The sequence below is a fragment of the Phyllostomus hastatus genome, unplaced genomic scaffold, assembly GCF_019186645.2.
Source record: "Phyllostomus hastatus isolate PE091 unplaced genomic scaffold, TTU_PhHast_1.1 phas_contig_1, whole genome shotgun sequence".
Taxonomy (NCBI): domain Eukaryota; kingdom Metazoa; phylum Chordata; class Mammalia; order Chiroptera; family Phyllostomidae; genus Phyllostomus; species Phyllostomus hastatus.
The window spans coordinates 31,350,818-31,459,178 of NW_025333498.1; the positions used below are offsets into that span (position 1 = coordinate 31,350,818).

Here is a 108,361-nt window from a genome sequence, read left to right on the forward strand (position 1 = left end):
AAGCACTATAGATCTATATACAGCTAACATATTCTTTTTATTGGTTACATACTATTCCATCCTTTGAATTGTGTGTGTGTGTGTGTTAATTTATTTCCAGAAAAATGTTACAATAATTCAGGGTAAGGGGGATATACACACATATATTCCTATGTAATGGAGCTCCATTTCTGTAGAATAGAATTTCTGGATTAAGATCACTGGGTCAAATCACATTCATGAGAAAGGAAATGGAGATCCAAGTACTAACTTGACAATAGTTGCACAGTTATCAAATGACCAAAATGGCAATAGTTCAAAGGTCTCAACAAAATAAGTTCACTTTTTTGAAACAACAGGAACAGACTTATCTTTTTGTATATTATAGGACTGTGTAATATTACTTCCATATTGTAGGCATTTAATAAATATTTCTAAACAGTTATGTTGATTTACTTAATTTTTTTTAACAAAAGGAGATGCTGAGATCTAGGAGTATTTGACTCAAGTGTCAAGAAATCTTTTCTTTTTTTTAGAGGGAAGGGAAATGAGGAAGAAAGAGAGGTAGAGAAACACTGATGTGAGAGAAAAATATTGAACAGTTATCTTTTTATACACCCTGACTGGGCACTGAACTGACAACCTAGACATGTGCCCTGACTGGGAATCAAACCCTCCACCTTCCAGTTTGCAGGATGACACCCAACAGCTGAGCCAAACCAGGCAGGGCTCAAGAAATTATTTAATCACATAATGGTGACTTTACTGAAAAAATGAATGAAGAAAAGACAGCTGTCTGCACTAGTATTTTGACAAATACCATAAAGATGTATTAAGGCCTAGAAAACCTAAAATTTAAGTAAAACTTTGGGATGTTGTGGAGTCTTAATGAAAACATACTAGAAAACATGTTTTCTAAAGTTTTTTGCCTGTTTCTATGCCATGTTCCATCAGTTACTTTGACTTTTGAAGTTTATAAATGAATATTAAAAATATTCATTTTTCTACATTTCGTAGAAATGTTCTGCATTTCGTTTGTTGTAAAAACAAAAGAATTTTCTAGATGGGTCTCTACTATAGCATGACATGTTCCAGGACCTTGAAGAAGCTGATGACAACTGGTCGTTCACTTCTCTGCCTGTATCTTATTTTCTGGGCTTCTTCATTTAAGACAGAGCAGCACCAGGGTAATGGGACAGGCCAATCTCTTCAGGAAAGCTCATCTTTGGTGTTTTTTCTTTTCTCTATGATATTACTTTATTTTACATAACAAAATAAATAACAATGGATGGATTCCTTAGTTCTTTTTTTTTCTGTGTATTACATTTAGTTATTATTTTTAAAAATATACTTTATTGATTATGCTATTACAGTTGTCCCATTTTTCCCCCTTCATTCCCTTCCACCCTGCACACCCTCTCCCACCCACATTCTCCCCTTTAGTTCACATCCATGTGTCATAAGTTCTTTAGTTTCTACATTTCCCACACTATTCTTGCTCTCCCCCTGTCTATTTTCTACCTACCATCTATGCTACTTATTCTCTGTACCTTTTCCCCCTCTCTCCTCCTCCCACTCCCCTGTTGCTAACCCTCCATGTAATCTCTATTTCTGTGGTTCTGTTCCTGTTCTAGTTGTTTGCTTAGGTTGTTCTTGTTTTTGTTTTAGCTGTGGTTGTTAATAATTGTGAGTTTGCTGTCATTTTACTATATATGTTTTTTATCTTCTTTTTCTTAGATAAGTCCCTTTAACATTTCATAAAATAAGGGCTTGGTGATGATGAACTCCTTTAACTTGACCTTATTTGAGAAGCACTTTATCTGCCCTTCCATTCTAAATGAAAGCTTTGCTGGATAGAGCAATCTGGGATGTAGGTCCTTGTCTTTCATGAGTTGGAATACTTCTTTCCAGCCCCTTCTTGCCTGCAAGGTCTCTTTGAGAAATCAGCTGACTCTTGGCTAATGTAATTATGTGCCTTGGTGTGTTCCTCTTTGGGTCCAACTTCTTTGGGACTCTCTGAGCTTCTTGGACTTCCTGCAAGTCTATTTCCTTTGCCAGATTGGGGAAGTTTTCCTTTATTATTTGTTCAAATAACTTTTCCACTTGCTCTTCCTCTTCCCCTTCTGGTACCCCTATAATTCAGATGTTAGAATGTTTGAAGATGTCCCGGAGGTGCCAAAGCCTCTCCTCATTTTTTTGAATTCTTGTTTCTTCATTCTTTTCTGTTTGGTTGTTTCTTTCTTCCATCTGGTCCACTCCGTTGATTTGAGTCTCTCAGTTTTCTTCCCATCACTATTGGTTCCCTGTACATTTTCCTTCATTTCACTTAGTGTAGCCTTCATTTTTTAAATCTAATTTGCGACCAGATTCCACCAATTCTGTGAGCATCCTGATCACCAGTGCTTTGAACTGTGCATCTGATAGGTTGGCAATCGCTTCGTTGCTTAGCTGTATTTGCTCTGAAACTTTGATCTGTTCTTTTGTTTGGGCCACTTTCTTTTTTGGTCTTGTCATGCCTGTTACATATGGGGGCGGAGCCTTAGGTGTTCACCAGGGTGGGGCACCCCAGTCGCTGGGTTGTGACACTATATGTGGAGCCTGGGTCTGAGTGGGAACAATGGCGCTTGCTCTGCTCTTTGCCAGATTTCAGTCTCTTCCCCCAAGCAAACTGGACCCTTCTGGTGCTGATTCCTGTGTGGGTGGGCTTGTTTATGTTCTACGACCCTGTGGGTTTCTTCAACAAACTTTCCTGTGAGGCTGGGAGTCTCTCCTGACACCTCAACCCCCACAGGTGTTTTCAATCAGTGTTTTGAGGCTTTATTTCCCTGAGCTGGGACCCTGGGTTGCATGGTCTGTCTCACTCCCCAGTTTCACTCGGTTTATCTGTGTGTGAATGTGGGACTGCTCAGTCAGCCAGCTGCATTGCACACCATGCCCCGCTTCACAGTCGCCACCTCGCTGGGTCTGCCCGTTGCCACCCCGTGCCCGGGGTTTGCCAGCTGCCTATTGTGCACCCAGAGTCCACCCGCTGCCGCCTTGCATGCCCAGGGTTTGTCAGCTACTGCTTGCACGCCTGGTGCCACTGCTTTTTTTTGCCATGACCCCTCTCTGCCCAGAGGCCCAACTCCACCCCTCCTACCAGTCTGGATGAATGTGTCTATTTTTACTCCTTGGTTGTCGGGCTTTCATACAGTTCAATTTTCTGTCAGTCCTGGTTGTTTTTTGTTTCTAAATTGTTATGTCCTTATTTTGGTTGTGGGAGGAGGCACAGTATGTCTACCTACGCCTCCATTTTGGCCGGAAGTTTCATCTTTGGTGCTTTTGACGAAGGCTTGACTGTCAGTCATCCACAAAGGTAAATCTGGTACTGCAGTGATTGGGTCCCTCACTACTGTGTATGTGCATGTGCATGTGTACACATGTATGTTCATGCATGCCTGTCTTTTTTTTTTTTGCTTTGGATTCTGATATGGTTCTCCTGTGAAATGATCAATTCACCCCTATATGAGTGGGAGGAGAGTGAGGGTCTCACTTTCAAAAGTTGGATATTCCTGGAGTCAATAATGTGGTAAAGAAGAGGATTCTCAGGAAAAGAAAAAAAACAACAGAACAATTAGAAGGTAGACTTTAGAAAGGTGGAAGAAGAAAGCAATGTTTATTGCTCTCCAGAGTCAGTTTCTCCTTGTTAAAGATGGCTTCTTCTCAATGAACCACAGGAAAATAAGGTGGAGCTGGAGGGTGGGAAGTACCCCCTTAGGAGACCACAAGATAGAATGTGAGCAAATGGTATTTTACAAACTATGTTGCCTGGTTTTATGTTCCTATTTGGTTTTGTTTCTCTTTTTATTATATCAGAGTTTTAAATGCAATTTGTTTAAATGCTCCAGCCCTGTGTCAACTCTACTATTAGGCATTTAGAGAACAATTATGTTTTACATTTGAGTTGGAGCATTAGAGGGTGAACATTTTCCTCTACTTGCACCTCTCATGTACCCACTCTCTGGGCCCACATGGTGATAGCAGAATTGATTATTAAGAAGTCTATCCACTCACCTATTCCCCACATGACAGTATTCTCTCCATTGAAACCTCAGATGATAATAGACTTGATTGATGAAGCCAGACCCTGATATTCTTAAAGGTATATCTGTAGAATTTTCTTTTGATATTTTGAATTTCTCCATAGCACTCAGATTTCTTTCTAATCATATTTCTGTTACCCGAAAGTCATTAAAAATTTTTTTTTCTTTAAAAACTACAAAAGATTAAAGACATAATATATAAGTAGCCAGCTATAGTAGTAGCCTGATGGAATTTCATTCAGTCTGAATATAATTTATCAACCAACAAATCTGTGATTTCATAAACTTTCTTCTTTGAATGGGAGGAATGAGTGGATGACTAGGAACACTTTGTGTAAGAGAGAGGGAACAAAAGGGTGAGAAATGAGAGAGACTGAGAATACCAAAGACAAGCTTGGGTCACTTTGCCTTTTTTCCTGGAGCAAGGCATTTTTACTTTTATCTGACGATGGGCCAACAGGTCCTGTTCTGTGTCTTTTTGCTGTGTGTGGGACATGAAAAGCTATAAGCCAAGTTGTGTTTGAGTGATGGACCAAGAATTGGGTGACTTTTTCCTTCAACCACAGCAGAGTTTCTTAAGAAAAATCTGAAGCCCTAGAAGTCATAAGTAGAGGTACCTATGAATTTTACATCTCTCTACACAGTAGATAAGAAGAAAGGGAGCATCAAGGAAATAACTTACCACATCTTCCAAAATGTTGTGGTTTGCTGGATAGTTAATAATTCTAACACAGGGGTCATCTCGAAAGAGATGGGTGTGTTAATGACTGATTGTAAACTTCTAAGAGCAGAGATCTGTTTGGGGACCTTATCACAAGAACCTCACTTGGCAGCAGGATAGTAAAAGCTATTGGGTCACACAGACAGCCAGCAGGAAATAATTGAGTTTAGATTTTATTGAGATCTCTCAGCATACTTCTCCACTCTCAAATTTGTACCTCAGGAGCTTTGGGCCGAAGTACTTTCTGTCATTGTTGCCTTCAGTTTCTTGTCCTGTTACATCCTAAAAGAACTCCTGACTTCAGAGCTTAGAGACAGGTGGCGTATTTAGAGGGAATAGAGTGTAGTAATTTCTGATAAATATTTTTCAGGGCTTACATCATATGTGATCTTTTTTTATTTTGTACATTTTATGTTTTACATTTTGTTCTGAAAAACTTGGGGAACCAAGGCCTTGCCAGACAAATAAACAGGCAAATACATAGAAAGAAACAAACACAATCATGTGGTCTCTTTCATTTGGAAACAGGTCACTCATGGCAACCAATATCTGTACATAAGCTTCGTTTATCATCATAACAGAAAAGCAAAACAAAGATCCCATATGTTCCAAAGAATTCCACCAACAATATTAAGTCCTTCTAAATTGTAATTATATTTAAGTATTCAACTTCTTTCTTTCTCACACAAATGATTCAAAACTGGTTCCTTGTATTTGTCTTACTTTTTAAAAAATTCAAAAGGACTTTTGAATCTTCATCATATTATCAAAGGTTTTCTGCATGAGAAAGTATTGTTATCTTCATTCATACTAATAATAGTATTACCATTATATTTGCACAAAAGTCTAAAAGCATTCCATTCACAAAATAAGCCTTGAAGATAATTTCACCCATTTTATAGGTGAAGAATATAAAATAGTAAAGTGGTAAAAGTTGTGGCTATATAGGGCTTACAGGAGGTCTTACACCTCAATTTCTGATGGTAACTTTGGAAAAAATCAATTAACTTGGCTAAATTCTGGGAAAGTGAGATTAGAATCCTGGGCCTCTATATCTGAGCTTGTTATTCTTACCTTATGAATACCTACCTCTCAATTTATAAGCCTGGTGCTCAGCTCCCAAGCCTCCATTGCAGCTGCAGCTAAGGTGAAGAAAGCCAGTGTTCCAACACAACAGTTGAGAGGTTCTAGCAGAATCATCTGCTGTCCAGCTTCAGGGTATTGATGATGCAAGATGTACTGTCTGAGCCCAGTGTAGGGACAGGGGCAGAGCATGCCTGACACCAGCTCTGTGGTGGGATGTGGAATATTGTCCCTGGCTGTGTAACTTCCATGCTTAGTTCATTGGTTTTTATGGAGAGACTATGAGCTGTATAACTACATAAATATTCTTTAATATAGTTAACTTCTACTTAAATGTATTAAGGTGACTTTCTTTTATTTGCAGCTAAGAACCTTGACTGATATAGAGCTCAAATTTCTTTTACTGGGATGACTTAGCTCCTAAGCCAGAGAGTTCCTTAGCAAACATTGTCTGGTCACTTTTACAGTTTACTTTCCCTTGATTTTATCATTCACTCTCTATCCAAACCACTGTCTCTAGTTTAGCAATGTGATAAAAGAGTTAAAACTTTAGTTATAAAAATACTGCTGTGTTGAGCTAACTCGTTTATTCAACGACTGTAATGCTGGAGTGTGGGGAGCAGAGGGAAAGGTGGACACACACTTGGAAAAGCAAGGTTGGGGCCTTATAATGGAAGGTTTTAAATGTCATTTACTCATCCATTCAATAAGTATTTACTGAGTACTTACTATGTGCCAAGCTGATTTCAGATGTTGATGTTAGAACTGCCAGTATTTAGAACTGGCAATAGGTCTTAGCTTTCAGTGGTATGATCACATTTGTGCTATAAAAAGATCTTTCTGTAGGTAGGTGGAGGTAGAAGAGAGTAAAGGGGAGATAAATGGTGATGAAAGGAGACTTGACTTGTGGTAATAGACTAAGAATGCAATATACAGGTAATATATTATGAAACTGTATACCTGAAACCTATACAGTTTTATTAATCAATGTCACCCTAATAAATTCAGTAAATAAAAAAAATATCCTTCTGGCTGAAGGATCAGGGGGAATAGATCATAGAGGAGTGAACCTCAAGTAAAGTGACTAGTTATGCATCTTTGTGACCTTTCAAATAAAAGAAGATTGTGATCTCAACAGTATGGTAGCAGTAAGGTAGAAAGAAGTGAAAAAATTTGAGACATTTTTGTGAAAGTTGGAATCCATAAAAAATACTGATTAATTGGATGTGAAGGATAAAGGAAAGAGAAGAGGAAAAAAGCCAAGTTATCTGGCTTGAGTGGTGACAATTACTGAGGTAAGTGAGACTGGAGAAGAAGCAGGATTGGGGATAAGGCTATACAGGTAGAGATGATGGTAGGGTATACGAATCCAGAGCTCAGGAGCAAGGCCAGGGCGATAGACAGAGATTTGGGTGTCTTGAGCACATAGCACAGAAATGAACACTGAAATCATGGGAATGGGCGAGAACGCCTGGGGACAGTGTAGAGAAGTGAGTTAGTGCAGCAGTTCTCAAGGTGTGGTTCAGGGACCCTGTGGTCACTGAAAACCTTTTCAGGGGTCTACAAGGTGAACACTACTTCCATAAGTAACTCTAAAATGTGATTTGTCTTTTCCACTCTCATCCTGGTACAAATGTCTAATGGAGTTTTTCAGAGGCTACATGAAGTGTAATTATGCCATCCCTTTGAAGGCTAATGGAATGTGTGCTTGTGTATTCCTGTGTTTCAAGAATTTCCTAGTTTCTATTTCCAGTATGATACATGCAGATAGGTATAACCCACTTCAACATAATCTCTTTGGGGTCCTCAGAAATTTTGAAGTGTAAAGAGACCATGATATCAGAAAGTTTGAGAAGCAGTGTGTTGGAGAATTTAGCATTGATTCTCTGGGGTGATCATTAAAGATATGTGGGCAGGGAGAACATCAGAGTCATATTAGTAGAAAACTGTTCTTTTGGCAGCCTTGAGAATACATTATGATGGGAATGACATAAAGTTGTGGAGGTAATTTAGTTGGAATTACAACTCAGGTATGAAGTTATGAGGGTCTTAGACTGTGGAAATAAGAGTGTGAATGACAATGGCCAACACAAAAGGAAAGTGAATGTGACTTTATTATTAACTGAATATGGGTCACTATTGGAAAGATGAAAGGAATAAAGATAACTGAAGTTGGACCTATGCGGTGGATTCTGGCCAGCAGTATCCATCTCGGCTGCGGATGTTCGTAGAAACATGCTAAAAACATACACAGAGACAACCAGGTCCTGTGGGGGAATAGGAACAGAAGGGCCACTCCTCATGTGGGGAGTGCCTTGGCCAACCTCCCTCCTGGAGGGAGCCATGGCCACTCTCTCTCTGGTGGGGAGAGCGCCCGTTCCCCCACCGAAAAGGCTTTTTATTGGTTTCCTTTGCATAGGGATTCAGGTAAAGCTCATTAAACATTGCCGGGAAGTAAGGATCAAACAATAGATAGTAAGGAAGTCTGAGGGCCTATTTTGAGTCAGGATCAAAGAGCTGTAAAACTTTGAAGAACAAACTTACTTCTTCCTTGGACCTTTATCATTCAACTGAGAGCATTCTAAACAAAGCAGGTTTCACAGGATCTTACATATTCTTTCTTAGGCCTGATCACCTGGGGAACCCGGCCTTTTCAGCACAGAGCTGCACCACCCTGTCATTGTTTCAGGCTTAGGTGGAGTAAGGGAAGTAAGGCAGCCAAGGGATAAGGAGATTTTCTCCCAGATGAAGAGGACTCAGGCTATGTCAAAGCCGAGGAGCGAGGGTCCATCACCCCCTTTTGCTGTAGCCCCCAAAGTCCTTTCTTGGGGGCCTCCCACATGATCGTGCCTGTCTTAGATCATTCCCCCTTGGGGAATCTTACCTGTCATTGGCTAACTGACCAAGCTTTGGGGTTCAGTTATGAATGAAGCAGCAGAAGCAGTGCTCCTGCCAGGGAGATAAGCTTTTGTCTCCTTGCTGGCTTATGGTCCAAGGCCACTCCCTCAGCCTTAGCTTAGGCGGGAGTTACAGCTTCTGATACCAGGCAGGGCATTTCCCAACAGAGCCACGTGATGAAAGAAAGGTCTTGCTCCTCCTACAGTTTCAATCAGAGGAAAAATGATCCTTGACATCTGATTACTATTCATGAGATGAGCGCTGTCCAATAAAACTATGATAAGAGCTACATATGTAATTCTAATTTTTCTGCTAGTTGCATTAAAAAAGTAAACAGATAAAATTAGATTTAATAATATATTTTATTAAACTCAATATATCAAACTATTATTATTTCAAAATGTAATTAATAAACTCAAGGGTTTTGAGGGAATTACTGAGTCTTTGAAGTCCAGTGCATATCTTACACTTACAGAACACATCACATCAAAGTAGTCACATTTCAAGTACTCAATAGCCACAAGAAGCCAGCTTTAGACATGGCAGTGTTAGACTCCTCTGTCTCTTGAGTCAAGGTGATCAGAACCCTAATGCTGATTTGTCTGGGGTGAGTATAACTCTGTAGTTTTGAGTTATTTATCTAGAAAGGGATGGCTTATTACTTAGTCATCTCACTCTGGTAGAGTATAATTATAAGACCATTCTAAGGAAATGACTGATATGGTGGTGACTTGCTTACTTGGAACTGATTCTCTGACCTGCTTTTACAGATAGAGCCTGTATTGAATGCAGCCCAGCACACTGACATTGGTCAGTGGAAGGGAAAAGAGACAAAGTTTGAGTTATGTGAAAAGACCACATTAATAGTTTTAAAAGTATATGAAAATCAATGAAGGGGAGCAGCCATTTTGGAAGGTAGGGTAAACAGATAAGATAAATACTGTAAAAAGACTTTAAGCTTTTAGCAGTGGCAGATGAGCTAAGAAACTGTTTTGATATTCCCTATTATTCATGCACACAGAATGGTTATTATTTTTCTTCTTTGTGAGACCCAAGCTGTCCCATAATACAGGCACATGGAAGGTACTTATGGTAGGATCTCAATAAAGGTTCCCAAACTTGTGAGTATTTTTTATGGAAAGGTTAATCAAAAGAAGGAGAAGGAGAAGGAAAAGGAAAGATCAAGATTTCCTAATGCAAAGATTTATGGGATTAAGAGATGAGATGAGTGAGGATGAATGTGTCATGTATTTCTTTAGAGAGAATGTGAGTTAAGGGAAGGAAAAGTGCAGTAAAATGAGAACAGATCAGAGCTTGATAGTATATAGCAAATTATTGTAGTCTGCCTCCTCACCATATGCTCATTCCTTGGTAAGTTGATGTTCCAAGGTGAAATGGGAAATTAAGATGAGTGACATTGGAGTTTCTGGAAAGAGTAATAATAAATGAACAAATGAAATAAAAATAGACTGATAGATACAGAGAACAGACTGATGTTGCCAGAGGTGAGGGGGATTAGAGGGTGAAAAAGGTAAAGGGATTAAGAAGTACAAATGGATAGCTAAAAAATAGTCAAGAGAATGTAATATACAGCATAGGGAATATAGTCAATAATATTGTAATAACTATGTATGGTGCCAGGTAGGTACTGGAAATATTGGAGGGATTGCTTTGTAACATGTCTAATTGCCTAATCACTATGCTGTACTCCTGAAATTAATATAAAAAATATTGACTGTGTTATAATTGAAAAATAAAATCTAAAAAAGAATGAAGGAAATCTGTATGATAAAAAAAATCCCAAACAACCACATCCAACAGTCATTTTCAAAGTTCAGTTATTACACACACTTACAACATTTGCCTTACTAATTTGAAATGTTATTCTGCAAATGTATCAGATCTTCAGAGTCTCAAATCCCAAGTCCTGCTTTCCTTGCTTATGTAAGAGTTACTCACCCAAACTCCGTTTTGCTGGTGGGTTATGAACTCCTTGATTATTTGCTGTTGATACTTTTTTTTGGTTATGAGAATCAGGAGTTATGATGTAGCGTGGTGATGGTAATGAATATGCACAAACAGGTGGTTAAGGTAGGGGGAAATTTAAATTTTGAGGGACAGTAGGATGTAAATTTCTTTTCAGTGAAATAAAAAAAGTCTCCTACATAAATTTTTTCTGTTATGTACATAAAATATGAAAGATGTTATACCACATCTTGAATCATGCATTTGTATTGCTTATATGAAGCAACAGATGTCAGTTAATACACTCCAAAGAGTATTTTCTTAATAGTATTTTATTTTAAAATATATTGGATTAAAGTTGAATTAATTTCCATGTAGTAAGTGTGTGTATGTATAAACAAATACATACATACATAAACAAATACATATATACTTTGTAAGTATAAACAAATTATACTTTTTAAGTAAAAATTGGAATATGTTATAAGGATGAAGGTGTTTTATTGGTTGCCATAAAGGTGGCTTTAAGTACTCAAGAATATAGAAATATTTGTAATTGCCCAAGAATGTACTTAGTCTTCAGAGCTTCTGTAGTGTTAATGTTGGAAGAAGAACATGCACAAGAGGACAGAGGGAAATCATATTTGAAGACCTAGGTTAAAATGTTCCTGCAAATTAAGACCTTAGATTTTTGACATAATTTTTTTTTTGGTTGTGTCACAGAATATGGCACCAGGAATTCAGATCATGATTGATCTGGCTTCATCGGCTGGCCATGTGTTGACTGGCAAGGCACTTAACAATTCTTTTGGTTTTTATACTGTGCTTGAGACAAAGATGTTTCTATGTGATGAGGATTCATTAGACCAGTACAGTCCAACAGAGATATTATGTGAACCACATATATAATTTAAAATTTTCTAATATCCATAATCAAAAGTAAGCAGAAATGGATGAAATTAATTTTAGTAATACACTTTAACTCAGTATGTCCAAAATATTATAATTCAACATGTAAGCAATATAAAAATTATTAGTAATATATTTTATATTCTTATTTTGTATTAAGTTTATGAATTCCAGCATGTATTTTATATGTACAGCACATGTCAGTTTGAACTGCCACATTTCTAGTGCTCACTATCCAGGTGTGGCTAACTGAATACCGGACCACGAGGCTACCAATACCATAGCAGACAATGCACCATTACACTAAGAGGAAAGCATTGAATTTGTTAGAATATTAAAGTTATTCAACATCAACATTCTCAGGATAATAATCTTGCTTTCTTGGGTGGTGAGAGCTTTCCAACTTGCAGGGGTGTTACTGTTTTCAAGAGACAAAATAAATATATGGGGAATAAATACCTGACATTAGTGTTTATTAACGCCTTGTGGTTTGGCATTGTGGTCACATTCACTTCCCTTTAAAACGCTGGTCATGGGTCCAAGAAATAGGGGAAGGGTATCAAAGTTTCATTTACTTTCGAGGAAGCAGGCCAATAGAGGACACTGTATCCTGCTTGTTCAGCTCCAAATCTCACGATGCAAGAGTAGATTACAATCTAGGGTGCAGTTATTAAATAATGAGCAAGCCAAATCAGCCAAAATATGTGTCCTAGCAATTTGTTGCTTTTTTAAAAAAATAAAAAAGCATCTGTTTTGTGGGTGTCTGGAAGGGCTCAAGCTTGTCCCACATCTCCGTTGTTCTTTGTTATTGTTTACTTGGATCCAGAATAAAATGAGAACAAAGTCTTTTTATGCTTAGAAACATTTTGATGTATTCAAGGTGGTGGCATTTGGTTGAGGTGAGATGCTCAGGACTGCCACCATCATGCATCAAAGTGCAACAAACTTCCCCCCTCCCCCAGATACTGCAGTTCTTGGATGGTAAGTCAATTGTATATATCATTCATAGTTGCATTATTTATAGCTGAGCCAGGTGAAGATTCAAGTAATCTCCTTAGATTACTTAGATTGTTCCTAGAGCAATTAATTTATATGACAATCACTTTTCAAGGTGCCCCATAACAGTAGAAATGACACTAGTATTGAATACTTGTTTTTTTGTGTTGTTTAGGCTAAACTAATACAATTCATGTCAATGTACATATAGGCTACACACATGAATTTAATTAAGGCTAATTTTTGTTAATTGGTAACGTTGCATTTGCATTTTCAATCACAATCCACATGGGAAACACAACCATTAAATAATAAGCTCCAGGGATTTATACAATACTCAAACAAGTTTCTAATATACGTTAAATCCTTTTTTTACCTCCCCTTAATCCTTGTGTATGATCTCTCTGAACCCCCAATTTTTCAGTTGCTAAAATTGTAGTTGCCAGAGAAATTTTCCATAGGATAGGCCCTCAATCTCATCACCTGGCCCAGGTGGACTTGCATGAGTTGCTATTTTATGCAGGGGAGCGTCGCAGGAAGACATCAGAGATTAAGTTGGTGAAACCAAAGCCAATTGGTAACCCCTGCAGTCGAACAATTGGTTATTTCCGGGACTGAACAGAGAGGGCGCCCTTCCACAGACCCGGGCACAGCCAGGACTTGGTGGTGGGAAGAGCTAAGCAGGAATGCCCAGGTATGTGTCCTGGCTGTCTACTTAGAAACCTTTAGGGCGCTGGACTACAAACGAATGTCAAGAGACCTGGTTGGCTGGATTTTCTGTAGGGGACTACAGAGCTCACCACCAGGAAGCAGTTGCTGTGGGGCTTAAGTTTTCCAAAAGTCTACATAGGGCTTTCCCTCCCGTCCTGACCCCCACCTCCAGTCTCGGGAGCTCCGCGCCACCCCCCTTTACCCATCCCCCGCCCCAAGTTCTGAGCGATCTCACTTCCTTGCCTTCGTGCCGCCTTTGCCCGCCTGCCCGAGAGCGCCAGGCCACAGGCGGTTACCAGCGGGCACAGGGGGCGGAGGCGTGGCAGGGGCGGGCTCTGTCACCCTCTCCCGCCCCCCACCTCCTCCCCACCACCGCTCCCCTCCAGCTGGCTGCTGGGGTCAGTGGCTGGAGCACTGCGCACCGCCAGCCACGAGGGGTGTGGGATGGGGGAGGCAGAGGAGGAGGGCACCCTCAAGGATCCGAGCTAACCGCGCACTTCAAACGACTGCGGGGCTGCGTTTTCCTCCTGTGCCCCGGGAACTTCAAAGCAGCGGGCCGCCTAGCTCCGCTCTAGGGCCTCGCTGCCCCGCTGTGGTGCCCGGTGGCCATGACCCCAGTGCTCAGCGCTGCCCTCCACCAGACTCTCCTGCTACTCGCTGTGGCCGCTGCGCTGTCCGCAGGTATGACGGGCGCTACCTTCTACGCCTTCACGCGCGGGTGGGAATCTGGGCTGGTCTGCAGGTAGGCACCAGCGTGGAACAAGGTGCTCCGAGCAAACTGACCTTCAGCGGGGCGAAGCGGGAAGTGACTGCTGGCGTGAAGGGGCGCTGGACAGGGCGCACCTGACGTCTGGTAGTTGTAATGGCAGACAGATGTTTGGGGATGAACCCACCAGGAGGAGGGGAAAAGCAATAGGGACGTGGAGATTTGGGGAGTAGGTGTGAGGTAGGTGACAAATTTGGGGGCAGTTTGCAGCGGAGGCAGGGAGTATGTTTCTGGGTGTGCGCAGGGTTGGGAGTTGGGTGGCACCATCAGTTCGCTCTGCAAGTGCTTCGGGGGCGCTTTGTGCTGAGCTCCCGAGAGCTGAGCAAGGTGGTAGGAAGGTGGGGAAGGTGGGGAGACTAGTGGAGATTCAGTCAGAGTTTGAGGATGCCAGGGATACCTCAAAAGCCGCTGGTGCCAAGCTATGTAGGCGGGAGTGGGAGCTTCAATTTGCGTGGTTTGCAACACACATTGCTTTCGAGGTATGATCTTTACTAAGAGTTGCAGGGAAGAAAATTCTGGCAAGCATCCCAGCGTTTATAACAGGTCTGTTCCTTGATAGGCTAAACAGAACCCTGGGCCCAAGCTAGAAACCAAACGTTTCTTTATAATGTTTACTAGAAACTGGGGCAAATGCGTCTTTGGTAAAATCACAGTGTGCTGAGATGAAAATCCATTTAACTGTGAAACTATTTTGATTATAACATTTTCCTGGGTTATGGAGACCAGAAGTAGGATTTCTTGATAACTCATTCTTGAAACATTTCAACCAGACATTTAAGACATTTGCACATAAAAACCTGGTGTTTTTCCGTAGAACTGTACTTTGCCCAAAGCCAATTTTGATGCATTTTTGTTTTCCCAGATGACAATCTGTTTGACATTAATAGCGGATCTGTTTGACTAGATCCTCCAGGGTGGGTAGGTTTCCTCTTAGCGACATGTGCAGGAGGATGTTTTGAATAGTATGATTGCTGTCATGTACAGATTTCAGTGTTTCAGATAGTCTAAGAGAATCATGAAATACATTTAAGTGAAATTTTGATTACTGGAAGGGATTAATTAGGAAAGCAGTTGCCCAGAGGTTGTCAGGAAAATGACGAGATAAAGTGAAATATTTGCATTCAGAGTTAGTAAATTCATCAATGGGAAGAAAACTGATGATGGGAGTCTTCATAAGAAATGGGTGGAAATTCTACTAACTTGGAAGAAACACTCAAAGTACTCTTGACTGATAGAGTTTACAAAGAAAAAAAAGTCTTCCAGATATTTGAGTAGACACCGGTGAAATTGCTTCCACAGGCTGTCCATACAGTCCCATATTTAGCTACAGAGATTTCATAAAAGATTCAATTATCTTTTTATATAGTTTGAAAGGTATGTTTTGTTTATGACGCATCTTTTTTTTTTAAAGATTTTATTTATTTATTTTTAGAGAGGGAAGGGAAGGAGAAAGAGAGAGAGAGAAACATCAATGTAACGTTGCTGGGGGCCGTGGCCTGCACCCCAGGCATGTGCTCTGACTGGGAATCAAACCTGCAATGCTTTGGTTCACAGCCTGCTTCAATCTTCTGAGCTATGCCAGTGAGGGCATTATATGACAAATCTTTTATAAAATTTTAGAGACCCTGGATAAAGCAAGGTAGCAAAACAAGCCCTGCTATGTTATTTGAAAGGAATGCAAACTTTTGACATTGAAATGTGCAAAAACAAATAGAATATCCATTCAAATTTGATTGTTTCCTCAAAACCTGAAGGAAAGAAAAATGCCTGATATGGAGGTAATTGTCAATATCCTAGAGAAGTACTTACCAAAATTGAACTTTTACAATGAACTTTTGAATGTCACATAAATCACTTTCAAATCTCTTTTAAACACTTTACCCTTCTTTGTACTCCACAAGAAAAATAAGTCTATTGCTATTTATATTTTTAATTCCTAATTTTTGTACAAATGTTTGATGATTTGTTGGCAGCATTTGAGGTTGTTCATTTATGCAGATAAGTTGTTTCTCATGTGGTTATCTACATTATTTTTGCCCTGGTCACTTTCACAAATTATATTATTAATCATATTGGCCATTTTTAAAAATGTACCTGCCATTGTTGACACGTTATCTGAGAAGTTGCTATTGACACAAGGACAGCAAAGCTGCATGGTGGAAAAAAACACTTTCCACTTTGGCTCCACTGAGCACCAGGCCTAGGACCTTAAATATCTAAAGACATTGACAAACCAACAGTGCTTTTTGCCTTGCTTGTTCTTTCCAGCAGCTCTGTCACCTTAGACGCCGTGCATTAACAGCATAATAGAAACTATTGCTTCTTGTTATGCATCTCAGAGGCTAATACTGATGGGAACTTAGAGAAAATATTTATTGGTCTGGACTGGCTAAAAAAACTAGGTTCCTTTGAGTTACTCTAATTATCTAGTTACTAGGTTTTTTGATGTTTGACAAGGAAGACCTGATGTGACCTCCCAACAGTTAGCATGTGCACTAAACATAAAATTGGAAGAAGATGCCTCACATTATAAGTTTGAGATATTATAATAATTTCGATATTATTTAGATTTGTACATTCCCCACTGCTTTTATGAAACTCCCTGGTCTTCTGGTTGGGAAAGGATTACTAAGAGTCTGGAAAGCTAGATACTCTGAAGTGAAAACTGTTTCATTTAATAACCAGGGTAGGGGTTGGGGTTTCAGAGAGTGACTTGCACCCCTCCAACAACACTTCCCACTATACATTTTAAGCTTTGTTGGAAGTGAAAGCAAAAGCCTCGGATTGACTGAGTTTATAAATGCAAAAGGTGTTGTCACCTTTGCCCTTCTTTAAGCACAATCATTGGTTGGTTGATGGACACAAATGTGGCAAGAGGCTCCCTGTTTCCAAGGAACAAACTTTTCTAGTTCAGGACAAACTCTGTGCAGAAGTCCTTGGGGGAACGTTTCTTCATTGGCTATAATGCTTCCGCCCATTTTGTAGCCTCAAATGTGCAAAGTATAAAAGAGAAAGAGTCCTCTGATTCACTGCAATCAGAAAAATAAAGGATTGGAGGAGTGAGACAAAGAGAGGAGCAAAGGATGACACCAAATTTTTGACCCAAGCAATGGAAGAATAGACCCCTTAAGTGGGGTGAGGACAGCTGCAGGAGGTACAGGTCTGGAGAGAAGGGGCAGCGGCAGATGGCTGAAGCTCTGTTTTGGTTATGTTGAATTTAAGATGCCTGTTAGACACTGATGCAGAGATATCAAGTAAGCAATGGGGTTTATGTGCCTGGAGTTTAGGGTATAGGACTGGCCTAAAGGTAAAAAACACCTAGAGTCAAGGGCACTTGTAGATAATTTTAAAAGATATATTAACTAAGGCCACAGACTTAGCAAACAGAGAACACCCACTTAAATTGAGCTTCAAAAAAACAAATAATTTTTTAGTGTAAATATGTTTCAAATATGACATGGGACATACATATATTAAAAATTAATTGATATTTAATTCTACTTTAACTGGATGTCCTGTACTTTTATCTGGCAATCCACAATTAAAGAAATATTGTGGTGAGATGATGAGCTTCTTATACATGTATTCCCAACTCTTGCATTAGAAAGAGAAGTATAGGCCTATTTTCTAGTCCCTGTCTCTTAAAACTTCTGTTCCAGATCTACTGCTGTCCCATATGCATCTCTGAATGGGCCACCACTAGCTCTGTGCACTGTCTCCCCTGCTTCTGTGGAAACAGGGAGGGATACCGAACCTGTGCTATACTTACATGAGTATCTTAGCAGAAAAGGATGTGTGAACAAGACAACAATACCTCTCTAGACTCTCTGCAAATAATTGTTATGTGAAAGCAGTTGGTTTTCCCCCAAATTTATTGTCTTTTGGATGTGATCATTATTTTCAAGTGTATTTTTACAGTATTTTCCTTTTGTATAAACATTTGTATGTTTCTCTTTTAGAGGAAATGCTTCAGGCAGTAGCTGAGATCCAGTTTGTTGACTTTTTCTAAGCAGTGCTTGCATTGCTTATTATAAATAAGAGAAGGCTAAGAGGAGAGGTGAATGGATAGAGTAAAGCCTGGGAAGTTCTTAAGCCCCACAGGACCTGATAATCTGACACAGTTTGAAGTTTTAGAGCATGTTCTTAGAGATCTACCACAAGTCCTTTGGGAGAGAAGTGGGAACACATAAATATCAGCTTCTTTAAATTCCCTTTTTATTGATTGATTGAGAAAGATACACACACATTGATGTGTTGTTCCATTTATTTTTGCGTTGGTGTATCTGGACATCACTTTAACCAACCAGGTTAAAGGTAGCTACCAGGTAGCTAGCTGAGCTGCCCAGCCAGGGCTTAGCTAGAGGCTGTTTAGTGCCTGTTCTAGCTAAGCCTTGAGCTGGTACCAAATGACTAGTATTGGCTTTATTTTAATTAATTAATTTATTTAATTTTATTTTATTTTAATTGTTGTTCAGGTACAGTTTTCTGTCTTTTACTCCCATTAGTATTGGCTTTATTTTTAGATTTGTAGGGGAAAGTGTCCTATAAATGAATAACCGTAAGCATGGGTCATCAAAAATTACAAGGAGATATATTCAATTATATACAAAGAGTTTATTTTAGTAAATAATAAAATGAGAGCTAATTTTCAAATGTAAATAGGAAAAAAAACTAAATAGACAAAAGGAAAAATTCTAAGCACAAAGAGTGGACTATGTGTAATTCCTTATCATTTATAACTGTGAGGCTTCTTCTGGATTTTCCATTGCTTTGGACTTCTGTATATTGAATTTTCCCTAGCTGAGAATCAAAATCTCACAGTTATTCTTACATTGCTGAAGAAACTGAGATAATATTAGCATGTGTTCATAAGTGATATAGAAATGCTACCTTTGCTAAGACACCTTGGAATACCTAAATTCTACCTTGGCTCAGCTGTGCCTCACTCTAGTCTAGGAGGGTTACTAAGGGATACCTAAAAAAGGGAGGCAAAATCAGTAATTTTTTTTTGTTACCTGGTGCTTTGGCCCAAAATTGCATGGCAGAGCTAAAAAATACTTTACTTTTCTAAACTTTTAGTAATTAAATAGCCTTTAAAAATGGCCTTTAAGAATAAAGAAAGAAGATGTGTGATAAATCAGAATCCTGGATCCTGATGCTATGATACCATCAAAAGGCTATGTAATGCCTGGCAAAATGAAGCCAGGGTGCAAGAGCAGAGGACCTCTATCTCCAACATCTCACCCAGGTAGCTCTGACAAGGGTTCCAGGTGATAATCTCAAAGGTCACTGCTACGTGAGGAAAAGGACGTGGTCTGTGGAGAAAGGTGGTTGGATCTTTTTTGTGAAGAAGCAGGTCCTGTTATTCCCATGTTTTCTATGAATAAGATGCAGAAGCCCCCATGATCATGAGCCCTGTGCCTTTTGCATTCTTTGAAAGCTGGATCCCTAAAGCATGTGGGCCTCTTGGTTCCCTGGAATCTGAACAGTACAAATCACTTCTCCTCTTGGGGATCCATTAAAAAGTAAAAGGGAGGGAGGAGGTGAGTAGGAGTATGAAACCGACAAAGAATACTTTATTTCCATAGAAGCCAACACTCAGTTCTTTCTCAGGGAACACTCCTTTGCCTTATCACGTGGCTCTTGACTTCGTCTACTTTGATTGGCCAACCAGGCTAAGAAGGTTCTTCTCTGTCCTTCACTTTTCTGATTCTTCACTTTTTCTCCTCTATACTAACTCCCCTTTTCTGTTGTTCTCCTCCGTGGGTTTTTTTGGTTGTTGTTAGAATAGGTATGTAAAGATACTGTTTCTTTGGAACTGTTTTAAATTAATCCCTTCAAGAATTCATGGGTGAATCATTCAGTATGACTCAAGAACTTGGCTTATTATTTTTTTAAACAATTTAAATTTGCCACTGACTTAAGTGTCCCAAAATAGATCAATCTACTTTTCATTAAACTTTTCACATCAAGAAAATGATTAGTATACTCTAATTTTGAAAATGAAACACATTTTCTCCTGATCTATTTTGTCATCTTTATCTCATGACAAGATAAAATGACAGAGATAGATGCCATATCTTACATGTTAAGTTTCATAGAATTTTTTGTTTAAAGCTGTAATTGCCTGAAATAAATACTCTGTGTCAAAAAACAGATTAGAAAACAGTCTAATCCACCCAGATCTGGACAAAGATCATTATAATACCAAATATTCAGTTATAAATGCATGCTTACCTATTGACTCAGAGGGTAGTAGTCCACATTAACACAACTTTAAGGAACCAGATTGTTTTAAAACAGAGCCAATATATATTAAAGAGTATTAATTCATCAATTTCACAATTTTATCTGAAGACAGTTTTTATGGCCTGCTTCCCTAAGTGTGTGTGGTTTTTTCATTTCTCCATCCCCATTATTGCTTTTTAAGAATAAGGATCTACTCTGTGAACATTTGCCTACTTTAATAATCACAATGAGACAGTGGTTGCACTCAACTTCCACTTACAATCTGCAGTGTGTATTTCCAGGAAATAGATAATATACTGTAAATCTGAAGCATTGAATAAAGAATAGTTCTATGAATAGCAGAAGATTCCTTACAGAATAATAAAATGCACATTTGAGCGAACTGCTCTCCTTTTTTTTAGCTCTCTTACCTACAGCTTTTCCCTAGCTATATTACCTATATTATATTAAACAGCATTGTTTTTTTTGCACACAGAAGAAAGTTGATTTTGTTAAAACAACTGGACCTCTTTAAAAGGACTGAAAATTATTGTGCCAAATAAAGATTTATATTGTCCTTTAGAATTGCTTTTACTAAACTTTGCTTTTGGTATTGCCATTATCATAGGTTTTGCATGATATTTCTTTATTATCTCTTTAATACCGATAGTATTTGTAGTCCCATCACCTCTTATATTCCTGACACTGGAAATTCAAATTTTCTCTCTACTTTGATTAGTTACTGAGAGGGTTATCATTTTTATTTATTGTTTTCAAATAAATAACTTCATATTTTATTGATTTTTCTTTGTTATTTGTTATTTTAAAAATAGTTTTCTGCTCTTATAATCATCATTTTTCTCTCTACTTACTTTGAATTTAATTTACTCTTTTATTATCCTAGCTTCTTAAGTTGCCAGCTTCGATTAGGAGGGACAAAGTTTTGCTCCGGCCAGTGTGGCTTAGTTGGTTGGGGGTTGTCCTGCAAACCTATGGTTAATGGTTTGATTCACTATCAGGGCATATGCCAGGGTTGCAGTTCGGTCCCCACCTGGGGTGCACTAGGAAGGCAGCAGATTGATTTTTCTCTCACTTCAATGTTTCTCTTCCTCTTTTTCTCCCTCCATTCTGCTCTCTTTAAAATAAAAAAAATAAAACAATTAAAAAGTAAAGAAAATAGAGTGGCTAACTTTTTAAAAAAGGGTTGCAAAGTACATATTTTAGGCTTCTGGGTCATAGAATCTATGTTGTAACTACTTAATTCTGGCATTTTAGTAGTATAAAAGCAGCCATAGAAAATACAGAAATAGATGTTGCTGTGTTTCAATAAAACTTGATTTACACATGAGTCAGCCAATGGGCTATGGTTTGCTGACCCTTTTTTTAAATTATATTTTACTGATTATGTTATTATAGTTATCCTAATTTTACCCCTTTGTGCCCCGCTACCCAGGACCCCACACTTCCTCAGGCAATCCCCACACCTTTGTTAATGTCAGTTGGTCATGTATATAAATTCTTTGGCTACTCCATTTCCTGTATTGTACTTTTTACATCTCCATAGCTACTCTGTAACTACCAATTTGTACTTCTCAATCTCCTAACCTCTTTACCCATTTTCCTAACCCACCCTCCCATCTGGCAACTATCAAAACACTCTCCATATCCATGATTTTGTCTCTGTTCTTCTTGTTTTCTCAGTTTGTTTTTTAGACTCAATTCTGGATAGATATGTATTTATTGCCATTTTATTGTTCATAGTTTTGATCTTTTTTAAAAGTAAATCCTGTTAACATTTCATGTAATAATGGTTTGATGGTAATGAACTCCTTTAGTTTTTTTCTTGTCTGGGAAGCTCTTTATCCACCCTTCAATTCTAACTGATATCTTTTCTGGGTAGAGCAATCTTGGCTATAGGTCCCTGCTTTCCATGACTTTAAATATTTTTTTTTGCCAATCTGTTCTAGCCTGCAAAGTTTCTTCTGAGAAATCAGCTGACAGCCTTATGGGAACTCTCCTGTAGGTAACTAGCTGCTTTTCTCTTGCTGCTTTTAAGATTCTCTGTCTTTAATCTTTGGCATTTCAATTATGATGTGTCTTGGTGTGTACCTGTTTACATCCATCTTGATTGTGACTCTCTCTGCTTCCTGGACTTTCATTTCTATTTACTATTTGGTAACAAATCAGGGAAATTTTCTTTCAATATTTTTTCAAATAGAATTCCAATTTCTTGCTCCTTCTCTTCTCCTTCTGGTACCCCATGATGGAAATGTTGGAATACTTGAAGTTGTCCCAGAGACAGCTTACACTATCCTTGTTTTTTTTAATTCTTTTTTCTTCCTGTTGTTCTGATTGCTTGTTTTTTGCTTCCTTATTTCCAAATCATTGATTTGATTCTTGCCTTCATCCACCAGTTGTTTCCCTATAAATTGTTCTTTATTTCAATTATTGTATACTTCATTTCTGACTAGATCTTTTTTATGCTGCTGAAGTCCCCACTAAGTCCCTTGATCATCCTTATAACCAGTGTTTTGAAGTCTGCATCTGATAGATTGCTAATCTCCATTTTGTTTAGCTCTTTTTCTGGAGTTTTGATCTCATCTTTCATTTGGGCCATATTTCTTTGTCTCCTCATTTTGGTAACCTCCCTGTATTTGTTTCTATGTATTAGGGAGAGCTGCTTTGACTCCCTGTCTGGGTAGTGTAGCCTAAAATAGTAGGTGTCCTGTAGGGTCCAGTGGCTCACCCAAGCTGGGTACTCAAGGTGTGCCCTTTGTGTCAGCTGAGCACACCCTCCTCTTCTAGTCCAGCCTTGGTTGCTGTTGGCAGGTGAGTGGGAGGGATTTACCCAGGCAAGTCAGCTGCAAGTACTGGCTGTGACCACTGGCCACCCACCTCTGATCTCCGTGAAGGATCAGCTGTGCAGGGTCAGTGTGGTGGTGCTCCAACATGGTCTGTAGCTGTCTGCTGGGTATATAGGCTCAGAAGTTTCCTGGGTGGTCCAGGCCAAGGTCACCCTCCATGAGCTGTAAAGCAATCTGCAGATGGCTGCTACTTGTGCTGGGCTTGGAGGTTCTCAGTAGAAGCCATGCTGTCAACCTAGGCTGGCTGTTGGTAGTGCCAGTTCAGGGGCGACTTAGCAAGATGTATGGTGACTAGGGGCTTACTGAGGCTTACTGTTGCTTGTTTGAAGGGATTTAGGAAGTTGTGAAGCATGAGCCAAGACCAGCCATTCATATGGAAAAGACACTGTTAACAGCTTGGGTGGGATGGAGCCTCAGGGGATCTCCACAGTACAGCAAACACTGTTAGCTAGGTTGATGGAGTTTCAGATATGGTACCCACTTTGCTGGCTCTATTGTTCTGTGGAGGGAGGGTTGAAAAAAGGGACAATGGTCTCTACCTGACTTTCTGTCTGGGAGAAAATTGTCCCCTAGCTATGTTGTGCTTTCAATTTGAAAATGGATCAGTAGAAATTACCTTATAATTGTGTAATTATACTACTATAAAGTCATTATACTAAAGTGGGAGGTGTCAGGTGGTAAAGAGGGAACAGTGAAAAGAAACAGAACAGAGAATCTAAGAGGTATGAGGCATTATCAAGAGTTATAACATATATGTAAGTGTAATGCTGGAATAAAATATTGTTTGAAGAGATATTGGTTAATAATTTTACAAATATAATGAAAGACGTAAAATCACCAATCACAGAGGCTCAGATAAGCCAAAATAAGATAAATATATCTCCTCACAAACCCCATAGCATTGGACAAAACTTATACAAATCGATGAGATTCAAAGGTAAAGAGTAAATATTGAAGACAGCCCAAATAGTCACATTACATACATAAGAACAAGCTTAAGAATTATAGTGGACTTCTCATCAAAAGCTATGACCATCAGAAAATAATGAAGTGACAACTTTATGGGACAGCAAATATGAAACTATCAACCCAGTATTCCATACAACATAAAGTTATCCTTTAAGACAAAAGACAAATAATGACATTTTCAGATAAACAAAAACAGAGAATTTATTACCACTATATGTGCACTGTAACAAATGTTAAAGGAACTTTTTCAACAGAATGAGTACAATATCAGAGACCTGAATCCACACAGATAAATAAAGATCTCTGGAATGGCTAAAATGAAGATAAATATAAAATCTATTTTTCTTTAACTTTAATCACTCTAAAAGTAACTGACTCTAAGGCAAAAATAATAGCAATGCCTTATGAGTTTATAGGATATGTACAGATAAAGTGTATGACAGCTTAGCACAAAGAATTAAAAGGAGGAATTGGGAGTATACAATTGTTAAGTTTTTATATTGCAAATTAAGGATTATAGTATTATTTGAAGTTATACTGTGATTTAGTAAAGATGTATTGGGTTGGCTAAAAAGTATGTATGTTTTTTTCCATAAAATAGAGGACACATTTTTCATTTTCACTGTTAACTTTATTAGTTTGGACATTTTGAGTGTGTTGGCTATCTTCTGCAAGGTCTAATGTTGATTGTTCTCAATTAATGTCTCAGTTTGATTGGTATTAACTTCAACTGATCTACCCAACCATGGAGCATCATTCAGCTAGAAATCTCCAGCATGAACCTTCACAAACCACTTTTCACACATTTGATCAGTCGTAGCACCTTCTCTATACACTGCACAAATCTCTTTTTGGTGTGTTTTAGTAGCATTTTTACCTTTCTTGAAATAATAAAGCATAATATGCTGAAAATGTGGCATATTTTCTCCAGTTTCAATATTAAAATGGCTACCTAAAAATTCACCAATATTGATGTTTTTGAAAGATGCTGAAATGAAAGTTGTCACAATATGATGTAACAAATTGTCTTAACTGAAATTAAAGACAATTAAGCACTATTGGAGCCATCTTATGGAAAAAACCAAACAAACTTTTTGGCCAGTCCAAAATATTGTACAACCAAGTGCAACCGCTAAATATTAAAATATAAATTAATATATTAAGTATAAATAAGCCAATAATGTACATGAAATGAAATGTAAGATATTCAGATATCTTAAAATATAATGATAAAAAATATAATAAAATTGCAAACGCACCAAAAATAGATGGAGCAAACAGATAGCAGTTAGCAAGATGGTAGATTTAATTCTGACCATATCATCAATAATTACCAATAACTACATCAAGTGTAAGTAGTTTAAATACAGCAATTAAAAAAAAACTGAGGATATCACACTGAGTAAGAAAGCAAGAACTAACTAACTCTGTGCTGTCTATAGGAAACTCATGTTCAATATAAGAAATGCCCTTTAACTAAAAATACACAAATAAGTTAAAAGTAAAAGTATAGAAAATTTCTATCATGCAAACGCTCATCTTTAAAAAGCTGGAGTTATTAAGTTTTGCTAACTTAATAACAGACAAAGTAGATTTCAGAACATGGAATGTTGCAAGGGATATTTCATAATGATAAAGGGATCACTTCACCAAGCAGATACCATAACTTAAATGTGTTTGCACCTAACCACAGAGCTTCAAAATGCATGAAAATACAATTGATAAAGCTTAAAGGAGAAACAGACAAATTCATAATTATATTTTGAGTTTTCAACACTCCTCTTCCATAACTGATAAGTAGACCAAAAAATGAGTAAGGATATATAAGATCTGAAAAATACTTTTAACCCACTTGGCTTAACTGATGCTTATGTAAGGTTAAAACCATCAACAACAGAATATACATTTTTTAAAGTGCACATAGAATTTTAATCAAGATAGGTCATATTGTGGGTCATAGAACAAATCTAATAAATTTAGAAGAATTTAAACTACATGGTGTATTTTCTCTGAACATAATGAAAATAAACTATTCATTCATCAACAATTAGATTGTGTCTGGAAAACCTCCAAAAATATTTGGAAATTAAGCAACAAACTTCTAAGTACTCATGGATCAGATTAGAAGTCAAAAGAAAAATCATATATTTTAACTGAATGAAATTAAAGCATAACATATCAAAAACTGTCACATACACTTAAAGTAGTTATCACAATGAAATTTATAGACACAGCGAATAACTCAAAGCAAACAAAAGAAAGGAAATAATAAAGATGAGAAAAGGACTCAATGAAGGTGAAAACATAAAATATTAAAGAAAATAAAGAAAACCAAAAACTATATATTTTTAACGATAAATAAAATTGATTTACTTCTATCTAGATTCACCAAGGAAAAGAGGGAATACATAAATTAGCACTGTCAGAAGTGAGAGAGAGACATCACTACATATCCTACATACATAAAAATAAAAATAAAGGAATGTTTTGAACATTTTTACCCTACATTAGGAAATTTAGGTAAAATGTACAAATTAATTGATAAGTACAAACTACCAAAGACCACTCAAGAAATAATAGATAACCTGAACACATAAGCGCACACACACACACACACACACATTGATATATAAAATTCATTTCATAATTTAAAGCTTGAAACTTCTATTGAAGAAGATTCCAATCCAAGATGGCATCACAAGTGAATTCTATCAAAATTTTCAGAAGAAATAGTGTATATTCTACCCAAACTCTTGAGGGAATGCTTTTCAGCTCTTTTTTTTTTTTTTTTTTGGAAGACTAGCGTTACACTGAAACCAAAACTAGGTAAAGACATCTCAATGAAAAAACTGCAGGAAATTCTAAGATAGCTGCAGAATAGGTCGAAGCTACACTCACTTGTTCCTGGCACCAAGTTGGATTTACAGCTAAATTATAGAGCAATCAACCTGAATAAGCAACTGAGGGCTAACAGAACTAAAATATCATAACCAAGGATTTACAGAAGAAGACACAGAGAGACTAGCAAGAAGGGCAGAGACATCGAAAAGGCTGTCCTCACACCCATGTGTGGCAGCTGAGAAGCTCGAAGGATATCTTGACTGCAAAACTCCCTCTACCCATAAGCCTGGCCTATCCACCCAACATAGGGATTTCCCAACCCAGAGCAACAGAAATGGGGAAAAGAGCCAGCATAGCATCAGGTGGTGAAAATTAGTGGAGATTCAGCCCACCTGGGAAAGAAGAAAGTCTGCTGGAGACCCAGATACCACTTTTCCAGGGTTAAGCGCTTCTGTTTTTACAGCACCAGCCTGGGGAGTGCACTGCCTATTCCTCCAACTCCTGGTGACACCACTCTGTTGTTCTCAGATCCTGCAGAGGGTTCTACTGGCTGCACCCAGCAGGGACATTTGGAGTGCTGTTTTTCTGAAGAAGTCCTTGGTAGAGACTTAGACACTAATTGAATTGGGTAGTGTGGAAAGGGGACCATTCTTCCCCACCTCAAGTACACAGCCAGTGCCCGACCCTGTTGAATCACTTAGCCTACCCTACCACTCTGTGTCCCCACCCTGCTGAGTTTAGTCATGCATTGGGGATCACATTGCCATGAAGAGCTGGGAGTATCAGAGCTATCTCCTGGGGAGGCTTTTGTCTGGGAATGACAGGAGGGTGCTGGGTTGTGTGGCTGTATCACAAGAGGACCATTCTTGTCTCTCTTGCAAGCTCAGCCTACACTATTCCAGGAAGGGGAATAAGTACCTGACCCCTAACTACATGCATTGCTCCCCAATGGAAGACTGTTTGGATCTTCCTCTTCCCCAGTTCTAGTGGCCCTGACCTGCTGAGTTCAGTTCTGTGGTGGGGATGGGGAAAAAGGGTTGCTCACAGCTGGGACATTTGGAGTGTGTCTCCCTCAGAGACTATTGTCTGGAATGAAGTGCTTGGATCCCTCCTGGGAGCTTGGCTGGTACCACCAATGATTTTTTCTCCTGACTCCCAGTGGCTCTTAACCCCTTAGCTTGCTTCTGCAGAGGAGGGTGCTCACTTCACCCAATCTGAACCTGTAGCACACTCCTCCAGGGGGAGCTAGAGTTGGAGTCTGGGTGGTTTGGTTCTTGAGGAGGGGTTAGTTCCTGCTTACTGAGGGCCTGACCATGTGGCCTCCATGCAGGGGACCAGTTAATCCCATCCTCTTAAATCTGATTGTTGGTCACCCTACTGAGATCATGACCTGTGTATGGGTCCACTGTACAGTATTTTTATAAGACTTCTGAAGGCTTTGGAGGAAGGCTAAGCAAACCTCAGGGGGAGGTGGAGTAGCTGACAGGTGGAGGTGGACCTCAGGAAGCCTTGGACCTTTTATAGATCTGTTCTCAGCTCTAAGCTGGAGGAAGCTGATCTTTGTACACAGATTGGCCCCTTCCAAGCACACTCAGGCCCAGTAGATGCAGCTACAAACAGTAACTAGCATGGAAGCTCCAGACAGGTAACCCAAGGCCAGTTACATGATACAGCTGACACTGAACTGTACCTGAACACTTCCCAAGTTGAACCAGAGCCAACACAACCAGTGGTGGGCTTCAGACCACACCAGAGCTTGAGTCAACTAGCCATATACACGGTACACCCAAAGGGGGTTTCTAGCAGACACCAGACCCTGCTGGGAACAAAGTCTCTGGGGGTATTCCCTGTAAAGTGACTCATACATTGTGATCGAGGTTTATTTTTATAGTCAGCCAGCCTGAAGGGTTAACTCCACCTATGAAATGGCTAATAGCATTTAAGACTGGACTACTACAGGAGGGTGCACATAACCCATGAAAAACATTTCTGGAGCACTGAACTCAGGTGATTTGGAAGATTGTGCTATTGAGCCTAACAAAACACCTACGTCATAAAGCCATCATAACAAGTTTGGGAGTTATAGCACATTTACCTGATGCACAGAGACAAAATGGAGAGACAAAAATATGCCCCAAATGTAAGAAAAAGAGGAATCCTCAGAAAAAGAATTAAATGAAATGGAAGCAACAAAAATACCACATGCAGACTTTAAAACAATAGTTATAAGGATGCCCAAGGACCTTAGGGGAAGAAACATGATCCCAGTGAGGACTTAAACAGAGAGATAGTAAACATTAAAAAGGACCTAGAAACCATAAAAAAGAACCAGTCAGAAATGAAGATTACAATATCTAAAATGAAGAACACACTAGAAGGAATCAACAGCAATTTAGATGAGGCAGAAGATCAAATCAGTGCTTTAGAGGACAAACCAAGAGTAAGTACCCAAGCAGACCATCATAAAGAAAAGAGGAAAATGAGGAAAGTTTAAGGACCTTTGAACCAACATCAGGCATAACAACATCTGCATCATAGGGGTACCAGAAGCAGAAGAGAGTGGGCAAGGAATAGAGGACTTGTTTGAAGAAATAACGGCTGCAAAGTTCTTTAACCTGATGAAGGAAAAAGTCACATAAGTTCAGGAAGCACAGAGAGACCCAATCAAGTTGAACATAAAGAGGCCCACACCAAGACCAATAAAATAGCAAAGATTAAAAACAAAGAGAGAATCTTAAAAACAGCAAGAGAGAGGCAGTTACCTACAAGACAGTTTCCATAATACTGTCAGCTGATTTCTCAACAGAAACACTTCAGGCAAGAAAGGATTGACATGAAATACTCAAAGTGATGAAAAACAAGGATACGCAACCAAGACTACTCTACCCAGCAAAGCTATTATTTAAAATTGAAGGTGAAATAAAGAGCTTCACAGACAAAAAAAAAAAAGAAAGAATGAAAGAAAGAAAGAAAGGCTATAGTTCATTACCATCAAACCAGCATTGCAAGAAATCTTAAAGGGACTCCTTTAAGAAGAAGAAGAAATAGAGAAATAGAGAAATGTAGGTATAAAGGAAAAAATTGCAATAAATCAGTACCTATTGATAAACTTAAATATTCTAATCAAAAGACATAGGGTAGATAAATGGATAAGAAAACATGACCCATATACAGGGTCTGGCACTCATAATGACCTTTTTTATTACAAAATCTTTTATTACAAAATCATAAGCATGTAATTCTGTAACATAACAATATCACACTCAAGCACACCATATGACAATTTAGGGAAATATTCAAATTAAAACTATAAATGATTACACCCATATTATTATCCTACCAACCACACTCAAGCAGGCATTATTTCTGCTAGACTCTGTATATGCTATCTACAAGAGATCCACCTAAGAACGAAAGATTCACACAGGCTGAAAGTGAAGGAATGGAAGAAAATATTTTATGTAAATGGAGATGGAAAAAAGCTGGGGTAGCAATACTTACCATATTTTGCCATGTATAATGTACACCTATGTTTTTGGTCTAAACTTTCAGGAAAATTATAGTTTGCTTTAATTTTTAATTCAATTATTTATTTATTTATACTTAGGAACAAAACTAATTATCATATTCAGGGTTTTGTTTTGCATCCAGATATCATTATTGCTTTCTAGAGTTACACTTTTAACACATAAACATAAATAAAAGCATTAAAAACACATTTATATAGATACAGAATTAGTAATACCCATGTGTAATGCACATATTTTTCCTTAAAAAATTTGGGCAAAGACATGTGCATTATACATGGCAAAGTACTGGTATATCTGACAAAATAAACTTTAAAACAAAAGCCATAACAAGAGACAAAAAAGATCACTGTGTAATACTATAGGGATTGATACAGCAAGAGGTTATAAACCTTGTAAACATATATGTGCCCAACATAGGAGCACCTAACTATTTAAAGAACCTCTTGGTTGACCTTAAGAAAGATTGACAGCAATAAAATCATGGTCGGGGATTTTAATACCCCAGTCATCAATGGATAGATCTTCCAGACCAAAACAAAACAAAAACAAAACCAAGAAAACAGCAACCTTTAATGACACATTAGATCAGATGGATTTAATTGATATTTACAGAACATTTCATCCCAAAGCAGCAGAACTTTCTTAAGTGCAGACAAAATATTCTGAAAGATAGACCACATATTATGACACAAAATAAGTCTTCACAAATTGAAGAAGAGTGAAATCATATTAAGCATCTTCTCAGATAACAATGGTAAGAAACTAGAAATCAATTACAATAAAAAAATTTTCAAAAAATTCAAACCCATGAAAGCTAATTAGCATGTTATTAAACAGTGAATGGGTTGTCAATAAGATCAAAGAAGAAATATAAAGTTACCTGGAAACAAATGAGGGTGAATACACAACAACCCCAAATCAAAGGGACACAGTGAAAGCAGTTCTGAGAGGTAGTTCATAACATTACAGGCCTATCTCAAGAAGCAAGAAAAATCTCAAATAAACAATCTACACCTAAAAGAACTAGAAAAACAACAAAGAGGAAGTAATAAAGATCAGAGCAGAAATAAATGACATAGAGATTTTAAAAAAATACAACAGATCAATGAAATCAAGAGCTTGTTCTTTGAAAAGGAAGATAATTGATGAACATTTAACCAAACTCAACAAGAAAAAGATAGAGGACCCAAATAAATAAAATCAGAAATGAAAGAGAAGTAAAACCTGACATCACAGAAATACAAAAGGTTGTAAGAATCATGAACAATTATATGCCAACAAATAGGATAACCTGGGCAAAATGGATAAATTCCTAGAAACATATAGTCTTGCAAAACTGAATCAGGAAGAATCAGAAAACCTGATCAGACAAAATACAGCTAATGAAATCGAAGCAGTCACCAAAAAAACTCCCAGTAAACAAAAGTCCTGGACTGGATGGCTTCACAGGCAAATTTTACCAAACATTCGAAGAATTAGCACCTATCCTTCTCAAACTATTCCAAAAAATTCAAGAAAATGGAAGACTTTGAAGCTTTTTTTATGAGGTCAGCATTATTCTAATTCCAAAATTAGATTAAGACACTAAAAGAAAGAAAACTATAGGCCATATCCTGGATGAGCATAGATGCTAAAATCCTCAATAAAATATTAGCAAACCAGAGCCAGCAATGCATTAAACAGATCACACACCATGATCAAGTAGGATTTATTCTGGGCATGCAAGGTTGCTATAATATTCACAAATCAATAAATTTGATATATCACATAAGCAAATGAAAGGTAAAAATCACATGATCATATCAATAGATACAGAAAAAGCACTTGATAAAATCCAGCACCCATTTATGATAAAAATTCTAAGCAAAGTAGGAATAGAAGGATTATATCTCAACATAATAAAGGCCATATATGAAAAGCCCACAGCCAGCATCACAGTCAATGGGCAAAAACTAAAAGTGTTTTCCTTAAGATCAGGAACAAGACAGGAATGTCTCCTTTTACCACTCTTATTCAACGTAGTACTGGAAGTCCTAGCAACAACAATCAGACAAGAAGAAGAAATAAAAGTCATCCAAACTGGAAAGGAGGAAGTAAAACTGTCATTCACAGATGTGATGTTGTACATAGAAAACCTAAGGATTCCACAAAAAAAAACCCTATTCCACCTAATAAATGAATTTGGCAAAGTAGCAGAATATAAAATAAATACTTAGTAATTGCTGGCATTTTATACACTTATGATGAACTACCAGTAAGAGAAACTAAAAAAACAATCCCATTTACTATCAGAACAACAACAAGAAAAAGTAAGGTACCTGGGAATAAATTTAACCAAGGAGACAAAAGACCTTTACTCAGAAAATGATGGGACACTGAAGAAAGAAACTGAGGAAGATACGAGTAAGTTGAAACACAGACAGTGTTCATGGACTGGCAGAATTAACATTATTAAAATGCAAATACTACCCATAGTGATCTGTAGATTCAAAGCAATTCCTATTAAAATATCAATGGCATATTTCACAAATCTAGAACAACTATTCCAAAAGTTTATATGGAACCAAAAAAGACCCTAAGTAGAACAAAGTTGGAGGTATCATGTTATCTGATATCACACTGTACTACAATGCCACTGTAGTCAAAGTAGCCTCATACCGGCATGAGAATAGGCACATAGATCAATGGAACAGAACAGAGAGCCTAGAAATAAACCCACACCTATATGGTCGATTAATATTTAACAAAGGAGGCAAAACAATACCATGGACTAAAGACAGTCTCTTCAAAAACTGGTGTTGGGACAACTGGACTGGTACATGCAAAAAAGTGAAACTAGACCACTGACTTAAACCATACAGAAGTCAAAATGGATAAAATGCTTAAATGTAAGTGTGAAACCATAAAAATTCTAGAAGAAAACTTATGCAGTAACATTTTAGATTATCTTTCATAGCTATATTTGTGCTGATATATCTCCCAGGGCAAGGGAAACAAACAAACAAACAAAAAGAAACAAATGGGACTACATCAAATTAAAAATCATCTGCACAGCTAAAGAAAAGAAAATCCACTGTATGGGAGAACATATTTACCAATGATATATCTGGTAAGGGTTTAATTTCCAAAATATATAAAGAATTTATACAACTCAACACCAGGAAGACAAACAATCCAATAAAAAAAGTGGGCAAAGGACCTGAAGAGATACCTCTCCAAGAGGACATACAGAGGGCCATAGACATATGAAAAATGCTCAACATTACTAATTGTCAGAGAGATGCAAATTAAAACCACAATGAGCCCTGGCTGGCATAGCTCAGTGGATTGAGCGTGGGCTGTGAACCAAAGTGTCACAGGTTTGATTCCCAGTCAGGGCACATGCCTGGGTTGCAGGCCATGGCCCCCAGCAACTGCACATTGACGTTTCTCTCTCTCTCTCTCTCTCTTTCTCCCTCGCTTCCCTCTCTAAAAATAAATAAATAAAATATTAAAAAATTAAAAAAATTAAAAAAAACCCACAATGAGATATCACCTCACACCTGGCAGAGTGCCTACCATATATAAATCAGCACACAATAAGTGCTGTTCAGGATGTGGAGAAAAGAGAACCTTAGTGCACTGTTGGTGGGAACGCAGAATGGTGCAGCCACTATGGAAAACAGTATGGAGTTTCCTCATAAAATTAAAAATGGAACTGCCTTTTAACCCAGTGATCCTACTTGTGAGAATATATCTGAAGAAACTTGAAACACTAATTCAAAAGTATATATGCACTCCTATGTTCATTGCAGCATTATTTACAATTACCAAGATCGGCAAGTGGCCCAAGTGCCCATCATTGATGAGTGGATAAAAAAGCTGTGGTACATTTATGCAATGGAATACTACTTGGCTGTATAAAAAAAGGGTACCTTACATTTTGCAACAGCATGGATGGACTTGGAGAGTATTATGATAAGTGAAATAAGCCAGTCATAGAAAAATAAATACCATATGATATCACTTACACAGTACACTAATGAATGAAATAAAATGATGAACAAAATAGAAATAGAGGCATGGATACATGGAATAGACTTACAGTTGTCAGAGGAGAAGGGGGTTGGGGAGCTGGATGAATGAAGATGAAGGGATTAAGCAAAGAATTATATATATATATTTATATATATATATGTGTGTGACAGACACAGACAATAGGACAACAGTGTAGTGATAGCTGGAGAGAAAGGGAGTAGGTGGAGGTGTGCAAAGAGGGGGGCAATGGAGATAGAAAGAAACTTTAGGGTGATGGGCACATGATGCAGGGTGCAGATGATTTTTTATTGAGTTGTATACTTGAAACTTGTATGGGTTTTTGAACCAACTCCACCCAATAAATTCAATAATAAATAAATATAAAACATATTTATAAATATATATTTATATGTATTTATAAATATATAACACTACATATTAATTCCTACCATACAGATACAGAAATCTGCAACAAAATTTATCAAATTGAATCCAACAATCTACAGTAATTAAGGCAGTGTGTTATTGGCACAAGGAGAAGCGTATTGATTAATTGACTGGAAATACACTCATACATATATGATCAATTGTTCTTTTTATTTAAAAAGTGGTATAAAGGCAATTTAATGGGTAGTCTATTCAACAAATGAGGTTGGACTAGGTAAACAAAAAAAGAACCTATAAACATGTCTTACATGTCTTACATGTTTATAAATGTTAACTCAGAATGACTCATAGACATAAAAATAAAATCTAAAACTATAAAAACTTCTACTAAAGAAAATCTTTTGATGTTGGGTTGTACAATTTCTTAGATGACAGCACTGAAAGCATATTCGATAAAAGAAAATATTGATCAATGGAACTTCATCAAAATTAAAGACTTTGAAAGATAGTCTCAAGGGAATGAAAAGACAAGCTGCAGGCTAGAAGATAGTATATGCAAAACACATATTAAAGCACTTGAATCAGAATATATAAGTAATTCATAGAACACAGTAAGGAAAACAAAAAAGTCAGTAAGAAGTGTGCAAAACAAGAGATATATGAAGATGCTCAACATCACGAATCATCAAAGAAATGCAAAAAGAAACCACAATGAAGTATCAGTTCATACCTGTCAAAATGGCTACCACCAATAAATCAACAAACAGCAAGTGTTGGTGAGAATATGAAGAAAAGGGAACCCTAGGGCACTGTTGGGAATGCAAAATGTGAAGCCACCATGTAAAACAATATGAAGGTTCCTCAAAAAGTTAAAAATAGAACTACTTTATGACCTAGAAATTCCACTTCTGGTAATATATCCAAAGAAACTCAAAACACTAATTTGAAAAGACATGCACTTCTATGTTCATTGCAGCATTATTTACAATATCCAAGATGTGGAAGCAACCCATGGGCCCATCAATAGATGAGTAAATAGATGAGTAGATAAAGAAGATGTACCCTTATACAATGAAATACAAACTCAACCATAAAAAAAGAGTAAAATCTTACCATTTGGGACAGCATGGATAGACCTGGAGGTTATTATACTAATGAAATCAGTCAAGAGAAAGACACATACCATATGATTTCACTTATATGTGGAATCTAAAGAACAAAATAAATGAACAAACAAAACAGGGTGACAGATAAGTACAGAGAATAAATTGAAGGTTGACTGATGAGAGGACTTTTGGGAGCTTGAGTGAAAGGTGAAGGGATTTTGAAGTACAAATTGGTAGTTACAGAATAGTCATGGGGATGTGAAATATAACATAGGGCACACACTCATTAATATTGTAAAACTATGTATGGTGCTAGGTAGGTAGATTTATTGGAGGGATCGCTTTGTAAATTGTATAAATGTTTAACCACTGTGCTGTTCACCTGAAAGTAATAGAAAATAATAGTGAATGTCCACTGTAATTTGAAAACAATTGTACTGAGTAAAAAAGGAAAAAAGTGGGCAAAAGATTTAGACAGATAAAGAAGATATATGAATAGAACCTCCCAAAAGTACTCAGTACCATTAGGCATTAAGCAAATGCTTTTTAAAACCACAATGACATGCCACTGCATACCTATTTGAATGGCTAACACAAATTCAAACAACCCTCAAACAACAAACAAACCAAAACTCAAAGTGACAATACCAAGTGCTGACAGAAATGATAAGTAACTGGCACTCTCACACATTACTGGTGACATGTAAAATAGTATAGCCACTTTGAAAAATACTGATAATTTTACATAAAATTAAATACACACTTTCTATAAAACATACTAATCTCAAGCCTAGATTTTTAGTGAATAGAAATGGAACTTATTTCATATAAAATCTATATATTAATTTTTCTTACAGGCTAATTCCTAATCCACAAAATGTGTGAAAAAGTCAAACATCCTTAAACTAGTGAATGGATCAACTAACAGTTGTATATTTATTCAATGAACTATTGATTTATGCAACAACATGAATGAATCTCAAATGCCTTAAGGCAAGTAACAGAAGCCAGAATCAACAAGCTGCATTCATTTCTCATTCTGGTGAAGCAAAACCTATCAAAACAGAAAACATCATTGCTTGCCACAGGCTGGGGGGGTAGGAGGGGCTGTGCAAAAGGCTGTGTGAGGAAACTGGGGAGAGGGATGACTGAACTGCAGTTGTCTATTTTGTAAGGCTATATACAGAAAGGATGAATATTACCATATGTAAATTATATCCCAATAAGCTTGAACCTCCTCCCTTAATTGGAGTGCATGTGTGTGAACAAGCCTTACATAAATCAGGAAGTCGGCAGATTATGTTTCAAACTGATTTATCAGGAGCAGTAGTGTAAGCCCTGGCTGGCGTAGCTCAGTGGATTGAGAGCGGGCTGCGAACCAAAGTGTCACAGCTTCGATTCCCAGTCAGGCCACATACCTGGGTTGCAGGCCATGGGCCCCAGCAACCGCACATTGATATTTCTCTCTCTCTCTCTCTTTCTCCCTCCCTTCCCTCTCTAAAAATAAATCAATAAAATCTTTTTAAAAAAAGAACAGTAGTGTGTTTTTAAAGGTATTGTTCTTAGGTAATGTCCTAAAAAACAACAAAAATGGTGAAAAGTGAGTGCTTCTGGGAAGTGAGACTTGTGGGTCACTAGATGGATACTTTATATTGTAATTCTTTCTATACATTTTTTTTTACTATTTGCATTTAAAACATTGGTTATATAAACAAAAATATTTTAAAAATACAAATACTTGATTTATTTTTGTTATATTACTTCTATGTAAAGGATTTCTGTACACATTAAAATGCTTTTTGCATATATAATCTTCAGTCTGTAAATTGACACAAAGTAGACAGAAGTGAAATCAAAATATGGTAAGTTAGGCTATGTTTTGTTCATTAGCATGGAGTAGTAATTTCTTCTCTTAGTAAAGGAAATTACAACTGAGGGACATTATCCATACCTAGATAAGGACCTTTGTAAACGCAGCATTACTCACCTGCTCTTTTAGGTAAAAGCATTTGGTTCAACCTGAAAGGTCATTTATCACCCACAAGGGTGCACTTATGGGCTGTTCCGGCTCTTTTAGTTGGTTTACTATAGCATTAAGCTTGCTTATGGAAAATTTTGCTTGCATCTGCAGTCTATACACAAGCTCATTAATGCATTAAGAAACCTCATTGTGCTGAGTCAGGTTTGAGGTACCCCTGGGTCAATACAGTGTCATGCACAAAGTGGGCAGTCAGCATTTTTTTGATTGTCTTCTACACAGTCAGGGAAAGTCACTATGACTGTTTTAACCCACTTCCAAGACAAATTACACAATGAGATGAGAAGTTATGGAAATATCATCAGGGTAGGCTAGTCTGTTGGTTTTTGTCCCAGACATCAGATAAGTTTTCAGTGTAGAGGAGAATCCATTCTGTGATACTCACGTATCTGAATTTTCAGGGGCAGACCTGCTTTCTGATATGCTGGGCTATTTTGAGACCACAAATTCCAGTTCTTGGGTCTTGGAAATAGAGTTGCTGTGAGCTATGGGGTAACATGGCAGTGAGCTTGTGGGTGTTTACCAGACTCCATCATCTGTGTTATTTTAAAGGCCTGTATAGAAGAGTTAACTGAAAATATCCCTGTGATATCCTCAGTGACTCCCTATGAATTAAATATTTTGAAAGAGCAATAAGTGACTTCAACAAAATAATGTTGTTGTTACTTTTTGATTATACCATTACTTGTGCCCATTATAGGAAATTAGGGAAAGATGTTGAAAAATGTAAAAATCATTTTTGTTTGATACCTCAGAGATAACTGCTATTAGTATTTTTTATGTATTTCTTTTTAGTCTTTATTTCTATGCATATATATATATATATTTAAATTGAAATCATATCATGTGTGTTCTCTAATTCTACTTTTCATATTTATAGTGAGTAATTTCTACTCTAATTAAATATTATTAAAAACAGGATATTATGCCATCATATGGATTATCAAAATTAATTTAAATGTATTGATTTGGTGACATTTAGGTATTGCCATTTTGACTGTTGTGAATAATAACTCTGCAGTAGAAGTCTGAAATAAAATTTTGTTTTTCTAATTATTTGATATAGAGGAAGTGGAAATACAACCCAAAGATCATAAATATTTTAAGGACTGGAGACAAATACATCATATCCTAAACTACTCCTAGAAGTTTAATTAATTGATACTCCACCAACTGTGTATAAAGTAAAATTTAATTGATCCTCCCTTGCTATTTCTGTGTATTATAATTTCCAGTTTAGCAAATGAAAATTATGTCTTTGTTTTAATTTTCTGCCTTGATTATTAATGAAATTAAAGCTTTCCATGTTTATTGACAATTTTTCCTTTTTTGTTCATCTACTTTGTCTATTTTTCTATTGACATAATTGTCTTTTCCAAGTTTATTTGTCAAACTCAAGAAATGACTGTGAAGCAAAAAGAGATGTGGTAGGCAATGCAAGAATTACCGGTTTGGCTACTCCTACTTTTTGATCATGCTCACATGCCAAAGTTTTGTTGCTTTTACGTTTTTTAAACAAAAATGCTTATTTTATTTTGGAGATATAGATTTTATTACTTTAGTGTGGCAATGTCATTATCAAAGAAAAAGTTCATCAAAGCCAGAAAGGACTGTCAGAAACAAAGTTATTTCTTTAAAATATGTTTTATTGATTATGCTATTACAGTTGTCCCATTTCCCCCCTTCACTCCCCTCCACCCTGCATGCCCTCTCCCACCCACATTCCCCCACTTTAGTTCATGTCCATGTGTCATAAGTTCTTTAGCTTCTACATTTCCCATACTATTCTTGCCTTCCCCCTATTTTCTACCTACCATCTATGCTACTTATTCTCTGTACCTTTTCCCCCTCTGTCTTCTTCCCACTCCCCTGTTGCTAACCCTCCATGTGATCTCCATTTCTATGGTTCTGTTCCTGTTCTAGTTGTTTGCTTAGGTTTTTGTTTGTTTGTTTTAGGTATGGTTGTTAATAATTGTGAGTTTGCTGTCATTTTGCTGTACATAGTTTTTATCTTCTTTTTCTTAGGTAAGTAAGTCCCTTTAACATTTCATATAATGAGGGCTTGGTGATGATGAACTCCTTTAACTTGACCTTATCTGAGAAGCATTTTATCTGCCCTTCCATTCTAAATGAAAGCTTTGCTGGATAGAGCAATCTTGGATGTAGGTCCTTGCCTTTCATTACTTGGAATACTTCTTTCCAGTCCCTTCTTGCCTTCAAGGTCTCATTTGAGAAATCAGCTGACAGTCTGATGGGAACTCCCTTGTAGGTAACTGTCTCCTTTTCTCTTGCTGCTTCTAGGATTCTCTCCTTCATTTTAATCTTGGGTAATATAATTATGATGTGCCTTGGTGTGTTCCTCCTTGGGTCCAACTTCTTTGGGACTCTCTGAGCTTCCTGGACTTCCTGGAAGTCTATTTCCTTTGCCAGATTGGGGAAGTTCTCCTTTATTCTTTTTTAAAATAACCTTTCCACTTGTTGATCTTCCCCTTCCCCTTCTGGTACCCCTATAATTCAGATGTTGGAAAGTTTAAAGATGTCCTGGAGGTTCCTACGCTTCTCTTCATTTTTTTTTTTTAATTCTTGAGAAACAAAGTTATTTTTAAGAAGTGTTGTTTGGGCTTTCAATGTTGAGCTTTTGACAGCTCATAATTTGTAATAGCAGGAGCTTAATTTTTTTAACGTCTGCTGTTTGTGTAAAATATATTTTAGTCACATAAGACTCCTGGGAGATGGGAATTACTATCTGTTCTTTACTGGTGCATAGTCAGATTTAAAGAGGTGGAGTCACTTTCTGGGCCACACTGCTAGTCTAGCAGTGGCTCAGGATTCCAACTACAAACTCAGAGTCTCCTGAACAACAGGAGCCTTGATGAGTTGCAACAAGCTTAAACTCAATTGAACAGAGCTGCAAAGATGAAGTTGTTGTTTGTGTCTTTGCTATTGTTTTTTTTTTTTTCAAATTTTTGTTCTTTGTTGTTTTATACTGGTTTATCACAAGAGAAGCAGCAAAACTCAGATAGGACAACCTGCCTTTGACTTGCCTTTTGTTCTGGCTTATATGAATTCTTTGAGACTTTGCTGAGATCCTCCCAGTCCTTTTTATATTTCTTCATTTTTATGTACTGAAATATATTTATGTTGCTGCAGAAAAGTAGTTATTTTGTTTAATAATGCTTTGATAAAAAAGGAAAATACAGTTCTAGGAAAAACCACATAATCCAACTTCTAAAGCAGTTCTGATAATTCTAGAAGTCTGAGAATGATATATTTTTTTAAAATTATGGCTTTAAAAATTTTATCTCCTGTCCTCAGTTCCCACTGCAACATACCTTGTCTGAATAGAGGGGCAGGAGATGCTGCCCTTCTTGTGTTTGTACAGCATGAGTTCTTCAGAGCATCGAAGCCAAACCTTTGGGTCTTGGGGTCAGTGTTGGAAAGAAGCCCAGTTGGAACGAGTCTTTAAAAAAACCTTTCCTTTATATGATTTGCCCTTCTCCTTCCCTTTCAACTTTTCACTTTCTATTCTATTTTTAGTTAGATCATCTTCTGACTTTGGATAGTTTCCTTTTATTTCTAGATTAATAATTATCTGTTCCTTACCATATCTGATTATATAAATGAATAACTGTAGATTGTGAGAGAAATTTCTGACAAGTGAGCCCCTGAGAACTCTTGAGGACTTTAACTTTTCAATTTTCTTCACTGCTTTCATTATAAACTTGAGATAATTTTGTGTCTTTTTCTATCTGCACATTCTTTTAGCCCTGTAGTTTGACAATTAATTGTTGATTACTTAATTTTTTCTTTACTTATTATTTTTAATTCTCTCCTTTAAACAAGTCAAAGCTTCCTTAGCTTTTAAAACATTGTTTTTTTATCATTAACTTGTATTATAACAGCATAAGTCTGTTATAATTCAAAAATTGTGTCTCATGCTCTTAAGTCCTATAAAATAGACCAAAACGAGTAGGCTGGTCAATTACAATATTAAGCTCTGAGCCCTAATGCCAGTGGAAGCATCGCAGAGTGAATTTCTGGGAGGTGAACATTTGTGTAATGTGAGTTCATTGAGCGAGGCCTGGAAGGCCCAGCTGCCAGTTCCCAAAGCAGGGAAGTTCCTTGTTAGCCAAACAACTAATCTGCTACCATTAGCTTTCTTTGTAGTTTGGGGCTGGTGGCTATTATTTACTCAGCTTTTACGTTTTCCAGAATATTCCATATTGAGTAAAAGCAGCACTGTGGAAGATTGCCGTTTTCTGTTTTAGAGAGCATTCCTATGTGGCCTGTGGACTGTGGCCATTCAGTGTGAACAAAACTAAGTACGTGCACAGGTTGGACACTGAAACTCCTCTTTCGGATGCATTGTCAGTTCCCAGATTAACTATTTGTATCCTGAAATACAAAAGAAATCTAACATTATAAGGACAGTTATGGTTTTCAACATTTGAATTTTAAAAAGTTATCATTGATCTTGGTAAAGTCAGTCCTTAATTATGAGATTTATACCCTTCCTTATTTGTTTGGAATTATAATACCCTTTCTTTTTTGAAGTGATGGTAACAGAGGGTGCTTTCTTCTTTCACCCTCTCCAGTGTTTTTCCTTGAGAGAGCAAAAATGTATACAGCCCTTGTTTGGGCTCCAAAATTATTTTTGAAATTGAATTGGTCAGTGAAATCCCCAAATCTGGTAACACTGCTATCAAGTATGACTTTATGTGAAGATCAACATGACAATAGGACCTAAATTAATAGACAAATTTTAATAAGTATTCTGGGTTTATCAGTTTTTCTTGTTCTAATTTGGAAAGAATTTACCAGCTGTATTTGGACAGCTAGAATCTTTCGGTGCAGGCAAGAGATTTCTCTTAAAAAATTCCAACCTAGCAGGCAGTGACTTTCAGAGCCTTTCCCCAACGCTAGAGCAGTGATACATTCAGTGGGTGGGAGAGCAGAGGGCCACTTTAACAATGAAAATCACATTCAAATGACAACTGGGTTGATTCGTTTCTAGACAAACTATGCATTTTATTAAGATTTTATTTGTTTTTAGAGAGAGGAGAAGGGAGGGAGAAAGAAAGAGAGAGAAACATCCACGTGTGAGAGAAACATCTATCAGTTGCCTCTCACAAGGCCACGACCCAGGCAGTGCCCTGACCAGGAATCCAACCTGTGACCTTTGGTTTGCAGAAAAACGTCCAACCCACTAAGCCACACCAGTCAGGGCCAAGCTATGTGTTTTATTTTAAAAACTGAAATAAAAAAAAGGAAGGATGTGAGATTTTTATTTTTAAGGAGACACAAATTTTAAAAATGCTTGAGAAATGCTACTCCAGAGGGGAGGTCATTCTGTAAAAAGTAGCCAGAGTCCTGTCTTTGCTGTTGATAGATAGTATCTGGGTGTGCTGGGAAATCATCCAATGAGTAAGTCTCCCTATGGCGGTTAGGGAGTGAAGCCAGCCAGGAGCTGATGGGGATTGGAGTTCACTCATGCCAATGCCCAGCTGAAAGCCTGGGGATTTGTGGGGACCTCCGGGAAGGCCTGCAAACCAACCAAGCAATGAAGAGGTGGAAGCCTCTGGGCCCAGCAGTTGGGGAGGACTTGGAGCCCTTACCTGCAACTCCAGGGAAGGTGTCTCAGGATGCCAAGATTCCTGCTGGGATGAGGAATGGAGTTCCTGGGGAATGGGTGTGACAAGAACCCGTTTGTGAATTGGGAGCAGGTTAGTGCCCATACATTTCAGCCCCACAGCCAGAACTATTTCCCGCTGAAGTGTGGGCAAGGACTGCCGAGGTTTCCCCAGGCTGATGGGGGTTGACTGGGGGGTCTTTGAGAACTGTGGGGTGGGGCTGATATTTTGAAAGGGGGAGGGAAGGGGACTGAGGGTGATGAAGAACAATTGTGCTTCACTAGACACACCACAAATAAGCCTGTTCTACTGCCTCTGTTCCTAACACCAGCTGGATCAACCAGTGTTCAGCCTCTTTGTCCAAAGACACTGTGTACACATCCCTGACTTGGTTTACCACACTATCATAATGTCCTTTAATGCTATAATACCTTTAGGGAGTGCTCTTCTGGCTTTCCTTTCTATCACCCTTCCTTATTTCTTCCTATAGTATTTTCCATGTAGTCACTGCTTGAGATGGTTAATTTATGTGCCTACTTAGCTACAGTAGCCAGATAGTTGGTCAAACAGTAGTCTGGATAGGTCTGTGAAGTTATTTTTAGGATTAGACTTTGTAGTCTTTGAGTAAAGTAGATTACACTCCATAATTGGGTGGGCCTCATCAAATCAGTTTAAACCCTTAAGAGAAAAAAAAAAATCCAAGGTCCCCTGAAGAAGAGGGAATTCTGCCTCCAAACTGTCTTCAGACTTGAGTTGCAACATCAACTCTTTCCTGGGTCTCCACCCTGCAGATTTTGAAATTCTTGTGGATGTCTGGCTTTGCCTCACTTCCACAAGTGCTAGTTGTCTGGCTTCTCTCCTGCTGTCATACTTCTCAGATTCAGCACACTGATGAACTTGAACTTTTCATCTTGTTAGTTCAGAAGCCTGCAAATGATGATTACATACTTGGCAGGTCAAATTTGAGAATTTTTTGAAATTAAAAAATTTTTTGTTTACTAGCCTTCTCTAAAATTAGGGAAATTGAATCAACTGATGGAAAAAAAGAAAGGGTATGTGTGAGAAATTTATGTAACACCCTGGTCAATAGATATTTTATCATATAGACCCCAAATGGAGGAAACCTAGGGAATAGAAAAACAACTTACTATAAATCATATCTAATTCAAAACAAGTAATATTTCTCAAGCAAATATTTGACTTTTTAACAGGAATAGCACATACATGCAAATCAATAAATTTGGTTCTTTTTTTTGCAGTCTGATAGTTTTTACATTTCTGGACATCAGAGTATGCTTGCCATCACCTGCAAATATGTATGAAAAGTTAGTTTCTGGTTGATTAGGAATATGCACATCCGTTGGTTTCATGTTGGTAACAGATGTCTTGGCTTTTACAGACTAATTGACAAAAGGGGGGAAAGGGGATAATTAAAGGGGTGGGAGGAGACCCAGGAAAAGTGCAATCTTCCTTGTGGGGGAAAATCTAACAGACCTCCTTATTACGGGTAATTACCTCTTTCTTCAACTTCATTTGCTGCCGATTTCCATATGACTCAAGTGGAGTATACCAGGAAAGAATAAAATAAAGAAACGCAAGGCTGGACTAGTCTGATAGTAACCAGGTTTATCCTGTCATGGAATATTCTAGTATAATTGACTAATTTAACAGCAGATTAAAAAAAACAAACTATGAAAGCCTAAGTGTAATCACTAATGGCAACTTATCTTTTAATTGGCAACACAAGGGTTCTGTTTTGAGGATGGTTGACATAAATATGGTTTAATTATATACAAAATGAGACCATCTCGTGGATCAGTGGGAAATGAAAAAGGCAAGATTGAATATGCTGTCTGTTAGATATACACCTTAGGCTCTTTTCATTTGCTGTTTGTTCTGTCAGGGCTATCGTACTGCCAGTTGACCTGGAATAAATGAGAACATTTAGCAGATGTTTGATAATCAACAAATTCTCAATTTTGCCAGTGTTTTCCACTGTGCAACATTTAAAGTAAGGTGTCATTTACTATGTTTTAACTATATTACTTAAGTGTATATTCTTTTGATTAATACCTTTTACTTTAAACCGAAGGAAATTTTATAGCCTGTTAAACAGTCAGTGAGTGTCCATATTATTCCTTGATGAGAACTAGTATGTAATCATTCTTATAAGGAGCTAATATTGCTTCGAAGAAAAAGTATCAGGTTAGGTACTTAGAAGCCAACACTTAATGCAAAATTCAGATAACCTGAAAGATAAGCTTATTTATACTTTATGCAAGGCACGTGCTTTTGACTCTTATTGGACCACCTGTCTCCTCAGAAAATAGGTAGGTAGAATTTGTTTAAAAAATATTATGTTTCAAAAGGTTATTAGGAGAATACAGATCAAAATCTCAACTGTCAGTTGACTATTAATTCCTCTCTGCTGTCTTATAATTACATTTTATTCACAATTTCTAGAAACTAATAACGTGGGAAAATGGTTTCTGTCCCCATTTAAAAAATATCAGCTTTGGTAAAATAGAAGCCACATGGCTCGAGTAGTCTAGTGGCCACATTGATTCAGTCACTTGACCTTTTTGAGCCTCACTTCTTTACCTATAACAAGAAGACAGTGACAGGTAACTCCCACAGTTGCACTGGAAATTATACACAATGATAAATAAATGAAAAACTAACACATGTTTAGTCATTGACTATTTACAGTTGTAGTCACTAAGTGGGTCTGTATTCCTTAGTTGCCTTGGTTTCCAGGCTAGGTCTCTCTTGGAAAAAGAAAATTCCAGGAGACTCTGATGAGTCTAGTAACAAATGGATTAGTAGCAGTATGGAAGAAGACTTACTCTTCCCAACTTCAGCCCCTTAAAAGATGAGATTGAAGAATAACCACAGTGGAGTCAGTTTCTTTATATCAAAGAGTTTTCTGTGTTTTGTAATTGTGAAAATCCATAAATTGTAAATTCCTAAGTCATAAAATCTTGGGACCAAGTGTGACTTCAGGATTTCTGGATCCACTTCCCCCTTCCCAGTTTATTTCTCATTTTCAGAGCGGGGCAGTGAAGGCCTGTGAGGTTATTCATCTCCAGAGTCAACCAGAGAGTGAGAGACAGAGCTGGGCCTGTAGCCTTCATCTCTCCCTGGACCTTTATCTGGACCATCACCAGACACTGCCCTGTTGTGGGACTGTCTATCTAGGTTCTAGCATGAACGATTAAAAGTACGATAAAGTTGAACTTACTGGGCAGAGCAAAAGGAGATGCATTTCCTTGTTATGCCTTTTAAGTGACCTGTGCACCCTAGTTTATTCAGCCATTCCTTTATGGATTACAAATATATTTTGACTATTTGCATAGGACAACAAGCTTTACCTCCTCCAGTAGGAAAAGATGTAGTTACTAATATTTACATAGCACTTTCTATGTACCAGACTCTGTTCTAAAGACTTTACATAGATTTATTCTTCATAACAACATAGGTTAATTTTTTTATCACAACTCTATGAAGAAATATATTTTTATCTTTCATATAAGGAAATGGAGGCACAGAGGGGCCAGTAATGCCCAAGATTACAAAGCTAGTGTAACTAGCTTGAAGGCCTTAGTCTCATTGGAATTGGAAGATGCCAGAGAGAGTTCAGTTTCAAAAGACACCTGGGTGGATGGATCCACATTGTATGAGCTCACTTTTTGCAAGAAAAGTAATTTAAAATGCAAATCACCTAGATTTTATATATCTAGTTCTACTGACTCCCAGTCTAGATTATAAAGTTCTTTCATAGCACATAAATGTCAACAACATCATATATTGATATGGATCACCATTGGAACAAATAGAGGAGTGAGTCATTGTGCTTCGTCCAGTGTCAGTAACAAAACTGTATTTTATTTTATGATTGTCTAGCATGTAAGACTGAAAATGTTTATGGGGATGATATTTTAGTAGTCAAGAAAAATTATCAAAAGAAGAGATAATTTCTATTAATCAATACATATTTTTTCTTTCTTAGTCACCTAGTTATTTAGAAATGCTACCCATATTTGTTCTTATATTGGTATTTGAAGTTGAGTATATTAATTGCCATTTGTGTATAAAATATTTTGTAGGTATAAAATCAGCTCCAATTTGACTAGTAAGTTAGACTTTTATCTGAATGAAAACGATTGCATGGTAAAATTTTGGATACCCAGTTAATGGCAGAAGGGAGTAGTTATGATTTAAGAAAAAGTTTATTAAAGTAAAAATACAAAAGGTTTATTCAGATTGTACTATTTTAAAACAATGTGATTAAATAAAATTTAAATAAATTACTCACAATCTCTGGACTTTTCTGGCTGAAAGATATTTTACATCAAAACAGAATTACTGCACCACTTGGAACATGTGAGTTAGTGTGTGTGTGTGTGTGTGTGTGTGAGAAGTGGGGAGTGTGGAGGAGGCTTGTGAAGCAAACAAATTAAAAAAGCACAATCTAGTTTGTGAAAGTTTTATTGCAGTAGATGTATGAAATCCTACAATTGATGTGCTTTGCTTTACTGAATAGATGTGCTCATTAAAGAAAATTGCTCGAAGGTCATGATCTATGTTCAAATGACTCTTCTAATATGTGTTCTTTAAGTGAAGAGGTGAAGTATAATGGCTCATCAGTGTCTTGAAGGTACTATGACAATAACAACAATGTTAAATATCACTGCATGCCTATGTAAAGAATCACACAATTGTTTTTAGAGCTGTGAATATCTATGGTCAGGCTTGTGTTTAGCACACTCACTGAAAAGATTACAGCAGTGAGAGAGAATGGACACAATGAACTGGATTGCCTGGTTACACAGCTGCTGTAATCACATTTAGTGTCTCCCTTGGCCTCTGTGTTACTGTTTTCTAGTGTTTCATAGGAGCTAGTGATTTAGGAATGAGCTGACTGAACTTGAGGAGGAGGGATTTAGACTATAGATGAAAAAATTGTTTTAAAATATAAAAGCAATACATTCACAAAAAAATACAAGGAAAATAAATGATGATTGGGCCACCTGTTTAACGAAACATGTTTCTGAGAGGGAGTTAATATGTTTAGCATGTGTTTATCCACTGTTGTTTATTTAATCCCTATCTCAATTTTCATTAAGACTGAATTTCTACGCTTAAGTATTATGAAACAAATTTTCATGATGAAGATCTTTTGTATGTTAAAGCATTTTTTGCCTTATACGTTCCAGGACTAAAGTGTGTATGTCTTTTGTGTGACTCTTCAAACTTCACCTGCCACACTGAAGGAGCATGTTGGGCTTCAGTTATGCTAACCAATGGAAAAGAACAGGTGATCAAGTCCTGTGTGTCTCTCCCAGAGTTAAATGCTCAAGTCTTCTGTCACAGTTCCAACAACGTTACCAAAACTGAATGCTGCTTCACGGATTTCTGCAACAACATAACACTGCACCTTCCAACAGGTAAGGGGTTTATCTCTGTTCATTCCAAATGTTCTTGGGAAATCATGCACATGGTAGAGATCAACCTGGTTTTTGTTTCTTTAAATACAATCTGTTTTACAATTCTCTCTCTCTCTCTTTTTTTTCCCTTTGGTGTGGTAAAATTCTCTAAAACCTAGCTGAGGCTGATTTTTTAAAGTTGTTCAAGACTGTCAAAACCTTGACAACAGCATTATAGTTTTGAAAAATTTGTCCATGCTACTTGCATTTTTGGCAGTGATTAATAGACCTAAAGTAAATGTAAGTTTTTATGACCTCTTTTAAAGGAAAGACATATTAATGTACACCAGGAAAAGAAAAAAGAAAGAAAAGAATGAAACTAAAGAAATGATAGGTTTGCAACTTTTATGGAGACAGAATCTTTTTTTTTATGGATACCTTCTGCACAGCTTCTTTTTTTCAAGATTTTATTTTATTTATTTTTTATTTTTTCCCCTTTTTTATTGTTGTTCAATTGCATGGCTTCTTTATGTGCCCACATTCATGTGAGAACATTCATTAGCAGAAAGATATTGTCGTTCAGATATATTTTTGCTTTTCCCCAATTTCATGGTGCTTTATCCCAATTTATAAGATGCCGAAAATCTTCACCTCACCTTTGGTCAGCAGTCTGGGATCCAAAATTTGGGGAGACATTAATGCACAAGTAATTCAAATTAAAAACTCACTTATGACATGAAAACATCATGTTAATGACTCTTTTCAATACTTATTAATAGAGCAATAATTCAGAGCTTATTGGTATATTAGTATCTATATACAGACACATATCCTTTCTTATACATTAACATTTTAAGGTACTGCTATCCAATCTCAGGTGTTTGTATATCTCCATATCAATATCCCATTATAGTATTTTAACCTATTTTTAAAATAAATGGGCTATCCTCCCTTTTTTTTTTTACTGAAAAACATTTGTTTTATTCAGAACCTTGGAATCATTACCACAGATGAAAAGCAGTTTACTTGCCATAAATAGGTAACTACATAAAAATTAAACATATTTCTGCATTACAGGTAGGTATATTTTGTATTTCTTTGTTGTTTAAAAGTGAGAATAAAGAGGTGTTAAATGCATACGAGCATGAAATGAGGCTTTTTGATACATAATCAGAAAAAATTAAGAGAACCAGAAAAATGATCGTGTTGTGTGCTGTCTTGTCTGGTTTGCCATTCCGACTCATCTCCAGAATCCTTACAGGCCTTTCATGTACTGCCACTGGCACTTGTCCTGCTCTCTGGGAAAGACTGTGCTATGAGGCGTTACCTATGTATTGCAACCTCAGAAGTTATACTTGGCATATTTCATCCTGTTCCCTGCAGTCTTGCTTTTTGGACTACATTTACTCTCTCTCAGATCCCATAGAGTCCTTGGTGTGGTAGTGATCTGGCATCTATTCTGGACATTTCCCCCGCCCCAGTCACCTGTGGGCCACAGACACCCTGCAGTGAAAGCTCCCTATATTTGATGTTAGTGTAACCCATGACCAAGATCCAAAAGATTAAGTAGAGGAAGGATGTCTCCTTGTTAGTCTGTGGTAGCTGTCTCTTAAATATGCCTTCCAAATAATGAATTACTTGCAAGACAGCAGTCTGCCACTCAGTAGGGGTATAAAACAGTACTTACACTGCAATAAAAGGGCTTGGAGAACAAAGTGGTTCATGGGTATCTGGGCAAATTAAAAGTACTTAGAGCATCTGGTACGTAGGTTCTTCCCAGCCCAATGAAAACTCAGCCTGACTATGAATAAGTCGATACCCTTCTCTCAAGTGTGGTCAGGAACCAGTCTTTCATTTTTAAAACCAATTTTATTGAGGTTAATTTAGATATAATGAAACACACTCATTTTAAGTGAACAATTTGATGAATTTTGACACATATGTACACCCACTACCACAGTTCCATTACCTCAAAATGATCTGTCAATCCCCACTTTCATTAAAGCCAGATGACTGATTTATTTTCCATCTGTGTCAATAGATTTATTTTTTTTCCTAAAGTTTCACATAAAAGAAGTCATAAGGTACCTACTTTTGCATTTGGTTTCTTTCACTTGGCATGTGTTTTGAGATTTATTCATGTCACTGGGTGTATCCATAGCTTGTTCCTTTTTTTATCTCTGGGTAATATCCCATTGTTTGAATATACTATGGTTTTTTTGTTTTGTTTTGTTTTTTTTTGTTTTGTCTACCCACCCACTGATGAGCGGCAGTCAGGTTATTCCCATTTTTGGGCTGTTATTAACAATTATTAAGCTGCTATGAACATTCACATGCAAGTCTATTGATAGATGTTTTCATTTTTCTTGAGAAAATAACCTAAGAGTGGCATTGCAGGGTTACATGATATATAACTTTTATAAATATAATTTCCCTACAAGTTTCAAATTGCTGACAACATTTTACATCTCCAACAGAAAAGTATGATAGTTCCAGTTGGTCCATATTCTTGTCAACACTTGGTATAATCAGTTTTTTAAAAAAAATATTAGCTCTTCAAGTGATACAGAGTAGTGGCACTTCATTGTGGTTTTAATTTGCATTTCTCTGATAACTAATGATATTTGATTATTTTTACATGTATGTATTGGACACTTGTGTATCTTCCTTTGTAGAGTAACAAATCCTTTGCACATTTTAAAAATTGTATTATCTTCTTATGGTTGAATTTAATAGTTCTTTATGTATTCTGAATACAAGTCCTTCATCAGATGTGTATATTATGACTTTTTTCCTATGAATTGACATTTTGTTTACTTGAAGGTATCTTTTGTAGATTAAAATTTTATGAAGTATATTTTATCCTTTTATTGGTATCATAATTCATTGTTTTGTATCCTAATTGAGAAGTCTTTATCTGAAGGTCAAAAATATTTTCTAATAAAAATTTTCACATTTAACTTTTCACATTAGGTCTATGTTCAGTTTCTTGATTATTGTAGCTTTATAATAAGTATTAAAATTAGGTCTTGGGATCCTTTCAATTTTATTCTTTTTTCAGAATTGATTTGGGTATTTTACATCCTTTGCATTTCCATTTAAATTTTAGAATCAGCTTGACAATTTTTACAAAACACATGCAGAGATTTTGATTAGAATGAGTTGAATATATACAGTAGATTAATTTAGAAAGAATAATCATGTTAATGATAAGTCTTTGGTTCCTGAACATAGTATGTTTTTCCATACTATGATTTGTTTTTTTCTTCAGTTACTCTTAGTGGTATTTATAGTTATCAGTGAGTGGGTCTTACACATTGTTCATTGACTTTATCTCTAAGTATCACATGCTTTTGGATGCTATCATGAATGGTATTTTTAATGTCTTAATTTCTAAATGTTAATTGCTAGTATATGAAAAAGTAATGTTGTATATTCACCATATTTCTAACAAGCCTGCCAAAATAACTTATATTAGTTTTAGTATATTTTTTCAGATTTTTTGACATTTTTACATGTACAATCATCTGTGAATATAGACAGTTTTACATCTTCCACTCTGATCTCTATGTATTTTATTTCTTTCTCTTGCCTTTTGCACTGGCTAGGACTGTCCATCAGATGACTAGGAGTGGTGAGACTGCTTTTTTCCTGGTCCTAGCAGGAATGTCTTCACTCTTTATTTAGTTTTTTGGAGATGCCTGTCGTCAGTAGAGGGAAATTAATTTTATTCCTAGTTTAGGGGGAAATTGTTTTATCATGAACAAATATTAATTTTTTTCAAGTATTCTCATGAATTTATTGAGATTATCCCATGATTCTTCTTTTTTAGTCTATTGATATTACAGACTACATTAATTAATTTTTGACTATCATTTGTAATAGTTAAGATATGTGTTGTCTATCCAGTAATTAACCCTATATGATATTTGATTGAATTCATAAACCAAGGATTTGATTGAATCCTTAAACCAAGGATTTGTTTCTTTCGAAGGCATTGTGTGGTCCATTGACATGAAAAGGCACAGGATTGTGTGTGCAGTTGTCTCGCAGCAGGTCCTTCTCTCTGTGAGGCAGCACTAAAAGGTTATTAACTGCATTTGGAACAACAGCTGTTTGGAGAGGCATCGGGAATCTACAGGTGTGGAAAAATAGTCAGTGTGACATTTTTACAATACTTTTACAGTGCTTAATACCTTACAGCACTTTCATGGGTTAAAGAGGTAATCAAAAGAGGTTATAGAAAATCTAAGACTTTCCTTTGAGATTCCAGCTGAAAGCCAAGTGGATCCTTGCCTCCGGCTCATTCATTCATCACCCAAAGCTGTGGGGTAGCTTGTGGGTGGCTCTCTTGATGTAGGTGCAGTAACTCAGTCTTGTTATGTATCAGCTGGCCCTCTTGTGTCTTTAGCTCCTGTGTGTAGTGGTTGGGATCTTGCTTCATTTCTTTGTGCCGAAGTTCCTACCTTGAATATAGCTTGTGACATTTTCCTCCCCACTCCTCTAGGGTTCTGCTGGTTCTCTAGTAACTTGGCGATTGGAGAACTGTAGGAACTCACTCTTGCCCTCCTAAAAATCCTCTTATGTGTTTGACTACTTCCCAAAGTCTTAGATGAGTGACTTTTATACATGTTCCCATTGTGATGCACAGACATAAATTTTATATAATTTCCCCAACTTGCATTCACACACAACTGAAACAAGAATTTTACAAAATGTTCTTACCCTTAAAAGTGTGAGGTACTGTATACTCTTTCATTAAGGAAAAATGTTGACCAGACCCCACTAATAGGTCATGTTCACAGTTTAAGAAACACCATTTTAATTGTTTTTAAAATGTGATTTTAAATGGAACAAGGACATTTATTATTTTAATTGTATAGTAAAAAATCTATTAAGAATCTAGTTACTATTTTAATTTCAAATGTTTTTATTTTAAACAGTCTTTTAAAAAAACATTCTTACCCATTCACTTTTAATACAAGATTAGACTAAAGTCTAATTAACTCAGAGCTTTATAGGCAATATTGGTTTAGATCATATTAAATTCAGTCACTAGCATGTGGCTTTAATTTTTAGAAGTTAATAATTTTTTAATAGAAGTATAATTTTATAGTTTGACAGAAATATAACAACTTGATCCCCCCAAAACCTACTGAAGTTGATATCTTTGGTGCCACTGGAGTGACCTCCTGAGTTCAGCTGTTATCATGAATATTTATAGGGTTTTTTTTTTTATGTAAAACTTGAAAGGCAATGACCATTTCCAGAAACAGCCATTTATTTGACTAGTACTTTGAGTTCATGTCTCTACTAACAACAAATGTTATTATTTTTACAAAGCAATCAGAGTATTGAATGTTGAAAAAGTAAACAGACTATCCAAATCAGTTAAGACAAGCGTACGTACTTTATGTAGTGTAACCTGTTTCATTTTCTCCTGTTTATTGTTAGACCAGAGAGGACTAGCTCCTTCAATTCCAAAAACATCTGCCCACCTTTCTGATGCTACTTTCCTTGCTCTGACTCCAGTGACCTTTGATCTAGTACTCTCGGGCATCATTCACATACAGTAACTTGGGTAGATCGTCCACTCACAGCTTCCCCTGAAGTTAGGAGAGAAGTCCATTGGTGGGAAAAATTGACCTCCTAAAGTAAATGATGTATTCTTAACTCTCCAAGAATATTTCCTTTCCAAAAATAAAACACTTATTTACATAAATAATGTGCACTTGCAAGGTGTGGTGGTGGGGCACCAGGCAGGGCACACAGATAACAAGTGAAAAAGTTTTGTTCTCATAGTAAGATGTTTGGGCGTGAGTTTCTATGATGGGTTCTGTCTCTGAGCTCTGTAACAAGTTCTCCTTGGTTCTTCTCACAATTTTTTCACTGATTTTGCATAAAGTGGACCTTCTTTATCTATTGTCCATGCCTCTTAAACTTTTTCCCTCATATTTAAATCACTGATAATTTCAATATCTATAACTTCTGGAAGTTTGAATCTGCTGTTGTTTTTTTTTTTTCCCCTGCTGACTAATATTCCTAATGGCTGCTTTTCTTGTGTGATTTTTGATTATGAGGTGATGTTTTGGGGAAACATATCTGGAGGAAACTTTTGAAACCTGTATTTAAAATTGTGTTCCTCTAGAGAAGATTTACATTAGCTCCTGTCAGATATCTGGAGGTGATGTTTTGATTAAGTGTGTGGGTTTGGGTTTTTTTGGATGTTTTTGTTTTTGTTTTGCCAACATATAGCATGAATTCTGGCTCTAAGCCTGCCTATACTGCTACACACTTGTAACAAGGAACTCTTGATGAGATTTTTTTCTGTACCGAAAATCAAGGTTGAAACAAAGAGATGGATGTACACACTGTCTCTGCACACTGTGTTCTGTTTTGTTTTGTTCTCAGTGTAATGCCATTCATAGTTGCCTGACATACAAGGATCTTGAATCTGACCTTTCACTATTTCAGGAACCAATTTTTATCTCCTAATCTTGTGATACAGTCTGGTAAACTAAACACTTAACCACTAAGAACTGGCTGATACTTCCAGGGTAAATGGCAGCCCTAGTGCTTAAGCACCTCTCTCAATTTGCACTTTATTTTTTGCCTGCTGAACAATTCTTTTATTTTATCACCAGCTTAATCATGTAATAGAAAAAAAGTTTTTCATGTATATTTTATTCAGCATTTTTGTTTGTGCTATACCAAGAAGGGCATCTGTGGACATTTAAGTGTAACTTGGCAGAAATGGAAATTCCAGGACAGCTTATTTTTGAAATGATGCTGGCATAATTATCTATCCATCTGGAAGAAGACAGGGCTGTACAACAGTGTCATAACATATACAAAAATAAATTACAGCTCAATTAAATATCTAATTGTGAAATGCAAAACAATTTAAATGTCAGAGGAAAATTTAGGAAAAAAAAGATTTTTGTGACTTTATAGTGTGAAGACTGTTCTTAAATAAGGCAGGAAATCCAACTGCTATAAAAGGAAAAGACAAATATAATTGACTATATGAAAACTAAAATAAAAATGAGTAATAAAAGATAACAAATAAAACCAAAGATAAATTAAATATGGGATAGAAATACTTGGAGCATATGTAACTGGAAAAATAGTAACTATGTATAAGGTTGGTTCTATGATTTATTAACAAAGAGACTCAGTAAAGTTTCTAACTTACTCCCAGATTTCTTATTATGTAAATCAGTGAACATCCTTCTTATTGAAGACATTATTATCTAACTTTTTGATAGTTTTATCTGATCCTTTTTTCCTTATGTGTATCTTCTTTTTTTAAAAAGGAAGATGTTCAGTTTTGTTATTATGTATATCAAGTTTCAAAGAAGACAGAAGTTAAGAAACATGGTTTACTCAAATTTCTATTAGACAACCTCCATGTTTAGCAGATATATCGAAGGTCTTTTTCCTTATTGCAAATTTAAACCAGATATAAGCCCATCCTTTGGAGGCTTGGGCTTATTATTAAGCATCACAGGAAAAGAAAGGGTGGGGGCGGAGGGAGGGTGAGAGAGAGTGAGAGAGAGAAAGCAAGAGAGAAAGAAAGATTAAAAAAGACAACAACATGAAAAAAAAACCCCTTATTTCTGAGAAGCTGTGAACATAGCCTAGACATCACACAGATTTTAGCCTTGGGTTCCCATTGGCTGATTGGTACAGAGACTTGCCAGAGGAAAAAAATACTTCTTTTAAGGTAGTCCCAGACTATTAGTTTTGTCAGCTGCATGCCACAGGAAAATGCAAACTCACTAGAGCAGCAATTTCCAGCCTTTTTCATTTCATGCCAACATAAACTAATCACTAAATTTCTGCAGCACACCAAAACTTATATTTTTTGCTGATTTGACTATAAAAATAGCTATAATTTTGACTTATTGAAACCAGACAGCTTTGTGTTGGCTGTCGCCATTATTCAAATTTGATAATCTAGGGGTAAAGAGGTCAGTGGCCCTGACTAAATAGTCAGGCATTGCATGTTTTAAAAATTCTTGCAGCACACCAGTGTGCTTCTTGCAGCATGCTGCTTGAAAGTCACTACACAGGCTTTCGGTCAAGAAGGCAGTATAGGTAAATGCAGTACTCGCCTCTTCCCACAAGTATATCAAAATTCTAACTAAACTATGGAACAATCATCATTCAGAACCTCCTGAAATCTGGCTGAATGGAAGTGGGGTTGAGGAGATGGGTGAAAAGGTGAAGAGATTAAGAAGTACAAATTTGTTATTATAGAATAGGCATGGGAATGTAAAATACAGCATAAGGAATATAGTCAATAATATTCTGATGTATGGTGTGAGATGGGTACAACATTTATAGGGATGATCATTTAGTAAGTTATGCAATGTCTAATCACTGGTGTTAGTACACCTGAAACTAACATAAAAATGGTTAAAAAGAAAAGAAAGTTGCTGATCTAGAGGAAGGAACTTTAACATTAGGCCTCAAAAGACATAGTAGACACTTTTCAAGGGCATGAATAGTACATAGTGAAGAATAAGCACTCCAAGAATGTAGGGGTACAAGTCAGCATGAGCATGAACCAGCAAAATAGAGTACACAGCAGAAACAGTTTACAAAGTTTTCATGTATTAGAATTATCAGATAGTAATTATAGATCAATTACTTTTCTGGTTAAAAAAAACAAAAAGCAAGTTGGGAAATATTTTTAGAAAATAAGAAAGTGTGAAAAAGTAACCTAGCATATTTAAATAATAACAGAAAAAACTTTTTAAAATTAAAGATACAATAACAAAAATTTAAAATTGAATGGATAGGTTTAACAATTGATATAACAACAACTGAAGAAAGAATTAGGGATCTGAATACAGGTCAGAAGAAAATTTTGTATGCAGTATATGGAGAATACATAATGGAAAATATGGAAGAGAGAATGACAAATAGAGGAAAGCATTAGAAGGTTTAACTTGTTGTTTTACATAGTAGTCCTTAAGGAGAGATGAGAACAAATTGGGCAAAACTAGTATCTTCAGAGATAACAGCTTAGAAATTTCCAGAATTGATCAAAATGAATCTATAAATTCAAGAAATTTAGTGAGTATGAAGCCGATAAGTGAAAAGAAATCCAAACCTTGGCGTAGCATAGTGAGACTGGAACACCAAGGACGGAGGAAAGTGCTAAAAGTTGACAGACAAAGGTAAATAAAGTTCAAGAGAGTTACAGAAGAACTGAGGTTGTTTTAACAGCGAAAAGTAAAAAGAGAAAAACTGGGTTTATATCTTCAATATTATAAAATAAAATAACTGGTAATCAGAATTTTATACCCAGCAAAAATATCTTTAAAGAATGAGGTAAAGGAAAAGACATTTTCAAAGTAACAGAACTATATGATTTTGACATTATCAGACCTTTTGATACAGAGAATTCTAAAGGATCTATTTCAGGCAGAAAGAAACTAATACCAAAGTTTCTATATGCAAAGAGGAATGAAAAACAAAGAAAGTGATAATTATGTGACTAATTCTAAAAAACACTGATCTACTACAACAGTGTTTTGTGGAATTTTTAAAAACATGATAAAATGGTCATTCCATATAAAATAGCATATTTTATATGTCAGGATGAAGTTAAATGAGTTAAAAATTTCTAGAAGCCTTGTTTTGTCTAGAAGGAGGATAAAGATATTGTTCAGCTTTATGCTTTAAATGTACTCATTGCCATTTCTAGGTTAATTCTAAAAGAAGAGACTATGACTATGTTCCCTTTAATCCACAATAGGTAAAAGTGGAATAATTTTTAAAAATTCAACAAAAGTTGAAAGAGAGAGAGAGAGAGGAGAGAGAAAGGGAAGCACATAACAGATATAACATAAATTATCCAAATATGTCAATAATACTTGAATGTACATAATTCAAAATAAATAGACAAAGCATTTTCCAGTTAAAAACCAAAGGTTATCAAATGGGATAATCGAATATAATTTTAATATATCTACAATGAAAGTTTATAGAAATGTTGAAATTACTGTGATGGAAAAGATATCCCATGCATGCATTAAACAAAAATGTTGATTTATTTATAGTAAGAGCAGACAAAATAAATGTCAATGTCAAAAAAAGAGTAAAAAGAGGTCACCTTGTAATCATTAAAGTTTAAATTTACCAGGGATTCTTAATTAATTTAAATTCCTATGTGCATAAGTACATATCTCAAAAATAAGAAAATTATTTACAGATTTATAAGGAGAAATAGAGAAGTTTACAACCCTAAAAGGAGATTTTACTATGCCACTGTGTTGGTAATTGATACAAGTAGATTAAAAAATTATTAAGACTGTGTAATGTTGAACAAACATGATAATAACCATCTAATTTTTTAGAGAATTATAATTTATCAAACTTGAATAGTCTTATGACATTTAAGAAGTTGAATGAGTAGTTTTTTAAATGGTAGTAAAGATATATACCTGTAATGAAAATGTTAAAGCCTAAGAAGCTGTACCAAAAAATTCTGCTAAACTTACAGGAACAGATAATTCTTGTACAAATTCATGTAAAACACAGATAAAGAGGAAACACTTCTTAATTCATTTTATGTATAACCTTGATATGAAAGCCAGCAAAGACAGTACGAAAAAAGAAATTATAAGCCATTCTCACTCATGAACATATATGAAAATATCCCAACTTCAACCTGGAACCATATAAGAAAAGGGGTTCTGGGAACCAGAAGTACAAGATTGAGAAAATGAGGAGTCTCTAAATCAGGATAATGGTGATCCTGGGGGAAGGGAAAGGGGGCTGGGGAATTGGGAATATACAATTACTGTATTTCTATACTCAAACTATATACATGTTTTATGTACTTTTTGTATATTTATTATATTTCACAACAAAAGAAGAATACAACATCATTTTAAAGTAATTTTTGAGTATAGTAAATTTATGGAAGTTATACATTCTATTAACATCTGGAGTTGGTATTGGAGAGCTCTGAGGCTAAGGATGTTATTTAACCCTTTTCTTATAAATTCTTATACTGACTCGTTTCATTGTACATATGTTCTTTTTCTAATGTATGGATCAAAGTTTACTATGACTACAAGTAAATGTTTCAAAGACATCCAGTTTCTTCCAATACCCACTTAGCAGAACCTAGTATTTTAGCTAGTTGTATGACTACCCACCTAACAGACACTACTTTCAGCTACGCACACAGGTAAGTGTGGCCATATGACTGAGTTCTGGCTGAAATGCATGACAGTGTTTTGGAGAACTTCTGAGAACACTAAACAAACTATCACTTTATTATGCCATCTACCATCACACTGCCTGGAACTAAAGGGTGGAGCTTTAGCAGTTGCCTCGGACCATGGGGATAATGGCTACACCACAGGGATGGCCACAAGGGAGATGCAAGGAGACTGACTGAATGCTTCATGGAGCTGCGCTGCTAACAATGGAGTACCCATCTTCCTATTCCTTTTGCATGAAAGGGAAAAGAAAACTTCTATTTGGTTTCCTCTGTTATTTGTAGTTAAACCCAATTCTAATGAACACAGAAACAGCAAAACAGGTCATCCAAAGTTTTATCTACTTATGCTATCTGGCTCGCAGACAAGTTTTGTTTAATCTACAGTTTCTGAAAAATAAAAGTGAATTTTTTATATTGTTAAAGATTAAGTGTCTTAATATGAAAATCCTGCCATATGGCTTGTTATGAAAAATCAGATTTAGTATCCTCAATGTCTTTCTCTTCTTACCAGTTGGCTGAAGCTGAAGTGACCATCTCCTCCTTATTGAGCGTGGGATTTCCCCATTCATTCATTCATTCATTCATTCATTCATTCATTCATTCAATATGTATTGAGCTTATACACATTGGTCTAGAGATCTCACTGTAATAGTTTGGTATATTTTCTATTTTAGTGTAGTTGGGCTATTCTGTTTAATATAACTTTCTACCTGGCTTTTCTTCCTTTTTATTAAAACATATACCTTCTCCTATGTGAAGGAATCACAATTTGTTGCTTGCTTCTTTTACGGCTGGATTGCATTTTGGTTTGTAACCTAAATGATTTCTGGTGATTGTAGGTGACATCAGAGACATGCTCAGAGAAGCAGCAGTGATGTCACACAGAAGCAAGGGTACTCTCAAACTGTCTATGAAAATCCACCCAGGAGAAGGACAGGAAACCTGAGCTAGGGAAGCTGATTACTTATAGGGCTAATTTTGATGGAAATTGCTATTTAGTTCATGCTTGTACTAATTACTACCCTTCATATGGAAATAGACTATTCAACAAACCCATTCAAGTTTCCAGCATCTTTGTTCCCATTTTGCTACCGAAACATACACTGCTTAAAAGGGTAAGTGCAGTAATAATTTCTGATTTTTTCCTATTAGATTTCAATATGCTATTTTAATAATGCTATTATATTTTTTACTAATTCACATAATTAGTTTCAGTAAAGAAAACATATGTGCAACATTAAAACGTAGGTACTTATTAATCTCAGTACAATTTGCACCTTCATGTTCTGTTCTCAGTTGTGTAAAGAAAAAAAGAAAATTGATTATCTGTATCAGTTAGCGTAGGTGAACAATGCATATTGATTAGGCACATGACTCAGTGATACTTCAACATAAACCAAACTGAAGGAAGGTAAACTGCCAAAACATTAGAATTGGATTTATCAAAAATTAATGATTTTAAAGCATGTTATAAAAATCAAAGATTTAGGTAGTGAGTAATATTCTTTTGGGAGTTTAAATGTCTTGTTATTTTTATTTCTTTTAAAAATCCATGGTTGTCTCTTAACTTTTATGGTTTTCTATTTTAAACATAAATTCATTGATCTAGTCAGTGCAAGGTGACATCTGCATGCTGAGAAATGCTCATGGGGCCCCTTGTGGAATTGTTCTGCCATCACATGAGCAAATCCATTTATAGCTCATTCTCTGAGAATTCACTGCACACCTGACAGGTGTGCCAGATGGGTTTTTTTCCCAATAAAATGAAAGATGCTGTGAATTTTATATGTTGGAAAGTGATACGAAATACAAGCATTCAAAGAAGTCGAACTTTTGCTTTAAAAGTTTAATATAGGAAGATAGGAAGCATTTCTTGTCTCAAGAAACAAGTACACTGATTTCAATTATAAAATTTTGTTCACAGGGACGTAGTGGGAAATTGAAAGTAAAATTTATAACCAATTCTAAATCAAGGGTTTTACGCTATGTAAGCTCTTACTCTCTCACTTCTGTAAATACTATTACCTGTTTATTCAATTATCTTTTTGTGTGATTATCACATGCAGGACCTTGAGCTTGGTCAAAATACAATTCCCTCACATCAGTCTTTTCTAAGTGAACAAGTTGCTCTGTGTGAATGTGTTACCTGTGGGAGAAATCATATCAGCATGAACTTTATTTAAGACAGAAAAGTGTAAGTTTTCTTTTGTTATCAAGATTTTTAAGTGTCCTCTCTGAACGAGGCTCTCCAATGTGAGTTGGGGAAAAAGATACAAGAGATGGTCATGGCTTCAAAGGAATTTTCATTTTTCCCATGTAGAAGTTTGGCTTAAGGAAAAACTGATATTCCTTGAGGAATTACTACCTAATGTTTTCATAGAGGATATGTGTTTTGATGACAGATTGAGAAACTAATCTCTGGGTCCACACCCGAAATTAAGAAGAAATGGTAGAGCCCATTTAAAGTCTTTTTCATCTCACTTCTGCTTCAGTCAAAGTACTTCATACCCCTTGTGCTAAAGACTATCTTCTTCAATCCAACATTTCTGTTTCCTTAAAATATAAAAATATCACTATACTTGAATTCAGAGGCTAGTGGACAGAAAAAGATTTGAAGCTTCTCAGTGTTCCTCCCAGAAAACCAGCCACAAGAACTGTCTAGGAAACCCTTTTAATGTGTGCTGCTCCCTGTTTGCTGTGCACTCATGAGATCAGGACAGATGAAGACAGTGGATGCTAACAGCCACTTACAGACTGAGCACTGAACAATGGAGTGGCCCATCAAAAATAGCTCATCTGATACTGTCAAAAGGCAGAAATAACTTTCATGTTATTTTTATCACTGTCATGGCTCAGTTGAATCTATAGATTAGAAAATACTTTGACATTCTTCAGTATTTAAGGTCCATGTGGACCAAAAACAACCTGTTTGACATGATTATTCTCATTCTGAGAAAAAGGGAGACCATTTGCTGCTCCTTACGGCAGAGCATGTTGGAGGGATCTAACCAAATTAACTTCTGACTGGATTATTCCCAACGACATTCATAAGGCCGGCTGTGATGAAATAGGAGGCTAGGATGGGCTCAGGGTGTGGAGGGGCTGACTGCCATCAGTGAGTACAGGATTACATGGGGGTGTTAGATAAATAAAACCAGTGTTTGTGACTTAGCTCCTTTGACCCATTTTGCTTCACATGTGTGGACTTCAAATGTGTAACTGTGTGGATAGTTACATATTTGTTAATATTCATCACAAATGGAACTCTTCATGATGATTTTTCTTTTCTCCCACCTCCCTTGATCTTACGTAAAGTTTCCTCCATATTTTTACTTGCAAAATTGCTCTGGGATTGTTCCCTGGGTGGGTGACATATTCCTGACTAGAGTTTAAATTCCTCAAGGATGTGGACTGTGCCCCACTTCTCTGGCACCCCCCTAGGGAGCTGTGCTCAGTGCAATGTAATACAAACCAGCCCATCTGGATCCAGCCTTTGAACCAATTTGGTAAAACAACAAGAAACCAATTAGAAATGTCTTTTTATTACCATCAAGCAAATGTTTGAAACAGTGGTACCCATATTTAAGGATGCTTTGGAATGACAGTTTATAAAATGTTCATCATGAAGATTTGGGAGATTTCTCATTGCTTAATGTGTCATTCTGTTTTGCACAAATAAGAGTATTCATTTGTTACTATTTTATTCCCCTGCATTGTCTTGGTTTAGTGTGTGTGGAACTTACTAGGGGGACTAGTACTTTCTCTCTTTTGTTCCCCATCCTCTTCTATTTAATTTACTAGGGAGTGAGGTAACTTGAATTAGCAAAGCAGCACTTCCCAGACCTCACTTTTGGGATTAACATATTCTCCCATGGAGAATGCATCTTCACTGATAATCTCAAAAATTGCAAACAATCAAATAATGAATTCTCTTATGATAAAAATATAAAACCTGTTAGAAAAATTAATATGCTCATCAGAGGTAACTTATTAAAATGTCTTAACTGCACAACTGTCTCTTTCTACCATGACTGATGGAGTGTAGACAACAGTTTTTCTTCATTTGTCTCCTACAGAGATTATATTCAACATTTGGTTTAGAAGATAGTTTTATAGATGTTTGCTTTAAAAATTGCTCAGTGTTTAAGGAGCTCTTTCTGGATGGTGTTGCTGACCTTTTCCAGCTGAGTAATCTTTTTTCCCTTACTAACTTGTATCAGTAAATTTATTCACAAAAGAAGAAACATCACCCATCTGTGATAAACATCCCTGAGAGTGGATAGCTTTTACTAGAGCAGTGCATTTTTATGGAGATTATTCTATTTTCAGGGTTGCTGACCTTTTGCCTCCTTATTGGTTGCCATGGTGATGATCTGAGCTTTGCTTAAAAGAGCTTTACCAAAATGAAGGAATCAATCAGCTTTTTAACCTCAATGTTTATATTGATAGTTTCTAATAACATATGTCAAAATAAAATGTTTAAATAGATGTTTATATGAGTTGCAAGTGATTAAGTGTATCCTGTGGCTTTCTTACAATACTTTTGTGAGCCCATAAAAATATATGTACAACTTGAAATATAAAATTAAAGAATCAGTGTGAAATGGATTATAAAACTCTTTTGTAAGCAAACTCCAGAAGTTGCAAGTACCATGGTTAATGATTCTAAGCCACGTCAACTTAGAGAACTCTTTTATACCTTATTATAAGAACACTCAGGGCCAAACTCTCCTCATATGCACCTGCTCAACTTCTAATGACTGCGAGGCATTCTGATACACTCAGGAGAAGGCAAATTGGTGATTTGCCAACATTCACTAGGCAAAGTAGAAGAACATAGATTATGTTTATTTCCAAAGTTCACTTTAAATCTTTTACTCATTGGTTGTAGATAGTTGACTGTTTTTAGGGCTAGAGTGAAACTTCCATGAACACAATTTTAAGGAATTTGATTATTTTTTCCTTTAGAATTAAATAATATTTGTTTTCAAATTATATTTGTATATTCTGGTTGAAACTATAAGTAAAATGTAAGTACATTTAATGTAACTGCATGCTTGTCAATTACAAAGAAAGAAGTCTGAGGAACAGCTTAGCTCACAAGGTCCATTGGCAGTGTCATTTGCCTAGACTCTAAGGTGCAGGTGCTAAGCTTTGCTCTCTAACTCTCTGCAGGGGAGGCTTTGGTTTGCCCAAGGCACAACCGCCACATATAACCTGCTTCCCTCTCTCCAGAGCCTGCGTTTTTCTTCTTTTCTTTGATGTTTAAGAACCTAGAATTAGGTCAGGACCCCAGCATTCTGGGCCCATATTCCAGCAAATACAGCCCAGGGATTACTGACAACAGAAATCAGCAGGCCTGATGTTAGGACCTGGGGATAAAATTACATTGATGCCTAGGTGAGGCTGTCTGTAGTAAGTGAAAAAGGAACTATGTGCTTATCTCAAGTGTCAAACTAACTTTTTTGAAAAACACAGGAAATATCTGACATCATAGATTTTTCATGTATTACTTTTTTTTTCTAAATTAAGAAGATTTCTTTAATGTAGGATGAACTTTAAAAAATTTGGCTGTATGTGTTTCAAAATTAGAGAGACAAATTTAATTATATCGTTATGTTATTTGGTTTCAATTATCATATTTATTTTTCTAAAACTAAAAATCACAAACTTTACTTATGAAGCACAAAACTAGTAAAACTTTAAATGATTCTGCTATTCAAGATCTCTGTATTGACCACCTACCACTGTGAACATGGGGTAGAGTTGGGAACAAAGCAGGCTAAGCTCTTCCCCTCACAAAGCATATGTTCTTTGGAGAAAATCAGATAATAGATAAATGACTATATAATGTGCCAGGTGGTGATAAGATCCAGGAATTAAAATAAAACAGGAAAAGGGTATAGAGAATGAATGAGGAATGAGAAGGAAGGACTATTTTAGGTAGGGTTGTCAGCCAAGACCATAATTTCGTGCCAGGATTATTTCATTAGGTTTCTAATTTGTCTCTTCGCTTTTACTCTTGTGCCCCTAGTGTCTTCACGTAGCAGCCACAGAAAGTATGAGTTGGATCATATTTCATTTGCCTGCTCAAAATCCTGCAACAGCTTCCATTTAGAATAAAATTCACCATACTTTTAGCCTGCAAGACCCCACATGATCTTTCTTGTTTTTAACTTCCTGACCCCATTTCCTTCTCTTTTTCTCCTTGTTTACTGCACTCTAGGCCTTGGTTGTCCTGAACACACCAGTAGGGCTCTTTCTCAGGGCACCTCACACTTGCTCTCCCTCTGTCAGTGCACGCTTCCCTGAGACACCTGCTGTTGTTGCTCCCTCGTACCTCCCAGTACCTTTTTGACCACATCATCTGAAGTAGCATTCCCCTCACTCTGTCTATTTCTTCTGCTTCCTTTTTTCTCCATAGCACTTATCTCCTCTTGCTGGGTGTTTGAGAATATAAGTGTCTCACAAGCAAGGATTTGGTCTCCCTTACCAATGTATTTCCACACGTGGCATGGCGGCCACATATTGTAAGAACTCAGTAATTATTTGTGGCATGAATGAATAAATGTGCTCTAAGGATGGACTGCTGAAAATGGGGAGAAAATACTAGAAATATGTCAAATGCTTGGAGGTGTTAAAAAGGATCTTCTGTGTGTGAGTGCTTTCTGTGATCCTACTTCTGTCTCCATTGGCACCTGGCAAACTCTTCCATAGCTGCAGCGTAACCTTGACTCCCTTTCTCCATCTTTGCTTATGACACAGAGAGTCTTTGACAACTGACATAAGTGAACACTATTTACTGCATATTGTAGATGTGAAATTTTGGTGATTGTATCACCAATATCTGAAATGTTTTTAATGTGTTTATTTAGAGTCATGTTCTTTTTTTTTTTAACTGCAGCATCACCAAATGCCCCAAAACTCGGACCCATGGAGATGACCGTTGTCATTACTGTGCCAGTTTGCCTCCTGTCTGTAGCTGCAGTACTGACCATTTGGGCATGCCAAGGCCGACAGTGCACACGCCGGAAGAAAAAGAGACAGAATGTGGAGGAGGCCCTTTCTGAATGCAATCTGGTAAATGCTGGGAAAACTCTGAAAGATCTGATTTATGACGTGACCGCCTCTGGATCCGGATCTGGTATGTGCCTGTAGTTCATTTGCCAGTAAGGAAGCTCTTATTTCAAAATAAATAAAAAGACTTTTTTTTAACAGAAAGAGCCCCAATATTACAAATTTCGTCATTTAAAATGCTTGTGCTAGAAGGTGAGTTCTAGTCTAGAAGTTTGCTGTAGGATTTGTTGAAGAGAAAAAACCATCAAGGCCTAAAGAATTAAGTCATTTTAATTGGCTTTGTGCCTTTAGGTATTCAGATTCTCATTCTGACACTCCTTCAGAATTTATTTCTAAAGCAAGAAAGAGTTTCTCTGCTCTCTCCTCTCCTCCATTATGATTAGCAATAATTACTGTTGCTCTTCTGATACTGTTTTATGGGCACAAAGGAGTTGCTGTGTTTAAGGAATTGAGTTCTGGGGAAAAGAACTCAGTTATGCAAAGAGCACCTTTGCTTGTGGTTATGAAGGTCTTTGGAGTCTGTAGGCACCCCTGGGATGTGTGGGCGGAGTTACCAGGGGGCTGGCCTGAAATCAAAGTCAAAAATATGTTCTTAAAGCATAGAAATGAAAGATGAAAGGGAACAGCCTGGCATTCCTGGGCTGGCTTTTGCTGCTAAGGTTGTGTGATAATTCTCTTCCTCTGTAATGGAGCTCCAGAACCCCTGGTGAAGCAATGCCAGAACCAGGCTGTGTTGTGGCCTAAATGAGCCTTTCTCATAGCACAAAGCATCTGAGGCCTTTTGGGGTTTCTGGTGATGGAGGAGAGTTTCCCCTGTAATAACAAACTCCCTAAAATGGTGGCAGGTTCCTTGCTCTCAGGTATACTTCCATAAATCCGGTCAGCATATGATGTTGCAGAAACATGAATTAGGGTGAGCCTAGGTGAGCCACTTCAGACACCCTTGAATCCCCTCTTGCTTTGGAAGGATCACTAAGGATGATTATCCCAAACAGATTTTAAGGAGCTCCCCATGGTCTGTAGGAGCATCCGGGCAGGCACAGTTGACAGGGGCAGACAACAGAGGGGCATTATGAGCATCTCTGTGCGCATTCATATTTAACATGATGCAGCTGTGGACTCACCACAGAGACCAGAAAAGAGGCCTAATCATGTCACCCAGAGAGACCAGCTAGTTTGCTGCTTCTGGGGGCAAGGTCGCCTGCTCTCTCCCTAACCCAAATCTCAGTGTGTATACCCTCACCGCATCTATTTGGTGGTGTATCTTCAGTGAAGGAGTATTGGAAAAATGTCCCCAAACTGCAAAGTTTATAAAACTAAAGTCAAAATTAAATTATCAAATAGAAAGATGGCATTCTTTCTTTAAAAGTCAAACTTGTTCAGATTCAGTAGCCTTTCCTTCCTTGAGTATTACATTTTGAAGCCCACTATGACCTAATTTTTAGAGCACTGGCAACATTCCAGGCACCGAATATGTGCACAGAGAGCTCTGACTTGTGCCAAGTTCCTTGAAACCTGAAATAATTTCTTTCTGAAGTTCAAGCAATTAAATAACCAAGCAATTAATTAAATTAATTAATTAAATTAATTACCACCAAGACATTTCAGTTCATCTGAAATATTAGGATAAAATGTGTATTTTGGAGCAATTCTTTGACTATGCTTAGTATGACCAAGGATTTTCCTTTCAAGTACATGTAATAGAGATTTTATAACAGGAGACTGTATATTTAGTTTAAGAAGGTAATCATGAGCCAGGGTATAAAATAAAAAAAATAATGTTAACTTCTTCCTGTTTTTGTTCATCTTTAAATCTAACTCTGGATTTACTGGCTGCTGGACTCTCTTCTTTCAATTATTCTAAGATCTCTCCTAAAAAGAAAGCTGTAAACGTACCCACGCATGGATGACTTTTTTAATGAGCAATCTGAAAGAGTTTTAGGCACTTTTTCCCTAAGTCAGCTGCATATGGTTGGCAGTGACCTTGTCTTAGACTCAGTGATGGCAACACTGCCTCTGATAACCAGAGATGGCTCCATCTGCACTCAGGCTTCTGTCACAAATGCTCGCCCCTCGCCCCTAGGGAGGGAATCGGGCAGTTTGGCTTCCCTCTGTTCCTCTTAATTGGCCAGTGACCTTAAACGAGAGGCAGCTCTGTCGAATGTCGAGAAACAAAAATTGTGAAGCTTATCCTTGACCTGGTCAGGGACAAATTTCAAAGACATATAATGCTTGCAAAAGAAGAAAATGGACTGGTGTTTTCCTGGGCTGTCTTTGAGAGTGGATTGTGTCTCAGGTGGCTGCTAAGAGACTGGGTAGGTTGCTGCTTTTCTCTCATGATATAACACTTCTGATGGGTGGTGACATTGTGAAAGGTGCCTTTCCATCAGACAGGCATCAGCTCCTGCAGCCCCTGTGAGAGTGTAAAATGAACCTATGAGGAAAAGGTTTATGAATCTTCAAATGAAATCTCTAAGTGTGTAACATAAGAATTTGATTATTTTTGGTGGTTACTTTGAAAGATACTAAGACAACTTTCATTGAGTTTTACTGTCTCACCTTAATTGCTGTACTGAGTACCTTAGGTAATGTCTTTCTTTGTCCCTGGTCCATGGCATTGATCATGTGCTTGATCAATTTGCAGTTTGCAAACATTGGCTTCTCTAGTTCTCCAGCCAAATATTGTTACATTGTTTTTGGTAGTGGTTGCTGTCGGTGGTGTGTGTGTGTGTGTGTGTGTGTGTGTGTGTGTGTGCGCGCGCGCAAGCTGAGGAAAGGAAGAGAGAGATTGGACTTGTGATTTGACCTAATAATTGTTAGCACAACTTTTATTGTATGTGGGCAAGTGGTAAAATTGACTGTAGCCTACAAAAATAGTGCATATAGGTTGCTGCTAGAAATCTTCCCAACAGGGGAGCAATGCATCACATCCATTAAATGGTGAGGGAGCAAAAGTTTGGACTAAAACCAATGTTTTAGTTGGGAGTCTGCCTCCCACTAGAAGTTTATTCCTGGGCCAGTCCATGATGACTGCAAGCCCCCAATTTTCTCCTCCCTAAAATGATAAATTTGAACCAGATGCTGTCAGAGGCACTTTCTGGCTGTAGGGCTTTGTGACTAATTGTTGAGACCCATAATGGCAAACTTGTGGTCTGTGCTTCTTTAGTCATGGTGGATGCTTCTCACGATGATGAGAATGTGTGAGTACACCATGGCTCATGTCAGGAGCAGGGGCGAGTCCCGCAGGAGCTCACACAGTCGTTGCTCTGAGGGTTTCCCAGCTATGGAGGGCAATGGCAACAACTAAATATGACTTTCCCAAATACATTATACTGGAACCTCTTTAACTATTTTTCTCTAATTATGAGTCATAAATACTCACTCTAGAAATTAAAAAATTAGAAAGAAGCTTATCACAATTCACCTCAGTTCCACTATTTAGAAATAGCATTCAGTGTATTTCCCTCTCAGTCTTTTTCCTGTGCATGTGTTTAATAGCTAGGTACAGTTATTTAGGTGGGTACAATTTATTATGCTATTTTTATTTAACATAGCAAAAGTATTTTCCCATGTCATTAAGAAATGCTTCTTCATAAGAAGTGCCATTATTACTGGCCTTAAATTATTTGACCTACGACTTAATATTAAGGACTAATTATTACTGAGTATGTGATATGCTAGATACTGTGCTATGTACTTAACATGCTTGTTAGTTCTCATAGTGTCCCTATGAGATAGGTAATGTTATTATCTCCTGTTTTTCAGACAAGGAGGCTAAAGCTCAGAGAAGTTTAAAAACTTGCCCATGGTTAGCTACCAATGGCAAGCTGAAATTTGAATCTGGGATCTTCTTATTTGTGCTCTTAATCTCTGCACTATATTTAACAATTTTCTTTTGTCAGACACTTTTCCTTATCTTTTCTATAAATAATAATATATTAAACATTTTGACATAATTTGGTTTGCATTTGTATCAAATCTTTAGCTTAGAATTATAGAGATAGAGTTATTGATTCAAAGAATCTAATATTTTACATGCACTCTTTGAAGCTTTTTATTCCACAGAAAGTATCCATTTGATATTTGCTATGATGGTACCTTGCTTTTAGTATAACATGGTTATCTCACTTGCTTGTTGAATTTGATTCTTCACTGTCCAACTTTAATTTGGTGTTTGCGAAAAAAGCTCAAAGAATTCATCTGAATTTCCAGTTGTATTAGGAACCATATATTTTATTATAAAGGCTAACAGCATTTTTTAATACTTTTGTATACTTAGTCACCTGACTGGCTTTAGTGCACAAATCAGGGAGATCTGTGGTAATTCTTAAAATCAGATATCTGTAGCAGCTGGTTATGTTCAAGAAACTTTTATTTGTGGTATGAGAAGAGAAGTTCATATTAAGAATTTGGAATGTTTTTTCCAGCATGCTTTGACATTTAAAGTTACCTATAAGGGTTCTGATTTCTTCAAAATCAGTAAAATTATTGAAATGTTTAAAATTTTGCTTTTTTATGTGAAAGAAGTGGTCATCCTGACAGTTGTTTTCTGGCACTTCTTGTTCTTAATTGTCAATTCCATCTTTTCTTTGGTTAGGTTTACCTCTGTTGGTTCAAAGAACAATTGCCAGGACGATTGTGCTTCAGGAAATAGTAGGAAAAGGTAGATTTGGTGAGGTCTGGCATGGAAGATGGTGTGGGGAAGATGTGGCTGTGAAAATATTCTCCTCCAGAGATGAAAGATCTTGGTTTCGCGAGGCAGAAATTTATCAGACGGTTATGCTGAGACACGAAAACATTCTTGGCTTCATTGCTGCTGACAACAAAGGTATTTTCAATCTCATTGGTTTCAATAAATAAAATGTTATATCTGTTATCAGATGAGAATAAATCGTCTTTTTGTTTCAGTAATGTCTACATAAAGGTCTAATTTCTTTATTGAGGGAAGAGAACTCCTTTCCTCTTCTCAACAGATAAATGTGCATAACCATACAATAAAGCAAAGCAAACCTGTGATATGAGATCCTGAGGACACTGTAGCCAGGCTGATATTTGACATACCCGATGACTGGTGGACCACCCAATCAGATCAGAAGTTTCAGCTGAAACAGAGTCCTGGGAGAATCCTGCCATACTGGGCTTCATCCCCTTAGCTGATTGGTCATGAAAAGATCTAGAGGCATCTTGGGAAGGGGGTGGTGTGTGTTGGGTCATGGGGGTTGTTTTTGGTGTCCAGGTCAAAGGAACGACACTGGGAATTTTCTCTCTTTTTTTTCACATTGTTTTCACTGTTGTTCAAGTACAGTTGTCTCTATTTTCCCCCCACCATTCCCCCACCCCAGCCATCCCCACTTCCTACCCTTGATCCTACCCCCCTCTTTGGTTTTGTCCATGTGTCCTTTTTTTGCCATGATACCTCAGACAAGGAGTTGATCTCCAAAATATATAAAGAACTCACATGACTCCACTTCAGGAAGACAAACAACCCAATTAAAAAATGGGCAAAAGACTTGTACAGACACTTCTCAAAGGAGGACATACAGAGGACCCAGAAACATATGCAGATGCTCAGCATCACTAGCCACCAGAGAGATGCAAATTAAAACCACAGGGTGATGCCACTTCACAGTGGTCAGAGTAGCCATCATAACCAAAGCAACAAACAACAAGTGCTGGTGAGGCTGTGGAGTAAAGGGAACTCTGGTGCGTTGTTAGTGGGAATGCAGACTGGTGCAGCCACTGTGGAAAACACCATGGAATTTCCTCAAAAAACTAAAGATGAAACTGCCTTTTGACCTGGCAATTCCACTGCTAGGATTATACCCTAAGAACTCTGAATCACTGGGAGTTTTCGATAGCAGCTTATAACTAATCAAGACCAAAATATTTTAGTAGTTTGATAATTGATACAAATATATCAGTGAATGCTAGCTGAATATTCACCTTGCTAGGACTGTACTTTTTCATCTGTACAACAGGCTTAAACTCCAGGTCTCAAGCTTTCTGTGAACATTATGGGAATGGTAGCAAGCCAGACAATTTTAGTGAAATTTTCTATTAATGTACTCTGAGTGTGATTTATATCTTCAGATTTAATATTAACAGCTCCAAACAGTTTTACTTTTTGAGTTTTGTAGAACAAGACAGAGAGTCAACTTCCTGGTATTTAAATAATATTCATAAAATACCTGAATAATCAGGGACTAGATATAAACTTTGTGGATTACTCATGCTCTTATTTCTTTTTGCATGGCCTTTACTCATTTAACTGTGTGATAGTGTCTTTACAGGGAAACAGGGAACAAAGGTGAGCAAATCTCCAGTCAAGCTTTTTTTTTAAATTCAAATCAGTAATGCATGAAGAACTTTGGGAGGTAGAGCTTGTAACCTTTATCTAAAAAACAAACTATCTCTGGATATCTGGTATTCACCAATACACATGAAAATTAAAAATCTATGATATTTTTATATAATATAATCTGAATCATGAAAATATTCATTATTAACTACATGACAAAAGAGAAGCCTAGTTATTGTACATTTTGGCCATGATTTCATTTGTTGATAATTTGTCTTATCTGATTTGCTAGAGAGAAACTGAGTAAAGCCAAGATAAGCTTAAAAAAAAGATTCTTTTCAAACTCTTTCAAAATATAAACAGCTTGTTGAAAATGAAACATTTCTTATTAAACTGTTAAGAACTTCTTTTCCTTCCTAATGTTTACTAAACTACCTACTGGTTTCAGGGGTGTCAAACTCATTTTTACTGGGGGCCACATCAGCCTCGTGGTTGCCTTCAAAGGGCCAAAATAATTTTAGGACTGTATAAATGTAACTGCTCCTTAACAGTTAAGGAGTTGACATTACATTTGGCCCTTTGAAGGCAACTGCAAGGCTGATGTAGCCCCTGGTGAAAATGAGTTTGCTATCCCTGGGTTAGATTAATTAGCAATGTGGTAAAGGCAGTAATACCTGTAGTGATATGGGTCGTCTTGATAGAATAATTTAATCATGATGTTTATTGGATTATAAAATAACATGCACAAGAAAGATCATTCTTGATTTTCTCTTCTTCAGTTACTGGTCTACCCCTGTCCATGGCTTACTTGTCAGTGGTGGTGTGCCTGATTCCAAATGTCTATATCACTTTCGTCATCACGCATTTTTGTATCTTTTGTAACACTTACAGTTTCACTTTTTAGTCAGCTGTCTCACAAAGACATTGATGTGTGAAGGCAAAGATAGCCACTGGTGTTAGGCTGGGAGAGAGGTGTGAGTAAGAGTTAGTTTTATATGAGGTCAGTTTATTAGCGAACCTTACCATGTTGTGTTGATTTTTTCATTACTAGGAAATTTTATCACCACTGGATTTGGAAATTAAAGGTTTGGATAATGAGGGGCTCTTGTACATAAAACACTGCATAGAAAAATTCCTTAGCAAATATTCATTATAGTTTCATTTCTTTGAGGATCAGAATTGGTCAGGACTGCCCAGGTCTATTGTAGGCACTTTATCCTGAAAACTAAAGCTAACTGCAGGGACTCTAGGAGCTAGAGAAATTTTAGGCTCATTTCTCTTCTGCTAAAAATCTTTTATAAGCTCAATTAGCTTTTGGTTAAATGGGGTGAGTTATTTGAAAATGTCTAGTTACTGTATTTGGCTCTTAATAGAAGCTTTTGGGGAAAATCATCAGTTTCATATTTGAAAGGTGAATAACATGAACATTCTTAGAATGTTAGAGCTCCTAGAACAGTAAGAATACATTGTATAAATTTGTTGTATTACTGTTTTTTATTGGTACAATCTTTTTTAAAATCTCAAGAGTAGTTTATAACACAACACTAAGCCTTAATGCATCTCTCTGTAGTTTCTCCTATAATGTGGTTGCCATTACCAGCAAAGTATTGATAGAGAGGGAATATGAAAGAGTTGCTCAGTTACAATCTCTGCCCCGCTGCTTCCTGTGGCTATGGTGGGTACATATGACTGGTTGTAATATATCAACATCTTCAGAAACTCATTGAGAATTTTTACTTTACTGACTTGAAATGTAAGCATTTTCCCTAAAGGAATTAACTTTGCTTTATTAACAATACAGATTTATTTTAAACACCAACATTTGTTAAAAGCCTTGGTTTCTTTCTCAACATACATTTATAGCAACAAATGTCTTTTCCTGTTAGATAATGGAACTTGGACTCAACTTTGGCTTGTCTTGGAATATCATGAACAGGGCTCCTTATATGACTATTTGAACAGGAACATAGTGACAGTGGCTGGGATGATCAAACTGGCACTTTCAATAGCTAGTGGTCTGGCCCACCTTCACATGGAGATTGTTGGTACGCAAGGTATGCATTTTTTTTCTATTTTCTTCCCCTTCAATATAAAGATAGAAATGCTAAGTTGTATTTTAGTGTTTAGTTACATTTTACTTCATTATAATGATCAAATGTAAAGAAACACTGAAGGTGCTTTATAAAGCTGAAGACTGTCATCATAGCACTGACTCTTCTGCATCCATGTCATTTCGTGTATCATCCATAATAATACTTTTATTTCTGGTGGCTCAATCTTTGCCATTTAGTATGTATACCTGGGAGATCTTGCTTCAGTGACAAGTGCTTTATATTCAGAAAATACAAATAGTTTAAATGTTTACCTTTGATAATCAAAATAATTGGAAAGGGTAATATGATCTTGCAAAAAATATTTACATATTATGTACTTGAAGGCCAAGTGATACTCGTTGTCTTTTTTTGTTTATTAAGTTACTAGGGAATTGGCTTTAGAAAGTCATTAGCCTAGTCAGGGTAGTGGTTCTCAAATTTGGAATCATGATCCTTTTAATCTTAAAAATTATTGAAAGCTCCCAAAAGATTTTGTCTATGTGAATTATGTCTGTTAATATTTACTGTATTAGAACTAAAACTGAGAATTTAAAAAATACCAATTTACTTAAAGCAACAATAATTATTTAACCAATTAAATAGTAACATTAACAATTTAAAAAATTTACATAATTTCTTTGTAAGACAAAAACCAGTCTAGTAAAAATTATGGTTTTGCCTTGAATTTTTTTGCAAATCTTTTTAACATCTAGTATTTCATAGCTGTTCTTCATTTGGTCTGTTTTCATATGTTGTTTTGTTGAAGTGTGTGAAGAAAAGCTGACTTCACACGGATACATAGTTGGAAACCAGTCTCAAGGACCCCCTGGGATTTTAGGGTCACATCTGACAACCGCTGATCTAGGCTGTAGGAGTTTGAAACTTGTTCTGTAAGAGAATATTTTCTGTCTTTATGTGGACAGAGTAATGCTAATTCCTTCCCTATTCATTCAGCAAACACATGTTAGTGGCTGCTAAATGTTACCTCGTGATCTAGGCATTGAGGACATGGTGATGACTAAGACACAGTCTCTGCTCCTATACAGTTTATAGTTTAGCTGAAAGAGACACATAGTTAAACATGCATATGAAAAAACAAGATAATTTCGATAGTGATAAGAGCTATAAAGAAGGCAAAATGGGATACTCTCATGGATAATGACTGGGATAACAAATAGGTGGTCAGAGAAGACCTCTTTTAGGTAATATTTGAGTAAAGTCTTCAAAATCCTTTTGGAGAGATTTCATCTTCAGTAACAAAGAAAGTGAATATGCTTTTCTTATACTTCACAGGTAAACCTGCCATTGCTCATCGAGATATAAAATCAAAGAATATCTTAGTGAAAAAATGTGAAACTTGTGCCATAGCAGATTTAGGATTGGCTGTGAAGCACGATTCAGTACTGAACACTATTGATATACCTCAGAATCCTAAAGTGGGAACCAAAAGGTGGGGTAACTCACTGTGGTAGCACAGTAAGACTTATGACCGCCCTGTGAACATGAGTGCCTGGGGTGTGTGTAGGGAAGGGGGCAGCAGGTCCAAATGGGAAATCATTAGTCCCAAGAAGACAAAAAGTCTTCTCTGGGACACTGGGAAATTAGTGGCACAATGGTTATAGAGTGAGGAAAGTTGACACTTTGGTTATATAGAAAGTAGAATTTGGCCAATGGTGAGGATTGGTGAATAAGATGGTGGTGTGTTGTTTTTAGTGTGCCACATTCTGAGAATACATTTTCCTATAGAGAGGAAGAAAAACATGTCAGCAGTGTATATCCTCCACAGCCTTTATACCTAATAAATGACCTAAAACTCAGGGCTAGTTCTAGGTGCTCAGGCTCTAAACAACAGATACAGAATCAATATAGCAGACTAGAGATGTGAGGGACTATTAATTATATACATATACATGTATATATATTCAGAAAACATAATAGAGCCCATATATGTATATATGTACATGCATATATACAGAATATATATACATAATAATAAATATTATTAATAGTCCTTCATCTCTCTAGTGCACTATATTGATATATATATGTGCTCTATTGTGTTCTGTGAATATTTGAAAATATTATGTGACAACTTATGTATTCACCTATAGTTGTATTTATCCTTAAGTCTCCCAAATTGATGTGTACTAGGACAAAAAGAGTTTGAACACAGTTCCCACTTTCAGGGAACCAACTCTCAGAAAGTTGGGAATAAACTGAGTATACCATACATGTCAGGACAGGCCCATTCGTAGTGGAATGTCTGGTGTTTTCTCATTATGGCCAGCCTGTGGCTGTAGGGCCAACATGCTTCCATTTCCTTTTATTTGTATTTCAGGCTCTGTGCCACTTTGGCATAATTCCAGGTTTCTTGACCTTGAAATGAGAAACAACCAAAACATTTCCTGGAGTTGTTAAAGGCCCTTGAGGGTTGAGAATTTCTAAGATGGCATAGTTGGCCTCCAAGCCAGAACTGAGAATCCAGGCCAGTCCCTCTGAGTCCCTTCACTTGCTTCCTTGGAGACTTTAATAAGACCCCAGAAACACTTCAGGACAGTTCATTTGGACTGGGCAGCCCAAAGGGAATTCTTTTCTTTTCCTTATAAAAAGCAAGTTTTGACTTGCCTTATCTGACTATCCCCACATTAGGGAGCCTCAGGGAAGCCTTGAATGCTGGATTCCCTTAGGGGATCTAAAACTTGTAAAAACAGTTTGGGAGCGTGCTGCATCCTCACTGGAATATTCTGAAAAATTCTCAAAATCTTCCTGGGATAGCTAGGCTCAGTCAGGTCCAATGAACTATAGATTACTTTGATTTGGTCCTGTTAAAACAAAAGTGTAATCTTGTGGGAACGAATATATGAGATGTATATATTGCTTGAAGCCAGTATGTGATAAAATTGCTCCTTCAGGGCAGATATTTGTGGAATGCTGCTGAGCCCTGGCTTGGAGCTCTGGGCCCATGTGAATAAAACAGACTCATTGCCCTCAAGGAGCTTTCCTTGGCAAGAGCTACTGGTGGAAATTGAGTTTCATTTCTCTTGCTGAGTGTTTTGCTTACTGAATCCCCTCCAGCTTGTACTTTCCAAGTATTTGGCTCCTGGCACTCATGCTCTAATATGAGGGGATGACCTCTAGTTCTAGTTAAAATATTTTTAAAATTATGGTTGATTCAATAACTGTATTATTTAATTTTATTCTATTATTATAGTTCAGATCCATGTGTGAAATTTAATGTAAGCTATCTCAACTTATATTTTATATCAGGATTTATTAAGATTGTGTTTTACTGGATTGCCATAAATTCATACACAGAATCTGAATAGTGCATGTTTTTGAAGGTATATGGCTCCTGAAATGCTTGATGATACAATGAATGTGAATATCTTTGAGTCCTTCAAACGAGCTGACATCTATTCTGTTGGTCTAGTTTACTGGGAAATAGCCCGAAGGTGCTCAGTTGGAGGTAAGAATTTGCACATATTCTGTGTGTCTGCTTTCTTTGATATTCTGAATACAACATATCATGTGATTTTTTTCCTAAGCACTATTTTGAATTGTTTTTTAATATTTAAGAGAATACCTTTTGGTATAACTTTTAAGTTGTGAAAATGGAGGGTCCTGCATATAATGGAGATTTTATATTATGATTATCGCTTCGGTGGGGGTTGACAGTTCTCTTGATACTCTGATTTCCATAATGACACTTTGCAAAGCACTTAAAACTTTTATTGGAGTTTGCACTCAGTTAGCTGTATTCCTATTTTATGCCAGAAATGAAATCCAAAGAAGTTCAATGGCTTGTCAAGGCCACAGGACTTGAACAGAAGTCTTCTGATTCTCGGGCTTTTCTTTTCTTTCCTGTGATGAGGAATGTGTGGGGGATAAAGTAGAGGTCGGAGGTGAGCAAAGATGAAGTTCCTGACTATTGTTCCCAGCAGGTTAGAGATGAATAATGAGAGGAAGAATTTGAGAGAATGAAGCCCTACAAATGCAGCCTGTTGGAACTGTTGCATCAGTGGAGAAAAGTAAATACTGGGATTAAATGATGTAGAGCAGGGGTGTCCAACCCCTGGCCTGTGGGCACATGTGGCTCAGGATGGCTATGAATGTGGCCCAACACAAAGTTGTAAATTTACTTAAAACCATTTTTTTTACTCTTCAGTTTTCATCAGTATTTGTGTATTTAATGTGTGGCCCAGGACAGCTCTTCTTCCAATGTGGCCCAGAGATGCCAAAAGGTTGGACATCCCTGGTAGAACTTTCTCTTTCAAGTGAGACAGACTTAGGGTTTGAGACAGACATGGTTTAGCACCTTCCTGAACATTTGACTTTAGGCAAGTTACTCAGTCTCATTTTGCTCATTTGTAAAATGAAGAAATAATAAAACTGACTGTACTGGCTTTGAGGATTTAATGGATTACTTCAATTAATTTATGTGAAGCTTTTAGTACAGAGCATGCTCCTAGTCAAACATTCAATGGAAGAACTGTCATTATTAAAATACTGTCACTTTTTGCATTTTATATTGATCTCATTTTGCCTCACATTGATCTCATTTAAAAAAATTGGAAAACTTACAAGTTAAAATTGCATTTGAATGAGAAAACAAACTTTCCCCCATTGTTTATTGATGAGATAATAAAGCATTCCGGAAGATGAAACTGTCTGTAGCAGCAATCCAAATACAGTGGTGTGGAACACGGACACTGATGTCCCTGAGCCTGGGATTCAGGTCTGGATCAGCCACTTACTAGCTGTGGGACCGTCAGCAAAGTCATGCCTCTCTTTGTGCCTCAGTTTCCTTGCCCTGTGAAATGAGGATATTATGGTACCTTCTTTAGTCAGTGGTTTTGGGGAATGATTAGTTAAAACATTTAAAGGGCTTAGGACATGCTTGGCAAATAGCAAGATTCAAACAGGTTTGTCATTTTTAAAAATTTTATTGATATTTGTCTAGATTTGCTTTTTGTTTTTTGTCCTTAAGTTTCCTTCAACTGTCAGAATAGTAATGTAATTAATATGATTTGAAGTTCATTGTCTAATATTATGCCATATCTTAAATATTTTCAATGAAAAAGACTGTGGTTAATACAAATGATTTTATAAGGAAATTGTTGAATTCAAGTACTATTCTGGTAATTCAGGTTTAGTCTTTGCCTATGTACCTGAGACTCTTTAAATCTTAACCTTCATGATGAACCATCCATCTTCACATACTTTGGTTGCTTCTTGGAAATAGTCTCAGGTATAGAAGTTCTAAAATCCAAATGTAAGAGATTTAGTTTTTAAAAGATTGCCCAACAATTTTCAAAAAGAGAAAGCTATTCTATTTTGGAAAAGTTATTTAATGGAGAAATATACTTTATTCATAAAGCAATGAGGCCATGCTATAAATTTCACAATTAGGTGTTACATTTGAATTACATGATAGAATGTTATGCAAATAAAAATTTACATAATTTTCATAATATAAACTATGTTTTATATAATTATTAAATTATATATTTAATATATTTGCATATAAATTATATATTATATATAACAGATAATTATATAACATATTTATTGTATAAAATAATTACATATAATTTTTGTATAGATTATATATAAAATTACATAAATTTTACAATATAAAATTTTATGAACTTACATAATAACTATTCAACTGTGTGCTTTAAACTTACATATTTAGTTTCATAGTGATAACATAATTTTAATAACCCTGACCTTCTGGTTTCCCATGGTGACCCTTGTGCCTAGAAGACTTAATTGGTATTATTTTAAAATAAGCATTTTTGTGTATTATTCACATTGGTAGATTTATTGTGCAAATTTCTTATAGGAATTGTTGAGGAGTACCAGTTGCCTTATTATGACATGGTGCCTTCAGATCCCTCAATAGAGGAAATGAGGAAGGTTGTTTGTGACCAGAAGTTTCGACCAAGTATCCCAAACCAGTGGCAAAGCTGTGAAGTAAGGCTAAGTTCTTATGCATATTTTTTCTATTACAATTTTGAGGTAAGTATCAGAGACCATATAGTCAGAGACCATATAGTTTTTCTCCTTTAATCCAGGTATCCAGTTCATTTCATATATTTAGGTATGTCTTTGATTTTATTCCCTTTAATCATATAGATATGGTTAAAATATAAAATACAAAATATGGTTAAAAGGAATAATACATATTCTCATGAAAGTTATGGGGCATTTACAAACCCTGACATCCCAGTGACTTTACACAACAAGACTTCATTTCTTGCTATTCAAAGTCCCCTACAGGTTAGGCAACTTTCAACAACATCTGTGTTTCCTGTGTGATTCAGTAATCCAGGTGACTTTGGTCTTGGGTTGCTATTTCAACACATAGTTTTTAGGTATTTAGGTCAAGAGAAGAAAGGAGCTGGAGGGTCCATCCATTCTGTCAAAAAGGGTAAAATTTTATTCTTTTTTATGGCTGAGTAGTATTCCATTGTGTAAATATCCTAACCTCCTCATATTGTTTTAAATTTACTATTTGTTCATCAGAGCTTAGCATCAATTCCTGGGTGTGTGGTTTTGCTTCTCTCATAGTTTGTTCTGTGTGAGTAAAGTCTTGGGTGTTTTTCTCTCTTAAAGGCACTCCGAGTCATGGGGAGAATAATGAGAGAGTGTTGGTATGCCAATGGGGCAGCCCGCCTAACAGCCCTTCGTATAAAGAAGACTATTTCTCAACTTTGTGTCAAAGAAGACTGCAAAGCCTAATGATGATAACCATGTTAAAAGAAAATCTCTTACAGCTTTCTTTCTCATTTTCCCTCTTTATGTGAATGTTTTTGCTCCTCTTTTGTTGTTGTTGTCTACCTCAAAGATAATGCAGTTCAGTATTTAAGTGCTCAAAGGCAGCATGAAAAAATAACTCTAAGATCAATCAGGAGTTGGCTCTAGCCAATTTTCATGTTGTCTGTAATATATTTTTTAAAAGCAACACATCAATTCATCTATTTAATAAGAAAGCTATTGTAAAGTGTAAAATAAGCTATAAAATAATAAATGTCATTTGGGCTTTATTTTACTTGAATCAAGAGCATACGAATGAATGGAGAAATGTGTTGAGAAAAGTGAGATGAAAACATGTTCATTAAAGATGTGAACTAGAGTATTTTGTGTCTAACCAAAACTTTCCATCATACAATCTATGGTATCTTCTATTTTTTAAAAATTAAGCAGGATCTTTAAAAAATTAAATATTGTCCTATGTTTTAGTATATAAAACATGGAAAAGTGGAGCTACTTAGTTGGAAGATGGAAGTGAGGTCAGGGTGGCACTCCCTCAGGTCCCCCACCCCTACCTTCCCTTACTCTTTATAATCCATCACACAGTAGCCCTGAAGCAAACAGTTTGAGAGCCACTAAAGTTGCTATACCCTCTCATTAAATGAGATACCTGACATTCTGAGACCTGGAGTAATGTGTCAAAGTCACAGTGCTAGTGGTAGAGCTGGCTGTAGGTCTAAATCTTGTGACCGCCCACACTGTAGAGTTAGCTGGCTTCCACCTGTCCTTTTAATTCCAACAGTACTTTTCTCTCTGTGCCAAAACAACATTGTTCATGATGATATGTGTAGTTTAGTAAAACAGAAGACAAATTAAGTTATTTTTCAGAATCATAAAGGACCTGCATAAATTCTTAAGACAATATCCATTGGTGTTTTCTTCATAGAAATTTCATAGTCACCCTATTTGTTAGATAAGTAATAATGTTTTCTAAAAAATTCCAGAAATTAATCAAGCTTAAAGATACATTACCAGAAGATGTTTTTCAGATGCCTATTACTTTTGTATATACACACGCAGAAGGAAAAGAACAGAAAAGGAAGAGGGACCTAGGAGATATCTTGAGAAAAAAATTTTAAAAATCTTATTTTTTTTAAAATATTTTATTTATTTATTTTTTTAGAGAGGGAAGGGAGGGAGGGAGGGAGAGAGAGAGAGAGAGAGAGAGAGAGAGAGAGAGAAACATCAATGTGCAGTTGCTGGGGGTTATGACCTGCAACCCAGGAATGTACCCTGGCTGGGAATCGAACCTGGGACACTTTGGTTCCCAGCCCACGCTCAATCCACTGAGCTACGCCAGCCAGGGCTTAAAAATCTTAAATGAAGTAAAACAACCAAGTTCTACAGAAAGCATCAATAACTGTAAATAGATATTTTTCCACCCTTTCAAAATGAGTGAGTGCTTGCACAAAGCTCATGATAATATAGTGTTTATTGTACTTCCTGTGGAGACAGAAGTGATGAATTCTGAATAATACATGGAACATTAAATACTTCCTACAAAACTATAATTGTGCTTTGGTGAAGGAGTTTAACACGGTATCTTTTATTATTCTAAAATACTGTTTTCTAAACTCCTTTCCATGGAACACACACCGACTGAGATGATCAAAGACCAAAAGAACTTTTCGATAGGTTCTGAAAAGGTGATAATGCATCGTAGTGTGTCGTGTGCTTTGAGGAGTAAAGAAATGTTACTTGTATTTCTTTAGACTCAATTTGCCAAATGATTTGACCATGGAACCCTTTTATTAAAAGGAGAGGAAACCTTTTACTATCCCACATTTTAGTGTTCTGCAAAGCACAACTTGGGTAACAGGGTTCTGAAGGATACACCTGTATATTATCACATAAACCAGTAGTGCTTATAATTTCTCCCTCTGTGGAAATACGTACTGAACTCCTATCTTCATTTAACTTGGGTGAGATATCAAAGGTAAAAATCTGAGGGTTTTACATACTTTCATTCTCATTCATGCAATTATTCATTCTTTAATTAATGTGGGGCATCCCATATCTTATTTGCCACATATGGAGCCCAACAGGGAAGTTAAAAGATGGGTAGGTTCTGCCTTCAGGGATTTTAAAGTCTAATTTGGGAATGAGAACAGGGATGCAGGTGTGGGGGGGAAAGAAAGTAAATTGACTAATAAGTATAATACAAAGTAGGATGTTTTGAGTTCTATATGACAAGTTATTTTTAAATTGCAACACATTTAGAAAGTACCTTTATTTGGCTATTCTAGAAAATCTAAATCATGTAATCAGTTTTTAAAATTGCATATGTGAATGCTTTTTTAAAAAAGTTATATAAAGAGAATGAGTTTACTTATTAAATTTATTTCTCATAGATTGTTTCTGCATATATGAGAATGAAATTATTTATTTATTGTGGTTGTATTATAGTTTCAAATAAACAAGAATAATATTTCCTCTTTTATTTACATGTTGGGTGAGGATGTTTTAAAATCTCCATTTTCCTTGTGATTTCCTTTATATTCCCTATAAATTATGTTTATAATTTACTTGAGTGTGTCCAAATATAATTTCATATTTTTATTGGTTCAACTTTCACTCTAGAGAAATCTGTACATTTTTTAGATATTTTTCTTGTTTTTGTGTTGGCTAGTTATAATTCCTAACTAAATAGCCTTATGTTTCAATTACCAAGTGTGATTTTTTTAAAGAAAGGCTGTAGATTCACATAAATGATTAGAAAAAGTTAAAAGTTCTAATTTTTTTTAACTCTCAACATTATAAGCAGAAAATGCTCACAAAAATAGGGTGACGTTTAGAGTGTTAAGGCAAATTGTACATATATCTATGTTGTAAAACTTCATATTATTTGTTTTTGATGGAGTCCTTTTGTGTAATATTTATTTCCTTTGAATTGTTTTAAAACAAAAATATTGTTCTTAGACTCAGAGTGAAAGTGTTCTTTGTTGCTTTCAAATATTTTGACTTTGGGTATAATATGAATCTTGGGAAAATTCTGTTTATGAAATTTCAGTACTGTATAAAGTGGTGATGGAATATATATGCAGCATCAATCACTTCCTTAAAATAAGGGAAACATTATTTGTTGTCAATATTTCAGCATGAACTTGTTGCCTTATAATCTATACATGTAATTGGTACAGATTTTGTTGTGTGCTTTCTCCTGTGTCTGAAATATTTGGCATGTCACATCTAGAATTGTTAATTTATGTCCTGACTTGAAAATTAAGTGAAATATGACTGTGTCATGCACTAATTTAGGTATAGCACTTGCTTTTTGTCTTTACACTTTCAATTAACTTTGCATTTTAAATTCTGTGATTGTATGAAAATAATTTCCTAATTGCAGTGTCTGAAGACTTAAAAATAAGCTTTATTTTAAAATGAAGATCTACAATAGATTCATTAGGTTAGAAATTTTATAGTAATTTAATTTTTATGTTAGTAGAATCATTAAAAAAATGAAACAAAACTACTGCTATGCTGGAATTTTGCCACCATGTGACTTATGGGGCAGAGAGAACTCAGGGCTATTTTAGCGTTTACGCAAAAGGACCAGGGCACCTGCTAGCCAATCACCTGAAAGCAGGGAGCCCACGTTTGCCATTATACAAAGCTCAATGTAAAATTGCTTTGCAGGAAATAGTTTTTGATTAATTACTTAACATAAATGTGGGAATGTATTTTGCTTAAATAACTTTATTTAAATTATGGACATTTTATTTCCCATTATGAAATTAAGAAAGTAACTACTGTAGAGTTGATGGCAGTTGATGTCTTCAATAATCATTCCTTTAAATAAATTTACAAATACAACATTTTAAGTTACTTGGAAATGTTTGAGAATTAGCATCTTAACATGCTGTTGTAATGGTCTTTGAAGATACTCTAAATATCAGTTCTTTTGTGAAACACACTACTTCTATGTTTGACAATGCCTTGTATTGGCTCGCTCCATAAATTAATACCTAAATTGGCCTTTATGCACTATTTAGTGAAGGCAGTAATCTTTTTGCTCCTGAGGGCTTCTTCTAAACAGAAAAAAAAGTCAATTGGAAAATTAAAAAATTATTAAAGTGTTAAGGTTAAAGAATTTCTATAACAGGCAGTCTTTCAAAAACCTTTCAATGCAAATTTTCAGATATTTGATTTTCTTTTTTCCCTTTAGCTTTTTAAATGTTTCATTATTCTTCTCATCTCCTTTTCCCTAAGCCTTTCAAAATTATCTTTAGTCTCTAATTTTAAATTGTACTAGGATGATTTAATCATCCTAGTACATAGCCTTCTAATGATGGAGAACTCTTGTTGGTCTAAATTATTTCATATATGTCACAGAGAAAAACGAGAACCAGACCTTGGAATTTGTAAAGGATGTTTAAAATTTATAATTCAGTTTCCATATTTTATAGATGAAGAAACCAAGGATCAGAGATTAAATGATTGCTAGTTATTAGCAGAACTGTTGCGAGATCCCAGTGAGAACAACCACCACGTGCCCCACCATGCCCGACATTTACTAGTTTAAAAATTATTAACATACATCTAAAGCTACCTTAATGTATACTACATAATATGCCATTTAATGATGATGATTAAATCCTAGTCTTTATTTCTGCTGAAGTAATTTGCTCACTCATGGTGAGGTCAGTGAGAAAAACTAAAATAGGCTAAGGAAGAGTTTTAAATAGCCAGGTAGTGCTGAATAAAATTTAGAAATTGTGAGAATGTGAAATTTCTTAGTACAAGTAATAACAAAAGATGCCTCATAACTTTTCTCTCTCTTTTCTTTCAGACTGTTGTTCCTCTTTATGCATTAAGATGCGACTGAAAGATGATTTGGTAGTTGAAATTGGAACCATGTCTATACCATATTATCTTACATCTCTCCTAGTTTCTCATTAGTGTGTCTTTGGCATTCATTTTTTTTTAGTACATTAAAAAAATCTTTGCTGAATTTCCTTGATTCTAAACACTCTATAATTCCTGTTCTTCTCATACTCTAGCCCCTGTCAGATTGCTGCACACTGAACTTAACAAGATTTTAATTTCCCATACCTACATACGAGAGGTTGCATCTCATGCTTTCTCTAGCAATTTTTCACTTGGCATGATGAAGAGGGTGTTTGTTAAAGGCAGAGAAAGCTTTCTTTTAAATTTTATTTTATTTTTTAAAGATTTTATTTATTTATTTTTAGAGTGGGAAGGGAGGGAGATAGAGAGAGAGAGAGAAACATCAATGTGCGGTTGCTGGGGGTCATGGCCTACAACCCAGGCATGTACCCTGACTGGGAATGGAACCTGAGACACTTTGGTTCGCAGCCCGCACTCAATCCACTGAGCTATGCCAGCCAGGGCTTCTTTTAAATTTTAAAAAGATATCAGTCTAGTTGTATTCTAGCTTTGAGCTAACATATAAGGAATGTGTCTACATTTTCCTTAATGCTAAATTCCACTTAGGAGATGGCAACTTGAACACAGAATGTGAAATATATGTCCCATAATGTGATTATAAGTTATCTCTGATATGTTGTGTACTATTGCTTTGTTTTGCTTTGGCCATCTTTTAAAATTAAGCCATTATACCATATGGTTTGAATATAATATTATATTGAAATTAGCTAATAATCCCCATTTTAATATCCCACTATGAAGGGCTGTAAGAATACTTTTTAATTCAGTTGTAGATTTAATACAACATTTGGGAGAGTATCTCATCTTACATTTTAATATTTTCAGATATAACTATATTTTCTTTTTATTGGTCCATCATGATATGTGATGTTTTTCTCTCCAAATGTAATAGTTTTAACTGCAAGATGTTTACCCTGGGCTACAGGAACCTGACTGGTAAAATAGCAACTGCAAATCTGAATGATGAGGGAGTTAGCCTGTACTAAGCATCACCAGGTCCTGTTGGGCAGGTGTGGTCTGCACAAACACCGTGAGCTGAGGGGCAGACAGGGGCTGAAATCCAAGCTGCAATTGGCTACTCAACTCAGAAATATTTTTGTATTTTTCAGGAAATCACCTTGTGTGCTTATATATCTTCAGAAAAGTGCCCTGCTTATACATCTTCAGAAAATGAGAATTAAAATTTCAAAGTGGTTCTTGGCATCTGAAAATACAATAGAGAACTTTTAAAAAATTATGTTTTCATCCTAGCATTTCTAAGAGAGCAAAAGAAATTGTACAATTTATCCTATTGATTAAAATTTTCAACTCAGACATTCTGCACCAAACACATACCCTAATTTTGATATCTCCATTGAGCTTTCATTTCATGTGCAAACTTATTCATCGACTGCCTGTAAAGTGGCAATTGCATGCCAAAATTCTAATGCAAGTATAGAGTGATATTTACTGTGTCTCCATTTCCTCCAGGAGGCTATATACAAGTAAGCAAATATTTTTTGAAATCCAGCTCCTTTTTTCTTCTTTATATAAAGTAAGGGTACCTGAGCCAAAATATTAAATTCTAGCTCATTTCCACAATAACTAGTATCAAGGTCTTCTAGTCTTTGATCCTAGACTGGAGAAAATTATTCAAACTTTATCTGAGTTTCAAGTTTTAAAATGTCCTAAAAACAAAAAATCAGATTCAGATCTCAAAAAAAAAGGAATTTTGGATTGACTTTCAAAGTACTAATACTAATTATACTTTTGATGATGTGACTTTTCTCCTATCTAAGAGCATATTACAAATGTCAAAACCATTGCAGTTTGACACTGCAAAACATGCTTTGAACTCTTGAACTACTGTGAAAAAAATCACTGTTGTAAAGACTTACTGTAACCTGGCTGATATTCTTAAAAATGTAAAAGATATTACCTTTTAAAAGACAGGCTCAAATGAATGTATATAAGGAATGTGAATAAATAGGTTTTAAAATGAGAATTGGTCAATAAATGGTATCAAAAATTAAGCAGATGAAAATTTTAATAGTTGAAATTAATTGTTGAAGCTGGACAGAATTCCAAATTCCAAAGAGAAATGAATGATATTCAGATGATTCACTGATTTCTAGTCTGTGGAAATATACATTTTATACATTATATATATATATATATATATATATATATATACACACACACACACACACATATATACACACATACACATACATATATAACTTACAAGTTATATATAACATAAGTATATATGTTATAAGTATATATAACTTATTATAAGTATATGTACTTATTTTATTTAGAAATAATAGTGTTTTAAATTTAGTAAAAACACAGTGATAGCCTTCATACCAAAATGTTTAACTTTACCAACAGCAAGTCATAGAAGTATTTATTTTAAAGCTTTTTAATATAACCTGACTTTCAGCTGCTTCCAGATGTAAGTAGTTATCTGCCTAAATGTAATATTTTTATGTATACATTTTCTGAAAATGTATTGTTTTGTAAAGTGGTAAAGATAATAAATTAAGCACTCCTTGCACTTGTTTCTGTGAAGCATATAGAGTTCTATTTTAAATAAAAAGAAATGTGTCATATTTTGCTTTCTATGAAATTATGTTCTATTACTTTAAAATTGTATTTATATTTCCATGCATTATTTGGAGGGACTTTGGGAAATTTAAATGTTGGCTTATGTGGGCACTTGAATTGTACTTTCTTTTTTCCTGGAAGAGACACTTTTGTCTTCAACAGCCATCTCTCTATAGGGTATTTAGGATGATAATCTTTGGTTTTTCCTGCAGAGTAACCATTTTTCTTTTGCATTTATTTAAGCATTTATTCAGACTACTGGGTTGGCCTGCTCTCTAGCCTAAAATAGCTTCTTTTCACACTTAAATTCCTAAACACTCATGTGGTCTACAAGTGCCTTAGTCACATGGAACTGTACCACCTCTCTGACTTCGTTTCCAGTGTCCACCCACCTTCAGCCCCCACTGTTCTGCTGCTTGCTGTTACTGAACTTGCCATACACATGTGATCTCACGGGATTTGCTCTAGTCCTTCTGCCTAGAGTGTTCTTCCCCCAGATATTTGCATGGTTTAAGTTTCTGTTAGAACACCACCCTACTAAACAGACCTTCTTCCCACCCTTTCTAGAGTAGCACTCTTTGTCATTCACAATCCATTTAGTCCTTTATTTTTCTTTATAGCACTTTGCATTAACTGTCATAATATATCATATGTCTTTTAGTGCATAGTATCACAGTGACTAAATCCTTCAGCACTACAATTAGGAGTTATTTCACCTAAGTTTGAAAATGTAGTTCTAAAACATTAGGAATTACATGTTGTTTTGCACAGTGAGAAATACTGAGTGGAACTCATTTCCTCCCCTCCCCGCACCAAAAGTCTGTAATAAACCTTGAGGGATAGTTTTAAGTGCAACCAAGAATGGTTTAACCAAATTCATAGTGGCTGTTCCAGAATAAACTTATGAGAAAATTAGGTCATTTGGTTTATATTTTCAACCCTGCAATGATGGTATTTTGCCCCTCTAGGACTCAATGTATGAGAGGTCGAACACTGTGTTGGTTTTACTTTGGGGGGCAGTTTTCTCATTGTGCTCTCCTTATCTTGCATTATCTTAAGTGGGTACTAACCATATTCACAAGGCAGATATTCTTGCTCAACAGTCACAACGTCAGATTCTCATCTAGCTTCATTATCAGCTTCTTCTTGGAGTAGGGAAAATATTTATTTATTTTACGTCAATCTAGACTATGAAAATTTTATGCATGAAATTTTTTTTAAAGATTTTATTTATTTATTTTTAGGGAGGGAAGGGAGAGAGAGAGAGAGAGATCAATGTGCAGTTGTTGTGGGTTATGGCCTGCAACCCAGGAATGTACCCTAGCTGGGAATCGAACCTGGGACACTTTGGTTCCCAGCCCACGCTCAATCCACTGAGCTACGCCAGCCTAAGGGCTGCATGAAATTTTTTAAAATGCTGTAGATTCAGCAACAACACTATTAGTGTTTTTTCTTCAGTTGTAATTTTGTAGCAACTCTCCAGCATTTTGATTTTTTAACACTAATGTGCAAAAGTTGGTGAACCTCACATTTGTGACATAATTTACTTAATGAGTGAACTTGAAATTGAATAGTTACTTTATTCCCCCTTAGGACAGCATCCTAGAGATTGGGGGAACCACTAAATCCAGGCTATTTTATGGGGTGTCCTAAAGCAAGATTTTTAAGAAATGCTGTCTGAATTTTACAGGAAATAATATATATATTATTATGTATATAGATGCATAATAATATACAGACATATATGTATATATATGCATGCTGTGGTTAAGGAAACTATTAAAACTTTGATTTCACTACTTTCTTTAAAATCCATTTAATGGGAAACATTTTTCTATAGAGGTTTTTTAATTAGTGCTATATCTAACAAAAATTATAATTACAATTACTTCTATTATTAAAACAGGTTAAAATTCTTTCCCCCTCAAATATTAGCCAACAAATCTTTATCAAGCATTACTGCTGCAAAGTGCATAGTATAACAGTCATTGCCGGTGGTGCGAAGAAAACAATAGGCTCCCACATTTAAGAAGATAATCTAGGGAGACAAGGCATGCAGAAGAATAGCTATCTAACTTTAGAAGCTAGTAATTCAAGACATGTCATAAGGAAGAAATTATTAAGGCTGAGTGTGAGTAAAGATATTGAGGAATGACTTAAGCTGGAAGATTCAAGACAATGAACATGTTGATGTAGAAGGGTAGGAAAGATTTTTATGTGTTATATAGACAGAAAAAAAGTCCATGGTTAGAAAAATGTCTGAAACAAAGTAGGAATCCTCATGGCAATGAATAATCTATAGGACTAGAATGGAGAGCTTGTAAAAGATTCCGATTACAGCATTTGAACTTGATCTGCCTTTGAGGGAGACTGAAGATTTTAAAGTAACAATGATAGTGTGAATTTGGTATTTGATAGAGGCAGTCAAAGAATTACTATCTTAGGAAATTTATTAAAGAACTCTGATGATTCCACCCTTACCTTTTTCCCCTAATTGGTGAGTATGTGGAGATAGCAGACAGGTAAAGAATTTCAAGATGAGCTGTGCAGTCGCTGTGCAGTGGGTGTCTTTATATGGTGCTTTCCCCCTACTTTGTAGCGTGTCTCAAAAGCAAAATATATTCACAAGAAGGAGGAAAAAATGAAAGATTATTAAAGATATGACCGAGGGATTTTTAAAGTGCACACAAGGAGAAAAAAATATCATTTAAAAAGGCCTACCTCATAATTCCATCTAAGCATGAAGATATTTCTAGGTGCCACTGAACAGTGGGCAGTAATTTTTAAATATAATCAAATTGAGTTTGAAAATAATAATGGTGATTTCATAGAAGAATCCTTGCTTCAGTAACTTAGGAAATCATGCTTGATTTTCTTTGGAGTGTTACCCAATTGTGCTTGAAATTGTTCATTTGAACTCTTTTAAACAAGAAGCAGGTGGTTAAATATGGGTGCTGCTCAACATTTACACAAAACATTCCAAACACAATGCACTTTTGCCCTTTGAATGTCACCTAGCTTTCACTTGTCGCCCTTAGTCAGTCCTTCCTTGGCCGTTTGATTTGACATCACTGTATCCCTGAAGGAGAATTCATTCAAAAGTAGTTACCTGCTAGGGAGCATTAGACTGCTTTTATAATCTTCCAGCTAAAGCTTTTAATGTGGCAACTGCTGGTTACTGAAGCATTTTAAGAAAGGGACTGCTGAGTTTGCCTTTTATTTTTAAATGGAGAAACACAAGGTGACACAATCACATGAGACATAAGTGAACCAGAACGGAGAAGTACAGCTTAATGTTTTGCTCAGAGCAAAAGCAAGACTTTGCAAAAACAGATTTCAAGTCTATAATGCAATCTGGATCTTTGCTTTTATATAATACATGAATTAGTTCATGAAATTTACTTTTCTCTAAGTAAGCTTTTCCTTTACCAGATACCATGATATCACCCATGGGTGATATCATGGTATCTGGTATCAACCTCTTACTGAGGATTCACCTGCTACCGAGTATGTATTAAATACCCCAAATTTACAAGCAGGTAGGAAGAAAAAATGCAGAAAAACACAGACTTGGCTATTTCTTTATTTCTTCTTTTTTTCCCCAAAACAAACTTTTGTAGAAGTAGAATACATACTCTCTCCACATCTCCTCTCTGCCCACTCAGTCCTGGATCCACCTCAATTGCCCTTTTGCTCCTGTTGCCCTGCTAAAATCGACTTCTCGACTCTCACAATTGACATAGCCAGTGCAAAGAACAGTTTAACTTTTTCTTTCTTGGTCCATTTAGGATCTTTGATGGAGAATGTCCTCTCCCAGAATTATTTTTCTTATTTCTGAAATATCACTTTCTTCTGGCTCTCTTCCTCCTTCTCCCTCTTTTACTCAGCATTCTTCACATATTTTTCTTTTTCTGTGTCCCTAAAATGCTAATCTTTACCCATGATTCTGTGCATAGTTCTCTTCATCCTAAACCTTCCTTCACAGTGAGGTCATCTACTCTTTTGTCTTTAACAAACATACTTTATTTGATCCCAAGTTCTAAGATCCAGTACCAATTTTCAGTTGCTTCCTGGTATATCCACTTGAATGTACCATAGTTACTTCAGACTCAAATGTCAACATGTACTTTTTGTGTCTGACGTCTTTGGCTTAGCATAATGTTTTTGAGATTTATTGCGTTGTTGGATGTGTCTATAGCTTGTTCTTTTGTATTTCTGGGTACAAGTCGCATGTAGTAACAGATTACAATTTGTTTTTCCATTTACCTGTTGGACGCTTGGATTTTTCCAGGCTGGAGCTATTATCAATAAATCTGCCTTGACTATTCATGTATAAGCCTTTCATGGATATATGTTTTCGCTTTTCTTGAGTAAATAACTAGGAGAATAATTTCTGGGTCAAAGGGTAAGTGGAAATTATTGTATAAAGTATTTGTACCATTTTACACTTTCACTTTCAATGAGATTAATAGTTGCTCCATACTTTTTCATTTTAGACTTTCCAGAGGGAATGTGATGGTATTGTAATGGGGAGACACACACCCCAGGAATGGGGGAGGGATTTGAGTTGCACATGTGTGATTGCAGACTTGGTCCCCTTGCTGAACACAGTGGCCGGAGGAGGGGCAAAGACAAACTTGGCCAACATGCCTTCATTGCTGGAAAGGCTGGACACTCCCATTGGCTTTCAGCACACTTGGGATCCTGGGAGAGGACTTTTGGAAATGGAGAGTGCAGGAAAGCAAAAAGTCATTTGGTTCTTTCCCCTCCTCCAGGTATGGGGGGGATGTGTCAACGGGCACCAGTAGGCCCACCAGTGGTGGCCTGTGTGAGCCTGTGAGTGGAGGCCTCAAGGCGCAGACTCCGAAAGATGTCTGAAGCTGAACAGCAGCTGGAGAGCAGCTAAGCCACCTAAGTTCATGATACTTTTGGGTGGGAAAAGAGATTCCTGGTGCAACCTTTTTTTTTTTTTAATTTAAGATTTTATTTATTTTCAGAGAGAGGTGAAGAGAGGGAGAAAGGGAGGGAGAGAAACATCAACTGTGTGGTTGCCTCTCACATGCCCCCTACTGTGGACCTGGCCTGCTGCCCAGGAATGTGCTCTGAATGGGAATGAACTGGTGACCTTTTGGTTCCCAGTCGGGTGCTCAATCCCCTGAGCTACACCCGCCAGGGCCCTGGTGCAACCTTGAACTGAGCTGGTGCCAGGTGCCAGGGTGATTTTTCTTTGGGTGTCTTTGAGGGAATGGTCTTTGAGGCAGAAGCTTGCTCTTATTTCCAAAGACCTTGATGATAATAGCACTGTGAACAGATTTTTGTTCTTGTGTTATTTTCGGTGTGTCATACTTTGACTTTTCTTTCCCCTTACTTTTGTTACCTAGATATTTTAGGCAGAAACTTGCCATTAAATAAAAGATTCTTTTCTTTTCCACCTAACTCCATCTTTGGAGATTTGCCTAGTAAGTGGTGAGCGGTAGGTCCCCCTCCCCTACTGGTTGGGTTTGGAAACAGTATCTCATTGTAATTTTTTAAATTGTACTTTAGTGATGGCTGGTGATATTTTGCTTCTTTTCCTGTGAATATTGATTCATACTTTGAGGTATGTTAAAATATGTTGCCTGTTTTTATTGGTTTTTGTTTTCTTATTTTTGAGTCATAAGTGTTCTTTATATATTATGGATACAAGTATTTTGTCATAATGAACTCATTATTTTCTTCAAGACACACCTATGTTCTTTACTATGATCCCTTCTTGTTTCACCTCAAACCAAATGATACTGTTTCTACTTCTTTAGTATATCACTCCTCTCCATCTTTATGCCACTACTGTTTTAATTCATTTCTACTCATTCATGTTTTTTCTCTTTGAGATAACATTAGCAATTATTCTCAATAATAAGTATGATGGTTCTAAATCATATAAAATAGGGTGAGGAAAATCCCATTCTCTTTATTTGTGCATATCAAATAGGGATGAGTAAGTTCTATATATCTTGACTAATAGACTCCTGGGAAAAAGAATATCACCCAGAATGTGGCAGTATTTCCCCTTTGCAGACACTGTGTTGTCCTGGCTATTGGAATCAGCCTTCTTAGCCCAAATCTAGTTCTGTTTACTGATAGTTTTGTCCTGAAGGTTTCTATTCCCTTCAATTTATTGAGAATTAATTTGTGATCTAGAACATGGTTTATCTTGGTGAGTGAGTATTCTGTGTGCACTTGAAAATACATGTATTCTATAGTTTTTGTGCTTTGTAGTCTATAAATGTAAAGTCAAGTTGCTTAATAGAGTTTTCAAGTCTTTTTATCCTATGTATTTTCTCTATTCTATCAATTAGTGAAAGAAGGTGACTAGATTTGTTGGTTTCTTCTTTCACTCAATCAGCTTTTGTTTATGTATTTTGATGCTCTGTTTTAGGTGCATACATATTTAGATTTTATGTGTTCTTGATAATAAATCCCTTTATTATTATGAGATGTCTCTTTTTATGTCTCATAATATTCTTATTCTGAAGTCTATTGTGTATATTAATAGAGTCACTGCAGCTTTCCTATGATTAGTATTTACATAATATATAGTTTTGCATTCTTTTGTTTTCACATACTTGTTTCTTTATATTTAAAGTGGACTTCATGTAGATAGCATATATTTGGGTCTTATATTTTTATCCAGTCTGACAATCTTTGATATTGGAGTGTATAGACCATTTAATAGTTATTATGTTTGATTTTAATTTACTACCTTATTATTTTTTGCATTTGTTTTGTCTATTCTTTTTACTTTCTTCTTCTTATTTTGGATGAGTTCAGTACTTTTAGTACTCAAATTTATTTCCTCTGTAATGTATTGGTGATATCTCTTTCTTAGTGGTTTTTCTAGGTTTTATAATATGAATTTTTAATTTATTAAAATGTAAATATATATTTATACTTTACAAAATATATTTTTATTTTCTTTTGTCCTTTGTGCTTTCATCATACAATGTACTTTTATATATGTAATTTCACAATATATTGATTAATTTTGCCTAAACTGTCAATTATATTTTAAATGATTAAATTAAACTTTTTAAATGAAGACTGTCTCTCATTACATTTGCTATATCCAATGCTCTTTATTTCTTTGTATATATTTGTTTTAATCTGATATTACTTTCTTCAGTCAGAGGATGTTCCTTTAACATTCCTTATGAAGCACTAAATTTTCTCAGCTTTGGTTAATGTGAAAATGCCTTTCATTTTTGGAGAATATTTCTACTAGACATAGAATTCTAAATTAACAGGTTTTTCTTTTTATGACTTCAAGGTCATTACTCCTGTCTTTTGCATTTTCCAGTTTCCTGATATACCCTTATAATAAAGTTTTCACTATCAAGTTACTTTTTTAGCTCTGGAAGTATCATTTAGGTCTTTTATACTATTTATTTCCTCACTGTTTTAATGTTTATTTTTAGTCCTTGACTGCATAGTAGCTATTTTAAAGTTTTTCACATTGCTCTGGGTCTATTTCTGTTAACTGTTTTATCTCATTTATGGGTATTTTACTTCTTATTTGCATATACAGTAATTTTTTATTAGATGCTGGACATTCCAAGGTGCAATTGTGTCTAGATTATTAAGTGTCTAGATTTTATTTGTCATCATTTCTGGAGAGTAAAAGTTTGATTTAGAAGGCATTTAAGCAGCTTAAAGAATAGTTTTATCTATTCAAGTCTTATTTTTTTAAACTTTGTTAGGGTAGGTCTAAAGTAGTCTAACTCTAGGGCCAATTTAACCATGTTGTGACCTTCCTGGGATTTCAACTGAACACCCCAGGTTTTAATAAGCTCTCTACGCTCTGGTCAGTACTCAAACATCTCCCAGCCCCATGAGCTCTCTGGGAAATTTCCAATTTGCAGTGTCTTAAAAATTGTTCTTTGCTTTGTTTCATAAAGATTCACCTAAGTGGTACTACTTAGTCTTTAGCAAAAGACTCAAGGGTACCTTAATGTGAACTTTTGAAACTATTTCTCTGCAAAACTTTGTCCATTTTTGCAAATATGAGTTATCATAGCCTTCTTAACTCCAATTTCTATTTGCCTTCATTTCTTATTTTGCCTCACAATCCTCCAGGAAAGATTCTGGAACAATGGTAGGATGCTTGTTTCATGTATTTCCCTTGTTTTAGGGATACTAATACTGTGCTTCCTATGGTCGTATGTCTGGAGACCATGAAAAAAATATATAATGTATTTAATGTTATATATAATACAAATGTATAATATTCCATGCATATTTCATATATCTATTTTACCTTATATAGTACCTATATTTTATTTATTTCAGATTTTTCACTCTTTATGGCAGAAGGGCAATTATAGTATTGATAGCCTGTCATAGATGGAAATAAATCTCTCTTTATTTTTAATCCTTTTAATGTATTTTATTTGTTTTTTCAATTATTTACCTAAAAATCTTGACTATGTACTAGGTATCTGAAACTGAATAAAATAAAATGCAACAGCATAGTACCTAAAGCAAAATGTTGGACACCTTTAACTGATTATGACATATTAATAACATAAAGAGTTGCTGGAAGACAGGCAATGAGAAAAAGACCAGAAGACCCTCACAGTCATTTGTTCATATTGAAAGGTTGGTATAGACCTGTGGTTTTCAACCTTTTACACATCATAGCACACATAAACTAACTGCTAAAATTCTGTGGCACACCAAAAATATATTTTTTTGCAATCTGACAAAAATAGTTATAATTTTGATTGATTTACAAAAATAATAGTAATTACCTACCCTTTTGTCCAAAGTGACTTTTTAAAAAAAATCGGGTGTCTATATTTATGTATAAGGGTCCCTGGTACCAAGAATTAGCCAGTCATATGTGATGTGACCAACAAGATACAACTCTTATATAACCTATATATTTATGGTTCAAGACAGGACATTTACGCTGAATGGCTATTGTGGTTTTTTTTTTTTTTTTAATTTGAAAAATCGAAGGGAAAAGAGGTTAGTGCCCCTGACTAAATAGTCAGGTATTACATGTTTTAAAAATTCTTGTAGCACACTGGTTGAAAATTGCTGGTATAGATTGATGGTGGGAGATGGTGAATGACGATAACATCTGAGGGATAAAAAACTTCTCAGCAGCACAAACATCCCCCAGATTGTTCCTGCAATGTTCAGTTTCATTGTAGGCATAGTTTAAACATAATATTTTGTATGGCACCTAAATTACTTGCATCTTTAGTGTTAGTTATCTATGAAATTTACAATTTTACAAAACTCTAGAGCAAAACCATTGATTATTATTCTAAATGGATGTAGGTAATATGCTTTTGACACTTTTATCTGATTTGTAACAGTTACAGTTTTTTTCTCCTCTCAAATAGTTGGGGTTGGAGTGGTAGATGATGGACATGCTCCTAACGTGGCACTTATGCTCCTGTTTTTAACCATCACTTTTCCTTCTTTCCCTTTGTGATTGTTTATATGCTTACATTCCTACTCTATTACTCAAAAAGCCATGGATAATGGGAATTATATAGTGAGAATTAATTTAGAAAGGAAAAAGAGTTTTGTTTCATTAATTTCTACTTCATATAGCTTGGTCACTTCTGAATGGTCACCAGCAAAAAATTCTAGCTGAACTGACCTGTAGAATTACAGGAAATAGGTCCATTCTTAATAATATATTTTTAAAAAACATTGATACAGACCACAGTAATAGTTTTTAGTTATATTTTTTCCTGATGTTTTAAGAATCTGATGGGTTCTCTTGACATAAAAAAATTATACACACATATACACTGATGAGATTTTACATTCAATCTAAGGTATCTCTAAAGATCATGAATATTCTCCATGTTAAGGTAATACTTTGGATGAGGATAGAAATGTATGTTTTGCTTGAGACAGGGAACTGACATGTGTTGAGCATTTGTTTTTGTTTTTTATTTTTTACTTTAGCACCATTTATTAAGTTTTCTCAGCTGTTGTTGTAGCTGCTATGTGTCAGCCTGCTCTTAAAACATACAATGCTCTTCCAATTCCTCTTGTCCAGGACAGAAGGATTTTCCATGTAGTGCGCCAGCAGAACAAGAGACTCCAGTGATGCCAGCTTCAATGATGCTGCCATCAGAGAGGGAGAGGGTCATGGCACATTCAACTGTAGCTTCCAGAGGTTTTGAAAAAAAGAGCCTACAGAACATTTTTTTAATGTAAATTATTATGTTTAACTATTTTGAGGTAGACTGTAGTTTCCAAAAATGGAGGCAATAGTATTTTTAGCCTCACATGCTCTTCCAGAAACTTGCCACTGCCCCATCTGTGAAATCTATTTCTCCTTCACTTGAGCTTATGGGTCCTGTGTGACTGTCTCAATGAAAAGAATGTGGCAAAAGTGACATACGTGACTTCTGAGGCTAAGTCATAAAGGACAATACATCATATCCTGGCTTGCTATTTCTCTCAAAATGTTCTCTTTTGGAATTCAGCCACATGGTGGAAGCTTAGGACACAAGTAGGTGTCGGTGTTCTGGCCAACAGCCCCAGCAAAGATCCCAGCCAACAACCAGTGTCAGCCATCAGGCATGTGAGTTAATAGGCCCTCAGATGATTCCAGGCTCCAGCCTGAGTCCCACACAGGCACTAAGTCTACCAGCTGAGGTCCCAAACACATCATAGAGCAGAGACAAAATGTGAATTCAGTCCTCAGCCTTTGAGCTGCCCCTAATAAGGCTGAGTTGAGCAGAAATAAGCAAGAATCTTATTGCTTATTGGAGGAAACACTCAGAGTCTTCCTCCAATTGCAGATTACTGAACAAATAAACATCATCCCTTTAGGCCAGTAAATTTCAGAGTGGTTTTATGGGCAGCTGTAGATACCTGAAACACATTTTGATTTCAGAAAGTGAAGGGTAGCTAAAATTCAAGCTAATATACATGGTAGCAACTTCAGGACTGGAAGACAGGTGAAAATGAAAAACACTGGTATGAGCTTATTGTTGAAATCTTGAAGGGGTCAAAGAGACTATTACAGGAGACCTCATGGACCTTGAAAAAGCTGTTGGTGAAGACCTGGAGAGGAAATCGGTATTGGGAGCTAGAGGAAAGAGGACTCTTTTTATGTAGTGATGGGAAGTTTAGCAACAATAAAACTGTTTCCTGCAGTAAGGTAGAATATAAGAAATATACCTATTTCTGAACTAAGAAGATTTGCAGAAAGAGGATCGAAAGTGCCTTGCCTCCTATCTGCTTCTAGCTTCCTGTAGTAAAATGTAAGGAAGGGATATGAGCTAAAGAAAGAACTGTTATATATAAAGTCTCCAAGACTTGCTGGGTTGGAAAAGAAAACTGTTTCTCATTCCCAGCCTCTCCAGATGGCAAATGATGCTAAAATTAAGATATGGCTTCTGAGTAGAGATCAAATCCAGGCTGCTGTCAGGAAAACATGTCTAAATATAAAACCTTTTGTTAAGGCCTCATGAAGTTTTAAGATAGTACCTTATAGACCATTTCAAACAGACAAAAGGCCCTCCAAGCATCTTAAGGGTGCTTCACAGATTCCTTCCACGCAACAACAAAAATTCGAAAAATCTTAAGTTAGGTGTCCTTAAAGAGGGCTCAAGTTAGAGGCTTATCTCAGTGGGATTTGGATGTACTGCATTTGTTTAATGGGGCAGGCAGATTATAAATTGATTCATAAGAAACCCACAAGTGTTTTAAGGAATTTTTCTCACCTTCTACTGAAAAGGATAGAGAACAGTATAAAACTTAAAAAAGCACTTTTACTCTCAAAAGTCTGTGGGCAGTGAGTAGACAAAGCAACCACTCAACTGCAAAGATAACCTACATTTTATGGTGTAGAAAAGATAAATAAATGGGTTGAAAGGGGACAGAGGAAGAGTGAAGAGCCATGGCGAATTCCTAGGTGGCAGGACTGAGTTGTAATCAAGAAGCTGGTAATATGTACCTGTCTGTATTTCGGATTTGTTATGAACCAGAGACAGCTAAGTTTCATCTGGTGTCCCTTTTTTGAATTTGAATACACTTAGTGATTTTCCTCCATCTATAACATCTTTGTTTGCTAGGTGTTTGTGGAATATTAGAAAAATCTTTTTAGTTCACAGATCTGCAGATCAAGAGATATGGCACTCAAAGTGCTAAATCCAAGGAACCGCACCCAAAAAACTTCATATGATTTAGATGACAATTTCCTGGCCCTCAAGCTAATGCCTGTAGAACTTGAGAGAGGAGGGATGGAGAAGAAATTAGTGTATTTTTCATGTGGAAGAAATATGAATTGATGTGGCCCGAAAGTGGATGGTGGCAGATTTTTCTCCCAAGAATAGCTTCCACAATACTTTTAGTCTGAAATGCTCATCCAGTGAGTTGCCACTCTTCCATTAATAGAATGTCTATCTCATCCCCTTAAACCTGGGCAGACTATACTGACCACCTCAAAGAAAAGGATGCTCTAAAATTGTGCTGTGTGGCATCTGAGGCTAGAGCATAAATGAAACAGAGCTTCCAACTCATAGCTCTTTCTCTCGGAATGCTTACCTTTGGAACTCATGTGCTAGGAATCTAAAGATACAGGGAAAGGCCATGTATAGATTTTGGCTGACAGTACCAGCCAAAGTATCAGATAATATCCAGAAAAATTTCAGGCTTGAGAGTAACTAAGCCTTCACATGATTCTGCCCCTAGTCTTCGAGCTGCCCCAACTGACACTGAATGGAGCAGACAAGAGCTCTGTCAGAATTTGATCAAATTACAGAATTAGAGCAAAATACACATGACTTTTTTAACCCACTAAATTATGAGTTTTTTTAAAATACAGCAATAGATAATGCAAATGACCACCGAGAACACTGTAAGATAGTGTGCTTATATTGTACAGAAGAGGAAGCACACTGGCCGTCACATAGCATGTCAGTGGTAGAGCTGAGCTGGGGGTCTGAGGGTGTCTGAATCCACAGTCTGAGTTCTTTCCACTCCTTAACCCACTTCTGCAAGAGGGCATAGGTTGACCAGAAAGACAATGAGTTGAACTAGAAAGGCCACTAAGCTCCAACCTAAAAGGATTGAGCCCAGAAGAAGGAAGATGAGGTTTGTAGCTGACCAGATATAGAGGCCTTCTCTAAACAGGCACACTTTGCAGTCAAAAATAAATTACGGTCAAATTCTTCTTAATATTTGAGAGATTTGGTGTGACCTCGAGCAAGCTACAGAAATTTTCTATGTGCAGGTTTCCTCAGGTGGGACATAATAATGCACTATGGCTTGCAAAATTGTTGTAAAGATTACACTTTTATATGGAAATAAGAGAAACTATTATTAGTCTGAATACGTTAATGTAGTCATCTGAAAGTCCTACTAGAATATGAGTGGCACACATTCATTGTTCTCTGACTTCTAATCAAAATGTCAACACTGAATTTGACCATTGTCCCTTTATCTTTTGAAATTCTGCTGCCACCTGGATCTCTTCCCCTAGTTTCAGATACTCGCTGCCCCTGGGGCCTCCAGCTGCCAGTTCCCCTACTCCCCAGAAAGGCGCTAACACCTCCTTCCCCACTACAAAATTCATGCCTTGAATTTTAGCTCATTTGTTAATTATTTGTTTGTTTAATGGTGTTCAGGGGCAAATGAGGTGCAAATAAACTTTACTTAATGAGACCTTTGACTTTAAAATAACAGCTTATTAACTACCATGGAATCTCTAATTGATAGACTTAGTGGGAGAGATACTTTTGTTCACAGAGTTCTTTGCCTACTCTTTCTTTCCTCCCACAATATGCAAAAATATTCCTGAAGTCTACTTTGTAACCTTTCTACACCCATTTTGGAAAACACTATACGGTGTAGTACAGGGTGGGGCAAAAGTGGGTTTACAATTGTTCATATGGAAAAATAATACAATAATTAAAAAGTAATAATATAAGAATAAACTATATTTTAAGTGCTCACAACTGTGAACCTCCTTTTGCTTCACACTGTATATCCCAACAGGGCCCACTAGAAATGAATTTGTTGCATTGGGAGAGAACTGAGGTAGGCGGCAAAACACAGATCAGCTTTATTTTAAAATTGTGAGTTTTTTTCTTTCTCCTACCCTTTTCAAATAGTGGACAGAGTTGGGTGGGAGAACAGGAAACCATTCATTGACAACCTTGACACAGCAAGTGCTTGTTGTAGCTCTCATTTAATACCATGCTTGTGTTTAACAGCCTGGATTAGCCAAACTTTAATTTCTTGAAAATATATTCACTATTAGTGATTATTTGGATTCAATGAGAGAGAGAGAAAGAAAGGAGGATAATTATGTTGTTCCTTTGACTATGGCAGGGTGACTTCATTCCATTCTGTTTGACACTGAAGCATTTCTCTGTGCTGTGCTGTGGAGGCTCAAAACATAGAGACTATAGAGAACAAATTATATAACTAAGGTATTTTGAACAGGCATTTGATTCACTCTCTAAAAAATATGGAAAGGAGATCTTTACAGCTCAGGATAAGGAGGGAGATAAAAAAAGAGAATAGGAGTAGATAGAATTTGTATTACAAATATTTGTATCCATTCACACTCACCCCAAAATATACAAAATAAAACTTTAAAATGTATTATAATTTAATAAATATATAAAATATTTTATACTAAACAGTGTTGAGTAGCTCTATTCAAACTTCTGACTCTATTTCTAGACATTGTAGAGTTGTCCATTTTATTACATTCCCTTCTGATTTATTATTTTGAATTTTCATTTTGTTCAAGTATTCTTTCTTGTAATAATTAAACCTACAATTTTATCATGATAGCCTTCCATTTCCTTTAGCCTCAGTCTGGTTTCCTTTGTACACTAATTCCTATGTCCAGGGCTCAAAGTCTCCATTAATGTCACCATATGGTGCCAGTACACCTGCTAGTCTCAAAGTTGCTATGTCTGGCTGTATTTAGAATTTTCTGGGGAGCTTTTGAAAATTATAGGTTTCTAGAGCCTGTCCAGAGCTACCGCATCATAATGCTATTCATATCTGCCTCTCCCTTTCCATTCTCATTACTACAACTGAAGTCTGAATGTGTTTGCTGGGCTGTTGCAATGATACACTAATTGGTGTCTCTAGTCTCTTGTCTCCCCCAGAATGCCTCTGTCAGATTAATCTTCCTAAAATAGTACATCACATAAGTTGTTTCAATGTGTAATAACTCTTAATGGATCCTTACTGCCCTCAGGGAAACAATTAATTATCTTTAGGCTGGCATTTAAGGCTTCTACAATTTATCCTCTACTTACCTGTTCAATGTACTTCAGTCCTTATCTGACTTGACTTCTCACTAGCAAATAAGTCCTATGAATCTTTCTATTTTACTTTGTGCTGCTATAACAAAATACGATTGGCTGAGCAGCTTAAAACACAAACATATATTTTCACAGCTTTGGGTGCTGAGAAGCCCAAGATTAACGTGCTGTCAGATTCAGTTTCTGGTGAGGACCCTCTTTCTGTATCTTCATCTGGTTGAATAAGGAAGCTCTGGTTTCCCCTTCTCTTCTTATAAGGGCACTAACCCCATCATGGCTGCTCTACTCTCCTGTCATCTAGACCCAATTATCTTCCAAAGGCCCTGCATCATAAAAACATCACGTTGGATGTTAGAGCTTTGGGAGAGACACAGCCATTTGATCCATAATGCCTTCTTTCTTATTAAAAGGCTTTCTTCCTAAGGTGTTTTTTTTTTTTTGAGATCATAAATTCTTTTTTTAGCTTTATGTTGAAATAATTTGAAAAGTTGCTATGTAAACAATTTCTGATTACCCTTCACTCAAATTCTCTATATTAACCTTTTACCATATTTTCTATATTTTTCTCTCTCTCTGCCATCTGCCATATATATGTATGTATGTATATATTATATACACATATATACATATACATAATGTTCAAAATAAGAAATTAACATAGATACAATACTGTCCTCTAATCCACAGAAAATGAAAAGATAATGCACTAAATTGAATAAAGTATTGGCAAATACATAAAAAGAATTTTAATAATTCAATTACAAAAAGTTAAATGCTCCCCTTGCCACTGAGCCAGAGACTGGGACACCTCACAAAAATGTTGGCAAATGGCCAATAAGCATATAAGAAGATATTCAATATTAAAAATGCAACTTAAAACCACAATAAGATAGTACTACACACTCAGTAAAATGCCTAAAAGTACAAAGACAATTTAACAATGCTGAATGTTACAAAAATATGGAGCAATTAGGGCTATAATGCTTACTGACTATAAAACATTCAATCACTTTGAAAACTGTTTGGCAGTTTCTTACAACTATAAACATAGATTATCTCTGTGATTTATCAATTCTACTCATCTTTACTTATCTAAGAAAGATGAAAACATATGCTCACCAAAAGTTTGTACAAAAGTGCTCATAATACCTTTATGCATAAAACCCAATAACTAGAACCACCCCAATGTCCATGAATAGATGAAGAAATCAAATGGAGTCTATCATACAATGGAATAACACCTGCAATAAAAGGAGGCACAGTGCAGATACAATTATATGATGAATCTCATAGACAAGATTTTGAGGGCAAAAAGCAAGACAAAAGAATAAAAAGTATGTGACTTAATTTATGGAAGTTCAAAATAGGCAAAAGTAATCGATGTTGCTAGATACCACCACAGTGCTTGTCTTGGCAGAGTGGGCGAGAACTGGAAAGGGTCATGAGGAAACATTCTGGTGTAAAGGAAATGTTCTGTATCTTGATTGGAATGTGAGATTTCCAGGTGCATACATTTGTAAAAGTTGCTTGGTTCATGTGTATTTCACTGCATCATGATACCTTAATAATAAATATAAAACAAAACTTCTGGGTTGGTGCAGTCAAAACCCAGGTCCACCAGCAGTGGAGCTACTAACATGTCTGGATGGGAAAGCTTGGGTGGGAAAGAAATTTCCAAAATTTGAAAGGGGAATGAGTCCCTGACAGCAGGCCAGTGAGCTGACTTCAATAGGGGACCCAGACAATGTTTGGTGAATTTATAGGGATGAAGCCAGTGAAGTAAATAACCAGAACTCAATTATCCTCTGTCCCTTCTATTTCATGGCAGGGCTCTCCACCTGTTGAACCACTAAAAAGGTAGAGGGTACAGGAGCTCTCTCTATGAAGTCCTCACAGGTCAGCCTCCTACAGCATAGAGGGGAGGAGAAGGAAAGAGACTGGATCTTAAGGGGAAAACAGAAGATATTTGGCATACACTTTATTTTTACACAGCTTCATAGGGCATCATTCACTTGTATAGTGGTGGCTTGGCCAGGAGATTCTAGAGACTGAGAGGGGCCTCAATGAGTTGAGGGTATATGAGACAGAATTGATGCTGTTTAGTAGGGAAAGGGAGCATATGATGCAATGAGGGACAGTGAAATTGTGGTAGGATCAATGGAATATAGGGCCGGATAGAGTCAGAGATTACTGGAGTTGGAGTACTAAGAGGGGTTTTTGCAAATGAAACTATGGAGGGATTTCGGTAGGTAGTAATGAAAGGTCAAGTATATGTCCATGGGAATTGGTGGGTAAGGTAACATAAAATATAAAAAGAATGAAGGAAAGGAAATCAAGTACTAAGCAACGAGGATAATCTGCACATATTTTGAGATCATCAAGAATTATTTCAGGATACAGAGAGCAACAGAGAGCTAGGAGTTAAAAAAACTAATACGAAATGGTGAGAGGGAGGGCTACAGATGACTGCACAAAGGAGGCGAAGTGGGTGGTGTAGTCTGTTTACTTGAGTCATCCTTTATACCTTTCTCCCTTAGCCCTCTGAGTCAGCCAGTCATTAAGTCCTGTCAATCTATTGATTTTTTCAGTATTAGCATCACTCCAGTCACCAGCCGATATTTTAAAAAATCATTTCTCTGTTTCAAAGCATTTGTTTTCTAATTGGTCTTCCAGTAGCCACTTTTGCCAGTCAGTTTTCTTTGCTGCAGAAGCAGTGAACTTTCCTCAGGAAATGTGATCATGACATGCCATTCCCCTTATCTTCCTCTAATTCAGCACTTAAATTTTTTTCAGTGGGTCTCCACTGCTTTTAAGATTAGGAGTGAAATCCTTCAGGCCTAAAAGGACCCAGATAATTTGGCCTCAGGTCTGCCTGTCTAGTTTTATC

At 36.2% G+C, this 108,361-nt stretch overlaps 1 protein-coding gene across 1 annotated transcript; it reads left to right on the forward strand.

Moving 5' to 3' along the window:
* Positions 1 to 13,742: 13,742 nt before the first annotated feature.
* Positions 13,743 to 83,798, forward strand: ACVR1C (activin A receptor type 1C). Its single transcript, XM_045857977.1, has 9 exons — positions 13,743 to 14,025; positions 48,937 to 49,167; positions 67,296 to 67,535; positions 72,066 to 72,296; positions 75,653 to 75,820; positions 77,153 to 77,309; positions 79,201 to 79,325; positions 81,705 to 81,835; positions 82,478 to 83,798. The coding sequence occupies exons 1-9, from the start codon at positions 13,953 to 13,955 to the stop codon at positions 82,601 to 82,603; spliced, it is 1,482 nt and encodes a 493-aa protein (XP_045713933.1). The 5' UTR covers positions 13,743 to 13,952; the 3' UTR covers positions 82,604 to 83,798.
* The last annotated feature ends 24,563 nt before the right edge of the window (positions 83,799 to 108,361 follow it).

Excerpts from the sequence above, each read along its gene's own strand:
- ACVR1C (XM_045857977.1), top strand. The coding sequence starts at position 13,953 with ATGACCCCAGTGCTCAGCGCTGCCCTCCACCAGACTCTCCTGCTACTC. Across the intron at positions 79,326-81,704 it reads CCGAAGGTGCTCAGTTGGAG|GAATTGTTGAGGAGTACCAG; the intron begins GTAAGAATTTGC and ends AATTTCTTATAG. Across the intron at positions 81,836-82,477 it reads ACCAGTGGCAAAGCTGTGAA|GCACTCCGAGTCATGGGGAG; the intron begins GTAAGGCTAAGT and ends TCTCTCTTAAAG.